Source organism: Rattus norvegicus, chromosome 1 (genome assembly GCF_021556685.1).
Source record: "Rattus norvegicus strain SHRSP/BbbUtx chromosome 1, alternate assembly SHRSP_T2T, whole genome shotgun sequence".
NCBI lineage: Eukaryota > Metazoa > Chordata > Mammalia > Rodentia > Muridae > Rattus > Rattus norvegicus.
Window position 1 is genome coordinate 247752528 of NC_141534.1, and position 123244 is coordinate 247875771.

Below are 123244 nucleotides of genomic sequence, written 5' to 3' on the forward strand. Positions count from 1 at the left end.
GGCTATATAATGAGATCCTGTTTCAAAATAAATACCTATTTTTTTTTTCTTTTTTTCGGAGCTGGGGACCGAACCCAGGGCCTTGCGCTTGCTAGGCAAGCGCTCTACCACTGAGCTAAATCCCCAACCCCATAAATACCTATTTTTGCATACACACACCCAACACAAATTTCTACCCTAAAGCTAACCCACTAGTTGTGGCATTAACATTTGATAATACACTTAATTGGAAATCAAGGTCTATAGGACAGAAACTCAACTTTTCACCCCCAAAAGAAACAGAATAAAATGGGTAACCTGAGGTTTACAGCAACAGTTTAAGTAAACACAGAGGAGAAAGAGGAAGATGAGTGGAGGCGTCAGGGGCGAAGATGAGTTAAGTGACATTTGCGCTGGTAGACAGTCTGCACAGTAGTAAACACTGTCCCGATCATCTGTGCATGTGTCTGGGGACACCAGAGACCTCAGAGGCAGTCACAGGAGCAGGGACCCAGGTGAGAAGGTCAATTCTGTCACGGTTGGATGGTGTGGTGTCTGTGTGTGTGTGTGTGTGTTCACCCTTTAGGCCACTCCTCCCCTGATCACCTCGTTGGCCTAGCATAAACCTAAAACTCTGGTTTCCCTCAGGAAAGGAATATGCAGTTTCTTTCCATCTCATAGCTTACGGGGTAATGCACCGTGTAGTCCTGGCTACTTTCGGAAGCCGTGCCCCTGCCTTGAGGAGGTGCTGTAGGCATGCGCAAGTCCAACCCTCGATAGCTTCGTCTCTCCTGGTTTGGGCTCTGTGCTCCAACACACTCCCCACATGCCCTACACAGCAGTCTTAACATGTTAATGTCAGTGATGGATTGCCTAGGAATACATTTACCTGCAACCGGAAGCCTGTTCAACCGTTACTCCTAAGTCTCAAAAACAAGTTCATGCCTCTGTAACCCCCACCGACATAGACATTGCTCAGAATGGTCACCAGGAAGGGACCCCTGAACCTTTTTGCCATCCTTAGTAGTGGCCTTTGTCCTCACACGTCATCACAGGGACAGGGATGGCTGCTGAACCGCAGTAGGATGAGGCAAGGGACAGGAGGGAGGGGCATGGGGAAAGCTCCTGAGTGGAGGATTGTGTGTGGCTTTTACAGACATCTCTGACCATCTCCACTTACCTACATGGGGACAAAGGAATACAAAGATGAAGTTACCAAAGAGCTCGGAGAGGGAGCGGGGATGGTTGTCTTAGCGAAGCATGGGGGTAAAATATCACATGCTAGGTCTACAACATGAGCAAGAGCCTAGGTTCAGGAGAAAGAGGAGGGCAGGGGATGGGAGGAGAAGCTACACATTGGTCCCAGTTTTGAAGTGAAATTTTCTGGTGTGGTTTTTGTCAGCTAAGTAAGGAAAATGATGAAAAATATCTGTAGATACAATGTCATGTAATTAGATGAATAAGATACATTTGTAGCCACAAATTAGTTTTAAAATCAGTTCCTGGCATTTTCTCCAATGATGACAAAATTCTTTGGGAGGCAAGCAATAGGACCAAGAATTCCACCTACCTTTTTTTTTTTTTTCTTTTTCTTTTTTTTTCGGAGCTGGGGACCGAACCCAGGGCCTTGTGCTCGCTAGGCAAGCGCTCTTCCACTGAGCTAAATCCCCAACCCCTCCTACCTTCTTTTTTAGACAGGGTCTAGCTGTGTAACCCCAGCTAAGTCTTGCAATCCTCCTGTCTCAACCTCCCGAATTCTGGGATTACAGGTGTGCACGCTTAGCTCTTGCCACATTTTTGCTGATTTCTGTATTACATAAATGGGAGTTGGCTTTGAAATCAGGTTTTGTGTGGACCGCTCTCACTGAGAAGTGTTTTGTCTCCGCCTGGTGGACAGAGTTGGCTTTGCACTGTCAGTACCACCTTTCCCCAGACCAAATGGCTAGAATAGGATGAGTATCATCACAACAAAATAAAGGCATGGTGGCACAGGCCTTTAATCCCAGAACTTCGGAGGCAGAGACAGGCAAATCTGTTCGAGTTTAAGGCTGGCCTAGAATAAACAGTAAGGCCCTGTCTTTAAAAAAAAAAAAAAAAAAGGTTGGCAAGATGGAAGATGGTTCAGCCACTTGGCACTAAGTCCAAAGGATCTGTGCTCATTTCAAGACCTACACGGTAGAGAGAGAGCCACCTGCTTATTATCCTGCCCTTCACATTGGTGGTATGGCATGGGCACCCCCACACACACACCTCAATATACTCACACACAATTTTAAAGCCTTTTTTCTTTTCTTTTTTTTTTTTTTTTAAGCCAAGAGTAGTATGGCTTAACTGGCCATCGAGCCCCAAGACAATAAAGGCTGCTGACACCAGAAGACCTTGACACACGTGTGCACTCCCACGAACACACACACACATTTAAAAATATTAAAGTAAAGAAAATAAAAATAACGTTCCATAATTGATCAGAGATGCTCTCATGATTGGAATAGACGCCAGCGTCTTCCTCGAGCCTCCATGAAGCGGTGTGTTACATACCCGTATGCACTCACTTGTGCCACAGAGCTTCAGGGTGCACTCCTCGAGTTTTTGTTTTCTTTTTTTTTTGGTTCTTTTTTTCGGAGCTGGGGACCGAACCCAGGGCCGTGTTTTTGTTTTCTTAAAGACAGAGTCTTCCTACATAGCCACGGTGACCCCTGGAACTCATGTCTCTGATCCCCCAGTGTCGGGATCAGAGGTGTGCACGGCCAGACCTAGTCAGGGACAAACTTTTAAGACTTGTCTTTCTCACCTCAGATGCATACCGACTTCTCAAGACATCTGTGTGAACTTTAAAAGTGTATGCCAACCATTAAGGACCTCAAATAAGTGAGCCTAAACTCTTATTTTGGAACATACTTCTTAGCCACAGGCCTATAATCTGAGCACTAGAGATGTGGAGGGAAGGGTTAGGAAGACAGCCTGGATTTCAGGTCAGACCTCATAAGCAAGCATATCTCATCTCATCCCCACCACTTTAGAGAAGGGTCTCACCGTGTAGTCCTGGCTAGTTAGGAATTCCCTACGTAGACCAGGCTGGCCTCAAACTGTCTTTACTGCTGTTGGGCCAGCACACCCAACTTCATTTGCTTTTAAACAACTTGAGTCTTGCTTTGCTTCCCTTGTTAGGAGCCATTTCCTAAGCTCCATGCTCTCCCTGCATGCACAGCCACAGGCCTTCTCTGCTCTCCCACAACCTGGTTACGAACTCACTGTGTCTGGTTGCAATTTTAGCATTTAACTTTTCCATGTCCTTACTCCTCACACTTTGACTTATTCAAGCATTAAGTTCTGTTTTACACACGCGCGCACACACACACACACACACACGCACGCGCACACACGCGCACACACACAGTATTAACGTTGACCTCTCTTTTGTCATGCTTTCCTTACACCTTGTTAATAATTCTGAAGATTCCTTATGATTTTTTTTGTGTGTGCACATGACCATGTTGCCCACAAACAACTTTTCATTTCTCCCAGTGCTGATACCCTGCTGCACTGTCTAGGACCTCAGACACAAGACTGACTAGAGAAGGCGACCTCCTGAGGAGAAGTGTCAGCACCCCATCATTAAGTAGTAGCTGTATCTACCCCCTAGTGGGGCAGAGGGGGGGGGGCCCGCATTTGAAGACTTCATCATCAAACATTCTTATTAACCTGAAATATTATACGCTGTTTTTCTCTTCACTTTGTTACTATGATAAATAATACTAATTGAGTTGAGAAGGGCTCCCCCTCTGTATCTACTGAAATACTGATGTTAAATCGGTGTTAAATTTCTTTATTGAGCATGGGAGGAGAGTTTTAGCTATGAATTCACTTGAGTCAGTGACATTGCTTAGCAAGACTCTGGTCTCCAACCCAGAGGCTCCCCTTTTACACGTCATCCAGAAGGGCATGAACAAGCTGCTTGTTAACCGCGGTTACTGGGCACCAGCGAGTGCACCCATGCGTCTGCGCACGCACACCCAAGTCCGCTGCTTCCTCTAACAGACTATCCTGCCAAGGGCGGATGCTGACAGGGAAGCTGGAGTATTTCACTGAAACTGTAAAGTAATACAACACGGGAGTGCAGAGTCCCAGGTCAGATTTATTGTAAACAGGATAACCCAAGGACCCCGCCACACTGGCAGAGTCACATGCTCTTACATTGACTGATTAAAGACTTTTAAGTCTCTGGCAACTCATGACTTTTTCACAAATCTCACTTGCGAAGCTCGAGTGCACGCAGTCTCTGGGTGGTATGTTACTGTTCGTGGACCACAACCTGGACCCACTGAGATGAACCGGTTGGATGCCAAGTGACACACAGGAGCTCTGGAACACACCGAACACCACGTGCAGGTTCATGGAAGGCAACATGGGATTGTTTCCAATCTCTTCAGGTGCCTTTTCTCATACAGAAGACAAACTTTTAACTGTACCCATTTTTTTTAAAGAGCTAGGTTACTCAACGGCATGTGGGTCATTACAGGAAAGGTAGCAGACCGTAGTTCGCTTTCACAATGATGGATTCGAACACTCAGGACTAGGTCTAGATTCATCTTGTATAGATTTTGCAGGTCAATGAAAAGCTGCATAGTTACACTGGGCGGGGTGGCGCACGCCTAATCCCGGCACTTGAGAGGTGGAGGCAGGAGGATCAAGGAGTTCAAAGTCAACCTTGGCTGCTTGGCTGAAGCTCAGAGGAGAAGGCAGTGTTGACTCATGTCTTCTGATGGACACAGACAGGCTTTTCACCGGGAGACTCTTAGAACACATGGATAAAAGACGGTCGCAGCACCACGGGGAGAGCGGCTTCCACAGTCGCCCAAGTTCACCGTATTTGGAAAATGTGAAACTTAAGCTGTGAGAAGCCGAGATTCTACAGCAGAAAATCCTGGCAAATCAAGTAATACGGGGCAGTAAAATGTCACTTGGAAACGCCATTCTGTACTTTGCCTGAGCTGGTGGACAAACAGGAGCACTTTCTGTTACTATTGCCTGTGTGTGGGAGCATAGCCACGCTTGTTCTTGAAGAAGTTTTAATAATAGCAAATACTTTAAAACAGCTGTTAAATCTACAGTAACATTTTCACCTAAAATAGTATCTTGTGAAAAAAATATTTTTTAAAAGTCCACTCCAGTCATCATCTGTATGTTTATATTCATATATTCAAAAAATAACACTTAAGGCAAGATGAGACCGGAAGCAGTGGGGAGTTTAGAGTCTTACGGAGACTGGCTGTTTAAGAACGCCACAGTTTTGTATCTCCAAGGAGGTGGCTTTGTATTTGCTGCCTTTTGAGTCCCTAAAGGGGCAAATGTTTTAGTTCACACACGGATCACAACTTCACCCTAGGAGTTACGGGGAGTCACAACAGCTGATGTCAGCACAGCATGTCTCACACGCTGTACAGCAGTATGTGTCTGCTGATGGAACCCAGCAGACCAACTACGAGAAACAGAAATGTCAACAGAATTCGATGAGAGAGAACCCACAGGAATCCTGAGAAATTCCGAACTTGATTCAAGGTTAATCTGCATTTCTAGCACTGTAAATTGGGTATTCTGGGTTTTCTAGCATTTGACTAAGAAGGTTAAAAAACATACCCAAGTTTTATAAAAACATTAAAACCATGCCTTAGTTAATCAGCAGGTTCACTAGTAAAGGAACGCGGAACCGCTTTGTGCACTATCTGCCCACCGCGATGCTCTGCTGGTTCACAGGAACCATCGACAGAAGCAGATCTGAGCTTGATCGCGTCTTAAAAAGGTAATCCTTTCTAAGTGTTCTGAAGCCTTTAAGAAAAAAAAGCTCTTATTTTTTTTTCAGACAAGTGACTATTTTACAGAATAAGGAAGAAAGATTGTACTGAGATATCTTTCTTCAGATTAAGCAGTTAATATAAGGAAATTTCTTTTAGGAATAAAAAGAAAAACATTAAAATATTTAAGAGATTTTAAAAATATTCTACATCTATAAGACTTTATAATTTTATTACTTTGGGTTTTTAACATTCTACATAATAATGCCTGATAACTCTTTTCTGTTTGTCTCTCTAATTGCAAGCCAGAAACTACTCAAAGCTGAGACTGCTTTCCTGGCCCCGGAAGGCACAGGGGCGCAGCTGCTTCTTCAGAGTTTTGCCGCCATGAAGTTAATGTGTGGCTTCACAAGGGGGAACAGCGGCAGGCCGCGCTTGAATTCAGTCATGTTATGAATCACCTCAGGCTGAAAAGAAAAAAAGGTTTTTTAGTGTGCTATGTTTAGAAATTAGACTGAGCAGGGTATTGACTCTTTGGGAAAGGCAGGATGGGGTGCAATACAGTAAGGGTCATGGACTAAGTCTGCTCTGGAGAGACCACGGCACTCTTGGCCTTCCCTGGGCGTCCATGGGCTGGCTAACACCCAGGAAAGCCTGGCGACGCTGCCCATCTCCTCACCTTTCAGAAATGCTAGTCTTTCAAGATTAGTAAATACAGAGATACTACAGAAAGGGCCACACACTGCCACTCTAGTGTCTGAGTCTGGGGAAGACATGGCTGGAGAGGACTCAGTGCACAGTTACACAGTTCACACCAGAGGCGAAGCCAGGGCTGGAGGAGCGCACCCTCATGCCTCGCACTTGTGAGGCTGAGGCAGGAGGATTAGGAGTTTAAAGCAGCTCTAGCTATACAGGGGGTTTGAGGCCAGCCTGAAGCACATGTCTGTGAAACAAAGGCAAAGGCAGCCTTGGCAGAGGCCGAGTGGCAGACACTCGAGGAGACCTCAAATAGTCCCAACACCAGTGACCTGGACCTCCAGGTTCTCGCTCACTCTGACCGCAAACTCCTTTAAGTATGAAGGCCTCAGGCATCGCCTAAGGTTTCTTACTTGTGGCAAGGGTGGCGCTTCGGAAAGGTTTATATCATTCTGAGAGGGGAACTCTCCAACCACAGGACCTGTAAGAAAACAGAGTCTCTACTCTTTATTTATTCACACTTACAACAAGAGCAATTTTCAAAGAAAAATCTAAGCAAGACTTAGTCCTTGTACAAACACCTCTGTACCAGGCCTGTCACATACTTTGCAGGTCCTGAGTGCCTGTCCCAAGCACTGCTCAAGGGAGTGGCCGTGAGGCCATACACCCTTGGCCTGAGCAGAGTTACCTCTCTGGTCTGCCTGGGCTAGATCTGAGGCTCTGCCTTTCTGAAAAGCGAGAGGACCATGTAGATGACATTCCTCCCATGCCACCCGCAGGTGGTTCCCCGCAGCTGCTTTTGGACATGGTGCCCAGATTGGCATAGCCACCACAGCTCCTCCAGTACTCCACTCCCCTGCCCCCAAACCTGTCAACAGAACAGACCCTGCCTCAGGTCCTTTTGTTTAGATCTTCACTTTCTGGTGTTCTGTAAGGTGAGTGACTATCGTAAGAGTCAGCCATCATATGGTTCAATATCAGATTAAAACACAGAGTTTTTAAAGTCACTATCCAATACTTACAAGAATCCATTTCCCTGGCAAGAACGTGGACGGATACTTTATGTCTCCTTGGTGCGTCCACAGCCAACATTTCCTAAGCACAAGAAAGCCAAGGTCAGTGTCTTGAACAGCTTAGAAACCTAAAATGAAGTTCTCTCTGGGGCACTGAAGAATCAGTTGCCATAGTTAGATGTGAATAGACGCCTTCTTTTCTCTCCTCTCACATGATTTTACTCTAAAAGATTCAAGAAGGCAAGCAAGACTTACTTTTGGTGCTTGGAATCAAACCCAGAACCTTACACATGCCAGGCAAATTTTCTACCACTGGGCTATACCCACCCCTAGCACTACCAAAGTTACTCCCATTTTATAGATGAGGAAACTTAAGTCCAAGGTAATGAAGTGATTTGCTTAAACCCATAGTGAGAACTGGCTATACAGACAGACAACATCCTCTCTGTCTTCCGTGTGGGGTCAGCTTTATGGTAGGCACCTTTACCTGTTGAGCCACCTCATGTCTAGGCCACCTAGTGATAACGTGCCATTCTTTCTTTCTACACCTCCCTCCCTCCCTCCCTCCCTCCCTCCCTCCCTCCCTCTCTGCCTTCCTCCCTCCCTTCCCTCTTTCCTTCTCAGACAGATTATTGCCATGCAGCTCAGGGAGGCCTTGAACTTGAAATCCTTCCACAGCCTACGCAGTGCTAAGATCATATGCCTGCGCCACAATACCTGGCTCCTCTAGTGGCCCTCACTCAGGACAATCACGACCCTCGCTCCCCTAAGACTTTCTCGAGTTCTGTACTAGAAGTTTGTGGGCGGATAAGCTGTGGCTTTCTCACCTAGCGCAGGGACAGTACACTGATACTTAGTGAGTCCCGCCTTGTATACAGCAGTTTCCTGCATGAGCTCACATCTTTCTCAGTGAGTTGTCCTGATGCCGGCTTTAATGATGTGGACTCCAGGAGAGAAACACTGTGCCTCAGTCAACGGCACTCAAGCGTTCTTAGCCTCTCAGGTTCTTCGGAGGGATTTCCTTGCTTACAGCGGCAAGGCCAACACTGTAAGCCTCATGCGCAGAGCAGGCCTGGTGCGCGGAGCAGGGGAGGGAAAGTTTCTCCTGACCTTCCCTAAAGCTGGACCTTTCTTGTTTTTGACAATGGGATAACCGTTGTGATGAAGCTTCCTCTGAAGCCTTAGCTGATGCAACATCTTCTCAGGGGAAAAAGATTACGGGACAAACCAAGTCCACTCAACAGCTGTGGACAGATTGTGATTATCATAAAACTGGTCCAGGTATCTAAAAGGAAACCGTGCAGTGTACGGAGTGAGTGCCCAACAGCGCCTAGGAGGGACTCCCAAGTAACTCATCTGAGAACTTCGTTCTTACTCTAGTAAGTTTGCTTCCAATGTTTGCTTTGTAAAACCTCCCAAAAGGTTGCTTGTAAAGATCTTTAAGAAACAGGGTCTCGGGGCTGGGGATTTAGCTCAGTGGTAGAGCGCTTACCTAGGAAGCGCAAGGCCCTGGGTTCTGTCCCCAGCTCCGAAAAAAAGAACCAAAAAAAAAAAAGAAACAGGGTCTCAGCCTGGAGTAGTGTCACATGTCTTTGATTCCAGCACTCAAGAGGCAGGCTGTGACTTCAAGTTCCAGGACATGTAGAGCTACATACAGAGTGAAACCCTCTCTTCATCCTACTCCCCAACCCCGCAAAAAGGACAGAGTCTCACTGTGTAGCCTTGGCTAGCCCAGAACTCACTATGTAGACTAGGTGAGCCTTGAACTCACAGAGATTCATCCACTTGCCCTTCTTACTAAAGGTGTGTGCCACAACACCCAGCATCAAAAGTCTATTCTTGACCCCTTGTCACCCCCTCTCCTCAACCTGAAGCGTTTCAGTTTTACATTTCCTTACCAGCCTTGTTTGTTTGTTTATAGAAATAAACTATTCCACCTTTTGGTAAAACAGAACTCAGAGAAACTTTTACAATTCTTTGTAAAAAAAAAAAAAAAAGGCTCCAGAATGAGAATTTAAATAAGAATGCTTTGCCAATTGAGATAAAGCAAACACAGGCTACAGAACTTAAAACGGTAATATACTCCATGACTGCACAAGCGTACACAATCATGAAGCCCTTCTTCCAGGGGTGTCTGCCAGTGCCTTGCGGAACTCCAGGGGGAGGGCAGTTAGAGCAATGACTCTTCTACACTTAGCCCTGTTGGTATAAATGTGCTTGGTTTTTTAAAACCTTTTTTTAAAATAAAGATTTATTTGCTTTATGTAAGTGTACTGTACACACTGTTGCTGTCTTCAGACACACCAGAAGAGGGTGCTAGATTCCATTACAGATGGTTTTGAGCCGCCATGTGGTTGCTGGGATTTGAACTCAGGACGTATAGAAGAGCAGTCAGTGCTCTTGGTCACTGAGCCTCTCTCCAGCCCAAATGTGCTCATTTTTAAATCCAAGAGTGAGTGATTTCCATAATCACTATTGTCACAAACTCAGTACGTAGGCATTTCTTATCCAGAGAAAAGGCATTGTTTCATTCCTTCTGGGGGCATTATTGGAGGTTACACTGGGGTGTGGTCTTTTGTGAACAGCTGTGACAAGTAATACTTGAGGATGACAATCTCAGAACCCAGACAGGACTGAATGTGATCACTCTCAGTTGTAAGCAACTGAGAACAAACACTTGTACTCACAAAGTGAAGCAGCCTGCAGGTTGTAAATAAACACAGCTAAAATGTATTTTATAACATCTGGAAGGAAAATACATTCCGACTGTCAAAAAGCCTGAGACTATCTATTTAATAAATGTCACAGAGTGGCAATCACATACTTCCTTCAATAAGCCTCTTATTTTACAGAGCAGGAAACTGAGGCTTCAAAGCTTGGGTGACTTGGGTGAAGTCACAGATCAACTAGTTTGGGGCGGGGTTGTGTGAGTTCCCGGTCTGTGTCAGACCCTGCATGCTCCTGCAGCTGCCCTGCAGATCTTCACGATGGACCCAGGCCAACCTGAGACAGCACATCAGGCAATGCCCAGGCTGATGGTGAACACATCCCACACCCAACTCCGCCCTCACCACCCTGTTGTGGCTCTTCAAGTAGACAGAGTGCACTTGGGGTGAAATATCATGTTAAAAATGTGCTTTTTATATATCCATATAAAAAAGGCTATCGTTGAAAAGGACAAGGATAGTTAAGTGCAATGAGAGAAAGAGACTTTCCTTCACCAAGGCAACAGAAGTAACGAGTCCAGCCATCCACTTCTACCCTCAAAGTGGCTCAAACATACACATGTGAACCAGGCATGCTACACACAGCTATTTCCACAACATTTAAGACACAGAGGCAAAAAAATTGCTATTAGTTCAAGGCTAGTTTGGGCTACAGAATGAGTCCCTTGCCTTAAAAAACCAATAGCGTAGTGCTTAGAAGTATTCAATGCTCTTACAGAGGGTCTGAGTTCAGCTCTCAACACCAACACCAGGCCGTTCACAACTGCCTGTGACTCTAATCCAGAGGATCCAGTGTTCTCTTAGGGCCTCCATAGGTACCTTCACTCACAAGCAAATACCTTCTCAACAGAATAAAAAGCGAATCTTTTTGTTTGCTTTGAGACACAGTCTCCTTTTGTGTGTGTGAGGCTCAGATGAGTGCCACCACAGCCAGCTAACATACAGGCCCTCATGCTTGCACAGTGGTCAGGACCGTAAGCTTCCTGTCCAGCTCTGCAGTCTGTCTCCCTGTCTATCGTTAAGGTGATGTGAACTTCACTAACTTTTCTGCAGACACAGGAAATAGCAGCTCTGTGGATGTGTAGATGAGGGGACCATGGCACAGTAACTGTGTTCTGTATAATCAATTTCCGCTACGAAACAGCCAAGTCAGGGCTGTTCTAGTTTCCTGACTCTTCTCTTGCCACAGGATCCTGGTGATGAAGCAAAAGGGTGTGGAAACCCTAGTGCCCCAGACATGTGAGTAGGGAGTCTCACCGCTCGTGTGACCATCCTAAAGAGAATGGCAAGTGCTGACTTCACTGTGGGCATCCACAACAGAGCCCCGGAAAAATGGCACTGTAGATCTGTAGATATCTGTTCCCCAAAAGACGGAAGCATGGGGAGAGAGAGAGAGAGGGAGAGAGGGAGAGAGAGAGAGCGCGCATAGTTCTCTCCCTGTATCAGATAGATCAGAATCACAAACAATCCAGGCTAAGTAGATAAAAAATAGGGAGCAGCTCTGCAGTGCTAAGGTAATCACAGACTATTATTTTTCCTTGTTTTACAATCAAGCACAAAAATATTTTATGTAAATTTTATGTAAATTAGAAGTCCCAACAAATTCAAAGAATGTGTAACACTTTAAGCACAATTCCTCTGTGGCATAAACTTTGAAATTCTTCATTTGACAGGCTATGTTAGCTGGCTAGTTTTATGTCAACTTGACACAAGCTAGAGTCATCTGAGAGGAGGAAACCTCAGCAGAGAAAATGCCTCTAAAGATCAGGCTGTGGGCAAACCAGTAAGGCACTTTCTTAATTAGTGCTTGATGGGGAAGGCCCAGGCTATTATGGGTGGGGCCATCCCTGGGGCTTGTGGTGGTCATGGGTTCTATAAGGAAGCAGGCTGAGAAAGATGTGAGGAGCAAGCCGGTAAGCAGCCCTCTCCCCCACAAACCCCCATGGCCTCTGATCAGCTCCTGCTTCAAGGCACCTGCCCTGTCTGAGTTCCTGTCCCCCTTCCTTCAGCGATGAACAGTGATTTGGAAGCGTCAGCCAAATAAACCCTTTCCTCCCGGCTTGCTCTGCTCATGATCTCACTGCAGTGATGACAACCCTGACTAGGACGTGACTAGGACGTGACTTTATTTAACCTCTCCTCGCATCATTATGGAGGGAGAGACTTGGAACAGTGTTCTCTTAGAGCTGTGCTGGAGGCCCTCGGGCAGGGCCTCTCTGCGACACTTCCCGGGAAGCACAGACACAGCAAACTCAGAAGCTGACTGTGTACTGTGTTCCCTTTGCCACCCCTGCCCCCACTAAAAAGCTCAGCAATGTTTTTACTGAGCTCGGCAGAAGCCGAATCAAGAGGAGCTTGCAAAGGGAGGTTTGGAAACCACAAGAGCTGCTGTAGTCCCTGTCACACAGAGGGGACTGAGTCTAACAGCAACAGGCCAAATCCTTAATTCTACAAAAACACCTTCAGAAATCCAGTCCGGGCAGTTCAAAGCAGCAGTGCACAGTGTAGCCAGTTCACTGTCAACCAAACTTGAGGAGCCAACACGGCTATGGTGGGAAAGGAACCTGCTGCCAAGTCTGGCGGCAAGGGACCCACACGGTGGGAGAGGAACTAGTGCAAGTTGCCTGACCTTGACATGCAGTAAATACATACATACTAGTCAGAAAATAGAACAGTCTGGATAACAGAGCCACTGACCTTGTAGAATTTGATGATATCATCCTTGCTGAGTGTCTTTAAATATGCAACCTCTATGTTATCTGAAAAGACAACCAAGCAGTAATTCATAAGTATTCTCTACCGTAAACGGTCCAAAGTACTGCACTGAAAAAAAATGCACCTCGCTCTGAGCCCTAGAGCACCTACGAGTTTAAGGACTTTCCCGTCCGTGTGCCTGTGTGAAAGCCACAGCGCAGCTTTTGGTTGGGTTTCTCTCCCCGTGTTGGTTCCAGGGATCAAACTCAGGTTTTTGGGCTGAGCAGCAGGTGGTACTTGACTGATGCTCTTCTCTCCTGCCCATGAACCCATGTTTTAAAGCCACCAACTGCTACCTAAGCAGGCAGAAGGCAGATTCCAGGTAAAGTCACAGCACATGCTACAGTAGCTAAGACAGCCTGGGAACCAGTTTGCTTCATGCACAGTGGGATGTTGGATCAGGACCAGTTAACTGACAGGGGACCCGACTGCTAACCACAGGGAAGGCAGAGCACGCTGGTGCACACCTCTAATCCCAGCACTTGGGATGCCAAGGCAGGCAGAACTCAGCGCTCTAGGAGTCTGAGGCCAGCCCAGTCCTACACAGCAAGCTCAGGATCAGCCAAAGATATGTAGTGAGACCTTGGCTTAATAAAACAAAACAAAACGGGGGTTGGGGATTTAGCTCAGTGGTAGAGCGCTTGCCTAGGAAGCGCAAGGCCCTGGGTTCGGTCCCCAGCTCTGAAAAAAAGAACCAAAAAAAACAAAACAAAACAAAACAAAAAAAAAAACAAAACCAAAAACAAACAAACAAAAAAAACCCAAAAACAAAAGCCACAGGCAGGAAAAATGAGTCCACATGGCCTCGGCTGGTCAAGATCTTCAGTGTGGTGATGCCAGAAAAGGAATAAACCAATCTCCTGATTTCTACTGTGGCTTGGCTTTGTTGCTTACTCTCTTCTGGCATGAAATGGGGAAGAATCGTAGGCAGGAGACTTCAGGACACACAGCCCCTCTACGTCTGAAGTGGAGGAGAGCTTGGAGATTCTGAATTGTTCAGGGACAGCACCTCCTTATGGAAGTTTAATCTACTTTCCTCCCAAGTCATGTATGTAAAATAGATGTTCAAGTATCAGTGCTCACGGGCTACACAGACATGACAGACACAGTGAAACACGTGGAACAGATCTAATTTGGGAGGAGACAGTTTCTAGCAGGAAATTGTTAAATAATCCATTTTAAAAAACAACATTTTTAAAGAAGTGTCCCAAAATGAATTACCACGTGTAATGCGTCTGGTGCCCTCAGACCTTACAGTGACTTTCCGCCGGAGCTGTTTACATACCTCTGTCATAATTGTACTGCTGGGAGATGATCTCCCCCCAGTACTTCGCGCACTCTGCAGAGAGTTTCTTTGGTTTGTCGAGTCGGCGAATCGCTAACGCCTGAATGTGTTTTTGGAAAGCCTCCTCTGTCATGTCCTCTATGGCCTTTTCCATGGTGATCAAGAAGGCTTCCACTCTGCTTTCCAGGTAGTGAGGTGGTTTTTCTGACTGGATGATGAATCGCAAGCCCTGGATGCCGTTGGCCCGACGAGGTCCACTGAAGACAATATAGCCTGAAGAGCACACACACAGCCCGTCAGGACCTCTGCACGGGACTCAGACCACTTAGCCTTTCAGAGCAAGTAAGACCTACTTCAGCTCACTCGCGCCTGAAGATATAACCACTTAAAGCAATGTCCTCTTCCTAAGGACTGAGCAGAAAGGCTCCCTGAAGAAAACTTGAGGGTGACTTTTTTTCTTAAAAACAAAACAACCCATAATCCCCTTCATCCTTCAAACCCCATGACTTCCCTGACTCTGATGCTTACTATGCGCAAGTTATTCCCACTCCTCCAAACTGCGGAGCTCACTCTGGTGCCCTAGCCAAGTCCTCGGCCCTGGCTTTCCCATCTAAGCCCCCATACAGCCATCTCTACGAAGCAGTGGCTGGATAATCTGGTCCGGGACCAGCTCTGGGCAACCCAGCCCTCCAGGACAAGCTAACTGAAGGTCACAGATGTACCAACATCTTCTGTGCTGAGACAGTGCCCCTCCCCCAACACATTCTCTCTCTCCAATCTCCGTATTTTGCAGACTCACGTTATTTTATTTTGTTCTTTCTAGTTCAAAGCCACTCTAGCTGCATCTTCCTGCTCAAGTTCAACCTACAACATCAAAAGCACCGTGGGCAAGTTCTAGCTGAAGACAGAGACTCCAGTGGCCAGAACGAGAGAGGCCCATGTAGATTTTTTTGCTTTGAGTTCTGAGACTATCAGAGGTGGGTGGAAGGATGCTACCTTACGGAGAGCCACACTGGGGTCCTGAAGGCCTGTGCATGGGCAGAGTGTGGGGGAGCTGCCCACATGAAGCAAACAGTGCTAGCACTCACTCTCAGAACAGGGCAGGGTGTGAGATCTGGGCACAGGCCTCCAGTTACAGTAGCTGGTGTCCAAGGCATCTCCAACTCGTGGCAGCCAACAGAGGCATATTTGCTATGGACCACAAAGACAGGACTACTGATCAGGTCATTGAGCAAGGGGAGGCTTGCAGTGTGTTGCACCAGCTGTTACCACAGGATATCAAAGTAGCATCAGGCCCTCTTGGTTCACAGTAAATTGCATGCCCCTGACGGCTTTCAGCATCTAACACTTGCCCTGGTGCATGTGCACTGAAAGTGTTTAGTCAGTCTCTTCATTAGTCAACAGGTCCATTCTCTGGTGTATGGACATGCTCCTCTAGTTGGGAACCTGCAGCAAACCCGGGTACAGCAGTTTCTGGACAAGGGCAACGTCCTTGTCCACACTGGTAGTCTTTCCTGTCTTGTGTATATCACTAGGCCTTGACGATGCCGGTAGCAGTGTCTGCAGTCATAGAAAGTCACCTTCCCCAAATGGAATTCCAATGTATAACTGGTGGCAGGCTCAGCATGTGCCACTAGGAACCCACTGTGGCCCAGGAGTAGCAGAATGTGCGGTGAGCCAGGGCCTCACAGCATGTGCAGGTCCAGGACACTCTTATCTGTCAGTCACTAGGTCAGGCTCTAGACACAGGCCTGAGAGTGTGTGGACATGTGGAGGATCCACTTTAGTTACCAACGTTTGAGGCAGAACAGGCCACAGAGAGTGAAGCAGACTGTGCACCTCAGACAGCAGCAACCACTGGGGGTCACGCCCCGCCGTGTGCTCACAGAGTGCCAGTTGCCTTTCCTTCACAGGTAACATTCCCAACCCTTCTCTCCACTGAGCTCCTGGCTTTTCCCTTCATCAGCTCTGTACGGATCTACGGAAGACACTCTGGGCCCCGGGGTCTCTGGGCAAGTTACAGTCCTCAGGAGCTGTGCTATTTGAACACTCTTACAGGAACACTGAATAATTGTTACTCTTTCACAGGTCAGCCATTGTGACTTGAGCTCTTTTGGGAGGAACTATCCATGATTTGTCCATTCTCCAAGCTCAGCGCCCAGCATAGGGAATGCTTTAAAATGACAGAGTATGTGGAGAGACACACCCGTATCCTTTCAAATCCTTTCTTCCCAGCCATTATGGGAACTTTTGTTCTTGTTGTTTGTTTTCTTTGAGATGGGCCTCATGCTGCCCAGAATGGTCTAGAACTGTCTAAGTAGCTGAGGATGGCGCTTCCGCCTTCCAAGTGTGAACTTTTTTCCTCATTGACCAAAAGTGCTAGGCTCTCCAGGACTTCCAACCAAGTGCAAACGCAAACACTTCGTGTCTCTCCTGCACTGGGATTCAGGGACACGTGAGAGGAAGCACTGCCCTCAGATGTTCAAGGCTTGTAAAGCTAAGCTCCCCCGCAGGACTACCTGCAGGCCTACCCCTAGCATTCTTTCTTCCCTACCTTTTATAGCATGAAATAGAAACTCAGTATCATCTCATTCTGAATTGCTTTAACAGTAGGGCTAAGGACATAGTTCAGTGGCAGAGGACTTGCCGAACATGTAAAAAGAGGAGATGGAGTCCAAATTCCTCACCATAAAAAGAAAGGAAAAAGGATGAGGAAAAGGAGGAAGAGAAGGAAGAAGAGGAAGGAAGAACAGCAGCTCTTGTATCTGCAGGACGTTAACAGCTCATCTTTCAGAAGCAGCTCCATATACACAAGGCTTTCACAGTTTCCCTGCAAACAAGGCTCTCACATCTAAATGTAGCGGGCTTGGTACACAGTGCCATGTGACTGTGCAAGTGGGGAATGTCCATTACAGTCTCTGGTATCCTGCAATCCCCATTTCCTTCTCACCAAGCTGCTCCTTGGTACGCAGAGTGTTGAAGCAAGGCTCAGAGATAATCTGGCAGAAGAGCTCCAGGAACATGTTCTCCGAGGTGCTCTGCATGTCTGTCTGGTAGTAAATCTCAATGCCACAGTTATTGTGGACTTCGTTCCTCCGCTGGTAAACAAACCATCCTCCTGAGAAGTTTCAGAAAGAGAGCAGGCTCAAAATTATCTGTGGTTTTAATAAAGTCAGATTACATTTACTTAACTTTATGTCTTTGTCTTAGTGGTTTTGAGACAAAGTCTTGCCATGTAGCTGAGGCTGGCCTTGAACTTGCTGTCATATAACCGTTTGTGCTGGTATTCATCAATTTGATGCACGTTCAGACATTCTGGGGAGGAGGAGTTTCAGTTCAGGAACTTCCTCCATCAGACCAATCTGAGGACATGTAAGTGGGGCATTTTCTTGGTAGGTAATTTATTTATGGGAGAAAGAGTGCAGCCCACTCCAGCCCACTGTGGGTGGTGCCACACCTGGGTAGGTAGGCCTGGGCTGTGTAAGGAAAGTAGCCAAGAAGGGGCTTGGTGCCTGCCTTTACTCCCAGCACAGCACAGCTGATCTTTATGAGTTTGAGGCCAGAGTGTGGTTTACCTAGGGAGTTCCAGGCCAGCCAAGGTTACAATGTGACAACTTGTCTTAAATAAAACCTCCCAGAAAAGTGGCTGGGTAAGCCATGAGAAGTAAGCCAGTTAGCAGTGTCCTTTCTCGGGGTTTCTGCTTCAGGCTCCTGCCTTGAGTTCCTGTCTTGGCTTCCCCTGATGGTGGACTGTACCCTGTGAGATGATAAATCCTTTCCTCCCCAGGAAGGCTTTGGTCAGTGTTTTACCATAGCAACAGAAGACAATTAACACAGCTGGGTCTGCCATGGAATCCTCTCGCCGCTGTCTCACGAGTGCTGAGACTACATGCATGCTCAACCACACTGTGTCTGCCCGCTCCACAGACAAGTTTTCTTTCCTTAAACTTTCATCTTCTAGTTTTTCACACATATCCCAAAATACTTTCTCCTTCACAGTGCATAAGACTTAGCTGTTCAGCTGTAAATGCCTTCCAGTAGAGAATCAAGCGAAGGCATCCACATCTGATCAGCTGGCTACATCAGAGTAATTTTCTAACACCTTCATTTTGAGACTGGGAATGTAAGCTGTGCTATTTCTGAGGTTGTGACAATTTGACGGAACAATCAGGAAGCAAAAGGCAGGGTCCTAAGAGAGGGAAAGAAGGAAGAGGCATGAAAACTTCACTTTGACACTCTCTTTCCAGACTGGCTCCCTTCACATGAAGGTGAATGCTGCAGGTGCTTCTTCCTTTTGGTTTGCGCACACACACACACACACACACACACACACACACACACACACACACACACACGCACACGCGCACATGCACACACACACGCACGCACGCACACACGCACGCACACACGCACGCACACGCGCACGCACACGCACACGCACGCACACGCGCACACGCACACACGCACGCACACGCACGCACACACGCACACACGCGCGCGCACACACACACGCACACACACACGCACACACACGCACACACACACGCACACACACACGCACACACGCGCGCACACACACACACACACACACACACACACACACACACACACGCACACACACACACCCATCGACTGCCTTTAAACAGGTTCCACCTCAGAGCTGCATGCTCAGCCCAAAGGGATGGTTCTCGGTCAGCAGATCCTCACTCTTCCTCTCTGCCATGCCCGCAGTGGCTGAGGAACAGGCTAGAAGCAGCACCGGATAACCTTTATCTGCTTTGTGATGACCGGCCATGCATAACAGCACAACCTGCTGTGTTCCACAGAGGTGGCGTGAAGTAATAACATAGCTGGGTTGCTTTTGTAGCCACTTAAAGCAAGCCCCTGCCTTTAAAGGAGTGCGTAATCTCATAAAACAGTGATGCCCTTTAATCCTCACGAGAGCCAAAGTGCTGAGAGCTCTGATGTTTCAGAAAAACTCACAAGTAGTTATTCCAGCTGAGGATATCAGAAAACATTCAGAGGATGTTACAGCCTGGGCCAAGTCTTGGGGATTAAATTGGGACCTTGCACATTCTGGACAAATGCTCTACCACTGAGCCACATCCCTATCCCTACAGAGCTTGGTCCCCAGCCTTGGGCACTATCAGAAGGTGGCAAAAGCTTTAGTACGTGTGGGACCCGGTGGAAGGAAGTCTTTGGGAACATCTGCTTGAGAGGGACACTGGGACCCTGGCCACGCCCCTTCTCTTTACTGCCAGGTTGTCTTGTGGTGAGGGACTCCTTCACCATATGCTCTTATATACTACTTTGTTATAAGTACAAGAGCGGTGCTGGAGAGATGCTCAGTGGTTAAGAGCACTGACTGCTCTTCCAGAGGTCCTGAGTTCAATTCCCAGCAACCAAATCCTCTTACAACCATCTGTAATGAGATCTGATGCCCTCTTCTGGTGTGTCTGAAGATAGCTACAGTGTACTCATATACGTAAAATAAATAAATCTTTAAAAAATAATAAGTACAAGAGCAAACAGCGACATACCCATGATCTGAAACTTTCAAAACTGTGACTCAAAATTAATTGCTTCCACCTCTTATACTGGGTATTTTGTCATAGCTGTCTGACAGCCCAGGGGAGAGAACAGAGCATAGACAAAGGCCCTGTGACACAGGGAAGGGGACATGGGCACTGCATGCACAGGGAACACCAACAGTGACGAATGGCCTGAAGTGTCAATGCCCTCATTCTGTCTACTATGTCCCCACTATATTTTGCACACTGAAACCATGCTCATTGAGTTTCTGCATCAAAAGAAGCTATGTCAATATAACTATGATCTAATATTATAAATCTCAACATATAAAAGTTTTTCCTTATGCTGGCCCCTTGTAAAAACATAAGGAATATGCTGTTATCTGCATTTGTGAGACAGTCACATATTCCAGGCTAGCTTCTAACTCATTATCATGGTATCTCATCCACCTCCACCTCCTAGTGCTGAGAATACAAACATGTACCACGATCACCTCTATTCTGTAGTAGGTGAGCCCTTACCAGTTAAACCACAACTCTAGCCCAGCTTTCTTTTGTTCGCTTAGACAAAATTCTCACTGTGTAGCCCTGATTAGCCTGCAAGCTACTATGTAGGCCAGCCTTCCCTTGAACTCAGAGTGATCCAATTGACTCTGCCTCTCAAGTGCTAGGATTAATAGGGTGCACGACTATGCCCTTCCGGGCATGTTGTGTATGACGTGTGTATGTATGCACGCACGCATGCACGCATGTGTATCTGTGCTCGAGAATGCAGGTAGCTATGGAGGATACAGGGCATCAGATGCCCTGTAACTGGAGTGAGTTAAAGGTTGTTTTAAGTCCCCAACATGGATGCTGGAAACAGAAGTCATGTCCTCTTCAGGAACAGTGCATGACCTCACCCACTGAGCGCCTCTCCAGGCCTCACAGTTCATCTCTCATTAGCTGCATGAGAGTTTTATTCTCTGACTCCTCTATATGCAAGGACCAGTCAATTCCAATGTCAGTCTCCTCAAAAGTACTGCCTGCCTTTAATTTCATGTACATGGCTCACCAACCAAGGAACTTTCTGGCAAAACCACCTACTTGTAATCAATCATATTTCTATAAATGAGGCTTCCTGTAGATCTCCGACATGAAACTATATGTTATTTACAAGCATATTCAATTCATTGTAATATACCACATTATTATACAGCTCATTTCAACTTACGGTCGGGGAGCTGAACTTCTCTGTACCGGACTAGCTGACTTGGAAGGAGAGGTTTGGTGTGAGCATGCTCAATAAGGGTGTCTTCTACCATCTGCATAACTCCTAAGGCAGCCTGGAGGGAAGGAAATACCATAGTGCATTATAAAAAAACACAAGTACATCCTGTCTGTGTGAAAAGCAAAACAGCATACTGGATAGCCCATTACAGTAACAAAAATATATGATCATAAAAACATTTTAAGGGGGCTGGAGAGATGGCTCAGTGGTTAAGAGCACTGACTGCTCTTCCAGAGGTCCTGAGTTCAAATCCCAGCAACCACATGGTGGCTCACAACCATCTGTAATAGGATCCGATGCCCTCTTCTGGTGTGTCTGAAGACAGCAACAGTGTACTTATATACATAAAATAAATAAAATATTTAAAAAAAAACATTTTAAATGTTAAATTCATTTAATCCTATTCAAATGGATTAAAACTGAGTTTGTAAACTAATATGGTAGTGGTGAAAAGAAACAGACATCCAAGCAACCTTCCACACAGTCCTGATACAGGGAGTAAAAGGCCTTTCTACAGACGGAAAGGTACGGGAAGGAACAGTTAGCTCACATCGGTGACCTTGACCACGGACGCAGAACAGAGAAGATGAACGTAAGTGTGGTCGTGAACTAAGCTACCATGGGCAAGCATCTGACCTTGGCCATATTGTTTGAGACCGAGTACCGAGTGACAGAGTCCGGGCCCTTGAGGCAGACTGTCATGGAAATGTTGTAGTGTTCTTTGTATGCTATAAACTAGGCTTGTGATTTGCGGAGCAGAGAAAACACATTTTCATAAGATTACATATCCAGTATGCAGTGTCGGGGCTTGAATGAGGTCCTGATTCTGCAGTCTGTGAGCCTACAGTAGGGACAATCAGTTCCATTTCTTCTCTGACGGTGTAGGTCAGGCAACAGCAGCAGAGACAGCCTTAGTTAACTATCCTAACTCTAAGATAGATTTCCACAGAGAAAGCTGAGGCAATTCTGACACAGAATAGAGGAAGTAATTTCTGTGGCAATCCAGAGAAGCCTGCTAAAACTCCATCTCGCACCTGCTTTGTTATGTTGCCATGGAGAAGGGCTTCAATATGCAGCCGGGACAGCAGCTGAGGTATGAAGGCCTTAAGACGGGGGAGGGTCACATCTGAAAAAGAGTAAGAAATAGGAGGATTGGCAAAAAAAAAAAAAAAAAAAAAAAAGGTAAAAACAAACTAAGCTTTGCATCTGAAATAATTTCAGACATAGAAGACTTGCAAAATTACTAGTGTTCCCTTATACCCTACACCCAGTTTTGTCTAATATTATCATCTTTCAATAACCTTAATATGGTTACCAAAACCTGAGCAATCAATACTGATAGGCACTGTTTCGTTCAAGGTTCTACAGATCAAACCCAAGGCCTTGTACACACTAGGCAAGCACCCTACCACTCAGCTGCATTCCCGGCTGATACACACTGTGAACCAGAATACAGGCCTTATTTGGATTTTTAAAAGATTTTTTTGGTTTTTTTTTTTTTGAAACAGGGTTTCACTGTATAGCCCTGGCTGGCCTAGAACTTGCTAAGTAGACCAGGTAGTCCACGAACTATAAGGTGTGTCCTATCAATCTTGGTCTTGGATTTCATTTTTACACTAATGTCCTTTCTCTGTCCAGGATCTAATCTATGGTCCTATATTGCAATTACCTGTCCCACACCCTTACCGCCTCTCACTGGAGACAAGCTCCTCAGAACTCCTTTATTTATCTAGGGTCTTCTCAAGGTCATATTACATGTATGTACTAGCAGGGAGATGCACTACGGAGGCATGTGCATCAAATGTGTGCACAGGATATGTTACGACAAACTGCTTGGCTAAGGTGGTGTCTGCCGGGTGTTTTCATTATAAATGTACTGCTGAACCCTGGGGAATAACAGAGTGACTTGTATGTGTTCCACAAGCAACTTGGAAGTGCCCATCAGCAAAGACTATCACAGCCAAATTTCCCATTATAATTAATAAATACCTGTTTTGGGGAAAACGTTGAGACTCTATAAATATAGATTTCCTTCCAAATATTAAATTAAAAATTTATTTCATTAACCATTCCTTCATTCATCCATCTAGTGTGTGTGGTGGTCCAGAGTGGGGAGTAGCCGCTCATGTATGTGGTGGTGTTGAATGTACCGGGTGGGTTGGAGAGGGGTGGGGGACAAAGGACAATGTACAGGAGTCAGTTCTCTCCTCCAACATGGGAATCCAACTCAAGCCATCAGGCTTGGTGGCAAGCACGTTTATCCTTCGAGTAATCTCACTGACTAGAGTTTCCTTAAATTTTTTCTAATTTTAGCATCTGTAGGTGGGCACTGCCACTGTAGGTGGCAATTGTTATTACTGTAGCCCGAAAGTAATTTTCCTACTTCTCCCATTCCTTTCCCATGTATTAGTCCTTCTTTAGGAACTAATTAAGTTTATTAATTAAACACCTATGATAAGTCAGGCAATTTACAGATATTATCTTTCAATCTAAAAGCATGTGCACCTGTCTTAATTTTAAAGGTTATACATACACACGTACCCGGAGTCTTATCTAAGTCTAAGGTCTTTTTACAGTCACTGGTGTATAAGTTACTGCGAAACTGGAACGTGGTCCACTTCACTGTGCTGCCTTGGGAATCCCTTCTCTAACGCTCACCTGCTCCATCTCCATCGAAGTGATCTTTCTACTTGTGCTTCTCTACCCTGAAAGGGCCCCTGATGCAGAAATCCTTCCCACTGACCACTGCTTACTGTACACTGACAATGGAATGACTAGAATCAGGGTGGAGAGTTAAGTAGGAGAGACTCACCATCGAGGGCTTCTTTTAACTCATCTTTGGTCCAGGCCACTTCAGTCATCAGCAGACGGAGGTAGTACATGGCGTGCTGGTGAGGCTGCTCAGCCCGGAAATTATTAAGAGATCGCATGTACTAGGGAAGGGAAACACAGGGTCATTAACCTTCAAAGTCGACTCAGAAAATCAGCCAACTCCTTTTATGTAAGCGATGGCTAACTGGAATGCAGGCTCCTTCCTCCTCTATACGGTTAAGAATAACACCTACCCTTCTCTAGGTCTTAAAGTAAATGACATGTGTTTTATTGCCCAGGCCACATCTTTACCTCTAACCTACATCTACCTTCGCTATGGGACATCCTGCACGCCTCAGAAAGTAGTCCCCAGTCTACAATCATCAAAGCCTCCATAAGCAAGTAACATGGGTAGTAGCTACTGGATGCTCAACCGAAAATTCTTCCAGTAGGCAGTCCTCTGTCTGAGATGAAGATCGGGATAAAAACTATAAAAAGTCTCTCTCTGGAGTTTCCCTCAGAGCCTGAACTGCAGCTATAGTATGTTTTGAAGCTGACAGTCAGGTATACAACTAGTGGGTTCGGCTTTCTGAGTAGAATACAGGATTTAGCAAAGACGACGTGGCATAAATGCACCAGGATCAGGAATGCTTTTTTTATCCTCTCTCCATTATTACTAATGTCTATAATATGACAATATGGGGACCAGAGAGATAGCTCAGTGGTTAAAACACTGCCTGCTTTTCCCAAGGACCAGGGTTTAATTCCCAGCACCGACAGGGACGCTCACAACTGTCTGTAACTCCAGTTCAGGGATCTAATACCCTCATATAGACATGTATGCAGGCAAAGCACAAATGCACATGAAATAAAAATAAATTACTTTTTAAAAATATGGCATTATAACTATATCAATGGAAATTATAAAAGTATCGGACTTACCGCCTCTTTGATAATTTCAAATCTTTTTTTATCAATCTCAAAAGTAGCCATTTTCTCGGTGATCTTCTTTAGCAAAATTGGCTGTTTGTCATTGTAACCTTTCACTGAGAGCTATGGAAAGAGGTCAAGGTATTACAAAAAACTCTTAAGATGGCTTCATCTTAAGTCTGATTTTTAAAAACACCTTGAAAAAATCCTAATACTAGTATATTAAGTAGAAAATAAAACAAGGAACTCAATAATTTAACACTAATCATCTCCATTTGAAATCACATCTTTTCCCAAATAAAGTCAACAGTAGGTAAACGCCCCATATGCCTAACTATAGTGGCACCTACCGTATCGGAACATTCGTGTTCGCACACTACCAAACTTAATTACAGATGCGTTTTAAGTTTTGTCTCTTTTTTGCTGTTGGAGACTGAACTACAGGGCCATGCTAAGTATGTTTCACCATGGAGCAATACTCAAAGCCTTAAATTTTGTCTTAAGAAAGACTGTTTAATAAAGAGTTTAGCTAATACTTTTATGGATATAGTAAAGAGGCAAAAATACCAAGAGACTGTTACCTAGACAGTTACTGGACACATTCCAAAACTGTTTAGAAATATTTAAATAACCAGCTCTGACTGGAAGTAACTGGGAGGCGAGGCAGCTCCATGTCTGAAGCCAGTCTGGCTTACTCAGCCAGTTGCAGGCTAGTCACACAGCGAGACCCCATCTCAACTTCCTGCCTCCCCTAAGAGAACAAACCATCATCATCTTTGGAAATATCAGGCAGCCCTAATTTTATTCCATAGCCTAATGCTGCCGTCATTCTGAGTTATCCAACAAGGAACCACAATCCTGACTACCTGCTTATTTTATGAGTTCTGCTGATGCTCTAAAATGCCAATGGCATATAAACTTGTAGAGGAAATATACTGTATATCCTATGAGGATTTTGCCTGACAACCATTTACTTTAACAGCCTCGACCTCACATCCTGAAAGCACAGAAGAGGAAAGGCTGTGATTACATCTCCATGTGCAGCACCTGGAGCAACACAGGATACGCTTCGAGGAGAGAGAACTACCCCGTGAGGAGCACTACCCTGGGAGGAGAGAGAACTACCCTGCGAGGAGCACTATCCTGCGAGGTTCCTGACAGGCAGGAACCGCAGCTGGAACCAAGGTCCCAGGCCACAGAAAGCCTGCTGTGATTTTGATCTTTGAGTCTTAGTGGAATCTGAGAATGGTTAGACCAAAGCTATTCTTACACGTAAAACAACAGCTACCTGAAAAATAATTCTGATAAAAAGATAAAGGACACAGGGGGTTGGGGATTTGGCTCAGTGGTAGAGCGCTTGCCTAGCAAGCGCAAGGCCCTGGGTTCGGTCCCCAGCTCCGGAAAAAAAAAAAAAAAAAAAAGATAAAGGACACAAGTGGAAAACAAATGCACTCTTAGAACGTTGTGTAAGCTTTGGGACATGCTCTCATGTCAGTCTTACTGAACATGTGCTCCCCAGGCCCGGAGAGATGAACAGGTGCCATTAGGTGGATGTTATTTCGGAACTGAGATATTATCAAGGGTAGGACGTACGTATAACACATGTAAAACAGTTAATGAAACATGCCACAAAGTAAACTGCCAGGTGGATCTGAACATGGGACCTTTCTGTTACTATCCACAGAAACAAAAGACGCTGAGGTATTAGCAAAATTCAAGCACCGCAATAATAACAAATAACTTTTACTTCTAAGGTGAAAAGGACTCAAATACATGGGAAGAAAAGCATGCTCTTAAGATTAGTATGGTTAACATCTCAAAGAAAGCATGCACATACATGTAGCACAGATACATGTGCGCAAGATGCACTGAGTTTTCCCAACCGTTTATTAGTAGGCTAATACTATTTTGAATCCTTCAGTCATTTAAAAGGTGCAAGGAAGAAAACCATCAGCCTTCCTGTGAGAGATGCAGACGTTAACAGTCCTCCCAAGCGCTACTGAAAGCATCACCAGTGTGCTGCCCTTTCTCCGGTCTGCGTTTACTTACAAGTATTGCATTCATCCCTGAGGCAATGGCATAGCTCAAACCTGACAGGCGTGCTGCATATGTATACTCTTTTAAATCATCCTTCAATAACCTGAGAAACAGGTAAGTCATGGTGCAATGCAGAGGATCAGCATAAATGTAGCGACTAACAGAAAGAGAAACAGAAGAGATGCTTTGATACCTCGGGCGTGGCATGACAACGGAGAGACATGACGGAAGAGTATGGATATGCAGCCTCGCGATCTGACTCTAAGAGGGTAGGCCAGCCTCAGGTGTTACAGAGAGGACTCCATTCTGTTTTTCTGAAGCTCAAGATTTCAGATACAGAATGGGTGAGAGCTAAACCTAGATCAGGCACAGTTTTGATTGAGGAGGAAAATATGACATTCCAATGAAAGATGTTTAAAAAAAAAAGAATCAAGGAAACTCTGCATACTATGAATGGTACACAGTTGAATGTTAGAAGAAAAGCTAACTTAAAAATTAAATGAAGAGAAAATATAAGCAATAAAGATTTTTTTGAAAAGAAATTAAACTCATACCCACAATTTAAAATGCTTCCATCAAATCGATATAAGCTGCTGCAGAGTGGAAGGCTCTCAGGCATGGGTACTTACATACATCCCATAGATGGTGTTTTGGAGATCATAGCTCAGGCCTGCTAGCTCTGCTGCATATGCATACTCGTTGAGTGAGTCTTTGAGGAGTTCAAGGTACAAATAGGCCATGTTACAGTGCAAGGGGTCCACATAAGCAAACGGGCTGGAAGGAAGCGTCGACATGAGAGAGCTGGTTTATTACTTCCCACTGTGCTGTGGCCTTTGAGACGGGGAAGAAACTCAGTAATAGTTTATATCATTTCCAAGGACACGGCTGAATTCTGGAATCTGGTTTTTTTCTTTTTTTCTTTTTTTGGTCACAAGGAGAAAAAGGTCTAAGAGAGAGGACATCAGAAATATCTACGTGTGTGCACTCGTGTCAGTGAAGTGGTCTCAAGTGGTGTAGGACTGACAAGTTAGAGGAGAGGCAGGAGAGAGTTTGGAACGGTAAACTGCAGGCAGGGCCGGCCTTCAGCTGCCGGGAGAGGCCTGACGACGGGCCAGGGTGACCCAGCCTCTGCACGTGCGCTCTCTTGGAGTACAGAAATATGGGACTGGGAAACCTGTGCGGGCTAACTGTGTGGCCTTAAAGAGAAAGGCTTAAGAGAACTGCAGAAGTATTAGCTTATCCCTAACCAATAAAGTCAGAACATACTGTAATATTAATAAAGTTCATCATATAACTGCAGATAGAGTTAGAAAAAACACAACAGGAGAATATTTAGATGAGAGCGTATGAAAAGAGGAGAAATAAATAACGGCGGAATGGAAGCAGGCGCCAACCGCCATCTCTCAGACGGAAGCTGCTTCCCCGTGTGCCTGAGGTGGCAGCAGCAGAGCTTGGGATTCACACAAAAGTTAAGCAACCCACTTAGTTGACTAAATAACACTGCTTACCTTTATCAGCACCAAGGAAAGAGCCATGGATTCAACAACATATGCCATGCTACAGTGCTTCTCTCTAGACCCCGAGAGCAAGTAAGGAGTGACTGAGGCCAAATCCCTGAGTACTCAGGGTTGGGAGTTAACTGGGAGAAACCAGCAATAGGCTTAAGTCTGCTATACCAGGCGGCGACAGGGTTATAATGAAAGTAGTGAATAATGATGGACAGGGAACAAAAATTACTCCATTAGATAATAGTTAATCAGGCCACGGTGATAGCAGGGCCAGCTGGGCCTGTCCCTAAAGCAAGCCGGGGACAAGCCTTCGGGAGATCTGGCAGGCAGACAGGAGGGCTTTCCTGACTACTGCTCCAGAGCCGAGGAATGTGCTTTATTCTATTTCCAGAACGTTGCTACACAGCGCTACACTACCACCACGTGGGGAGGAAAGCCAACTGCTTCATCCAATCTAATAATAAAGCAGACACCAGAAAAATGCTGAGGACTTACAAAGGTAAAACCAAAGAGAAAAATTTAATGGATGTGGCCATTAATTCTTTTATATTATATATATATATATAATATATAATATATATTATATATATGCATTACATATATATCATCTATTACATGACACACAGATAACATTCATAGGTCAGCTTGTGGTAGGTAGTTGGTTTTCTCCTCCCATGTGTGTTCCAGAGACTGAACTCAGTTTGTCACTCTTGGGCCAACTGTACCTGCTGAGCCATCTCTCTGATCTTGGTTGAATTTTCTTACAGTATTGTAGGCAATGACAAATCTCCTTCAGGCATTGGGCTGCTCTAAACTTAAGGTGTTGTTCATACACACAGACACAGACACAGAGACAGGGACAGAGACAGACAGACAGACAGACAGACACACACACACACACACACACACACACACAGAGAGAGAGAGAGAGAGAGAGAGAGAGAGAGAGAGAGAGAGCGAGCACTAGTGCCCATCAAAACAAAAGTAAGACCATGACGATGTCCTCTCTTTGGCAACTAGAGCTGTCAGGTGGAGGAGCACTGAGATCAGAGCTTCAATGTCATAAGACTCAAGCTGAGAAGAGAATTACAAGTGTCCTAGAATACCAGGTCATACAACTGTGTACTAGGGCACTGGAGTAGGCCTAAAACTTAACTTTTATGATTCCACTGGAATATGTAAATCCTGGCTCAAATACAGTGTAATCAGATACTAGACAGATACATCTGGTTCATAGGGTATAAAAAACTGTGACTTGAATATACAGAATTAACCCTATTTCTCAAAGGCAGAAGGGCACACACAACAAAGGTGTAATTTTTTCCTTTTTTTCTTTTTCTTTTCTTTTCTTTTTTTGAGTTTTTGAAGACAGGGTTTCTCCATGTAGTCCCAGATATCCTAGAACTTGATTTCTAGACCAGGTGGGCCTCGAACTCCGAGATCCACCTGCCTCAGACTCCCGAGTGCTGGCATTAAAGGCTTGCATCACCATGGGCTACTTACAATCTCTACTCAAATGTATGTATGATAAGGTCAACAGTGATTCTCTAGGATAAAATAGTTCAGGGATGGAGGTAAGTCTGTGTGAAGCAGACATTTTCAGTTTCAGAAACTGTGCTGAGCGGATCAGAGGAAAAATGATACAGAGTTTCTCAAAAGGTACTGTGAGGAAATTACGTATTTCAGTCAAGTCACAGCAACCAAAGGGAAAATGGAGACAAGCAGCTTAGAATATTAAGCTATCCCCTGATGGGTGTGGCAGCTCACCCCTGGAACCTTAGCACTCAGGAGCCTAAGGCAGGAGGGTCAGCTTGAATCTGAGACCACTATGGGGACTTCATGCTGAGTTCCGGGTCTGGCTAGGGTGAGATTTTTGTCTCAGAAAGCCAAACCCAAGGGGCAGGTGAGGCCAGGAAGGCTTGCTGCTCTCCAGAGGACCCAAGTCCAGCTCCCATAGCCATGCCAGATGCTCACAATCACATATAACTGCAGGTCCAGAGGATCCAGCACCTCTCTGGGCTCCAAGTACCTACATGTACATGTATATGTGCATATACAGACATATACACATCCACAGAAATAAATCAGGACATTTTTAAAAACACCAAACCAGGGGCTGGGGATTTAGCTCAGTGGTAGAGCGCTTGCCTAGGAAGCGCAAGGCCCTGGGTTCGGTCCCCAGCTCTGAAAAAAAGAACCAAAAAAAAAAAAAAAAAAAAAAAAAAAAAAAAAAAAAAAAAAACAAAACCACCAAACCAACCAGGCAAACAGAGAATTCACTCCCACTACCCAAGAAATTATAAATAAGACTAGAAAATATGTACATCTAATAGTATGGAGCGCTATGCATACACCTATAATCTTAGCATATTTACTTGTGAAAATGATTAACTCCATATTCGGTTATTTTCCTTTCCAATACATTTAAAGTTATCTCTTTAATTCATGTCTTGACATTTGAACAATGGAAAACTCAAAGAAGTTTTTTTACCATATTGAACATTGTTACATGATAAATCCATTTTTTAAAGAGCACTGAAATTTAGAAATATAACATTACAGCATGAGCCCAGTGTGGTACTGTCTGTCTGTAACCCCAACACTAGGGGTGAGGCAGGAGAACAGCCTGCCTGTGTGTCCGCTTATATTATTTGAAAGTATCCTAAAATCTAGCAGTTTAAAACCACTGACATTTGACCATGAAATGTACACACTCCGAAGACAGGGAATGTGAGCACTCAGGTGGGTTAAGTTAAGTGAGGTTATAGTCAGGTGGGTTAAGTTAAGTGAGGTTATAGTCAGGTGGGTAAGTTAAGTGAGGTTATAGTCAGGTGGGTTAAGTTAAGTGAGGTTATAGTCAGGTGGGTAAGTTAAGTGAGGTTATAGTCAGGTGGGTTAAGTTAAGTGAGGTTATAGTCAGGTGGGTAAGTTAAGTGAGGTTATAGTCAGGTGGGTAAGTTAAGTGAGGTTATAGTCAGGTGGGTAAGTTAAGTGAGGTTATAGTCAGGTGGGTAAGTTAAGTGAGGTTAGAGTCAAGGTGCTCTCTGGGCTTCGCTCCTCTGAAGGGTTAACTAGAGCTTGAAGATTCTTCCCCAAGTTCAATTTTGTAATTGTTAGAAGGCTCTGTACATGGACCTCTCTAAAAGGCAAATGTCATCACATGAGGAAACCCTATCTCCCTCTTTACCCTCTGTGTATAAACACACTCATGTTTTTACATACATATACACGTGTTTATTTATTACACTTGTAAACATTCCTGGGCACACACACAAACACACACATACACATATGCATACAGGCACATCTCTGGCAAGTTTCAGGAATTGAAAAAAAAAATGAACCAAGAAAACATTCCAATTGTTCTTCTCTCCTTAATGAAGCTTCTGGATAAATCTATAAGTCCTTCAGATTCCCAAGTTCTGCCGGCTAAGAAGCCTCTCCTACTAAGAGGTAGCATGAATCGCTTTAGTTAAAGGGTATTATTTATACTCATTAATGCAAGGAAGAAGGAACCTTGGTTCTCAGCAATTCTTTGCAGCCTTTTCTTGGCTAGGAGAAATTTAATTCTCATTATTTCAAGATATAGATGCTTAAGAACAGAAAACTCAACAAAAATATAACTGTTGATTTTTTTAAAAGTTGTTTGGCTAGATTCAATTACATACCTGAAAAATTCAAAGTTGAGACAAGCTTTCGGCAAGAAAAATTTATCATCTTGTTTGAACCACAGCTTACTCATGGCTGTATCCTGGGACAGAGAAAAGTTTGGTTAGGAAGGCAGAGATACATTCCATAAAAGTATCCGCCCAAAGCACTCTTCGAGTTGAGGGGCAAAGCACATCGTTCTGAAGGTTGCTGCCCCATGACCCAGCGAGCAGAGCAGGGAGAAGACTGACAGCTCTGTGACTGAGCAGTCAGCCCTCCTCCCCTTGGATAGGGAGATGAGAGCATGGTGGGGGAGACAGATGGGAGACAAGAGTACCAACTGCTCTGACATCATCTTTCTGGACACTGGGAGCCCTTTCGGATCAGTGTGTCAGCCAGACTCTAGGGCAGCAGTTCTCTATGCTCAACCTATGGGTTGTGAGCCCTTTGTGTGTGGGGTGTCAGACATCAGAAGTTTATATTATGATTCATAACAGCAGCAATATTAAAGTTATGAAGTAGAAATGAAGTAATTTACAGTTGGGGTCACCAACTATAACAAAGGGATGCAGCATCAGAAGGGTGAGAACACTGCTCTACGGTGATCCACAACCCTCGCTAGCTGGAATTCACACCCTTGTATAGTCTGGCTCTCGTCACCTAGTGTGCCTAACTAACAAAAATGACGGACGGACTCAACAGCATTCTGTCCCTGACGTTTAATTCTAAGGCTCCGGTTCCCACCTTAGTCACTCACTTTCTCCTTTCAGTCAGTCATCTGGGGACAGCCAGCTGCCATGTCAAACAGCTAGCTCTATGGAGGTGGGAGGTCTACATGTTGAAGATCAAGGCCTGCTACCCACAAACTTGTATCTGGGAAAGAATTCTCCAGCCCTAGTTCAGCCTTCCAAAGAGCAAAGCCACACACAGCACCTGACTAGAACCCCAACCCTCAGAAAGTTTATCTTTGTGGTTTTGAAGCTGGTAAGTTTTAGAATAATTTCTTATGCTGGAGTAGAAAACATACAAAGATGAACAGTTTAATAAAACCTTAACTTATTTCACTCATTCTATACCAAGAATGCTATCAAATGTTTATTTTAAACTTTGAAATTCTGCTAGGAGATGTAGTTGATGTAATGTGTACACCAAGTTACTCAGACAAAACATTTAAAAACAGCCCAGCCGGGCATGGGGCACACCTGCAGTGCCAGCATTTGGAAATGTGGGGAGGACGGATAAGGCTAGACTCAGCTACACTGAGCTAGCCTGAGCTCCATAGCAAGGCCCTGTCTAAAAATACAAGGACTAGCACATAGCTTATCGGTAGAGCTCTTGCCCAGAGAGGCAGTCAGTAAACAGTTCCCCCTTTGCTTAACACAACAAATCATCAACATCACCTTAAAAGGAAAACAGACGTCTCACTAATAACGGAGTTGCTTAAGATAAATGAAATTCTGTGTTACTAAACAATCGTATTAGGTCATCTGAAGAGAAAAACAACCAAAGGGAGGGAGCATCTATAGTCTTGAGGTTTTTTTTTTTTTTTCCGGAGCTGGGACTGAACCCAGGGCCTTGTGCTTGCTAGGCAAGCGCTCTACCACTGAGCTAAATCCCTAACCCCCTATAGTCTTGAGTTTTAGTTTGTAAGTGTAGAACCGAGACTATGTTGCAACTTTTCTACAAATTTTGTTGCAACTTTTTTGCAACTTTATCCAAGGTGTGAAATAACAACATGAAGAAAGGAACATTCTGAAAACAAAATGGGAGCCCTCTCATTCACTCTCCCCCTACTTGTAACTCCAGGAGCTCAGAGTGCCACTGTTAGCATCAGGATCTTCATATTTAGAGCAGTGCGTCCAACAGCCTCCCTCCGTCAGACCGGTTTCTTCCAGGCTTCAGACTGGCTCCCCTCACCCTGACCTTGCTCCAGGTGGCACAAATCCACTTCTTATCAGGTCTTCAATGGATATGGAGAAGAGCCTATCAACTGACTTGATTAGAGCCCTGACTTTATTTCTCTGTAGCAAAGCAATCATCTAGATGGTATGTTGTTCAGTTTTGGTTGTGGTTTTTTGTTTGTTTGTTTGTTTTTTTACTGTTGCATTTTTAACTTCATGTTATTTCTTGTATTCTTTTACTACATTTCCATCATCTCTTAGGATGTAACAAATCCTAAATTAATAAATTTCCAAATATAAGAAATTATCTTTATTTCTCCATGTAATAGGTCTGGCCTTTGTTTTTAAAACCACTGATTCTGTGGTATGGTAGTGATCGTGTTCCTACAGAACAAGAGATTCAGGAGCTGAAGCAAGAGGATCCCTTGACCCTCCAGAGTTGGGTAACACAAGAAGATACCACCACTGCCAGCCCACGTGTATAAACAAAAAACCAACCAATCACAGACCTAATACATTACCTTAATAAGAGCAGGGTATGGTGTTGCATCTTTTTCTAATGCCAAAATCTCAAAATTTGTAGGAATGAATTCATTCTTTGTTGGAAGTTTAAATTTCCCATTCAGGTCAGCATTTTGCCATTTCTAAATGAATAATAAAATACAGACACATGAAAGCAATTAGTAATATAACTGGAGTTAAGAATACCGTCTTTGGACTGAGGGTATAACTTGATTGGATCTACAGCAAAGCAATGGCAAATGTTACCTGAACACAGTGGCTCACACCTGTAATCCTAGTGATTGGGAAACTGAGGCAGGAGGATCCCCAGTTAGACATCAGCCTGGCTGACTTCTTGGCCAGACAGGGCTAGATAATGAGAACCCCTCTCAAAACTACAAATGAATGAAGTAAGAAGGAAGGAAGGAAGGAAGGAAGGAAGGAAGGAAGGAAGGAAGGAAAAACAAAACAAACAAAACTGGTGCCTTTGCTCACTATGTCAGGAACATTCTCCCATAGTATGTAAAGGTGCCACAGCCAGAATCTACTGATGGATTCTCATGCAACCTGAGTTTATCTTTCTGGCACTAACAGATTTTACACTCATCTATACATTTTTTTCTTTCTGCAACTTCTAATCAGCTGCTTAAAGAAAAATCTGAGGGGGGCAACATTTGGAATGTAAATAAATAAAATAATTTAATAAAAAAATAAAAATAGGGGGTTGGGGATTTAGCTCAGTGGTAGAGCGCTTGCCAGGTTCGGTCCTCAGCTCCAAAAATAAATAAATAAATAAATAAATAAATAAATAAATAAATAAATAAATAAATAATAAATCTGGACCGTATCCATTCTAGCTCTTTAAAAACTAATCAACTGGGAGCTGGAGAGATGGCTCGGTGGTTAAGAGCACTGCTCTTCCAGAGGTCCTGAGTTCAATTCCCAGCAACCACATGGTGGCTCACAACCATCTGTAATGGGATCTGATGCCCTCTTCTGGTGTGTCTGAAGACAGCTACAATGTACTCACATATATACAATAAATAGATCTTAGAAAAAACTAATCAAGTACACAGGTATATTTAAATGACACTTTCAGTTATGCCTCCATGTATGACCTGAAGTCCAGGCTAGCCGGACTTCTTTCACTTCTGTACTCTTAATTTTTCCACTTACTTTTTTGTATGCAGCTACACACCCATGGTGCTTGTGTGGAAGGCGGAGGACAGCCTGTGGGAATCAGTTCTCTCCTACCACCTACCATGTGGGTTCCAGGGATTGAACCTGTGCTATCAGTCTTGACAGCAGGTGCCTTAACCACCAAGAACTCTCACCAACCCACCACACTCAAGACATGCAAACTGTTAGGTGAGCCAGTAACTCAAGACGAGGGCAAAACTAGACCAGACTGACACATGAAATGGTTCCAGCCACTAAGCGGGACAGAACTCAGGCCTGTGACTGTCGAACCCTAATTTATACACTGTTTATTGGGCTGTTAAAGGCTCAGGGTCACAAATAAAAGATGTTTTATTATTAAAAACCCAAAGAGGGCAAGCTTTTTTTTTTGGTTCTTTTTTTTCCGGAGCTGGGGACCAAACCCAGGGCCTTGCGCTTCCTAGGCAAGCACTCTACCACTGAGCTAAATCCCCAACCCCGGGGGCAAGCTTTGTAGATGCTGGAATTCGATTTCCACATCAATCCTTGCAGTCTTTTGGCATGGGGAAAGTAGAGAGTTGAGCAAAGATTTTCACCTGCAGCTTAAGTCTCCAGGAAGGCAGAGCTGAGGCTAAGCCTTCTCCCTGCTGTACTTCCAGATAAACTTAAAAAGAATTCTATAGGGCAAGGCTGTTACGGTCTCGATTTGGTAAACAGGAGGCTTTATGGTCACGATTTAACAAACAGGGGCATGGGGGAGTATCTCTTTATTTCCAGATTATTTCAGACCCAGCACTGACTGGAGAAAGATGAGTTTTCCTCAGTTTAAGAATATGGACTTAGTTACACCCTGAAGGCAGCACAATGTCGGAGATCCCTGAAGTATCAGTGATATATTTTTTTCTTAGATTATTTCTCTTCTTTATGTTTTTAAGACCAGAGACTTGGCTCATCGGGCACTGGCTACACCAGCCTGGACACCTGTCATCCATCCCTAGAACCCATGTGGAGACAGAAGGAGAGAAAAGACTACACGAAGTTGTCCTAGGATCTCCACAAACATACTATGTACACAGAATTTAAAATTTATTTTATCGGGGTTGGGGATTTAGTTCAGTGGTAGAGCGCTTGCCTAGCAAGCGCAAGGCTCTGGGTTCGGTCCCCAGCCCCAAAAAGAAAAAAAAAATTTATTTTATTATGTCATCCTTGAAAAAGAAAGTTTGGGCTGGAGAGATGGCTCAGAATACTGGCTGGTCTTCTAGAGGACTCAGGTTCAATTCCCAGCAACTACATGGTGGCTCACAACTGCCTGTAACTCCAGTTACAGGGGTTCTGATGCCCTCATACAGACATACATGCAGACAAAACACCAATGCATATCAAATAAAAATTAAATTAAAAAAAGAGAAAGGTTCATTACTTGTAATGTTTTCTTTTGAGTAATCCACAGTCAACAAGGCAACCCAGAAAAAGATTTTATGAAGCTAAGCAAAGCCTCGACCACTGATGAATGTGGTAAAATGCACTCAACACAGCTGCTCGGAAATAAATCACAACTCTCTTCTGTTGACAACAAGAGCAACCAACCAGACAATGAGGGCAAAATATGCTTCCCGAAAGTAAGCCCGTGTGCATGCCAGCATGGAGTGCAGCAGCGCTGCCAGCTCCCTGGCCCTGCTTCCTCGCCTCTTGCCTTCCTGGCGCTGTGCAACTCTGTTCACAGCACTGCAGTGCTTGGATCCTAAAGTTGGGAGTCTATTTTGTAGCGCTGGTGGTTTACTAGACACACAGGAAAGTGCCAGAGCGTACCATCACTTCATGAAAAACCCTGCCTTCTGGCTCTCTAGCTCCTCCCTCACTCTTCCCAGGACGATGTGGACGTGGTGGACCAGCACTCTCTGCACCCTGGGGCTTAGCCTAGGATCAAGGGAGCCCTTGTTCTCATGGTTCCCACCTCATGCTGAATCGCAGGTGACTTAGTCCTACCTGAATGACGTCCTCTGGGATAGCTTCTTGCTTGTACTGGGTTCCATACCACTGCTCTGTGCGGTCAGTTTTCCCTTCAAATGATTTAGAAACTATTGCCACCCTAGAGACAGATGGAGAACACAAATAGAAACAAGGCTGTAAACCTATGATACCTATATCATATGTACAGACTTTGGCCAATGAAAATGTAAACAAAGTTCAAGAATGCATTGAACCAGGTCCTAACTTGCTTTCTGTTGCTGTGATAAACCAAAAGCATGCTGGGAAAGAAAGGCTGCATTCTATCTTCTGCTCAGTGCTTCACTGAGGGATGTCAGGGCAGGAACGGAATCAGAACCATGGAGAAATGCTGCTCACACACTGGCCCCTCATGGCCCCCTCTGCTTGCTTTTCAATCACAACTAACCACTGCTTACTGGTCCAACACCCTACACCCACATCAACATCAGGCAAGAAACCAGCCCTCTGACTTGAATATAACCCCATCTGATAAAGGCATTTTCTCTATTGAAGTTCCCCCTTTTCAGATGACCCTAGCTTGTGTCAAGTTGACAAAAAACCACCTGGGACCTCTTAAAAGCCAATCAACTGTCAGCACGTGCACAGGCTTCTGAGCACGGTCCCATTATCCTCTATTCACAGCCCACTGATTTTAGTGCAAAACAGGGCAGCTATAGGAGAGATTTTGTCTAGGCATGCTATTCCCTAATTTAAAAGAACAGCTAGGGAAAAAATAGAACAAGTATGGGGATATGGTGCTTGTTGTGATCCCAGCTGAGTTGGAGGCTAGCCTTATATACATAGCTAGACTCTAACAGCAACAAAATCAAAGCTATTAAGAATGATCCAGGGGTTGGGGATTTAGCTCAGCGGTAGAGTGCTTGCCTAGCGAGCGCAAGGCCCTGGGTTCGGTCCCCAGCTCCGAAAAAAAAGAAAAAAAAAAAAAAAAAAAGAAATGATCCTTACAGAAGTGTGTTCCTTCCCAGGATAGCTCAAGCTTAGCGTTTAACAGCTAAGAATGTAGGTCCATCTAATGATCACACAGACTTCAAATGTGGGCTGGAGGCACACCTCAGTGTGGAATCCACGACTAGCAGATGTGAGGCTATGGATTCAATCCTTAGCACAGAATTAAAACATCGAGGCTGTTCCTTCCCTGGCAAACCCAAAGCAACCTTTGCTAACTTGTCATGTGTCTGTTCGATGACCAACATACCCTGCCCCCCCAACTCCAAAGACAGGGCTTCTCTGTGTAGCTCTGGCTGTCCTGGAACTCACTCTGTAGACCAGGCTGGTCTTGAAATCAGAGATCCACTTGCCTCTGCCTCCTGAGTACTGGGATTAAAGGCTTGTGCCACCATCACCTGGCTCTGTTCTGTGTTCTTTTCCTACCAGAAACTAACACCAAATTTATCTACATCATGCACACTGGTCTTCCTGATGCTGAGGGAGAAGGAACAAGGAGAAACTCCTATCTTGGCCTATTAAGATCTATCTTTGATGAGACACCAGAAATTTCCTAGAAGAGACTTCAAATGGGGGTAGTCAAGAAGCATGATGTTTTGAATGAGAAAGTCCTCTCTAGTCTTGGGCATGTGCATACACAATCCCTGGTTGGCAGCCCTGTTTGGGCGAGGTGTAGGAAGTGTGGTCTTGCTGGAGGACGTATTTCACTAGGGCTGGGTTTAGAAACATTCAGGACTAATGCTGCTTCTAGTTTGCTCCCACGCCCACCCCCTACATTTGTGGTTCATGCTGTGAGCTCACCACTTCCCCCCACCACGCTTGCTGCCATGCTTGCCTGCCATGATGGTCTGCACTGGAAGAGTAAGCCAAACACACTCTCCCTTCTGTAGGTTTCCTTGGCCATGGCGTTTTAGCACAGCACGAGAAAGTGACTAATGCAAGGAGGCAGAGTGCAGGCAGAATGCCCAAAGACAGACCATGTAAGAGTCACTGGGCTGAGGAGACAGGGCAATAGCGGGGCCCTTGTCTACCATGAAAGATGCAGTGGGTCTGATGTCGGCACCATGGGGAGGAGGAGAGAGGAGCAAATCCCTGTAAGCTCGCCTTACCTGCCTCGCACCTACCTAAACTGCAACCACTACATCCCTCAGCACACTCAGCCCACTGAGTCCAACTCGACAACTAGGTCTACGTCAGCACTTACTCCAGCAGTCCTCTCAGGTATCTGGTTGGAGCCTCTGAATGCTGCCCTCACAGCTGAATGCCTAGTGCTGCCGTCAACACACCCATCTGCTCAATCCTATTCACCGTCAGAATCTCCATTTCTCTTTCCATTTTCACGTATCAAGTGTATGTGTGGGTTGTGGTGGGGGTGGGGGTGGTGATGCATGCATGTGGCAGTCTGAGGAGAGGTGGTGATTCATGAGTGTGACAGTCCAAGGTGACACTGCAAATTGTCCTCAATGCTCCTCCACTTTATTCACTAAGGCAGATCACTCAAGCAAACCCAGAGCTCGTCAATTCCGCTAGTCTCCCTAGCTAGATTGCCTAAGGATTCCCTGGCTATTCCTCCCAAGCCTGGAATTACAAGTGGGCCTCCAAGGCCACCTGTGACTTACATGATTCTAGCAAGCACTTTAACCGTTAAGCCATTTTTCTAGCTCAGAACCATGATTTCCACTCCACACTCCTTATTGGACTTTCAAAACAGCTACTTGTCTGAATTACCTTCTATTTTTAATTCATTCTGCAGAACAAATGTACTTGCCTTTATCAACCGTCTTTGAGGCAGGCACTAATCAGTTCAATTCACCTATTTGCCAATCTGGACTGGTCTACCTTCATTTGATCACGATCAATTCCAGAAAACAAGCTAAATAAGAAGGAAGGAATTCCACAAAAACATGAGAGAAGAGTTAGCGCTTAAGAGATCAAAGAGCTGTTAGGATGTCCACAAGGAAATGGTGTATGCTGACAGTTCTTGTTCCCTCAAGGCCATAAGGAAGCTCAGCAGGGAGAAGCATGTGCTGCACAAGTCAGGCAGCCTGAATTTCATCCGTGGAACCCATGTAAAAGTAAGGAGAACTGACTCCATCAAGTTGTCCTCTGACCTCCACAAGCACTCTATGGTAAGCACATGCCCACCCCCCAGTGGTGGACTGGAGAAAAGGAGGATTAGGTGGGAAGGGAGAAGGGAGATGGAATGGAGGGAGAGAAAGAAGGGGAAGACAGCTGGAATTCAAGAGCATTAAAGGGCAGTATGGAAACAGTACAGTGGAAACTTCCTATAGACAGGAAAGCAATCCCAATGAAGTCTCTAAATAATGAGGGAGACAGACACCTCCTGACTGTCTCTTGTTATTAAACGAAGCTCCCAGTGCCAGAACTGGGTTTCATTGAATTGAATTGTCCGAAAGTGTTCCATGGAAATTCCCAAACAACCCAGGCTGTGGCAACGACAATAGGTTGCTCTCCATTCCTGAAGACAACACCCACACAACTCTGGAGGTAGAGCTGGTGCCTACACAGAACCTTTGCCCCAATATTCTAGTGTCGATGACATGGAAAGGCACTCTGCTGGCTACCGAAAGAGAAAAGTAAACACCAACCCAACTACAAAACCTTTGCTCTACAATCTGTCCTACCTGTAAAATATGCTAGGGCAAAGGTGTCACAAACCTTGCGGGAGTAACCAACCCATGTCTGATTTGATTTAAGGCCCACTCCATGAGACGGAACCCATTCCTGACATTGCTTGGGTGGCCAAGAACCAAAGTCTAGATAGTCCAGAGACCTGGGGCAAAACTAAATACTACTACTGGTCTTTAAAGGAAAACGTAACAATAGAACAAGTCTAATGCATCAGTGCCTTATTCAGCCATCATCAGAGATGCGTCCTCCTGAGGCAGACGGGAACAAATGCAGAATACTTCAGCCAGACTCCTGAATGTGTGAACGAGAGTCTCTGATTCTAGTGCCTTCTCTTCGACTCTTTCGTTTCGTTTGTCTGTTATCTTGTTTTATCCAACTTTGACATGATGGTTTTTGTTTTATCTTATTGTATTTCATTTTATTATGTTGGGTTGTCATCTCCTAAATGCCTGTTCTTTTCCAATAAGAGAGAGAGAGAGAATGGATCCAGATGAGAGAGGAGGTGGGGAAGAACTGGAAGAAGAGGGAGGGAAACTGTATTAAGTTATATGGTATGAGAAAAGGATCTATGTTTAGTAAGTGTGAGGGGTGGGGGCCCTAACTACATACATTAAAGGACATTATGGTTTCTAGGGAGTGACTTCTTGTGAGACTTTTGTAATTGATGCCTGAGAGAAAAAGAAGACAACAACAGAAGACTAGAAAGCGGCCTCCCGGCCGGGCAACTGTGTCAAATCCAGTTACTCTAAAGACATGAGTCCAGCCTGGAAAGTGGAAACTTGGATGTGGCAGATACACTGCCTCTCGTTCTTTGAAGTCTTGCCAAAGTCTCGGTGAAGATCTAAATTAGCAGTTTAGCCTCTGCAGGCTTCGGTTTCATTATTTTTCCTCCAAAGGAGATTCACTTGGGTTAACTTACTTCTCCAACTAGTGGACTTCTACAATTTCATAAACAGTTAGGTTTCTGTTTCTGGGGCTGGGATTGAACCCAGGGCCTCGTACGCCTCATATACGCTAAGTACACGCACCCTGCTACACCCTCAACCTCGCAATCTAGATTTTTAAAAGATAAATGTCAAACAAATAAAAATTGTATTGACGAAATAAAATCAAAGAATCACAACAGAAGACAAGTGCTGAGGAGACCCCGGATCATGACAAGTGTTGGAATGTGTGTCTGTCTGTCTGTGTGCTGCATCTTCTTAACCACAGAACCCTGCCTCCAGTCCGCAGATGTGTTTCTTAAACTAAGAAGGAATCAAGCAAGAAAAGAAAAATAAGCTGAAAGCTAGAGGAAAAGTCAGTCAACTTTTTTTTTTTTCTTTTTTTTCGGAGCTGGGGACCAAACCCAGGGCCTTACGCTTGCTAGGCAAGCGCTCTACCACTGAGCTAAATCCCCAACCCATCAGTCAACTTTTCTTGAACGCTTACCATACCAGCTTGAATTCTGCAAAGATAAACACAGTTCCTATCTAGAGGAAATAAATGCATACTTAATAGAATGCATGGCTTAAAGCAAACTGTGCTAAGCTAATTCCGTGTTAAGAGACTATTTCTCTCTTACTAATAAACTATCTTTGGAAAACACCCTGGACCTGTACATTGCAGATGAACCAAAAACAGAAGAAAGCTTAAGCCCAAGATAGGAGGTCAGACATAATCCCAGCCCCAGGCACAGACCATGTGTTCTCTGCATACAAGGAAATAGCAAACACAACAGCCACAGCTCTCTGTCTCTTGGAAAAGCCTGGAGGATATGGAAAGAGGCAGGGCACTAGAGATGGGCAAATACTCATGTTTTTAAAGAAAAAGGAACGGGACCTGAACACTATAAACCAGTAGATTAAGCACAGACTACTCAGAATTCTACAGCCAATGCTTAAGCTATGAAATAGACAAGAAGACAGGCCCTGAGTGGATTCATCATGAATAACAAGTCCCAATTAATAGAATTATTTACAACTTAAACTAGGAGCACAGCAAAGACACTTTTTGCTGCACAGTGACAGAGTATGACACAGACACCAACTGCTCAAGCATAAGGTGAGGATGAACTAGAGACAGGCGGAACCCATTGACCAGCAAACAGTATCAACACTCAAAAGAAACTTCTCTACCTTAACATTGACAAGCTCCCTCTCATCCAAGGAATTTAGACCGGGATGGAGATTATTTAGGTAGTACAGAGTAAGAGCAGCACACTGAGGGGCCACATTAAATAACCTCTCATGTTCTTTCCACTCTGAGCATTTCCTTCCCCAGGTGCAATATTTAACTTGTCTCAGCGGGATTTTTAAAAGTGAAATGTACCTTTGAGCAACATAGTTCCTGCCTGGCAACTAGCAAGATTATCCTAGGCTGTTCTGTACTTCCTTAATGACCTGGTGCAGTTACAGTGACAGTAATCAGAGAAGTCTTAAAGTCTAATTGCACAAGATAGCAAATTTAGGAACATGCAATTTAATCACAAGTAAAGGCTCCAATACATGCACTCCCAAAAACGCTGGTACTGACTTTAAGCAGCAATATAAGCTATGAGTTTTTTCAGGTCTCTCTCTCCTGTGTCAGTGTGCAGTGTGTGTGTGTGTGTGTGTGTGTGTGTGTGTGTGTGTGTGTGTGTGTGTGTGTGTGAACATGCCATGTATGTGGTGGGTACTGCTACATTGTGCATGTATGGCCAGAAGACTTTAAGCAGCAATATAAGCTATGAGTTTTTTCAGGTCTCTCTCTCTCTCTCTCCTGTGTCAGTGTGTGTGTGTGTGTGTGTGTGTGTGTGAACATGCCATGTATGTGGTGGGTACTGCTACATTGTGCATGTATGGCCAGAAGAACTTTGGGAGCCACCTGAATGTGGGTTCCAGGGTTGAAATTGGATTGCCAGGCGTGCACGGAGAGCACGTTTACTTGCTGATACATTGTGGGGCCCTGCTCTATACCCCATGCTGACCTCAAACTCACTATATACCCCAGGCTAACCTCAAACTTGCCACCATATCCTGATGTTCTGTAGTTTCTGTGTGGAGGTCTTATTTACTTTGGGTTAAATGCCTAAGTATTTTACGGTTTTGTTGTTTTTAATAAATACTTTAACATTTTCTGTGTTACTATGCACAGAGATGCAGTGGAGTTTAGGAGTCTGACCTCACAGCCTACACCTCCTGCGACATCAGTGACAGCATCTGATTCATGAAGACTCTACCTCATCCCTGTCTAGGAACGAGCAACTTCAGTTGCATTAGTATTTAATTGTCAACTTTAGATTCGGAAAAAAAGGAAAGTTACTGACTTTTCCATTCTTCAGTATTTACATGAATTATCTGCCGCTGAAGGCATATGGGTAACTAGCTCGTATATCTTAGCTTCTTTAACAACAAGATTTTGAGTAAGATTTTTCCATATCACAATCAGATGTTGAATAGTTGAGGATTAGACAACAGCCATGGCCTTAGAACAGGAGCCAGGCAAGAGCACACACATGACCTCAGCGCCCAGATGAAGGCAGGAGGCCGGCGTAGGAGCCATGATTATCCTCATTTACACAGTGAGTTGCTGGCCAGCCTGGACCATGGGAGGGAGGCTGTCTCAAACACAGTCTGGTATGGTTGTACATGCCTGTAATTCTGGTTCTTAGGAGGGAGAGGTGAGAGGAACCATGCAGCTTTGAAGCCAGTCTGATTTACACAGCATTTATAAGCCAGTCAAGGCTATAAAATGACACACACACACACACACACACACACACACACACACACACACACCCTTCAAAATACAGAACTCAGGCTAGAGAGATGGTGCAGTGGTTAAGGAAACTTGGATTTCTTCTGGGGAACTTAAGCTCAGCTCACAGCACCCACACTGGGTGACTGAAAATGGCCTGTAACTTAAGCTACAGGAGATCCAATTCCCTCTGACTTCCAAGGCTACCCTCACACATGTGGCACACACGACACAAAGACACAAATAAATTAAATCAAAATAGATCTTAAAAACAAAGAAACTGGGCTAGAGAGATAGGTCAAATGTTAAAAGCACTGACTCCTCTTCCAGAGGTCCTGAGTTCAATTCCCAGCAACCACATGGTGGCTCACAACCATCTGTAATGGAATCCGATGCCCTCTTCTGGTGTGTCTGAAGACAGCGACAGTGTGCTCATATACATAAAATAAATAATTCTTTTAAAAAAAGAAACAACACAAGATAGACTATAATATGTTATGATTGTATACACAAAAACATTTAATCTCTGTATGATCTTATAACTTATTTTCACTGGGAAAAATTTCTAAACTTTGACCCTTAATGTATTTTTTTGAGAAAAAACCCTAAGGCATTGTATTAACACTTAACATGATCTGATAATAATCACACTAATCTGAACATTTTCTCCATTTCATCACTAGAGGACACCCCGCCTGTGTGTACATGGCTGTCTGACCCCTCGCCTGGTGGGAGGGAGACTCTTGCACTTCCCTGCTATGAGAGGCTAAGAGCATAGGGAAGCGGAGTCTGAATCGGCTTGGTTTTTCTTTTATTTATTTCTACCACTGGACTTTAAGGAGAAGGGAGGAGGGAGTATGGCTACAGCTGAGACTGACCGTGGACTGAGGGCGGATGGCTGAAGCTGGCTGTTGTCATTATACCACATTCTACCCGTGCAATCAACTTGCTTGTTTGTTTGTGGTATTTTGAGAGGTTTCATATGACCCAGGTTAGCCTCAAACTCACTATGTAATTGAGGCCGGCCTTGAATGTTTGCTTGCCAAGTGCTGGATTTATGGGTGAGCACCATCAGGACAGGCTTGCAATCATACCTGACTTAAAAAGTTCACAGGCCTGTCTTGGTGGTGCACACTTTTAGTCCCGCACTCTGAAAACAGAGACAGGTATATTTTTGTGAGATTAAGGCCAGCCTGATCTACATAGTGACTACCAGACCACCCAAGGCTACACAGTGAGATCCTGTCTCAAAAGTAAGTAAATACATAGAAATAAAAGTGTTTTATTCACAATTATAAATTTTTAGCCTCTAACCATGAGAAAAATTCAGTAACAGTAAAACCTGCAGATGACTCACCGGACATTTTCTGGTCTGAGTTTATCAAGAACCATGTCTATCAAGTCGGGTCTAAATTCTTCCAGTAAATATTCAGCTGTGAGCACTCCATTTAGGGGATAATACTTTGAAAAAGTAAAGTATAAATGATTAATATTTGAAGACTATCACAGACCTTATTAACATAAGCAGATATATAATATAATACAATATACCACATTTATTATTTTATATGCCCCTTGTTAGCAAGGTTCTGTCCCCTACCACACCTTTCTCTTTGGCATGTAGGGGACTAAACCAGGGCCCTGTGCATACTAGGCAGACCTTCCTCAAGTCTTCCAGGGCCGACCTGCCCCATCATTAAGTCTCATGCGTGATGATTCTGCTAAGTACACTGCCAATCTTCATACATACTTACGTTACTGAAACTAAGATAAGTTGTTCTGGGTGGGGTGGAGATGTAGGATCTTATTCTGTAGCCCAGGCTGGCCTGGAACTCAAAATCCTACCTCAGCCCTCTCCAAGCCTGAGCCACCACATCTGGCTCTCATACTTCCTTTGAAGAAAAACTACAGCCTATCTGGTTAAACACTGACACTTGCTATGAAGAAAATTGATAATGAAATACTGACACCTAGAGGATTTTTAATATACAGTTCACAAGCTTTTATAAACTATTCTCTCAAATTTCTAGGAATAAAAACCAGACATTTACAAAGCTGTAGAAAGAAAGGGATTGTATTCTGGCTCCTGGACAAACTATTACAGAAGCTTCTGTCGTTGCTTTAGTAATTTCTGAAATTCAGAGATGGACTGGTTCATTATGAAACCTTGGACAGCTTTTCTAGATATGCTTCATGTACTGGGGGCAAAAGGTAGAAAGACACAGCTCTCTGGGAATATGCATTGTAAGTGGCACAATAAAAAAAAATGATGTCGGGCTGGGGATTTAGCTCAGTGGTAGAGCGCTTACCTAGGAAGCGCAAGGCCCTGGGTTCGGTCCCCAGCTCCGAAAAAAAGAACCAAAAAAAAAAAAAAAATGATGTCATATTAATAATAGGTACTGTGAAGGAAATAAGAGAAGCTGAGGCAGGGGCATTGTTTCCATTTGGGAGGCCAGGGAAGATCTTCTTGAAAGCCATCTATGATAAGGAGATGCAAACGTCAGAGACGTATTTCACATACAGTCAACAGCGAGTGCAAAATGCACAGCCAATCTGATGGTACAAGCCTGTCACAACAGCCGCTCAGGACGCTGAGGCCGGAGGACTGTAGTTCAAGGCCTTCCAGAGCTACAAAGTGAGCTCAAGACCTAAGCAACTCAGTTAGAGTGTTTTAAGACAGCAGTACAGCCCACCAACCCTGTAAGAGGCCATGGCGTCAACTGCTACTGCTACAGTATAGAAGGGAGGGTGCTATGATTAATGTGTGGAAACTAGTCAGAAGACTATTACAGCTAGAGCGTGAACATGGGACTAGAAAGGGAGGCTGCAGAGTGGCTAGGAATGTGGCCAGCCCGCATAAGGCCTTGTAGTTGATAAAATAAATAATTTTAAGGTGTATGCCTTTAAAAAATATCACTTAAGTGAGAAAAATAAGGTACTGTGGAGAATAGAGGAAGGAGACTGTGACGGTACCAAGAGTAAAAAGAGCTCAAACTAAAGCTGCAAAATGGGACATGGGGAAACAGATGATATAAAATGTCTACAGAGGGAGCACTGGACAGATGCTGGAGAACTGAAAGCGCGGCCAATAAGCAAAGCACCCACTGTGGTGTTGTGAGTGAAAATGGCCACCCACACAGGCCCATAGAAAGTAGCACTATTAGGAGGTGTGGCCTGGTGAGGAAGTGAGTCAATGGGGGTGGGCTCTGAGGTTTCAAATGTTCAAATGGACTAAACCTCTGAACTGTAAGCTACCCCAATTAAACGATTTCTTTCATAAGAGTTGCCGTGGTCACAGCAATAAAGCTATAACTAAGATAGCCCCTCTGATGAAAATACTACAGAAAGTAATTTTTAGGATAAGGAGCAGTAACATTCTAAATTTATCTCATTATCAAAGGTTTCCCAGTGCTAAAATACCTGAAGTTTTGTGAGTCCCAATTTGTAACATTTGTGTAGCACTGAAAGTTACATGGAGGATCTGAAAGATTCTGCACACCAGGACAGGTGACAGGAAAATCAACTTACGTGCAATTTCCCTGCAATCTTAGATGTGTAGCCTCGTGGCCTCTCTTTATCTTTAAACCTGAAAGCGACAGCGTTCAAGTCCTAGAGCAGAAAGGTAACCATAGATGTAAGCCAATTGTTCAGAAATAGATTTTTAGTGTTTCGTTTGAACTATAGACTTTGTACTCCAATTTTACCATCACTACACTTAGGAAAACTGGCAGTAGTTGATTTAGGAATGTATAAGACATGGAAAAACATAAACTTATCAACATGGGCTTAAAATAAGTAAACAATTCTAAACAAAAATAAACAGGCAATCTGAGAGGTGCCATGCCTGGGCATGAGGGCACACGTTTGGAATTCTAGCACTTCAGGAGGTTGAAGCAGGAGGATTAGACGTTCAAGCTGGCCTGGATGGCGCAGCAAAAATTATGGTTTTTGGGTTTGTTTTTTTTTTTTTAAAGGTTCTACTACCTACCACTAGTCAAGGAGTCAGAAAACTGTGAAACCCAAAACTTCCAGTATGACGACTTAAGGGCCTGTTGCTGCCACGTTAGAAATCACTGTCATAATTTCCACAGGTATATACATTACATTTTTGCCAAGTGTAATAGGCTGTTCCTTGGGCTGGGACCTAATGTGCACTAAGTCTACCGCGGGATCTACAGCACCAGTGGAAAAGAGCTACCTGATCCAAAATACATCTCAGAATTTTGATATCTCTTTATATTTAAAGTATTTCTTTAATCCATTTTAAAAGAAGCTTTTAAAAGTTTTAAACAGAGCCAGGCTGTGGTGTCTCATGCCTTTAATCTCAACACTCTGGAGGCAGAGACATGTGGATCTCTGAGTTCAAGGCCTGCCTGGTCTACAAAGCTAGATCCAGGACAGCCAGGACTGCACAGAGAAACCCTGCCTTAAAAAAAAAAACAAAACACAAATAATAATAATAAATAAAAATAATAAAGTTGGAAAGACAAATACTTCTGGTTCATATATTTAACAAAAAAAAAAAAAAAAAAAAAAAAAAAAAAAAAAGCCAGCTATGATGATCTAAGCCTTTAATACCAGCACCAGAGAAGAAGAGGCAAGGGGGGAGCCTGTGGATTCGAGGCCAGTCAAGTTTGTATGGTGAGATGTAAACTGTCTCAGAAAAGGGGTGGGGGTGGGGCTTTCTATGCATATAATAAAATCACTTTGAAGAATATAATTATTATACATGAAACGATTTATTGTTTCTTTTACACTTTTATCACCAGATCTAAAGTGAACAGATTCTATGCAGCTTTGGGTAGAGAGTGACAAAGCCCTGAAAGGTGCTAGCTTTCGTCCTCAAGAGGAAACACGGTACCTCAGCCCTACCTCAGGCCCCAGCTAACAAATCCACAGCAACACTTAAGCCTGAATGAATACAACTGTGCACTGCAACACTCTAGGCTTTAATTAGGGAAACAGAGGTTTAACTGGGCCTTACGGTAGTTTACATAGGTTTGTGGAAAATAGATGCCTTAAGAAAAATTTTGGTGAAACAAAAGTACCTTGCACTCTTGGAAAACCCATTCTTGAGGTCCTTCAGCACGTAGCTTCTGAATGTATTGAAACATGTGCAAAATTATATCTTCAACATGTACTGGAAAAAAGGGGCACACTTAAAAACCATTCAGTCCTTGAATCCTTCAAGCACGGGCTCACTCCTAAGATAAGTCAGGTTAAATGGAGATAGTCCCTTTTAGAACACGGAGAGTCCTCATCTCCCTGAGCCTGGTTGTAATGTCCCACACACAGCCCTCTGGACTCAGGGACATTTGACAGAACAGACATTGGGGCAGTAAATGAAAAGCCACACACACATTTTACCAATATAACATAAAGCCGATTGTTAAGAGAAAAGGGTTATGACAAGCAAAGGTCAGGCTCCACATGAGAACTACAATGGATAAAGCATGTGAATTAGAGTGTTACAGTTTTTTTCTACCACATGAGAAATTAAAAATAAATCAAATTAATACTTACATAACCCTTCTTCAGTTAAGTCCACATTAATGATAAAAAACATAAAACCTCGGGCTCCTTCCTTCTGTCCCCCAACCAGGGTGTTTACCCAGCCTGCAACATTCAAAGAAAAGGACAATGTAATTAAATATGTACATGAAGTGCTCTACCGCACACACACATAAGTAAAAACTGTGTTTATTACTATGTGTGCATGGAGTATGTGTGTGGTACACACACGTCAGAACAAGGGTAGAGATCAAAGACAACTCTGCAGAGTCAGTTCTATGCTTCTAACTCTACAAACCTGGGTCATTCAGCTCTGATGGGACATTATTTAAAGGTTCACACAGGTCCTGAGAGAGCTTTGGAAATCATCTCCTGCCTAGATTCTAAACCTTTCTGATCTAATGGATTGAAGTAGATAAATCACAACATGTAAAGATATGACTAGGGGGGAAAAAATCCATCATGAGCTTTTCTTTATTGTTTTGAGGCAGTTTCAGTGTGTGGCCTAGCCTGGTCTTGACCGATGGATGTAGCCCAAGCTGGCCTTGAACCAGTGATCTTTCTGACTGAGAAAAGTGGGATTGCAGGGATATGCACTGAATGCAATGGGGTTTTTACTCTTTTTTAAAAAAGATAGATTTATTTATGTATTTATTTATGTTTGTATTTATTTATTTATTTAATGTATATGGGTACACTGTCACTCTCTTCAGACACATCAGAAGACGGCATCGAATCCCATTACAGATGGTGGAGAGCTACCATGTGGTTGCTGGGAACTGAATTTAGGACCTCTAGAAGGGCAGTCAGTGCTCTTAACCACAGCCATGTCTCCAGCTGGCTTTTAGCTTTTTGGCCTCTTCATCATTTACAGCTGAGTACATGGCTCAAGAGTAGAGCACTTGCCCAGCATGCACAAAGGTCTGGGTTCAATTCCAACATGTCTGATGGTAACTTTCAAAGTAGCTCACAATCACTGATCAATAAATACTCCAGGGTAAAACAGAGTTGTGAAAAGGAGCCGAAAACAAAAAGCAGAGCACACGCTGATGAAGACCACCTTACTCAAGACCCCAACAGTGCCTTCCAAAACCCTTCCTTCCTAGATGACCTGAGGGACCCGGGAAAACACAAGGGTTGCGGGGTTACCACACTCAGAAGGTGCCGCCCAAAGACACTTACCCTTTGACTTGAGCTCTGACAACAGGCTTCCAGGACCTTCATGCCCGATCAGATGACCGAGATAATGACCGGGATTGGATTTGTAGTACTGTTGAAGGTCTGGTATGGGAAATGTCACATAAAGATTCCTAATATCCTTAATGGGTACTATTTTATAAAGTTGCTGGGGAGAAAAAAAAGGACAAATCACAGAATACTGGTTAAAATAACTTTTACTGGGTGAAATACTAATAATGAAGAGTACTGATTCTGGTCAATCAGACTGCAAAGAAATGACCACAAACAGGGAAAGGAATCGGGTTCTCACTCAGGGCACTTTTTATTTGGGCTAAGTGATGTGGGCTTGGTGCCCTAGATCCTGAGACTGCCTTGGATACTTGCCTTCTGGCACTCGTAACACTTTTAATAGCCTGCCAAGGTCACAGCTACCAAACTATTCTTAGCATGCAGAGACCAAAACTTACTGCTGTATTTTCATTGATACACATTCCTAACACATATAAAATTGATTACATTGTTATGACGATTATGTTCACAATGAAAAATAACAGAAATGTGTGCACTTACTTTAAGATGTTCTTCTTGGAAAGGGTGCTCAGGAAATTCAGGCAAAGGGACATTTTTATTCTCTACTTCAGAAAATAACTTCACCACCAGATTAGTCAGGTCATCTAAAGATTCTACAAGAAACAAAGATAGAAAGCAGAATTTAATCAACCAGAACTTGAAGTACAGACAGAAATTAAGGCCTTAGGACCTTCTGAAATGTCTTATGGCTTTAAAAGAAAAGACTGAAAAAAAGAAAAGAAAAAATCCCTGTATCCGGTAAAGGTGAAGCAGTCAGAGCCTGCCAGTGCCTACACTGCGTCAGAGGCTCCTGCACAACCCTGAGAACTATGTCACTCACAGTCCCTTCTGCTGCAGAGACAGTCTTCATAATGTATTTCCTCACACATATATTATCCACATAGACTTCTGGCAACAAATTCAAATCAAATAGCAAAGACAGCAGAACACTAGCTGTGTTCCTGGCTGCCTTGGAACCTACTTTGTAGACCAGGCTGGCCTGGAGTCACAGAGATCCACCCACCTGTCTCCTAAATGCTGGGAAGAAAGATGAACACCACCATAACCAGCTACTTAGCTGCCTTTAGAACCGTTTGCACAGCTAGGCAAAAGGCAGACCACGATTAATTGTTATATGACAAGTGGACTCAAAAATGATAAAATGCATTTGATGCAAGAGATGTCAGATGGCCAGACATGGAGGCATATACATATAATCCCACTGGCAGCCAACTTTGGAGGTTTCTGAGTTCTAGACCAGTCTGGGTTATTTATTATAAGTATTATAAGAAAAAGTATCAGAAGACATCTTTATGCATACGGTGATGGAGCACGGTGAGTTGCCAACTGCTTTGTCAACATCAAGTATTAGGGACAGTAAAGTCCTTCTACCAAGTGTGCTGGGACCCTCCAGTATTTCTGCCATTAAAGCATAAAACCACAGTGGGGCTTCTCTTTCTCTTAACATCTACTCACAAACACTTTGTCTGCATGTATGTGTGGTACCACATGCATGCCTGGTGCCCACAAAAGTCAGTAAAGATCCCTTGGAGCTGGAGTTATGGGTACCTGTGAGCTACTGTAGGGGTGCTGGGAACCCACCTCAGGTCCCCTGCAAGAGAAATAAGTGCTCTTAAGCACTGAGCCACCTCTCCAGACGCACAATGGAACTTTTTAAAGGTAAGGCATCTGAGGATACTGCTCTGCCTCACCTCCCAGAGCCCAGGGAACTGAGTCTAGTCTCTTCTACCTCTGTGACGTTCCTACTTGGCAACATTACATCATTACTTATTTGCTGAATGTTTGGATGGTATTTGCTGCTACAAACAGAGGAACAGCTACAGCGAAGCCAGAAAACAATGTTTTTGTCCCTTTGTAACAGAGACCCTTCCATACAGCTAATCTTCCTCTTGTCCCCAAAGGAAAAATGAATCATCTGTTGATCCTAGATCAGTGGTAGTTCCTTCTCACATCTCTCCCAGATCTCTCAACTCTACTGAGCTCAGTGCAGGAGCCAGCTGGGTTGGAAGTGACGTGTCCTGATCAGGAAAATGGAACATTACTCTATCACCGCCACGAAATCGAGAACACTGAGGTGCTTATGCTTCATTTAGCTAAAGCCATTAGTGTTTATCAAAACAGATGGACAGAAATCATGCGCTTTTTCTAAGATACAGAACAGTTTTTATGATCCTGGTTTCCAGGACTGAGTTCCTGTATACCTAGCAATAGTGAATATTTAGCCTACATATCTTTAGTAAGCAGTATCATGGTTTAGGTTACATTTATTAGTTACATTTACTTACATGTGAGTGGGCCTGCACACAGAGGCCAGAAGAAAATCTCCCAAGCTCTCTTCGTCACTTTACAAATTCAAAGTCAGATGTTTAGTAAAGTAAAAAACTCACTAGTTCACAGCCCTGCCTAAGAAGGCAGTGTATTTGGCCTTCCAGGTCAGGCTGTTGGACTCTATGCACTTTTAGTATCTGTTATTCCATTTTGTCTTGTAGCCAACCCAAACTTAATTTTAGGCCAGGCTCTCATTCATAATCTCAATGGCTGGGAGGCAGGGGCAGGAGGATTACCGCAAACCTGAAGCCAGGCTGCTCAATGCAGTGTGACCCTGCCTCACACAACAATTTCTGAAGGAAATTGCCTTCAGAAGGACTAGGGCAACTGAAAGCCCCATCTACCACCAGCGACACAGAACAGCAGCAACATCCAGAGGCAGCACTGCGCCAAGCAAGGCGAAGAGAAAACCCAACAGATTGACAGGAACGTGCGCTCACCGAACTACGCCTCCGCTCGGGATCCCCGCCCCCACCCCCCGGTCTCCTGTCGTGTGTTCATTTCCTGTGCAGATTCTGGACTGCTGTAAGGTCAGTCTGGCGCTCTTCGCCAGGTGCCCTTCCCTTCTCTTATATATTTAGAAAACGCACTCGTAATCTACATATTCTTCAGGTCTCCACTTAAAGCCCTCTAAACTTCTTTTTTTTTTTTTCTTTTTTTTTCTTTTTTTTTTCTTTTTTTTTCGGAGCTGGGGACCGAACCCAGGGCCTTGCAAAGCGCTCTACCACTGAGCTAAATTCCCAACCCCTCTGAACTTCTTTTTTGAAGACAGTTCGTTTAAAGTAAAATTCCCATCTGTTGATCATTTTCAAAACTATGAGCAGATAAACACCGTACCCATATCCTTCTAATACGTTGTAAATAGTCAAAATGGACCAAAACGAAACCACCCAATGATAGTTTAGTTCTTACCTCGACCTAAAACACAAATCGCCATCAGATTGGACGAATAATACGTAGAGTGAAATTTCAAGAGTTCTTCCCTTACATCGATGCCTTCTTGGTTGGGTCGAGTCTCTAGAGTATATTTGTTTCCTAAAAATGATTGAAAAGGTATTTCTTAGAAAAGGCAAAGTCTGTGAACTTTATATAGTTTCGTTATTACTGACATTGCTATAAGATGAACTAAAGAAACTAACATAAACATTAGCCAACTATGTTTGAACATGAACTGAATAAACAGGGCGGGTAATATTTACAGTGAAAACAGATTATTAATTTTATGTGTTTGTTTGTTTGTTTGTTTGAAGTAGAATATCTATGTAGCTTTGGCTGCCCTGGAATAAAATATGTAGACCAAGCTGGCCTTGAACTCAGGTCTGCCTACCTTTGTCTCTGAGTGCTGGGGTTAAAAGCACACCACTGACTATATTCAAATAGAACTTTCCATAAAAACCTAAAAATGGTATATGAAAGCTTTGCTTCTGGGCTAGCCATGGTAGCACACGCTTACAATCCTACCAGTTAGGAGGCTGAGGCAGACGAACTGCAGAGTCAGTTTACACAGTGAGTTTCAGGTCCACCTGGGTTAAACTGTTAGACTTTGTCTCAAACAACAGCATGCAAGTAAAAAACTGAAAAAAAGTCTAGAGGATATAGGTATTATGACCATTTTTAGACAAAATGAGATCCACTGGCTTCCACTCACACTCACGCTGGTTCTCAATTCCCTGTGCATCCTATAATTAACTGAACAGATTCACTAGGGAATCTTTGGGGAATTTACCAAGTTCCGTGTGGAAAGAAAAGAACAAATTTACTATTCTGAGAAGAAATATTAAATTTGTAATGTGAATTCTCATGGGTTTCATCTAAATTGGGAAAAATAGGATGCAGTGCTATTTTTGTACCTCTGAAGTGGTGTGCGTGGGGTATGCTGGTGGAAGCTCTCTTAGGAGAGTTAAGGTAAACTACATGTCAAAACCAGTGATGGTCTGAAATGAGACCTTGGATTAGGGACTGCTGCTGCAGGGAGGTGCAGGGAGGAATCCTGGCATACGCATACATCACGCAAAGTATTCCAGACGGTAAGAAATAAATACTATAGCTAGAAAGTAGTGAAAAAACACTGAACAAATGATCCTGTCGACCTTCTCCTACTGAAACATCCACATCTAGAGAGCAATGTGAATAGAGCCAAGAGGACAATTACAAACTCCATCTCCAGACCGCACTGTCCTAAGTCAGTGCTAATTTAGATGGGTCATTTGTACCAAATTAAAATGCCACTGCTCGGATCATGAATCCCACCTGGCTCTGCCAATACTAAAGCAAGCCCTAGCTCTGGACTACGGTCATCTTGTATCCTAGGTCTTCTGGGAGAAGGCCCTGCCTTGGCTGGCCTTTGGGGCAATGAGGAATTCTTGTCCTTGGGACTGGAGAGTCCCCAGACCCACATGGTGGCTCACAACTATCTAAAGCTCCAGTCTCAGGAGATCTGATACCTTTTTCTGAACTTGTTGGGTACTAGGCACACATATAGTATACGTATTATGCAGATAAAACACTTATACACACAAAATAAAATAAATAAGTAAAAAATTTAAGTCCTTTCATCTTGGTATTCTAATAAACCTGAATGATACTACAGTTTTTTATGCATATAAATTTTCCTAGAAAACTTAAAAGGGCAATTCCATCATAAATGGCTGAGTATACACACAAGTGTAAGATCTGTATTATTAAAAGAGGGCTTCAGGAGAAATCTCCCAAGGGCCATCACCAGGCACCTGTGCACTTGACTGATTCAGTTCTTTTTTAGTAAAATTTCTAGCTTTCCATAGCTATCCATGCCCGAAAGGAAAGCAGAGGTGAAAATGCAACTCAGCGCTGGATTACTCATTCAACAGGCATGAAGTTCTCTACCCAGCTTCATAAAAACAGAAAAATACACAAGCAAACAAACAAACAAATATTTTAGCAGGGCAGTAGTGGCATACACCTTTAATCACAGCACTTAGGAGGCAGAGGCAGGAGGATTTCTGAATTTGAAGCCAGCCTCGTTTATAAAAGAGAATTCTAAAACAGCCAGGGCTACACAGAGAAACTCTATCTTGAAAAAAACAAAACAAAAGGATATATATAGTATATATTATATACATACATATTGTGTATATAATATGTATTTTATATAAAAATGTAAATATAAATGGAAAAGCTTAGGAAATAGTAAGGATTAAGTCAGTTAAAAATATATGGAGTATTTATCCACAAGTGTACTGTGGTACTCAAAAAACAAGTTAGTTACCTCTGAAGGATGGCGGAAACCAACACGCCATTCTGAAAATTGGCAAGCGAACAGCAGGAATCCAGCATCTGCCCTGCTGTCACGCAGCAGTCGAGCTGCTGGCCCACGCCCACCATATACAGGAAAGGGAGATTTTTCTACTCACTGCAGGCAAGCTCATCAGCAGGGAGTAACAGAACTAAGACAAGGAGTAGGGAGGGTGACACTGAGGGTCAATATTTACTGTTTCACAGACAGACAAAGAAACACCACACGCCCAGTGGAAGAACATCCCTACCATAAAGCTGTCATGTTGAAAGTCAAGGGCAGGAAGCCGACCAGCCCAGCAGGAGCTCTGACTGGCCCAGTTGGCAGGAGCTGTGGCTGCAGTAGGCACTGTTTGAGGCTACAGATCACGGCTGGCACACCACTGAACATTTCCACTGAACTTTGTAAAGAATTCAGCTAGAGCACTGAGTGGCCAATCATCCTACGGATAACCCGTACTCCATCCACACATCACGCCCTACCTCTGTCTGTGACAGGGTTCCATGTGGACAGGTACCTTAAACTCTCTACGTAGCTGAGGACAGCCTTGTTTGAACTCCTGATCAAACCTCCACCTCCCAAATGCAGCAATGACAGGGCAGAGCATCACATGCTACCACAGGTTTTGATGTTTCCTTGCTACATAGGACACTTGATTCTAAGTGGCTTTTGGAAAGTGGCTTTGATCCAAATATCTGTGACAGCGGGGGAAGGACAGACTTTCAGCTACAGCAGCCTGAGGGGACTTGGACATCTGCCAGTCAGGGCATACATTTGGTGTTTCTTTGTCTCACTGGCTCAATAAATGGTTTTACAATGAGTGGAACACACTAGAACTCCAGTTCATGCTATATTCAGGGTGGAAGCTTTGCAACTAGATTTATATTTTTATAAATCTAATCAGATTTGGGGCAGAAGAAATGGCTCTGGAATTAAGAACCCAAGTTCTGATCTTAGCACCCACATCAGGCGACTCATTACTGCCTCTAATTCCAGTTTCAGAGGACCTGATACCTTCTTCTGGCTTCCAAAAGCACTCACACATATGGTGTACATAGAACACACAGATAAACACATAAATGATGATCAAAATGATCAATCTACATAAACATTATGTTTAAATTAATTATTCCACCGAGCATGGTGGCACATGTCTTCAGTTCCAGCACTTAGGAGGCGGAGGCTAGTGTACCTCTGTGAGTTCAAGGCCAGACGGGTGTACACAGTGAGTTCCAGGACAGCCAGGACTGTGTAGGGAAACATTCACTATGTCAAAACAAAAAAAATTAAAAGCTTAAAAAAAATTAATGATCCCTTTTAGAGTACTGATTTCTTTGTATTCTAATCTCTGTACTCAATATCCAGTAACAGCACCACACCTGCAACTGTGTGTGAACACCAGAGAGAAGAGTTAGGGTCAAAATGGATAAAGACCTAACTAAGACTTCTAGAAGACAACACAGGGGAAATGTCTTGCTATTGGCCATGGTAATGACTTTGATACATATCACAGATTCAAGCTGCATAAACAAAATAAGTGGGACTACATGAAATTAACAAACCTTTCCATAGAAGATCAAAGGCAACCAACAAAACGAAAAGACCACCCACGGCTAGTAAAAGATGTGCACAGTGCACATATGACAGAGAGCAACCGACATTTGCACAGAACTCTCACAACTCCAAGGCAGAGCGCAAGGAGCCTGATCAAATTATGGTCAGGGGAGGACAGACACAGCGGGGTATGCCTGTGACCTCAGCCTGGACTGCACAGTGAGTCTAAGGCCAGCGTAGACTACACGAACAACACACAACTGCAGTCACAGCACTCAGGAGGCTGAAAGACTCAAAACACCAAACAAAAAAATAGGTCAATAAATACACAAAACACTCTAGGAAAACATCACTAAATGTAGCCAGTAAGGCGGGAGGAAGAAGAAAAAAGAGATGATGATCTTGGAAAATTGTGCCTGACTTGACATCTGGGAAATCCTGGGTTTGCCTAGCTTCCTCACCTAAACTTTAACCCTGCTAGTGCAGACAATACCCTTCACACACTGAGAAATAAAAAAATAACTCGCTAACTGACAGACGAAGTAACCATGGCCCCATTTATAATCTCGGAACTTGTTGCATAAGATTACATAACAATTTAGAATAAACAACAATTAAGACATCCTCACCCACAGCAGAAGCACAGCCCCACCCATGGTCCTCCCACCCAGGGTCTTCCCAACTGTTCCTGTCCACCTAAGTGTCAAACAGGTCGTCCACTCTTTGACTTCTGCTTCATCTCCTTCCCAGGAGACTACACCCAGTTGCTCTCAGTCTCTAAGGGGTTACAACTGGAGCAATTAGTCACTTGAGAATAACCACAACTACACTTTGTCCTTTCCTGCTCCCAGACTGCCTGTTAAAATACTCAACTGCTCTCACTTTACTTTTGATGGACAGGGAAAACAAGAACCCACAATCAAATACCAAGCCAAACACAGAAGAACAAAAGCTTCCAATTTAAGAAGCTATAGAACTAAAGCCAAAGGTACATATGGAAAAAAGAAGAAAACCCATATGGATACCTATCAGGGATTCAGATTTAAAAAGAAATAATATGGTGGTCAGTTCTGCAATCCTACGACTTGGGAGGTCAGGGCGTGATAAAGCCAGCTGAGATACAAAAGTCCCTTTCTAAAAGGAAAGAAGGAAGGAAGGAAGGAAAAGGAAAGGAAAGAAAAGAAAAGAAAGGCTTGAAGAAGGGAGAGACTGAGGAAGGGAGGAAGGGAGATTTCTGTAAGAATACAATTAGGAAGCCACTATGCTGACCTCTCTAACTATAACTTCTACAATTCTATAATCAAGTCAATTTCTCTGGACCTATTGTATGTCTAGGAAGCAGTGTCTAAACTCAAAGACATTAATTTAGAAAATAAACAAATGTATAAGTATACTACACAATATATTATCATTGTTCTATATTTTATATTAACTAAGTATTTTAAAAGCACAATAACCTTTCTGGGTAACTGCTCGTAATTCCAGCACTAGGGAAGCTAAAGCACAAGGATTTGAAGTTTGAGGCTAGCTTGGGTTACAGGGCAAGATCCAGTTTCAAGGACAAAGAGCCAGTGTGCAGCTTAGTCGAGAATGTCTACACAGCACATCTGAAGTCTCAGAGAGTAACCGTGCACAGCTCCTAACTGTTCCACTCCCAAAACACGCAGACTCATACTTGAATGGATAAAAGCTGGGAAACAAATTATGAAAACACCGTGCAGGGAACCCATGAGACTCAAGGAGATCAAGGAACGCCACAGCTGACTGACGCATGAAGCTGACAAACCTGTCCCGAATTTGCTGAAGGGGTGCTTGGGATTCCCTGTAGCCTTTTCCAGCTGGAAGAGTCTCCAGGCATCATTCATCACATTCTTTTCATGCTCTGAATCGACAGCGTTCACCTCTCTGTCCTTACAACTTGCATCAAACAAGGGGCACAGGAAAAACTGGGCAAACCTAAAAACATAAAACAGAATTACGAACTTGAGAACTGAGACTTTAAAACAACAGCTTTTAAATGTTTTTGAAACCTTTTAGTTGATATGAATTACATAAGATCTGAAGAAATTAGGGTTGAGGATTTAGCTCAGTGATAGATTCACTTGCTAGAATGCATAAGACCAAAGGGGAAAAAATTAGGGCAGGGTGTGGTGATACACACCTTTAATCCCAGCAATCAGGAGGCAGATACTGAGTTAGAGGCCAGCCTGGACTACACAATCAATTCTCGGAAGCCAGGGACATAATGAGACCTTGTCTCACTTTAATGGGGGTTGGGAGGAGTACCATTGTTCTGAGAAAAGAAATAAAAAAGAACTTCTATTGTTAAACAATAGAAGATAAGTACAGTATTGGGCATATGTAAATGCAGAGGCATTGATCGCTCCAGAGATACTAAAATTAGTGAAAATATCAATATATTAACATCAAAAGGTCAAAAGTGACCTTAAGAGACGGCTGTTGTCTACTTAAGATTAGCAGTTTGGGGGATTGGAAAGATGGTTCAGTGGTTAAGAGCACCAACTGCTCTTCCAGAGGTCCTGAGTTCAATTCCCAGCAACCACATAATGGCTCACAACCATCTATAATGGGATCCAATGCCCTCTTGTGGTGTGTCTAAAGACAGCTACAGCGTACTCACATGTATAAAATAAATAAATCTTTAAAAAAAAAAAGTCTATGAAACTTAGGTTTCCTCAAAAGAGGAAAAAGCAGTAGACAAATCTTTGTCAAATCTTGAGTGTGTAGTCAGTGAAATGGCTGAACAAGTAAAAGTACTTGCCATGTAAGCCTAACAATCTAAGTTTGATATCAGCAGCAACAGTAAGAAGAGAAAGCCAGACCTAAGTTGTCTTCTCGCCTCTGTACATCATCAAGACCTGTGCACTGTGGTGGTTGGCAGAGGCTTGGCCCAGGGAATGGCACTATTAGGAGGTGGAATACGTGTGTCACTGTGGGCATGGGCTTAAGACCCTCACCCTGGAAGCCAGTATTCTGCTAGCAGCCTTCAGATGAAGATGTAGAACTCAGCTCCTCCTGCACCATGCCTACCTGGATGCTGCCACACTCCTACCTTAAGGATAATGGACTGAACCTCTGCATCTGTAAGCCAGCCACAATTAAATGTTGGCCTTTATAAGACTTGCCTTGGTCATGGTGTCTGCTCACGGCAGTAAAACCCTAACTAAGACATATATACTCTACCCTCAACCTACACACTGACACACGCTCACATACACATAAGATCATATACATCATAAACATTACAGTCAGAAAGTCCTATCCACACATACATCTACATACTAACACACACCCTTATACACATAATACACATCACACATCTCTCATACAGATATTACACACACACACACACACACACACACACACACACACACACCCCACATCCCTCTCATATACAATTTTTTAAAAATAATTTTAAAAATCTTAAATGTACAGCCCGCAGTGGAACTCATTAAAACTCAGGCACCTCAGGACAAACAAATTAGGTGACTTGAATTTTAAAAGGTGTGATTTGAATTTTAGGAAAACTTTAATTAGTAGAAAGAAGCAGTGCAATGAAAAAGCCCAAGTGTGTCACAGCAGTCTGACTAAGTCATGATTACGAGCTCTTATGAAATACTAAACAGCCTATGAATTTTTAATAAGCATCAATTCAACAAATAACATGGTATGTAACTCTAGGCAACTAATATACCTTTCTGATTCCACAGGACCACTCATCCAGAGGTCCTGGTTCACATAATGACTCACAACCAACAACTGTAGTCCCATGGGATCTGATGCCCCCTTCTGGTGTACATACATACACATCAAAGGTGCCTGTCACCAAGTCTGATGGCCTGACTTCAATCTCCAGGATCCACATAGCAGAAGGAGATAAGGGACTCTCACAAGCTGTCCTCTGACTTCTATGTGCATCCTGTGGCATGAGCATGACCCCCATGTAAACACAAAGTACACCCAAGTAATTTAAAATTTTTTAAATAAAAGAAATTGTACTGTCCTGACCGAGCCTGGTCCATAAAATACTTTCAAGATACCCTTAAAGTTGAAACAGCAGGAGAGAGAGTGTATCTGAGCAGGGGAGGTAGCCCAGTGAATTAAGCGCTTTCCAGTGTAAGGTGAAGTCTTGAATTGGGATCCCCAGAACCTACATGAATCCAGAGAGTAGCACCAGGAGTCTGTAATCCCAGCACTCCTCAGGAGATGGCAGGCAGCCGGCCAGCCTTGTGTGGTCTGTGGTAGCAAATGACAAATGCATCACGTGTGTGTCTGGTACCAGAAGAGAGGAGAAGAGGGCATCAGAAGCCCTGGAACTGAAGTTATAGATTGTTATGAGCTCCCAAGTGGGTGGTGGGAACCAAATCCAGATCTTCACAAAAAGCAAGTGCTCTTGTAGCTGAGCCATCCCTCCAGGCTGCCACAGGTTCTTTACCACGTGTGAAAGATGTGCGTCCAGTTAGAATGAGAGGGCGAGTGAGGATTTTACACGTCAATATAATATTTTATAGGCCTGAAGGCCAGTTTACAGTTGTGTCATTACTTTCTTTCTACCATGAAGTAAATATGTGACATCTCTCATTACGTTTTCTGCTTTATAAAACACAGTGCGGGTGGGGAGGTGTACTGATTAAAATAACCATACGCGTGTGTGTATATTTATTTAATTTTATTGTTGTTGTTAATATATTATATTATTATTTTGGTTTTTCGAGACAGAGTTTCTGTGTAGCCCTGGCTGTCCTGGAACTCACTCTGTAGAGCGGGCTGGCCTCAAACTCAGAGATCTGCCTGCCTCTGCCTCCTGAGTGCTGGCATTAAAGGTGTGCACTACCACTGAGCACATATGAATGATTTAAAGACAGGGTCTCAGGTGTAGTCCTGGTTGACTGGGAACTCACAGGGCTCTATCTATCCACCTCTGCCTACAGAGTGTGGGGGTTAGAGGCATTCACCACCATGCCTGCCTGAAAAACATCTTTTCTTTAAAAAAAAAAAAAAAAAACCTGCTTTATTTGATTATCTTGGGCAGGGTGGAGGGGAGGGGAAAGCACATGGAGGCCAGAGGACTACTTGCAGGGGTCATTTTTCTCCTTCTTTTACGTGGATCCTACAGCAAACTCAGGTCAACAAGCTTGGTGGCAAGGGCCTGCCCCCAGCTGACCACCAGACCTACAATATCTTTGTTAAACTATAAAACAGTGGCGTCATCTTCATAAAACAATAATTACTATGTTTATTAATGTGCATAACTGTACAAAGTTCAGTAATTTGCAAGGTATTCATTATTACCTGTCCAGGGCTCCTTCCAAGTGTTCATGGGAAACATCGAAATAATAATTGGTGTGTTCTCCGCTGGTAAATGCATTTGAACTCCCAGCATGTTCACTGAGAAACTGGCTGTATTCATTTTCCTTAGGATATTTCTTTGTTCCCAAAAACAGCATATGCTCACAAAAATGGCTTAAGCCAGGAATATTTGGAGGGTCTGACAGTGACCCTGAAAGAGAAAACACACAGAGACTTAACCATTTCTCAATGTTACAGGCTAGTAAATGAAGATGAATTATAAGTGGTTTGAAACTTTTTTTTTTTAATTCTTTTTTTCCGGAGCTGGGGACCGAACCCAGGGCCTTGCGAACCCAGGGCCTTGCGCTTCCTAGGCAAGGGCTCTACCACTGAGCCAAATCCCCAACCCCTAGTTTGAAACTCTTAACATGACAATACACAGAAGGAGTTAAGTGAGGGTGCTCTGAAATACCATTATTTAGAAAGTAAACAAGAAGACCAAGACTCTAATTCCCACCTGGACATCACTTTGGGGACAACATGGGCCAATGGTGTGATGTCCCTGGGGAGCCTGGTCTGAGGAGTTACAAAGGCTTCTCATTTCTAATTTTCTATTTGCTGCTGTTTTGAGGTACAGTCCTTCCATGCACCCCATGCTGGTCTTCAACTTGCAGTAAGCCTCCTGCCTTCAGCTCCCAGTTGCTAATGTGCCATTACACCCAGCAAAGCTGTGCCATTTAAAGCAGAATATTTTACTTCTTTTGCCTTGGTTATATCTTTTATATATTCCTATCTTTGTCCTTTGAATACAAATTAGATATTTGCAGTCTGGTCTACACAGTGAGTTCTGGGACAGCCAGGGCTACACAACAGAGACCTTGTTGGAAAAACAAAACAAAGCAAAACAAAAAACAAAGAAAAAAACAAATTAAATATTTGCAAAACACTCATTAAGGTAAGCAGTAGCTGGGTTGGTGAGGTGGCTCAGTGGTTAAGAGCACTGACTGTTCTTCCAAAGGTCCTGAGTTCAAATCCCAGCAACCACATGGTGGCTCACAGCCATCTGTGATGGGTTCTGACGACCTCTTTTGGTGTGTCTGAAGATAGCCACAGTGTATTTATAATAAATAAATTTTTTTAAAAAATAAATGAAAATAAAGGTAAGCAGTAGTTATTTGCTCAATATTACCTTATTTCCTCAATACTAAGATGTCACTAAATTAAAGCTTTTATTTAAAAAAACTATTAAAAACAAGTATTTTCCATTTAGCATATATATATGTGTAGGAGATAATAGGGCTGAAGTGATATCACACACAGAAGAAATGTGTACTCAAGGATCTATAAAATAACAAGGTAAGCATACCAGAGAAATAAGACCTGGCTTAAAGGATGGAATGAAGTTCTTCGCTGCTACATCACCCAAGCTGGAAGCCTAACAGGACTCTATTAGCTGTGTTCCAGGCCAACCTGGGTGAACAGTGAGACCCTGCATTAGCACACCACAAGCAGGCATGGTGACGTAAGTCTATCATCCCAGCATTTGAGAAGCAGGAGGATCATGTCAAATTTGAGGCCAACATGGGCAACACAGTGAATTTCAGGTTGCTTGGGCTTCAGAGTAAGACCCTGTCTCAAAACCAAAACAAACAGCAAAACTAATAAAAATAGTAAGAAAAACCAAATCTGTCATAACTATTGGGTTCTTACACTCACAGCACCATCTATCAAACACTACTGCCAGGGGATGGCCCACAAGACTAAACTGTACCTATGTGCACGTCGAGTGCTGCTGATGACTTGTCCGTGGTGGGATCACTGATGAGAAGCACTTTGATACCATTGGCCAGTTCTAGTCCACGATATTCCCGTTTGTCTTCAGGAGACTTGACAATATGGTCTTCTATTCTCTGGATGGCCGGATTATTCATTGTGCTGTAAATTTGTTTTGGGAATCTGGAAAGAAAAGATATTTGTTATAAAGCAACTGCTCAAAAAAGAAAGGAAGGGAAGGGAGGAGAGGGGAGGGAGGGAGGGATAGAGGGAGGGATAGAGGGAGGGAGGGAGGGTGATAAATGGATGAATAAAGGAAGAAATAGAGTTGGTGGCACATCCCAGCCCTTGGGAGGCAGAGGCTGATCTCAGAGTTTGAGGCCAGCCTGGTCTACAGAGTGAGCTCCAGAACCGCCAGAGCTACACAGAGAAACCCTGTTTCAAAAAAACAAACCAAGAAGGGGAAGGGGGAGGGGAAGAAGGGGAAGGAAGAAAAGGAAGCAAGCAAGCATCAAGGTAATTAATATAACATCATCCAAAACAGAAAACAAAGCAAACACCTACCTGGCTGCAGAAGCTGCAGCCCCTGCTGGGGAGGGCTGACCTGGCTCACACACAGCTAAGCTTGCTTTCCCACTGAGCCCCGAAGGAAATGCTTTCTAGGCTACTTACAGGGTGCAGCCATTCCTCCCCTCCCCTCACCTCTCTCAGAGGAGCGTTAACAGTACTTTTGTATTGAGATGAGCACTTCAGTGGGGACTTGATACAGGGTGATCTGGTCAGTGTGCTCCTGCCTCGGGGTCTTTAATTACCAGTAACTGCTTTCATACAGACTCCCTGCTAGAGAGTACGGTAAGAAGTTGTGTAAGAATCTACTGAATCAGCCAAATTGCTCAATCTGATGGATCCCATGATAAGGCTGATCAGGAACACACATATGCTCAGATATGTGGAATAGCCCTCCACGAAGAACAATGCCCTGAAATATTTCAAAACAAGACAAACAAGCTGCATTATGAAAGCAACAAAAGCCAGGACATGAAATCAGTGGAAAGCCGGGAAGATGCTAAAGCGCTGCTGGAACAGGCGGGATCTAGACACCTTACCAAAGGACTTCCTCGGCCTGGTCTTCCCTTTCTTCCTCAGGGAGGCTGGAGGCAGTGACAGAAAAGAGAAGCACTGGCAAATGGGGCCCTACAGGGAGCTTCTTGGGTTTGGTACAATGAAGGGACTCCAGATTTGGGTTCTGTGTAGTTTGGTTTCTGTTTTGTTCATTTGTTTGCTTGTTTTTAAGTCAGATAGATATTACCTTTGTCAAACTAGGAACTGATTAACAGACAAAACATTAAACCTCAAATATTGGCTAGTTCCATTCGAAACAGGTAAAGCCAAAACACATCTGGAACCACGGAGAAGAAATGAACCTAACCTGGCTTCTTACCTAGAAGACAAAAGTAGACCTTTAATAAAGCTGACAGCAGGACTTCTGGCATACTTCAGAGGTAAAACACTGGCCTAGCATGCACAAGGCCCTGGGCTAGATAATCCACACTATGACAATAAAAAACAAATAACTGACCAATAGCCAGACCGAAAGATAAACCATAGGGAACATAAGTAGGCGTGCAATTATTTAGGTAAAATAGTGTGTTAAAACCTTAGGACATGGGTTTGCGAGATGACTCAGTGGCTACACCCTTGCCACGTAAGCATGAGAACTGGAGTTCAGATCCTCAGCACCCACAGAAATGCCAGGGTGATGGGGTGGCTCTCCTGTAATTCTATCCTCCAAAGGTGGAGCTGGAGAGGCCCAACTCAGGCTGGCTAGCAAGACTAGTCACATGGGAAACTGGGTTTGCCAGAGAAACCTCCTCGTTCCATCAGATAAAGTAGAAGAACAATCAAGGGTCAGTCTTGGGCTTCCATACACACATACACATGTGCAACCCCCACACATACATGTGCCCATATGTGCAAAGCATGCATACACACATGCACACTACACATACATGTGAAAATAGGAAGGGAGAGCGCCTTAGGCACTAAGAGAAAAGTCTAACCTAATTTTTTAACAGAATGCATTCCTCTCTGAAATTTTATATATATATATATATATATATATATATATATATATATATATAAAAGCTGGTAAACCAAAGAGATTTGCTATTAACACATTCTCATATATCTTCTTTTCAGAAATGATATTTAGATTTCGTTTGGCTGGGTTTTGTTTTGTTTCTATAAGATAGGTTCTCTTTACACAGACAAAGCTATTCTTTTTGGTATTCTGTCTAAGCTCCACCCCCACAGCTACCTGGGAACAGCCCGGTGCTCCGCCCCACAGTCGCCTAGCAACAGCCAGCTGTGCCTGACCCTAACAATCCTCAAATTCACTATCCTTTTGTCTTGGTTGCCTAAGAACTAAGATTATAATTATGCATCACCATGCCTGACTGATACTTGGGATTTTAAAGATCAATACTATAAGTAATATTAAATGTATTGTGCTGATTTTAAAGCTCACACAATGTAGAACCGTGGTTAAGAGCATCTAGACTCAGGTTTCATTCCCAGAACCCATCAAGTGGCTCACAAACACCTGTAACTCAAGCGCTGTGTCCTCTTCTGGCCTCCACAGCACCAGGCACACTGTGGGGCACACACACCATGCAGACAAAGCATACACATAAAACAAGAAGCTTCAGCCACATCATGATTTCTACAAGCAATGCTAAAATGGCATTGCTCTGGTTCAGAATGCAAATATTTTCTTTTAAAAAAAAAAACAAAAAACAAAAAACTAAAGGCTGGAGAGACAGCTCAGCACTTAGGAGCGCTGACTATTCTTCCAGAAGGTCAGGAGTTCAATTCCCAGCACCCACACAGTAGCTCACAACTGATGATTATAATTCTAGTACCAGGGGATCCAATGCCTTCTTCTGGCCTTTGCAGAGACCAGGCATGTATGTGCTGCACAGACATGCATATGCACAGACAAAACACCCATATGGATAGATAAAATAAATGGTTTAATGTAAAATACAAAACTTAGAGCAGGGAGATGCCTTGGTCTATAAAATGCCTACCATACAGGCATGAGGAACTGAGTTCAGATCCCTGAGATAAATGTAAAAGCTGGGTGCTGCAGCCCACTCTAACCCCAGTACTGGGGGTGCAGAGACAAGCTGGTACCTGGAGCTCAAACAGTAACCATTATTTTGGATAAAACATTGTATTAACACCTCAAGACAAGGGTCGAGGGGATTCAACACTGGCTATATAAGCTTGAGGGCCTGAGTTCAGATCTTCTGAGCCCAAGACAATGCAGGTAGGCAAGGGAACACTGCTCTACTTCCAGGCTCTAAGGTAGAGTCAGCGGATCTCCAAAGCAAGCTAGCTAGCAAGACTAATCAGACAGGAATTCTAGGTTTGACTGAGAGACCTTTCCTCCATGAATAAGTTGGGATGGAGCAGGAGCTCGATGGTTCAGGAGGGTGCTTGCCACCAAACCGATCTAAGCTCAACCCCTGGAATCCAAGGAGCATACCAACCTCTGCAAGCTGCCCTCTGATTCTACATGTCCACCATAGCTCACACTTATCCTCTCAGATATGCACAAATAAAACAAATAAAGTAAGGTAGGCATTGACTAAAGAATACACACTACGACCGCCGGAACCTGAAGGGACCGACCAGATAAACAGTTCTCTGCTCCCAAATCCCGTGGGAGGGAGAGCTAAACCTTCAGAGAGGCAGACACGCCTGGGAAACCAGAAGAGACTGCACTCTGCACACATTACTGATTCCAGAGGAAAACACCAAACGACATCTGGAACCCTGCTGCACGGAAGCTCCCGAAAAGGGCGCACATCTTCCTGGTGGCTGCCGCTGCGGAGAGCTCATAAGCAACACCCCACGAGCAAATTTGAGCCTCTGGACCACAGGTAAGACCAACTTTCTGCTGCAAGCGACCTGCCTGGTGAACTCAAGACACAGGCCCACAGGAACAGCTGAAGACCTGTAGATAGGAAAAACTACACGCCCGAAAGCAGAACACTCTGTCCCCATAACTGGCTGAAAGAAAACAGGAAAATAGGTCTACAGCACTCCTGACACACAGGCTTATAAGACAGTCTAGCCACTGTCAGAAATAGCAGAACAGGGGTTGGGGATTTGGCTCAGAGGTAGAGCGCTTGCCTAGCAACCGCAAGGCCCTGGGTTCGGTCCCCAGCTCCGGAAAAAAAAAAAAAAAAAAAAGAAATAGCAGATCAAAGTAACACTAGAGATAATCTGATGGCGAGAGGCAAGCGCAGGAACCCAAGCAACAAAACCAAGATTACATGGCATCATCGGAGCCCAATTCTCCCACCAAAGCAAACACGGAATATCCAAACACACCAGAAAAGCAAGATCTAGTTTCAAAATCATATTTGATCATGATGCTGGAGTACTTCAAGAAAGACGTGAAGAACTCCCTTAGACAACAAGTAGAAGCCTACAGAGAGGAATCGTAAAAATCCCTAAAAGAATTCCAGGAAAACATAAATAAACAAGTAGAAGCCCATAGAGAGGAGTCACAAAAATCCCTGAAAGAATTCCAGGAAAACACAATCAAACAGTTGAAGGAATTAAAAATGGAAATAGAAGCAATCAAGAAAGAACACATGGAAACAACCCTGGATATAGAAAACCAAAAGAAGAGACAAGGAGCTGTAGATACGAGCTTCACCAACAGAATACAAGACATGGAAGAGAGAATCTCAGGAGCAGAAGATTCCATAGAAATCATCGAATCAACTGTAAAAGATAATGTAAAGCGGAAAAAGCTACTGGTCCAAAACATACAGGAAATCCAGGACTCAATGAGAAGATCAAACCTAAGGATAATAGGTATAGAAGAGAGTGAGACTCCCAGCTCAAAGGACCAGTAAATATCTTCAACAAAATCATAGAAGAAAACTTCCCTTACCTAAAGAAAGAGATACCCATAAGCATACAAGAAGCCTACAGAACCCCAAATAGATTGGACCAGAAAAGAAACTCCTCCCGTCACATAATAGTCAAAACACCAAACACACAAAATAAAGAAAGAATATTAAAAGCAGTAACAGAAAAAGGTCAAGTAACATATAAAGGCAGACCTATCAGAATCACACCAGACTTTTCTCCAGAAACTATGAAGGCCAGAAGATCCTAGACAGATGTCATACAGACCCTAAGAGGACACAAATGCCAGCCCAGGTTACTGTATCCTGCAAAACTCTCAATTAACATAGATGGAGAAACCAAGATATTCCATGACAAAACCAAATTTACACAATATCTTTCTACAAATCCAGCACTACAAAGGATAATAAAGGGTAAAGCCCAACATAAGGAGGCAAGCTATACCCTAGAAGAAGCAAGAAACTAATCGTCTTGGCAACAAAACAAAGAGAAGAAAAGCACACAAACATAACCTCATATCCAAATATGAATATAACAGGAAGCAATAATCACTATTCCTTAATATCTCTCAACATCAATGGCCTCAACTCCCCAATAAAAAGACATAGATTAACAAACTGGATACGCAATGAGGACCCTGCATTCTGCTGCCTACAGGAAACACACCTCAGAGACAAAGACAGACACTACCTCAGAGTGAAAGGCTGGAAAACAACTTTCCAAGCAAATGGTGGGAAGAAGCAAGCTGGAGTAGCCATTCTAATATCAAATAAAATCAATTTTCAACTAAAAGTCATCAAAAAAGATAAGGAAAGACACTTCATATTCATCAGAGGAAAAATCCACCAAGATGAACTCTCAATCCTAAATATCTATGCCCCAAATACAAGGGCACCTACATACGTAAAAGAAACCTTACTAAATCTCAAAGCACACATTGCACCTCACACAATAATAGTAGGAGATTTCAACACCCCACTCTCATCAATGGACAGATCATGGAAACAGAAATTAAACAGAGACGTAGACAGACTAAGAGAAGTCATGAGCCAAATGGACTTAACAGATATTTATAGAACATTCTATCCTAAAGCAAAAGGATATACCTTCTTCTCAGCTCCTCATGGTACTTTCTCCAAAATTGACCATATAATTGGTCAAAAAACGGGCCTCAACAGGTACAGAAAGATAGAAATAATCCCATGCGTGCTATCAGACCACCACGGCCTAAAACTGGTCTTCAATAACAATAAGGGAAGAATGCCCACATATACGTGGAAGTTGAACAATGCTCTACTCAATGATAACCTGGTCAAGGAAGAAATAAAAAAAGAAATTAAAGACTTTTTAGAATTTAATGAAAATGAAGGTACAACATACCCAAACTTATGGGACACAATGAAAACTGTGCTAAGAGGAAAACTCATAGCGCTGAGTGCCTGCAGAAAGAAACAGGAAAGAGCATATGTCAGCAGCTTGACAGCACACCTAAAAGCTCTACAACAAAAAGAAGCAAATACACCCAGGAGGAGTAGAAGGCAGGAAATAATCAAACTCAGAGCTGAAATCAACCAAGTAGAAACAAAAAGGACCATAGAAAGAATCAACAGAACCAAAAGTTGGTTCTTTGAGAAAATCAACAAGATAGATAAACCCTTAGCCAGACTAACGAGAGGACACAGAGAGTGTGTCCAAATTAACAAAATTAGAAATGAAAAGGGAGACATAACTACAGATTCAGAGGAAATTCAAAAAATCATCAGATCTTACTATAAAAATCTATATTCAACAAAACTTGAAAATCTTCAGGAAATGGACAATTTCCTAGACAGATACCAGGTACCGAAGTTAAATCAGGAACAGATAAACCAGTTAAACAACCCCATAACTCCTAAGGAAATAGAAGCAGTCATTAAAGGTCTCCCAACCAAAAAGAGCCCAGGTCCAGACGGGTTTAGTGCAGAATTCTATCAAACATTCATAGAAGACCTCATACCAATATTATCCAAACTATTCCACAAAATTGAAACAGATGGAGCACTACCGAATTCCTTCTATGAGGCCACAATTACTCTTATACCTAAACCACACAAAGACCCAACAAAGAAAGAGAACTTCAGACCAATTTCCCTTATGAATATCGACGCAAAAATACTCAATAAAATTCTGGCAAACCGAATCCAAGAGCACATCAAAACAATCATCCACCATGATCAAGTAGGCTTCATCCCAGGCGTGCAGGGATGGTTTAATATACGGAAAACCATCAACGTGATCCATTATATAAACAAACTGAAAGAACAAAACCACATGATCATTTCATTAGATGCTGAGAAAGCATTTGACAAAATTCAACACCCCTTCATGATAAAAGTCCTGGAAAGAATAGGAATTCAAGGCCCATACCTAAACATAGTAAAAGCCATACAGCACACCAGTTGCTAACATTAAACTAAATGGAGAGAAACTTGAAGCAATCCCACTAAAATCAAGGACTAGACAAGGCTGCCCACTCTCTCCCTACTTATTCAATATAGTTCTTGAAGTTCTAGCCAGAGCAATCAGACAACAAAAGGAGGTCAAGGGGATACAGATCGGAAAAGAAGAAGTCAAAATATCACTATTTGCAGATGATATGATAGTATATTTAAGTGATCCCAAAAGTTCCACCAGAGAACTACTAAAGCTGATAAACAACTTCAGCAAAGTGCCTGGGTATAAAATTAACTCAAATAAATCAGTAGCCTTCCTCTACACAAAAGAGAAACAAGCCGAGAAAGAAATTAGGGAAACGACACCCTTCATTATAGATCCAAATAATATAAAGTACCTCGGTGTGACTTTAACCAAGCAAGTAAAAGATCTGTACAATAAGAACTTCAAGACTCTGAAGAAAGAAATTGAAGAAGTCCTCAGAAGATGGAAAGATCTCCCATGCTCATGGATTGGCAGGATTAATATAGTAAAAATGGCCATTCTACCAAAAGTGATCTACAGAATCAATGCAATCCCCATCAAAATACCAATCCAATTCTTCAAAGAGTTAGACAGAACAATTTGCAAATTCATCTGGAATAACAAAAAACCCAGGATAGCTAAAACTATCCTCAACAATAAAAGGACTTCAGGGGGAATCACTATCCCTGAACTCAAGCAGTATTACAGAGCAATAGTGATAAAAAGTGCATGGTATTGGTACAGAGACAGACAGATAGACCAATGGAACAGAATTGAAGACCCAGAAGTGAACCCACACACCTATGGGCACTTGATTTTTGACAAAGGAGCCAAAACCATCAAATGGAAAAAAGATAGCATTTTCAGCAAATGGTGCTGGTTCAACTGGAGGTCAGCATGTAGAAGAATGCAGATCGATCCATGCTTATCACCCTGTACAAAGCTTAAGTCCAAGTGGATAAAGGACCTCCACATAAAACCACATACACTCAAACTAATAGAAGAAAAACTAGGGAAGCATCTGGAACACATGGGCACTGGAAAAAATTTCCTGAACAAAACACCAATGGCTTATGCCCTAAGATCAAGAATCGACAAATGGGATCTCATAAAACTGCAAAGGCAAAGGACACTGTGGTTAGGACAAAACGGCAACCAACAGATTGGGAAAAGATCTTTACCAATCCTACAACAGATAGAGGCCTTATATCCAAAATATACAAAGAACTCAAGAAGTTAGACCGCAGGGAGACAAATAACCCTATTAAAAAATGGGGTTCAGGGGTTGGGGATTTAGCTCAGTGGTAGAGTGCTTGCCTAGGAAGCACAAGGCCCTCGGTTCGGTCCCCAGCTCCGAAAAAAAGAACCAAAAAAAATGGGGTTCAGGGGGTTGGGGATTTAGCTCAGTGGTAGAGCACTTGCCTAGCAAGCGCAAGGCCCTGGGTTCGGTCCCCAGCTCCGGAAAAAAAATGGGGTTCAGAGCTAAACAAAGAATTCACAGCTGAGGAATGCCGAATGGCTGAGAAACACCTAAAGACATGTTCAACATCTTTAGTCATAAGGGAAATGCAAATCAAAACAACCCTGAGATTTCACCTCACACCAGTGAGAATGGCTAAGATCAAAAACTCAGGTGACAGCAGATGCTGGTGAGGATGCGGAGAAAGAGGAACACTCCTCCATTGTTGGTGGGATTGCAGACTGGTACAACCATTCTGGAAATCAGTCTGGAGGTTCCTCAGAAAATTGGACCCTGAACTGCCTGAGGATCCAGCTATACCTCTCTTGGGCATATACCCAAAAGATGCCCCAACATATAAAAAAGACACGTGCTCCACTATGTTCATCGAAGCCTTATTTATAATAGCCAGAAGCTGGAAAGAACCCAGATGCCCTTCAACAGAGGAATGGATACAGAAAATGTGGTACATCTACACAATGGAATATTACTCAGCTATCAAAAACAATGACTTTATGAAATTCGTAGGCAAATGGTTGGAACTGGAAAATATCATTCTGAGTGAGGTAACCCAATCACAGAAAAACACACATGGTATGCACTCATTGATAAGTGGCTATTAGCCCAAATGCTTGAATTACCCTAGATGCCTAGAACAAATGAAACTCAAGAGGGATGATCAAAATGTGAATGCTTCACTCCTTCTTTAAAAGGGGAACAAGAATACCCTTGGCAGGGAATAGAGAGGCAAAGATTAAAACAGACACAGAAGGAACACCCATTCAGAGCCTGCCCCACATGTGGCCCATGCATATACAGCCATCCAATTAGACAAGATGGATGAAGCAAAGAAGTGCAGGCAGACAGGAGCCGGATGTAGATGTCTCTCGAGAGACACAGCCAGAATACAGCAAATACAGAGGCGAATGCCAGCAGCAAACCACTGAACTGAGAACGGGACCCCGCTGAAGGAATCAGAGAAAGAACTCAAAGAGCTTGAAGGAGCTCGAGACCCCTTATGAACAACAATGCCAAGCAACCAGAGCTTCCAGGGACTAAGCCACTACCTAAAGACTATACATGGACTGACCCTGGACTCTGACCCCATAGGTAGCAATGAATATTCTAGTAAGAGCACCAGTGGAAGGGGAAGCCCTGGGTCCTGCTAAGACTGAACCCCAAGTGAACGTGATTGGGGGGAGGGCGGCAATGGGGGGAGGATGGGGAAGGGAACACCCATAAAGAAGGGGAGGGGGAGGGATTAGGGGGATGTTTGCCCGGAGACCGGGAAAGGGAATAACACTCGAAATGTAAATAAGAAGCACTCAAGTTAATAAAAAAAAATACACCCCCCCCAAAAAAAAAGAATACACACTACATCAACCTCTAGTTCCAACACACGCGCACACATACACACGCACGCACACACACATGCACACACACACGGAGGGTGGGGGGGGAGATAATTTGGAAGTGAGACACCTGTTTGGGGAATGGCGTTGTACTGTGTGCTTTAACATGGTTTCCTATAACCCAGGTTGGCCTCTTACTAGAATATGTAGCTAATGATGACACTAAATTCCTGATCCTTGGTGCTCCCAAGTGCTGGGATTCCAAGCAGCACCAATACGTTCCACTATGCCCCAACGAAATACCATTACTAACGACTATTTCCTATGTCAGTAGCCATAATGCAAGAATTCATAAGAAAGATAAAATATCTGAACACAAAACACAGCTCAGAATAACAAAGATGGCGAGTTTAAGACCCAAATGAGGGCACATGGATGTTTCAGGTAACAAGTCCAGATAACTTAATTCTCAAAAGACAATTTTGCTTAAAAGTAGCAAATGCCTTTAGTACATTGTTTCAAAAACTTTGAGTTCAATAAAGAATCACGGTTTAGAAATGTTACTTTCCAGGCAGGAGTAGTAGTATACACCTACAATTTCAAAACTGAGGCCAAGGTTCAAAAGATCTGCAGTGGTTAGATACCAAGACCTTCCCCACCCCTCACTGCACATACACTATGCCCTAAGAACCCCTCCTCTATGCCTCTCAGACCCCTCCCCACTCCCCACTCATCTCAAAAAGCCTAAAGATTTCAACTGTTACCAGCACAGCTAAGCATAGGTTAGGTGTCCTCCACCCTAAGTGCCAGGATTCGGTACCCAGCACGGGGTCGGGGTGGAGGGAACTGAGTTCCAATCTAGTGGCAGAAAGACTGTATATCAAAAAAAGGAGAAAAGATATATAATAGGGGAGAGACTACTCTAACTAGATATCATATGCTAGCTACCAAATAACTGTCCCCCAAAGAAAAAGGGGGTGGGTGGGTGGAAGAAATAGAGATGGAAGAATGGAAGGGAAACAGGCATGGCCGTGCATTCCTTTAATCCTAGCACTTGGGAAACAGGCATGCAGATCTCTGTGACTTTGAGACTAGTCTGGTCTACATACAGAGTTCTGGGCTAGCCTGGGCTACATAGTAAGACACTGTTGCAAAACAAAACAAATAAGCAGTGCACCACACAGTGTGCCTCACCCTCCCAGCAAGGTTTCACCACAGCAGAGGGCAGGCTGCTAATGATGCCTCTATTTAGGTGGAAGCTAAACCTGAAGGGTTTGTTACTGCCACTACCATCATTTACATGCAGCTTCTGCTCTTAACTTGCCCACGGTGTTCTCTTTAGGAGATGTAAGGATTACCAGTGATCTGAAATATGGTGTCCAGACTTCCCTCTAAGGTCCAGTAGAAAGACTAGATCTAGCTCTCTTTAATACTACACACTGCTTCGTTCTCTGGGGGCTTAAAAAAAACACTAGAAGAGGTGAGGGAAGCATTTAAGCCTGTAAGCCCAGCTTTCAGGCTGTGGACACAGACCATTCTCAATACATAAGGAGCTCTGTTTGGAATCCAAGGCCAACCTGCATGGCGTCCTGCCTCAAAAAATTAAATCAGACACCACCTCATTATAGAAAGACTCAATCCAACCATGAGCAACATATATGGCACTCCTTGCAGGTTTTCAGTTTCCCTGTCCACATTTAAATTTTGTAGAAAAATAAATGTTTAGATTGTGCCAGGCACTTGTAATCCTAATAACCAGGAGGCCAAAGCAGGATGAACGAGTCAGAGGGCAGCCTGGGTAACGTAGCAAGATCCTAGTTCAACCTCCACACGGTAAAACAGAAAGCAGGAAGCAGGGACACAGAATTCCAGGAGACTGACAGTTTCAGGCCCAGCAAACAGGACTTTTAAGAGACTGGACTCCATCACAGACATGTAAGCCCTTGGACACTGAAGTTGTACCTGAGTTGTAGCCCTTGTGCAGCTGAGAAAAAAAAGGGACAAACTTACTCTCCAGTTACACATTAAAACCAATGCAACTTCTTTTAGACATTTGCACACAGAATCAAGAGTAGCTAAAAATGCCCCAACTAGCAATGCTGCATATCAAATACAGTGGCTTTCTGATGAAATAAAAAAGAAAAAGAGAGAGAGAGAGAGAGAGAGAGAGAGAGAGAGAGAGAGAAAGGAAGAAACCAAATCAGCATGCTCAAAAAGACTCATTCCACAGCTTACTATCAACCCTCTCCACAGAGGTCTCTTACCTGCTAGAGAACTGGGGAGACAACTGAGAATGCCTCCTGATGGACTCATCAACAGACTGCCTGTCTGTGTACTTATATTTATACTTGGGAGGTCACATGTCTCTCTGTCTCAGCTTCCTCATTAACATAAGCCCAGTCTTCAACAAGGGCGCATCCCAGTGTTTACATGAGGAGCAAGTGCTAACTCACATGCTTCCCCAGACATTGATTTGGTATTTTTAACTTGTCAAAGTCAAAATTGTAGGAGCAATAAAATTTCTGTCAACTTCAGGAATATTAATATGTTGGAAACTTCCTGTCATCACCCAAAAAAACTGAGGCATGTTTAGAAATTACATAGTTTTGTGCTTTTCTTCAGAATTTAAAACAACTATATCACAAAAGAGCCAACCACATTACACAGTCCTTTTGAGAGCAGGCTGTGCTGGCTTCTGCTGGGAGACTGTCTAGATGTAAATATCAGGATTCACCACAGACCTACTCACCACATTCTACACTGTAACAAGATCTCCAAGTAAGCTGGTCTTCTACCTTACCCTAGAAGCTGAAAGCTCAGGGTTGGCAAATCGGTACCCAACATCATTTCATAAAAACTTGCCACTTACAACCCTGCTGAGTTGGGCCTCAGCCCACCCACCCCCATATCCAACCAACATTTCACGAAGGCCCAGACCCCGTCTGGCACCAAATGGCTGTACATCCACCCACTACAAAGATATGGACACCAGAGCCTTTGCTCTGCAGGACACAGACCAGGCAGACAGGAAAATCAGACATCACTTTTAAGTTGATGACAAAGTCGTCCTTACAATGAAGTAAGGAAAGAGCAGTACCTAGCCCAGTTTAGGAGAAGAGAGAGAAGCAGACACTCAGAATGGAAAGAAAAAGGAAGAAGGAAGCCAGATCTCTTACTAGAAAAAAGCAGGTGACCACAGCCAGAACCCCCAGAATCTCGGTGTTCATCACACTGCAGTGCACCTGGAACCCCCACCTGAGAGTCACCGGCTGGAGACGGAGCTCCGTATTCATGTGCCAGGCTCGGTTCCATTCCCAGCACACCCAAAACACAACGCAATTATGAAGTAAAACATGTGAAGGCCTGGATTTCATGTTTTCCAAAACACTTCTCTCTCTCTCTCTCTCTCTCTCTCTCTCTCTCTCTCTCTCTCTCTCTCTCTCTCTGTGTGTGTGTGTGTGTGTGTGTGTGTGTGTAAGTGAGAAGACAGACAACTTGAGAGAGTCAGTTCAGGCCTTTGGGATTGGTGGTAAGTCCCTTTACCTGCCGAGTCATTTTGCTGGCCCAAGAATATGTGGTTTGGGGAGTGGATGGGTGTGTTCCACAGAAGGACACTTGAGATTTATAATGCTGGAAACAGACAGATTTATGGCATATTAAGTTTCTCCTATCTCTTAAACTGAATGTGATTTTCCTGCTTCTAAAATGTTACTATGTAAATAATCTTTTATTCGGATGACCTTTATAGTCTTTCTTGTGCATCATTAAGTGTCCCAGTCTGTTTAATAATAGATTGTGAAAGTTTGCTTTACTTCTTGCTCTCTTCCCATCCCAGTTGCACTCCACAAGATTTGAGTTAAAACCAGTTTAGAAATAATGACCTGTAAACTTGAACAGGTAAGTGGTCATGCTAATAGTTACCTCTATAAACCAAAACCTCCCTCTGTGGAATGCACCCATCCACTGGAAAAATCATAAATGAAAACCGTATCTTACAACACTCCTGCATGTGGGGGAGGGTACAGGGCTAAGCACTCAGAATCAGAAACACAGCACACAACACCCTGCTCCCCACAGGAAGCATGGGGAGGCCTAAGACGCCTCAACATACTAACTGCATTAAGACCACCTCAGTTCCTGGACCTCAAAAAAAAAAAAAATAGCCACATGTGTGAGGGGACCATCTGCCACGACTCTTCAGTCTAAGGGGCAGGTTCTCCTCTGTAAGACGCCAGCCCATAAAAGCAGGGCTAGACCAAGATCCCGTGGGCTAAGTCACTCTTACCACAATCGGAAACTTTGCCGTGTTCCAGGTGGAAGCTTAGCTGTTCTCGCTCTATGCTCTGGCCCTCTGGGGAGAGTTAATGATCAACACCTGAAACTTCAATGAATTAAGAGTGGCTGTGATTTAGATGAACCCTCTAGCAAAAGTACTTTGAAGATCAGTTCTTCATTGTAAATAGCTGTTAGTTCCCAGTGTGAGACATTTAATTCACGTTTCAGGAACTTTATAAAGCTTAAGCAAGGAGGGGGCTGAAGAGGTGGCTCAGCGGTTAAGAGCACTTGACTATTCTGAGGTCCTGAGTTCAATTCTCAGAAATTACATGGTGGCTCAGAACCATATGTAGTGGGATCTGATTCCCTCTTCTGGTGTGCATGAAGACAAAACCTCACATACATAAAATACATGGATGAGTTATGTCTTTAAAGAAAAAAGGTTTAGGCAAATGAACTAAACTTCTCCTCATGCCTCTTGCAGTTACTCTAACCCTGGAGTTTTCAACAGATGTAGTTACAGGCTGGGCAAGTGTCTTCATAAGGACCTTCTGCACAGCTTCAGGTTACTACAAAATATGAGGTGGACAGCACTGTACAAACCTGATCCCGACCATCACTCCCATCTTATTAATGTCCTTATTATGTACAGAGCTCGCTTAATCTTTCCATCTCCTCATGCAGTGGTTCATGGCTACTGGGAAGGTCACCTTCCTCAACTCCAAGAAATAAAACCTGGTGATTAAGTGAGTTGCCCAACTGCAGTCAGTCAGGGAGCTGACTTGTGGCAAAGCAGGAATTACAGAGAAAGAGGAAGCGTGGGAAGGGGAGAGGCTGAAGGTGTACCTAAGCAAACAGACATGGCTTTCCTCAGCTCTCAGTTTCCACCCTCAGTCCCCTTTTCAGGTACAAATAATAAAATCTGGTGAATGCAAACAGCTGCTCTACGGGAGGTTTGCAGTATTCCCTCCTTCTCCAGGTAAAACAAAGGCAAGCAATGCAAGGGTGTGCCAAGTTGGCCACAAAAGTCCCTGAAATGTTCTCACAACCCTGCCCCATCAGAAAGGAGAATGTGGGCTGGGGATGTGGCCCAGTTGGTAGAATGCCTGCCTGGATAAAGCCCTAGGTTCAAACCCAGCACCAAATAACCTGGCCTGCAACTAAAAACACCCAGGAGGTGGCCATGGGAGGACCAGATCATCTTCTGCTATACAGTGAGTCCCAGGCAAACCTGGGATACATGAGACCCTATCTCATAAAAGAAAAATGCAACAGACACACGGGCTGCACCAATATATAAATCTTTCTCTCTCCTAGTTTCAACTCTGACATAGTTTTCTTTTATTTCCATGGTGGATCTATGAATTCAGCTTCTGTGTACTAAAGCAGGAAGAACCATTTTTTACATTCCAAAAGAATCCAACCTGAGTTATTTCTCTGAGGCAGTGGCTGTGAAAGTTGACCATTAATGCAGTAGGAACTTAGTGTGACTAGTCACTGAGTACACTGATGACAGTGTCCCACTTAGGAAAAAGAATTATTATTTTTAAATTCGCTTTTGGGAGTTCTTTTTTTAAACCTGAAAACTTTCCTTTTTCTTCTGTTTAAAGCTATTTAAAACCATTCTATTATAGTTGTTTAATATGTAAGTTGTATTGCTATACATAAAGAATAATTTCTTAAAAATAGGAAATGTGTAGCAGAGAGACTGCAAAGAACCATTAGCTCTTGTATGAAAATAATTACTGTAGTAGACATAATAGGTTTATATGTGACTTGTTTTTTAAAAGCATGCATGAAACCATGCAAACAGGAAAAAAAATAATCATAACCTTTGGCAAATAAATAAGTATTTAACTATATGAAACCAATTGTGGTTTTTAACAGCAGGTCAGCAGGGGCTGGACAGCTGGCTCAGCGGTTAAGAGGGCACACACTGCCCTTGCAGAGGACCTGTCTTCAGGTCCCAACACTAATGCTGGATGGCTCCTGACCACCTGGAACTCCAGTTCCAAGGGATCCCATGCCTCCTTCTGGCCTCCAAGTGCACTGTACACCCGAGCACAAACCCAGACACACACACACTCACACACACACACACACACACACACACACACACACACAAAATGAAAGTTTTAAAAAGCATTTCTTTCATCTGAAAAAGAACATTTACAAAAACAAGAGCAACGATCTCATGTGAAACAGAAATATTGCAGTGTCCTCAGCCCCACAGCACGATACCAGTTCTATTCAACCCTGTTCTGGTAATTCTAAACAGTCAAAGTAAAGCAAGAAACAAAACAAACAAACAAACAAACAAAAAAGTATAGTAAAGAAGAAAAAAATTAGCAAATAACAGGACTGTGCTAATAGGAAAATACCAAGAATCTAATGATAACTTCCATCCGCAGAGAATATAGTGGATCATGACAAACTGACATAGCTTCAACTAGAAAAGGTCACGATAAATCACAAAATCGCACTTCTACATATGTTGAAGAGCTGTGGAAGCACTAAAGACCAAAATTGGAATTCCAGAGACACAGCCTCTGGACTGAGTCCATCTCCACACTTCTCCAGAAGTGTCTGCCAATTCTAGTGCAGATTCTGCTTGTCCCACACAGGGGAGCTCTACTACTAAAGGGGTAATATACGGTGACGAAATGAGGTGGATGTGGCAGGTTAATGCTGCAAGGAGCTCCAAGCTAGTTCTTCCCACAGACTCTCTAAAGTTCCACTGCATAACTAGCTACCAGGATGGATCGAAGAAAATGACAGCAAATATCAGAGAAGACACATAGGGCACCAGAACTCATACACTGCTACAGGAGCACAAACCCATACAGTCATCTCAAAATACGGTTGCAAAAAGCATGGAGGTTCACTCCTATAATTCAGCCCTCCAGAGTACGGGGACAGGAGGATTGCCACCAAGTTCAAGACAGGCGTGGCCTAGAGTGAGACACTGGCTGAAGAAGAAGGGAAGAGAGGAGAGGGGAGGGGAGGAGAGGGGAAGGAAAAACAACCAAACACTGTCACTAAATAATAATGTTGACACTGTGACCTAACAATTCACTGTTAAGATGGACATAGAATCTTATTAGAGTATATTATTATAGGAACACTATATATAATGCCTAGTGACTAAAAAGAGAAATACTGAGGTTCAATCACACAAATGAATAACACATACCAAGGACAAACCAAAACACAGCAGTGAGGTTGGCCTCATGATGTGAAGTCGAGGGAAGAGGCTGGATTCAGGAATGAGTGCTGTACAACTGCATGTGTATCGGGGACAAAAACACACCAAGCTATTTGCTCAGCGGGAAGGCCACTGCCTTGGGAAGGCACAGCAATTAAAAGGAACACAAGGAAGTCTTCCTGCTCACGTGCTGGTTACACAGGTATGTTCAGTTTACAGAACAACATCATGCTACACACATATTACATTTCAATCAAAAGTCCTTTTGAAAACATCATAAACACAGTAAAATTTAAAAATCAATTATTAGTATAAATACCAGTCATCAAAGGTTATTCTGAAAACCTTACCAATATTCTAATCCAAGAAGGCTAAGACATAATAGCCTAATGACTGTGACAATGACTCTAACCCTTTCTGTGGGTCCTGTGACAACTACTTCTGTTGATGCTATGGAACACAAAAGAAAGGAAACACAACTGAGCTTGGTCTGGTGGCACAGGCCTGGAACCTCAGCAGTAAAGGCTGACACAGGAGGATCTTGATGAGCGCGAGGAGCTAGGCATAGTGGTGCATAACTTTTTACTCGCTCCGGAGGCAGAGGCAGGTGGATTTCCTTGAGCCTGAAGCCAGCCTGATCTACACAGAACAGCCACAGTTCCAGGACAGCCGGTCTAAATAATGAGACCCTAGTCAAACAGCAAGTAACAATTTTTAAAAGGCAAAAAGGCCTGTATAAGACACAGCACAGACACCGAAGGAAAAGAAGCAAAACTAAATATCTGAACTCACTGTCATTCACATTTCAAAAGCTAGCTTTTAGTAATTACTTAAACTCTAAGTAAAGATTTAAAAATAAGGTGGGTAGGATATAGCTCAGTTGTATTTGTTTGGTATGTGCAAAGCCCTAGGTTTAATTACTAGTACCACAAAAAGCAAACAAACAAAAGGCCTTGATATTCTCTAAAAAACAATTAAGTGGCAAGCACTAAATGCAGCAAAAGTAAAAGCCAAACCACCATCATCATCACTGAATGAGACGGTCCTTTGAACCTGGTGATCATCAATCCGGCTGGATGGCTGACCGGTGAGCTCCAGGGATCACTACCTCCACAGTCTTGTCAGTGCTGGCCTAAGAGACAGGGGCTACCCAGTTACTCGGGTGCAAGGTCCCCACACCTGCCACAGAGCAATCCCTTTACTGACGAAGCCATATTTCCAGCCTCTCAAATGATAACATTTTTAATAAATTTTCTCAAATCTTTCAACCAGTAGAGGCTAGAGGGATGGCTCAGCTGTTAAAGAGTGCTTGCTGCTGTTCCAGGGGACCAAGGTTCAGTTCTCAGAACCCACACGGTAACTTATAACTGTCTATAATTCCAGTTCCACGGTACCTGACACCCTCTCCTGCTTCTGTAGGCACAGACACTCTTGCAGTGCACATACACACACACAGCAGGCAAAATACTCATACACATAAAGTTAATATTTTCCAACCTTTGTATCAGACAATCAGGATTTGAATTATGAATATTCAGGGAGGCAGTGGTGGCACATGCCTTTAAAGCCTAGTACTCGGGAGGCAGAGGCAGGTAGATGTCTGAGTTCAAGGCCACCCTGATCTACATAAGTGAGTTCCAAGACAGCCAGGGCTGCACAGAGAAACCCTGTTCAAAAACAAAGAAAAAAATTACACAAATACTTTACTTTCAAAAGAATATCATATAAAGTTCTATTTCTTCAAGTTCACACTTAATGTGTATACATGGATTATCTTTCTTACAGATCTTCTGTGAACCCAAAACAGCAAAGGCAGGTAAAAGACTGATTCATCACGGTTTCTAAAGATAAATCCAGACCAGTTATTGACCTGTAACTAATTCTCTCAGGACAGGCCTCCAAGGAAAGCAAATCATAAATACCCATATTTCTGTACAGAGGATATATCTTGAAGGCTCTTTTGTATAACACATACACCCTTGTTGTAAAACAATGGTTTAAAAAACAATCTTAAAAAAAAAGAAAAGAAAAATCCACTGATCACCTTTAGCCTGTTTTAGTAGTTATATTTCATCATTAACAAATGATCGCTTAGTTCCTCAGATCTGGGTGGGATACTACAGACTCTTGGAATTGGACTTTTCTCACCTCATCAAGAATCAAGTAAAATGCTCACTTGGGTTATTAAATCAGCAGGGACACCCTGCATCAGACGTGGGCAGTTTTATAGGTCTTCTCCAGTAAAATACATTTAAGTAAACGCCATTAGGCCTGGCACACAGAAGGCATGTACAAGTGGCAGCCTTACTATTAGAACCATCTTTGTTGCCGTGGTCCCTTAAGGGTGAGATGACAACAGACTGCCTCAGTAACCACTGTGTTATCACTGGCATTCTGCCTGCAGGCTCGTGCAAATTCCAACTGCATACTGTCATCTCCAGAGGTCGAAAACATCAGGCAGACTATCAGGAAAGCAGGTAACTAGCCATTCCTGTGTAACTGCTGTGGGTGGGGCAATACTTTATAATCAGTAGTCCTCGTCAGTTGACAACTTCACCTCCTCCCAGGGGACATCTGCCAATGTTTGGAGATATTTTTGACTGTCACAAATGACGAGTGCTGAGGCCAGGGGGGCTGCTAGGCACCCTGTGGTGCACATGACAGCTCCCACAGTAAGGGATTAACCTGGCTCAAAATGTCAACCAGACCGAGGGTGAAAGAGTATCCTTCCCAGCTCTGCTTTTTTGTCCTCAAAAATAAGGAATGAGAACCATCACAACCAATTCCATAAGTTTAAGACCAGGAGACAGTCTCATCAAAATGAAGAAACTATCATAAACTCCAATCTACCTACCTACCTACATCTAAACAGAAAAGGCTTAAATGAGAAGGAAGAAAGCTGACCATGAAGGAAAGGGAAGATCTATAGAAACTTGTCTTGGAATGCACAGTCTAGGACATGAGTAAGGGTGGACCTTAAAAAGGAGCACAGACCCCGTGGGAGCATGTACCGACTGACCCTACGGGATGCCACTCAGTTAGGGCCTTGCAGTGAACCAACAGACAGATCCTGGGAAATGAGTCCTCGGAGAAGTTATTCGGCTACAGTCACACAGGCATTAAATGGGGGATTAGGAACCAAATCCAAATCTTTACACACAGAGCCATGCTCTTAACCGCTTCACTATTTTAACATACCTACAGACTACACAGTTCTAGAAGGATGGTTACTTATAGGTAACAGGAGAGCAAGCCACCTCTGCTTCTTTGCGTATATTCTTTGCCAAGTCAAGCTTACTGGACTGGAAGGCACTATTCTCTGTTCACTGAATTTATAGGCTCCAAACCAAACTTGTTCTTGCCCCTCCCCGCCTTTGACTGTCCATCTCACAGCAAAGCTAATTAACAGAGAAAAGAAGCAAGATACAAATGTTTTCAGCTTCCCATCCCTTTCTTCTTCACTCTGCTCCCTGGATTACATAGATAACACGCAGAGTTAGGACTGTCCTGAGCTCTATTTTCAACTGTAAGGGTGTTTAAAATAAGGAACTTGAGCCTTATAATATCTGTACCCCTGGGGGGGGCAAGGACAGCACCCTCAATAGGAGAGACCAAGGCCACTCCTGCCACATCCTGTGGAGCTGCTCCTCAGGCTCTTGTCACTCCACACCACTGGTGAGTGATTGGCCCGTTTACTCATAACCTTTGAACTTGGCACACATCTGCAGTGTTCTTGCAGGCCCTCCCTGGTTACACCTCTGCACTTGACTCAGGACTTGTCTCTCCTACTGGGCTGCCAAGGAAGATGGTGTTGTCCTTGTCCTACCACGGGACACAGATATTATAGCTCAAGTTCCTTATTTTTTTTTTTTTTATTTGTAGACACTGATCTGTGTTCTGCCCACCACAAGGGCCCGAGGCTCTGATTCTTTCCTCCCTGAACAGCAAAGTGTGTCTGTAGCACCAAGAATTTCTTTCTAATTTTGGTTTCTCCACTAAAAACAGCCATGGCTCCTTGAAGAAATGGTTGACACCAATGACTAGAATAAGTACTAATAAACCTGGAACTCCTTAGGGACCAAAAGACGATAAAGTGCTAACAGAATGATTAGACATTCAAAGGACAGAAGCTAGCATTCAGACTGCCAATGCCCATATTTGGAACAATTTGAGTGTTGGACTAATAAGGTCATTCAGTACACAGCCAGTCTGGCTCTAGCCAGGGCTACATAAGCCCGTCTCAGAAAACAAAACTGCCCAGGCAGAAACCTCTATGGGGATCTGGAGACATCTCAGTTGATAAAATGTTTGTCATGCAAGCACGAGAGCCTAGGCTCAGATCCCAAGCGTCCACCTGACAAAAACTGGACATGGTAGTACCTACACTGGAGAGGCAGAGGAGAATTCCTGGAGCTGCCCAGCTAATCTTGGGGGTAGTGTGTGCTCTTCAAGTCAGTGAGAGACCCCATTTCAAACAGTAAGATAAAGAGCCATAGAGGAAGACATGTTGACCTCCAGCCTGCACACTATAAACACACACACACATGAACATGTGCACACACACATGATCATAAATCAAGAGCAGGGGCTTGATTCATGAAGGTGTAGTAGATAAAGTGCCTACTGTGTAAGCACAAGGGCATGAGTCCAAACAGCACCCACATCAAAGCCAGGGATGGTAGTGCTCATCTACTGCTGGGGTATAGGGTAAGGGGTGATTACAGGCGGATCCCTGAAGCTCGCTGGCCAGCCAGCTCCACATTAAAAGTAAGTTGGTGAGCAATTAAACAACATCACCTTTGGCATCCACACAGGAGGTCAGGCAGGACACATCACTCACACACACACACACACACACACACCCCTCACACAGGGCCAGTCCCAGCTACATATTGAGACTGTGTCTCAAAGATAAAACAATAAATAAAACAAATTAATAGTTTATTAAAAAAAACAATGTATTAAGTAGTTTTAAAGTAGTTTCCCAAAAGATAACAAAAGGAAAAAATAATTATATAAGAAAGAAGGCAAGGATGAACTGTGAAATTGATCAAAGTCAGTAAGGAGACCAGTAAACGCCAGATACCTTTGCTAGCACACAGTGAGAACACTGGCATCAGGCCTGGGGCAGACTCTCAGAAGCTGGAAAAACTACATGAAATCACCAGGAGAAATATGTAAACCCAAACTGGGAACATTCTACGAGGTGTGTGAGCTCGAGTCAAGGTTTTAAAAGGTAAACTAAGACTGTGGGGACTTTATTGTCTAAGACTAAAAGGATCCATAACAAAAGACAACACAAACTCTGAGCTGAACATCTTCATTTAAGGTTTCTAAGAAAAGATCCAACGGTGGCAACTGGAAAATCAGAGGAAGACCTGAGGTTTGAGTGGCAGCAGCACACCAGTGTTAACTTTCTTTTTCTTCCTTCCCTCTCTTTTGCTTTTTGATATATATATATCTCAAATATATATAGCTACAATGTGATATTTTCACATATGCATACACTATGGAATGATTCAATGAATTAACATATCATTACCTCATATTTTTATCATTTTGTGGCAAAAGCATTTGAATTTTACTTTCTTAGCAATTTTGAAACATATGTCACCATTGGGAAAACTTATTTCTTGGCTGGGCCACAGCTCAGTGGCATAGCACTTGACCCTGGGCTCACCCCTGCCACAGTGAAAACAGTAGTCCTTAAAAGCCTTGGTCTTTCTCACAGTCCATCTCTGATTCTTCCTTTCTTCTACTCAACAGCATGAATTTACAGGTCCAGCTTTCCCCCCAAAGCCTTGTGTGGCCCGGAGCATCATATCCTAGAACCCGGCTGTTGACCAAGCCCAAAGTTTACAGTCCTATACAAATTACACAGCCTTGTAAATGTCACCTGTTGCCTTTCATCCTCCTTCCTCTGTGGAATACACTTACTCAGAACACCATGGGAGTCTTCCACTGATCCCTAAGAAAAGCCACCTGCCTCTGCATAGGAGAACTTGAAGAAGTCAATGATCAGATCAAGAGCCAAGGTCAAAACCTCAATCCCTCTGACCCAACTGTGTGCTCAGTTACTTCAGAGACAAAAATATCTTGGCATCCCACTAAGCAACTTTCCAACATCCTGAAGTTTTGCCACAAACAAGTCAGGCCGTGGTTCTGGAACCAGATAAACCCTAGAGGTAGCAGAAAAGCAGCTGATCGATGAGACAACTATGTGACTGAGGGGCCAGCACGATAGCTCCGTCTCAACTCTTCCAATGACCAAGAGCCTGGTGAGTGAGCACTCCTGGAAGGATACATCCCAGCATTGGGGTGGCTGAGTCAGGAAGACTTCAGGCTTGAAAGTTGGCCGAGGCTACACAGTAAGTATAAGCAGAACTACACAGGAAGACTCTGACTCATTAAAAATAAACAAAATAAAAATCTTGTGATTCAAAGCACCTGGAATTGAAACAACCCAGGACCATAGACAGACAGATTTAGATACTAAATGGATGCCCACACATGCCAAGCCCTGGGCTAGGTACTGGGGATAGCCCAAACGTGACCCTTGCTCCTTCTGAGCTCCTGCCCCAAAAAGAAATGTCCTAAAACCAGGTATCCTATAAGCTGAGCAGATCAGGCCCAGTGCTCACTACTGGACCCTGGTAGTACTCCTTAAAAATACCTAACACCTTGGAAGCTGGAATATACAACAGCATAGAGAAAAATGGCAGAATGCAGAAATTGCTAGAAAGGCCTCACTCACTACCTCTCCCTCTAGTTTGTTTCGGGACATAGTCTCATGTAGGCCAGGCCAGCCTACCCTCAAACTCCTGACCCTCCTTCTCTGCCTCCCGGTGAGTGTCACCAAGCCCATCACCCTTTCTCAATTATGTCAGTGTGAAATACTGAGGTCCTTACTTCTTCCCTCGCATCTACTCCCCCAAGGTTTCCCATTCTTTTTCTCAGGCTTTTCTTCTCCACTAACTTCTTCCTTTAACACCTACAGACTCCCTTACCCTTCTTGTTTTTGCTCAAGCCTGCTCATTCCCAATATCTGATTTTTCCACACAGTATCTCATTTTTTGTTCTTCAGAATGACTGTGTCAGATCCCAGGAAACCTGCCTTCTATCCTTTACTGTTTGCTGATGACCAACAAAATGGTCTTTTATCTTTCCTCAATATCCCGTTTCTCATCAAGCCCGTGTGACCGAGCACATCTACCATCCAACCTCTATCATCTTCCGCCTGAAATGGACATTTTTGGTTTCTTTGCAAACTCAGTTGTGTCGTGTGATACTTTTCTGGATGTGGTCTGATGAGAGAATGTTTTGCTGACACAGACACTTGAGAGGACGTGAGTGAGGTTTTGAAAGAGTATAAGTGAACGCCACTCTTGCATCACTTGGCTGACCCCACTTCTCCTGGTAATCCTGCTGCTTCTTGTCGCTTCCACACACTAGTGCTGATATGATGGAGCCTCACAGCTTCTTCTGTATCGAACTGCTGCTACTGATCCGTGTTTGGTGTTTTGGGCTGGACTGCTGATATCCTGACAACGAAGACTGGTCTTGTCCCTAAAGAACTACTTCTAGCAGGTCCTCATCGACCTTGTCCTGTTACCCATCTTTCTCTCCTACCTTTGGTTGGAGGGCTAGAAAGAAGGGTGAAGGGTTTAAGAGCGAAGTAGGTTTTAAAACACCTAAGCGTACATCTGTCCTCTGAACTCCCAAGCTCTCCACATCCATTTCCTCTTTATTCCTAAACAGCAGCACTCCTCAAGGATGTACCCTCTACATCTCTCCATAAATATTTTCTGTACAACCACACTGGACATCCATACTCTCACCTCTACACCCACTGTGAGAAACCACCTTCGACATTCTTGCCAAAGGCCAGTCATATTTCAATGGTTCTAGCCAGTCTCCCCACCTATCGACTGCTTCCGACTCAGACCACTATGTATGTCCTTTCCAAAACAACCTCACCATCTGACTTCCCATCTCCACCAAAGATGCCAAGCTACCTTCAGGGAAGTGACGTAATGACAGCTAAGCCCTGAGGCACCTACATGAGCCCAGCTGAATTCTTAACTGGCCGAGCCACCTACTATGTATCAATCTAATCCAATCCTTTGAGCACCAACCTCTTTACAGAGAAAAGGAGGACTAACAGCACTACTCTCCTGCAGAACTCTAGGGGCCACTAAACAACATGTGCAAGTGTATAATGTACAAACGGCACTCAATAAATATTAACCACTAAACCTTCAAGATTAACAGTACCAAGAACAGCTAGGATCTTACAGTTGGGCCTACTTCACCCACGTCAGAGGTCGTTCTTAGTTTAGGGTCTTCTACACCCATGTCTGACCTTCAAGCAGTGGGAATTAAAGAAACTTCAGCAGTTCTTAGTACTCACTAACCTAACTTTGACCTTTTAGTCGACTCCTTCCCCTACTACCTATGTATGAACTGGACCTCCATTTTATTTCCCTTCCTAGGTGATTAAGGACTGTCTAGTCCTGTCCAGTATCCTGAGAAGCCCCGTGCCATCCATCTTTCTGAAGGCAAAAGCCAGTTGCCTACAAGGCTGTGCCACTGTGCCCCACTGCAGTACCTGACCAACCTGTTCTCTTGTTGGCATGCCTTAAGAAAAACAGCTACTTGCCAGACAGGACCAACATCTCACCTAGATGGCCTTCTTCCCAGCCTGCAGCTCAATCTCTGTGTCTTCTCTACTCTGAGCCCCTCCTAGTCTAGCCTCACACCGCACTTATCTTAAAGTCATTAATTCTAAGACCTTGGGCTCCACCCTTCCATGCCTAACCAGTCATTATAGGCCGCAGGATCTTCTCTCACACATCATCTAATGGGTCTCTTTATCCTTGTCTTTTAGACTTACGTGTGTTTGTGTCTCAATGTCTATGCAGCCTACGACTCCTGGACTCATGCCCCATCTATCAAAGCAGCTGGGACTACAGGTGTGCACCCCTGCGTCCAGCTAGCTCCATCCGTGTTTATCTATCCCTGAGCCTGTCCTGCCCAGTAGCAGGACTCAAATCATGACCTCATACGTGACAGGCCAGTCCACCACTAAGATATGTCCCTAGCCTCTATTTGCATTACTTTGATGTCTACTTAAATTTCAAATTGAGTTTCTAAAAACCAGTGAGATTAATCATCTAAAACATAACATTCGTATGTCATGTCATCACTGAAAAGTATATGGAGCTTTCTACTTCCTAGGGGATAAAAATCTTACTGCCTATTAATGATATTACGAGTTTTCCTGCTTCTTTTAGTCTTTGCTAATCCCACGTTGTCTACCTCTAAGTCTACCAACTATACCCCATTCACCAAACTTTATGGTTCAAATCCTATGTTCTCAGTAAAACCATCCCTTGTCTCACAGGTAGAAGAGTGCTATCAGCAGAGCACCACAATGTGAATAAGCAAAAGAGTCAGGCAAGTGACTATGACCAGGAAAGATGATTTTGTAAACAGATCAGAGAGGATGGGGGCAGGACAGACTCCATAGGGTCTTCTTGGGCATTGTAGAGACTATGTCTCAACTGAAGAATTTTTGTAATTAAGAGATGAAGTAACTTAGATTTCAAAAGATGATGCTATAGTGGGTGACAAGACTTGTGTAGAGAGACAGGTTCAGACACAATGAGACCAGTGAAGAGGCTATTCTATTAGTCTGAGTGACGCAAAATAAAGTAGGCGAGGGCAGCAGAAGGAAGTGATCAGAATTAGGATGAGCACGCTGAGTGGATGAAGGATTTAAGAAAGAAGTCAAGGATGAGTGAGTTATTAGCTTAAACAAATGGAGAAGAAAAGGGATGGCACAACAATAGAGAACATACCTGGCTTTAAAGGTCCTGGAATCAACCTCCAGTAGTATAAGAAAACAACCAAAAAAAATTATTAAAAAAAAATACAAGATCAGGGCTGGGGCAACAGCTGTGTGGATAAAGTGCTTGCCATGCAAACATGAGGACCTCCTGAGTTCAAATTCTACCAGGAAGATGGAAGACAGAATCAGGAGAATCCCAGGAAGAGCATGAGCTAGCCTGGAGTACACAGTGGCAGACAACAAACAAGACCCTGCCTCAAACACAGTAAAAGGCAAAGACAGGCCTCAAGCTGTTCTCTGACCTCCACATATTCACTGTGGCATATGCGCATGTTAGAGCAAAGCAGTGAAAGAACAGACTTTGTGGGAAGAGGTTAGGATTGGGAGACAGAACTGGGATATAGGGCTGGAGAGATGGCTCAGCGGCTAAGAGCACTGACTGCCCTTCCAGAGTTCCTGAGTTCAATTCCCAGCAACCACATGGTGGCTCACAACCATCGGTAATATACATTAAATAAATATTTAAAAAAAAGAGGGGTTGGGGATTTAGCTCAGTGGTAGAGTGGTTCGGTCCCCAGTTCCGGAAAAAAAAAAAAGAAAAGAAAAGAAATGGGGTGTAGGGGAGAAGACAGAGATGGGGTATACGGGAGAAGACAGATGGGGTGAAGGAGAGAAAACAGATGAGATGCAGGGGGAGAGGATAGGGCTGGTGGTATAGGGCAGTTGCCTAGCATATACAAAGCACTTGTTCAATTGTTACAGTGACAAAAGTTATCAAGATAGGGGTTGGGGATTTAGCTCAGTGGTAGAGCGCTTGCCTAGGAAGCGCAAGGCCCTGGGTTCGGTCCCCAGCTCCGGGGAAAAAAAAAAAAAAGGTAGTTTTTGGACACATTAAGTTTAAAATACATATGGGGGGCTAGAGAGATGGCTCAGCAGTTAAAGAGTACTAGCTACTCTTCCAGAAGACCTGGATTCAATTCCCAGTACCCACATGGCAGCTAACAATTATTTGTAATTCCAGTCCCGAGATTTGTAACCCTTTTCTGGACATGTGGGTCCCAGTCATGCACACATGTACATAGTGGGCAGACATACATGCAGGTAAAACACCTATACATATAAAAATAAAATTACACACACACACACACACACACACACACACACACACACACAGAAAATGTTGAGTGGGAAGTTTATTACCTAAATCTGAAATTCAGAAGACTGATCTTAGTAGCAACAGGCTTAGCTCATAGAATGTCTGAATTAAGGACAGATGAGCATCAGTAATGTCCTACACAGAATCCATGTAGCCAGATGTCATGATATGCTGCCCAGGTGACTGGGGAACTGAACTGTTCATTTAGTTAACTTAAAAAGATGCATGTCGCTCCACAAAGCTGTCCTCTGACACCCTGACATACATGTATTATGTACTTCCTCCCACACACATCACATACATCATATATTAAATGACGAACAGGTTATATACAATAAACAACTGGTTTAGGTATAACTAGAGAATGGAGATGTAGCTCAATTGGTAACACGCTGGCCTATGTGTAAAGTCCTGGAATCAATCCCCAACACTACATAAACCAAGCATGATGGCTCCTGCTTGTGGAATAAACCTGTAATCTTAGTAGATGGAAGATCAGAAGTTCGAAATCAGCCTCAACTACACAGAGAGTTTCAGGACAGCTTGGAATACATGAGACCCTGTCTCAAACAAACAACAAAAAACCCACAGCAGTGTCTGAACTTGCAATAGACATGTGTTTGAAACCTATAATCCTGGGAGAAAGGAGGACACCTGCCAATCTGAAGTCAACCTGTGCTACCTGGCAAAACACTAACTCCAAAAAGAGGAGGAGGAGGAGGAGGATGAGGAGGAGGAGGAGGAGGAGGAAGAGGAAGAGGAGGAAGAGGAAGAGGAGGAGGAGGAGGGGGAGGAAAAAGAGGGGGAGGAAGAGGATGAGGAAGAAGAAGAGGAAGAAGAGGAGGAAGAGGAGGAAGAGGAGGAGGGGGGAGGAGGAGGAAAAGAAGGAAGGGGAAAAGAGAAGAGGAAGAAAAAGAAAAAAAAGTAGTTTGGACCAGAGTTGGCCATAATAATAAATTCTAGCACTGTAATTCTAGCACTCTGGTGTCTGAGGCAGGAGGATCTCAACTTCAATGCCAGCCCTTGTGCCACATAGCCGGGGGGATTTTATTCTGAGTTAGTGCAGAACTGCTGATGGTATCTAAAGAACACAGTGGCTCAGGGAAAGTGGCACAGGAAGGGATTAATCTGACAACAAGGATCAGTTTATAGGGAGTCAGAGTGTGACCTAAAAAACAAGTCTACACTGAAGACTGCACACTGACTTATTGGAACGAGCAGTCTGGGGACTTGGAATGTTGAAGACAGAAAGCCAAACTACCTTGTAGTCCCCTTAGCAGCCATCCATCACCACACGTATGTCTGTCTGATTAACACGTGATGACTATCAGTAAACCTTTGGCATATATCAGTACCACTCGCTTCCATTAACCCAAAAGCTCAGATAGCGTCACAGCCTCTATCTATGAAGATGTCTCCAATTTGCTGTAACCCTGCCTGATAGCTCGATGTACTTGTTAATTGCACTGATGTGTGCCTTTCTTTTGTTCTGTGAGTGTAAAAGTTCATGTAGACCAGGGCCAATGGTTTATACCTACAACCTAGCACTTGGGAGGCTGAGGAAGGCCACCGTGAATCTGAGATTGGCCTGAGCTGCTCAGTGAGCTGGTCAGAATGAGGTATTGAATTAGATAATCACTCAACAAATAAAAAAAAGTTAACCCACTCTTTGTATCATACAAAAAAAATTTAAAAAAAATAGAAACACTTTTAAAAGGCAAAGAAGGCGAGAAGCAGTTCTTTGGAGACGAGTTAAAGCTTCTATTTTAGTTTATTTATTTAGACACAGGTCTCACTTATATCTCAGACAGCCCTCTAACTCCTGATCTTCTTGCCTCTGCCTCTCAAGTACAGACATATGCTACCACACCACACAGCTCTGTAACTCCAGCTCCAAGGAAACCCGACATCCTTTTCTAGCCTCTAAAGACACTACACTCACATGTGTACACACACACACACACACACACACACACACACACACACACACACACACACACAATTAAAAATAAAAATACTAGGCATGGTGTCAGCATTTGGGAGCCAGGAGCAGGAGGATGTCTATAAATTCAAGGCCAGCCTGGTCTAAGTAGTGAGTTCCAGAACAGCTAAAGCTGCATAGTGAGACCCTGTCTCAGAAATAGACAAGCAAACTAACTAGCAAATACTGAGATTAAGGTAAAAATCATCTTTAAAAAAAAATGAAGAGTTTAGCCAGGCATTGGTAATGCATGCCTTTTATCCCAGAGACAGAGGTAGAGCAAGAAGATGTCTGAGTTCAAGGCCAGTCTGGTCTACAGTGTCAATTCTAGAACAGCCAATGCTACATAGAAAAACCCTGCCTTGAAACCAAACAAAAACAAAAGAAGGGGGTAGCTTTGTGGGATTGGCTGGCTAGCTCAGATGGGGAAGGTGCTTGATACAATAGCCTGAGGACCTGAGTTTGATTTCTGGACCTACATAAGGGTGAAAGGAGAAAATTAACTCTACACAGTTGCCCTCTGACTTCTAAACAGAAATACAACCACACATATGTAAACATTTAAAAAGGATTTTATCAGGTTGGAGAGATGGCTCAGCAGTTAAAAGCACCAACTGCTCTTCCAGAGGTCCTGGGTCCAATTCCCAGCAACCACATGGTGGCTCATACCCATCTGTAATGGGATCTGGTGCCCTCTGCTGGTGTGTCTGAAGACAGTGACAGAGTACTCACATACGACAAATAAAAAAAATCTTAAAAAAAGAAAAAAAAAGAATTTTATGAGTTCCACTTTGAAAGAAAGGTAAACAGATATGATTTTAAGGGGAACAAAACCAAATACTTTTCTAAATAAATTAAAAGGAACAAAGGACAAAAGTAGAGATGTTTAATAAAATATCAGAGGCAAAGGAATACAACTCTCCATTATTTATGACTGAAAGCTCCTGAGGGACATGATTTAAGACCGATGATCTCTGCCATCCTTACACTGCTAGGCATACCGGGCAATCAAAACAATATAGATGCTCGATTAAGGAACTCGAATAGTGGTCAAACAAACAAAAAGCAGTAAGGCCAGACAGAAGGCAAGCCAAGTAAAGGCCATAGTCAAGGTTCCAGGGCCCAATACTCCTAGGAAACCTACCACTACGGAGATAAAGCGTTCTAGCCTTGGCGGCAGAGCTGGACGACAGGAGACAGGTGGATTCTCCGGGTACGTATCTAGGACTCTAAACTACAAACCGTGAGACATAGAGGAAAGCCGCACTGATAAAACTCATACGGACGACTCCCACTCGTGCCCTACAGTGGTAGACTGGTGTACACCCTAATTTCTGAGGCAGATGAGCCGGACATAGCTTTCTCTTTTACAGGCTGATGCTGAGGATACCCAAGGATACCCTGTCCTTTTTAAGATCAAAACCTCTGGAAGAGCACTCAGGGCTCTTCACACCCCCACCCCCCCAGTCATCTCCTCAGCCGGTTACCTTGTCCATTTACATTACTAAAAGGCATTTGTTCAGTTAAAACTGGTTTAACACCCCCCCCCAATCATTTCCTAAGACTTTGTGCGTTAGAGGCAAGCACTTTACCACTGACTGAGCTACACCCCAGCCCTAAAAGGCCTGACCAGCTAATAGTCTCAGTCACTGCAGAGGGGTACACTACTGTCGCCTAAGCATGATGTGGAGTAGAGAAACAGAAGAGCCAACAGCAAAGCTGACTAAGGCTCTGCTGTCTGCCCCAAGAGCTTGCCAAGGACAGGGGATTACTAGGTTCCCCAATACTTAAGATAATTCTATCCCCAATGTCCACTGTAGCTGTACAGAGAACTACTTTTTATTTACTCATTTTTATTTGTTTAAAATGTTCAAGTTTACATTAACTATCTATTTTCTGTGTGGATATGTACGCGCATGTGTGTACCACGACGCTTGTGCAGAGGTCAGAGGACAACTCACAGAAGTTGGTTTTCTCCCACCATGTGGGTTCCAGAGATCAAACTCATATTGTCAGGCTTGGCAACTGGCGCCTTTACCCACTGAGCCATCTGACTGGACTACTCTTAAATGAATTATCTTACACATCTCCCTGTTAAGAGGTTATCCCAGGAAACGAATGCTCAAACACTGGCCTAGGCATTGTACCACAGTGGGTTGTAACAAGCACTCACCTGTTCTCCCAGGTGACTAACTCTGTTAAAGCATTACTTTTACTATATACAGTAAGACTAACTTCCTTAAGGTCTGAATGTGAGGCTAAAAAGATGGCTCAGTAGTTAAGAGCACTGGCTGCTCTTGCAGAGGACCCAGGTTCAATTCCCAGCACATGATCTTTTGAAACTCCAGCTCCAGGGGATCTGACACCCTCTTCTGACCATCAGTACTAGACTGCACATACATACATGCAGGCAAAATACTCACCCACATACAATATAACATTTTTTAAATGGAATAAAACAAAGATGGGGATATACGGTAGCGTCAAACATTAACTGTTCCTTTCCTAAAACTATGCTCTGACCCCTTTGATTAGCCCTGACTTTGCCATAGCTTTCGTCAGTCACTCTTATATATAGCTTTTCTGGACGGTTGACTTCATTCATTAAGTTCTGAGCCTTCTGAACTTCCTTCTCTGAGAGCCTTATCTTGAAGCCTGATTCAATAGCAGTAGGAGAAAACCTGTCAGTAAAATGCTCAGAGGGTGTGTGTGCCCATCATTAATCTCCCGTTTGAGAGGCAGAGGCAGGAAAAACATAGCCTGGGCTCCAAGAGGCCTTGTCTCAAGAATAAATAAATTGAGGGCTGGCAAGAGTTAAGAGTACTTGCTGCTTTTCCAAAGGACCTGAGCTCAGTTCCCAGGACCAGTGCCTAGCAGCTCACAAACCACCTGCTATAGCTCCAGAGGATTTGACCCCTCTTCTGACCTCCACCAGCACAGCAGTTGTGTGCACAAGCCCACATACACTTACACACACACACACACACAGACAGACTGAGAGAGAGACAGACTGAGAGAGAGACAGACAGACAGAGAGACTGAGAGAGAGCCTGGAAAAATGGCCCAGCCGTTAAGAGTGCTTCCTGCTCTTACAGAGGACCTAAGTCTGATTCCCAACACCACATGGTCAACTTACAACCGTCCCTAACTCCAGTTCCATGGGATCTGGCCTTTGTGGGTATACATGCAGGCAAAATACTCATGCACGTAAAATAAAAATAAACCTTAAATTTTAAGAAATAAAAATAAACGTTCAAAAATAGTTAGGACCTAATCAAGTAGAGACTAAAATAAGCAAAGTGTGCATAAAATCATTGAATAATGTGAACCATCTGTGTGTCTGACTTTCTTGGAGGCCACAGGAGGGCATCTCCTGGATCCCCTGGAACTGGAGTTATGGATGGTTGTGAAGCACTCTTTGAGTGCTGGGAATAGAACTTAGATCCTCTGAAAGAGCAACGAGTGCTCTTAACCTCTGAGCCGTCTCTCCAGCCTCAGGCCAGTCTGGTCTTCATAGCGTGGTCTTGTCTCAAAGAACAAAATAAGAATTAACTAGTTTCCAGGGACTAAGCCACTACCTAAAGACTATACATGGACTGACCCTGGACTCTGACCTCATAGGTAGCAATGAATAGCCTAGTAAGGGCACCAGTGGGAGGGGAAGCCCTTGGTCCTGCCAAGACTGAACCCCCAGTGAACGTGATTGTTGGGGGGAGGGCGGCAAGGGGGGAGGGTGGAGAGGGGAACACCCATAAAGAAGGGGAGGGGGAGGGATTAGGGGGATGTTTGCCCGGAAATCAGGAAAGGGAATAACATTCGAAATGTAAATAAGAAATACTCAAGTTAATTAAAAAAAAAAAAAAGAATTAACTAGTTAATGGGAGGAGGAGGAGGTAGGACATACAAACCACCTGGCTCTATTAAACTTAAAACAGATGCCCCTCGGCATGAGAGCATGTCTGTAACCCCAAAAGAACCAAGATCACCACAAATTTGAGGCAAGCCTGGTTTATGTGAAAGTTCCAAGTTCCATGACAGTGAGGGTCATGTGGGTCTCACAACCACAAACAAGGCCGGGAAGGAGCTCATCTGTTAAAGCAAACCCGACTCCGGTTCCTTCGTTCTCTAGCACAGCATAAACCACGTATGGTATAGTACATGCCTGTAATTCCAGAACCTGGGGATGGAAGTAGGAGGATCAGGAATTCTGTTACCCTCTGAAGGGTAGGGATTCAAGGCTACCTTGGACTACATGAGGTCCTGTCTTAAAAAAATAATCTGGGGGGCTGGGGATTTAGCTCAGCGGTAGAGGGCTTGCCTAGCAAGCACAAGGCCCTGGGTTCGGTCCCCAGCTCCGAAAAAAGAACCAAAAAAAAAAAAAAAAAAAAAAAAGGGAGGGAAAACAAGTTCCATAAACTCCTTATTGCTGCTGATCCCTCTGAATAACTCTGCTACCTTCACAGTCCAAGCAGTAAAGACTAAGCCCAGCAGGCAAGTTTCTCTGCTTCCGGTCTCTCCTCCCTTCCTTCCTATACAGATCTTTACATCCAATCTCCAAACCTCCCAGTTTCTTTTGATCACAACCCCCTCCTCAAGTCACAGTTTTTTTTTTTTATAAGTACACTGTAGTGTACTTTAGACAGGTACCTTTAGAAGAAGGTATCATACCTCATTACAGATGACTGTAAGCCACCATGTGGTTGCTGGGATTTGAACTCAGGACCTCTGGAAGAACAGTCAATGCTCTTAACCACTGAGCCATCTCTCCAGCCCAAGTCACAGGTTTTTGTTTGTTTGTTTTTTGAGGAGGGCAAGGAGCATTGTGGATTGAACCTAGGGCTTCACACACAGTAAGAGAAGCAAGACCTCTACTACTAGGCTATAGAACCAGCCCTGTTTTATTTATTTATTTTTTTAATTTCAAGGTCCTTTTAAAAGATGTATTTATTTTTATGTATGGGTACTGTACCTATGCAAACTGCCACTCTCTTCGGAGACACCAGAAGAGGGCATCAGATCTCATTGCAAATGGTTGTGAGCCACCATGTGGTTGCTAGGAATTGAATCCGGGACCTCTGGAAGAGCGGTCAGTGTTCTTAACCGCTGAGCCATCTCTCCAGCCCTTAGTTTTGATTTTTAAAGAGAATCTCCCTAGGCTGTGCAGGCTGACCTAGAACTCCCTCTGCAGGCCTTGAATTGCAATCCTCTTGCCTCAGCCTCCCAAGTAACTTGAGATTACTTGCCTGTGCAACACCAGGCCTGCTTCCGATTGAAAGGTATTCATGAGACCCTCCGGAATATGTATTATTATTCAAAGATTCTGGGGACAGGAGATCTTAACTACAATTCAAGGCCCACCATTATACAGCATTTGTGCCTTCTTAATTCCCCCAGGGAAATTCCCTAAAGCTTCAAGTAATCTGTTCACTGTCTCCCAACAAACTATCAGCACACCTGGCCTGCATTACGTCCACACAGGCCTAGATTCCAGGACCTCGGCCATTCCGCCAAAGATCAGTCCAGATCTCCTGACCCACCTCTGCCCCTCACTGCCCATCCTGCCCACTGTCAAGCTCCTCTCTTGTCAAATGGTTCCAGCCAAATCAACATTGCTTAGAAGGCATATCACATAGGGACAAAAGCCCAAACACAGTGTGCTTCATACAGCGGGTCCTAAATACTAGTAAAATCAAGGGGGGCTTTCAAATAATGATCTAAGTAGACCAAGATAATGCTGCCTAGCTCTCTTGACTCACGGACCGAAAATGTGTTGTATACAGAGCAGAGCAGAGCAAAGGGAGCAAAGCTACTAACTGCGAGAGCATGCATTCTAAACTTGGTTTTGCCATAATCTCTGCAACTGTAGGAGAAATCACTAAAATCTCTCTAAGCCTGTGTTGTTTTAGGTGTGAAACACGGCAGATGCCGTGCGGGATTCCAAGGTATCTTTCGGCTCCCCAGTCCCCGTCTTCTCACTCCCGACGAGGCAGGCAAACTTTTACAGTTCCCAACGCTCACCGCCCTAGTCCAGCAAACTTGGTCCCCGCGGAGACAGAGCTGCGGGGTGAGAAGCGGTCTCTCACGACTCACTGGATCCCCTCACCTCATGGCACCGGGGCCCGCCTCAGGTGGCGGGCTGCTCACGGCAAACAGCCGGAGTGCGCAGCTCCCTGAGCGGCCGGGCTGCCTCTGGCGGCCCCGCGCTCCGCTGCACTTGTGGCGTTCTCCTAGCTATCCGTGGACACCGTCTCCGTCCGCCCTCCCCGCCAGGCCCAACCCTCCCCGGTCCCCCGGGGCGGCCTCGGCGCGAACGTCCACGCACCCGGCGGGCCGGACTGGCAGCGTGAGGGGCGGCGGCGGCGCTAAGTGCTGAATCACCACTTTGCAGCAGCACAGCACAACCACGGTGACCCGCGGGCCGCGTGGGCCTGGACGCTCGGGACGCTTACCCACACAGTCGCTTCACGGGAGGCGGGCGAGCGCCGAGGATGGAGTGCAAGGTGCTGGGCAGCGCGGGGTGCAGCAGCCACACGAGCCCGTTCCGCATACCCCGGCGCAGCCGCTGCGATCTCGGCGAACGCTTCCTTTTGGCGCTGGGAGCCGGCCCTGCGCATTGCGCATGCCCAGTCCGCCGTACCGCGCCGCCTCTAGGGAGAGGGGGAACGATCTCCGCTCCGGGTTTTACGTGGAGCCGGGCGGGAGGGGACGGCCGCAGCCTTGGCTCGGGCTAGCTGGCAGGTGGGTCGTCGTTTAAGCACCGGAGCCTCGGAGGCCCGGCAGCCAGTCCTTCCTAGGCCAGCAGTGTCCTAGCCGGGGTCCAACCCGGCGCGCCGCTGAGGCCGAGGGTTTCCTGGCCTCGGCGTGGTGTGGGGCACAAAGCGGTAGGTCCCCAGGCAGGATCGCGGCCCAGCAGGTGTTGGAGCCAAGTCCTCCCTGGGGGCTGCCCTACGGAAACGTATCCGCTGCGGGCGCTAGGCCCGCGGGCTACCCCTAGAGCGCGGAAGGAACGTGGACTGCGGAAGCAAGAGACGCGTGGGGACCCGTCGGGTTGGGGGAGTAAGGACATTTCAGATCTCGGGCGAATGCTCGAGCCAGGGCAGGCCTCAGCTAAGCAAGGCGTCTGTAGACTTTCAAATCCAGAGCTGGGAACTTGTTTTTGAGACGGGGTCCCATGTTGCTAAACAGGCCTCTACTATGTGACTGAAGATGACCTTGACTTCCCAAGTGCTTGGGATTATGGCTGTGCTTCCCGCACTAGAGCGGGAAACCACTGCTACCTAGTACTGCTACTTATACTGCCAGTGGACCTAGGTTGTCACTTGTGGACCGGCTCTCACTGTGCAGCCCTGGTTGGCCTGGAACTCGCTATGTAAACTAGGCTGGCCTCTAAAGGTCATTACTTTTTAAAGACATGACTTTCCTCCCTGGTGACTTCTCAGTACTTTGCATCCACAGTTAGCCTAAAAGTGGTTATGAATCAGAATTTCCGTTACATTTTACACGGGTCAGGATGGGGTGTCTTTGAGAAGTAGTTTAGGGTGATTTTCAAACTTAACTACTTTTAGGTGTCTGATGTATCAAATCAAAGCCAAGCACGGGACTCTGACTCCTATTATTGCTACAAATGAAAATTCAGTAGAAGTTGGTGCTCTTTGAGAAAGCCTGTGCTATGAAAGACTGTGTGTGGAGGACTGGAGATACAGATGGGCAAAAAATTTTACCAAGACCAGAGTGGACAACCAGAACATTTATTGAAATACATTGCAGAGGCAGGGACTATAACTAGCATGCACAGAGCCCTAGGCTGGATCCCTAACACTGAGGTAAGCCTTGTGGGTTAGTACCTGCCTATAATCCAGACACTTGGAAGGCAGAGATGAGAAGATAAAAGTTCAAGGAAATCCTTGGCACTTTACTGAGTTTGAGCCAAATATACGAGACCCTGTCAGCAAAAGAAGAGGAGGAAAGAGGATGTTCTTCGTGGGCCAGCAAGATGGTTCTGTGGGTAAAGGAGCTGGCTGTGCCAGCCTGCTGACCCGAGTTGAATCCTAGGGCCGGTATAAAGGTGAAAGGAGATAACTGATTCCACGAAGTTGCCCTTTGACCTCCATACACGTTCTGTGGCACAGCGGACACACACACACATGCACACAATGTGTTTCGGAAGGGAAGAAAATCCACTGCAAAGACCCAGAGCTCCCAGAGTCACTACGAATCTCTGGTAGTCAAGCTTAATGATACTCTGAGTCTGCTCCTTGATGTATAGAACTGATACAGAGGTGTCATGACATCTTGAGACAAATTGCAGCTAGGGGTTATTGTGGTTATCTCTTCTGAGGTAACAGTCCTGCTATGGAGCCAGCAGCCTTGCTGTGAACCTGTTCTGCCCTGAGGCAATAGGAGCCTTGTTCTGAGGCTAATAGCTCAGGGCAATCCTCGGTCCCAGATTAGTGTCCACATTCCCTCCCAGCTCTACAGAGTTAAATAGACCGCAGACAAGGCGTGATGAAGATTCATCTTCCGAAGTTTCTGCTTCAGAACTGAATGGAGCACTGCAGACCCTGTCATGAAAGGATCATGAGAATGCAGGGCATCTCAAGAAGCATTTGGAGAGGGCTGGAGAAATGGCTCAGCGGTTAAGAGCTCCGACCGCTCTTCCAGAGGTTCTGAGTTCAATTCCCAGCAACCACATGGTGGTTCACAACCATTTGTAATGAGATCTGGTATGTCTGAAGACAGCTACAGTGTACTCGTATACAATAAATAAATAAATAAATAAATAAATAAATAAATAAATAAATAAATAAAAGCATTTGGAGAAAGGAGGAAGTACCTAAGAGACTGGAGTTTGGATGACATCAGATCAAAAGATCCTCAGTGGTGGCAGGCTAGCATTAATGTCCTTAGTAATAGTTGATGTCCCACAAAATCAAGAGAAAAGCACACTTGGTTGTAGATGGAACTAGTTAGATTTATTTATACATTTATCTCCTCTCTCTCTCTCTCTCTCTCTCTCTCTCTCTCTCTCTCTCTCTCTCTCTCTCTCTCTCTCTCTCTCTCTGTGTGTGTGTGTGTGTGTAGAACAGGTGGAGGTCAGAAGATAACTCGAGAGAGTCATTCTCCCTCCACCCTGCAGGTCCTGGCAATAGAATTCAGGTCATCAATTTTGCCAGCAAACAACCTCACCTGAAGACGCACCTCACAGGCCTATAGTTACTTAAGTTTATCAGACTGCCAGTGGTCTCTTTCATTGTTCAGTATTTAACTTTAGTATTAGTTAAAGGCCAAAAAGAATCATTAAGAGGTTTAGTGATGTTTTAACTTTGTTGTCTCAGCCTAAGTTTACAGAAGCAACATAAAAAGTAGCAACATACTTACTGTTCAGCCTATGGCTTCCGTCCAGAAGTACCAGTGTTGGAATCCCATAAAAAGAAACTCTGAAGCTGGTGTGGTAGCAGGCTTTAACCTTTAACCCCAGAACTCCTGAGGGAGGCAGAGACAGGGAGATCTCTGAGTTCAAGGCCAGCCTGGGTCCACTGCGTTCAGGATGGGCAAAGCTACACAGAGAACCCTGCTGCCCGCACCCCCAGAAAAGCAAGAAAATTTGACTGTATAAAGTGCTCTGTAGGACTGCCAATAACAGTCCATTCCATCCTTTCTGAACAAAGGACTGAGCCCTACACCTGCTTTTTGTCAGACTTGGTAGCTGCCCTATGGGCTGTTCACCTGTGTTTGACTGTAGAGTAGGTAGCACGGGGAAATCCTGAATATTGGCCAGAGTTATCACCTAGGTCTTTTGTGACTAGGGCTAGCCACCTCTCCAGTATCAAGTCACTTTGCTGATCAGATAGGACAGCTAGTCAGTCCTGTTTATGGCTGGGGAGGAGGGTGGAAGGGACAACACAGCAGGGAAGTCAGGACTATTCGAATACTTAAAATCTTAGCCAGGAAAGCTGTGAACACTAGAAGAAAAAGTATCCTAAGTCAGGCTCCATGGATTGCAGCAAAGTCACTCTCCCTTAGGAGATTTTAAGGTTTTGCCCAACAAGGGCAAAGGAGAAACTTTTCTGAGGGAGAGAGGTTCCTTTGAGGAAGGAGCACAAAAGAACAAGAGTAGTCCTCCAGTGTAACACCTTCACCATGTTAGCTCTCCTGTAGGGTGGACTGAGGAATGTTAAGGCCGAGAAATAAGGACAGCGGGTATCACAGAATGGTTTTAGGGAGATAGCTAAGTAGTGTAACCGTGGCTGTTAGGATGAGAAGAAACCCCAGAGCCAGTGTAGGGCAGCAGTACTGTTGGGGTAAAGGAATAAAGATGAGATTCATATTTCAGGGTAACCCAAGTCTAGGAATAGTTCTCCAAAGCCCAGGCATGGCGGTGCACATCTTTAATCCCAGCACTCAGAGATAGAGGCAGGTGAGCCCTGAGTTCAAGGCCAGCCTGGTCTACACAGAGTTACAAGTCAGCCAAGGCTCTCTTGGGAGAACCTGTCACGAAATTGATTAGTTAGCCTGAGGAGATGGCTAAAGTGCTTGTTGAAAAAACGTTAGGAACTGAATTTAGATCCCCAGCATGCAAGTAAAAAGCCAGCCAGGCGGGGTGGCCCATGCCTGGAGGCCCTAGGACTTGCAGGGGTGGGAGTGGGAGAGGGGGAGGGTACATACCTGGGCTCACTGGCCAGCCAAGTTAAAGGCAGTGAGGCTAAAGGATAGGTCTCTGGAACTGGCTGTCCAGCTAGCTAGCCTAGGCAGAACAACACTCTCCATGCTCAGTCAGTAATCTTGTCTTAAAACAGAACCGGGGTTGGGGATTTAGCTCAGTGGTAGAGCGCTTGCCTAGTAAGCGCAAGGCCCTGGGTTCGGTCCTCAGCTGGGGGGGGGGGGGGGGGGGACACAGAACCATAACTGGGGAAGACACACACTGGTCATAACCTCTGCTCTTCCTATGTGTACATTTCCCTGGACGGACAGACACAGGCTGAGTTCTCTTAAGTGAATCGAGTCCTGTACCATCCTGAGAGAAGAGGAAGAGAAATCTTGTAAAATTGCATCATAGAACTCAGACTCCAGACCAGGTAGGTCCGGAGCTTTATGAAGGTGCATGTTTTGACTTAGGACTTGTCCCAAGAAGAGACAGAGATCTTAAAGTGACTCACCATAACAGTCTGCTTGGACTTCTGTGGGTAGGACAGTTTTGTTTTGTTTTTTTGGTTCTTTTTTTTTTTCGGAGCTGGGGACCGAACCCAGGGCCTTGTGCTTCCTAGGTAAGCGCTCTACCACTGAGCTAAATCCCCAGCCCCTGGGTAGGACAGTTTTAACCCTGGGCAGAGGAACCCACCGTGACAGGGCCTGTGACTGGATCACAGCTGGAGATAGGGAGGCCTGTGTAGACGAAGGGCCTACTGTAGACCTTCAAAGGGGCTAAGATTGAGCTGGGCAGGGTAACACAGGATCAAGAGGGTGATGTAGCAAATTCAAGGTCAACCTGGGCTACACAGACCCCATCTCAAAAAAGTAAAAAAAAAAAAAGGGGGTGGGGGGCGGGTGATTGGAGAGATGGTTCAGTGGTTAACAAATGGGGAGGGGGTTGATTCAGTCTCTATTCCAGGCCATTGACTCTCTTGCTTCTCTACTTGGACTGTCTGATTGGGCCTCTGTGGGAGGGGATGTGTAGACCTGCTGGGACTAGATGCCCCAGGGTGGGGTGGTTCCCAAGGGGAGGGGACAATGGTGGGGGGGATTTGTAAGGGCGGGGCTAGGATGTGAAGTGAATAAGAAACTAAATAATAATAAGAAAGAATGTTTAGTTCTCTGGCCGAGGACCTCGGTTGCTTCCACTCCAGCGTAAGATTCCCTTCCACCCTTAAAGATTTTGTTCTGCATATTTGATCTGAGTCTAACCTCTGGGATCTCCATGGTCTCTCCAATCAAACAGAAGGGTGGCTTCTAAAGTTGAGAGCCCTTTAGAGAGGCCTTGTCCCCTGGATCCTGGCTGGCTAGAAGATTAAGGACCAAAATATTGATTGTCTGTTTAGCTCCGTTATCCTCCTCTGATTAAGTATGCAAAGTTTCCTTCCTGTGCGCCCAATAGTTAGACAGGGTTACCAGTCCTAAAAAGGGTGGGACGGACTTTAGTTTTAGCTTTTTTGAAACAGCTTGACAAAAACCTGCATTTTTAGATAAATCCTGATTTTGTTAACATTTTTCCAAGTAGCTAAAAGCCTGACAAACTTAGCAGACAGCTAAGACAGAAGGTTGTTGTCCTTAAAGCAGTGTTTTCAAATGTTACCAACTGAGAGCCTTGACATTTTAAACAGGACTCGGTAAATAATAAATGCCCTGACCTCAACCTTAGGCATTTTAATTACCACTAATCAACATACTTATATCATTTTAAAGCTTATCTTTTTTGTATCTTACTCAGATCTTTTGTGATGCACTTATGGTTTCTGGTTTTGTCATTTCACATTAGAATGTTTTTTTCTTCTTATTTACTTATATATTTGTGTATGTGTGTGTGTGTGTGTGTGTGTGTGAGAGAGAGAGTGTGTCTGTCCCGTGTGTGTGTGTGTGTGTGTGTGAGGGTGTGTCTGTCCCACGTGTGTGTGTGTGTGTATGTGTGTCTGTGTGTGTATGTGTATGTGTGTGTTTGTGTGTGTATGTATGTATGTGTGTATGTATATGTGTGTGGAAGTGTGTGTACATGTAGGCACATATTTGCCATAGCACTCATCTTGAAGACAGTACAACTTGAAGGAATCAGTCACTCCTCCTCCTAGGTGGGCTGTAAGAATCCTACTCCACTCTTGTCCTTAGGCTTAGTAATAAACACTTTACCCTATGGCCCACCCCAACAACATTTATCTGTCTGTCTGTCTGTTTATCTATTATCTATCTATCTATCTATCTATCTATCTATCTATCTATCTATCTATGAGAACAAGTCTCATATAGGCCAGACTAACCTTGAATCCTTGTAGCCACGAACGACCTTGAACTCTTGGTCTTCTTCCTATTTCCCAAATGCTAGGAGCACAGGAGTGCTGGTGCGCACCCAACCTAAACAAAATCTTACTTTGCCATACACCAAGCATTTGTTCTCCGAAAGTATTTTCAATATTCCTTGCAAAGGATATATTCTCGTACTTATATAATTTTCTATTTTTTCCTATTTACTGGTTTCTTTTTACTTTTCCTTCCTAAATGTCATGAGACAAAGTAACACCAAAAACGTTTACTAGTTCGTCAAAAGACAGTTGGGCCTGTTTCATTTGTGACATAATGTAGCAGCCTACTGTTACATTAAACCACGGTGCTTGTTTGCTACAGGTCATAAGCAGACGACTACCATTGCTACTTGCATGCTTTCTTCCTTCTTCCTGTGTTCGGTTGTGTTTAAGGTGCTCTGTTTGTGAGTATGTCTGTGGTGTCTGCAGAGGGCGTTGGATCCCCAGGAGCTGCCATGTGGGTGCTGGGAATCAAACTCTGGGTTCTCTGGAAGAGCTCATCACTGCTGAGGCTGCTCTCTGCCTCCACCACTCAGACTTTTTTTTTCTTTCTTTTTTTCAGAGCTGGGGACTGAACCCAGGGCCTTATGCTTGCTAGGCAAGCGCTCTACCACTGAGCTAAATCCCCAACCCCCAGACTTTTTTTTTTAAGTCTCTTGGTTTTGGGTTTGTTTGTTTGTTTGTTACCTTTTCTTTTCTCACCAGAGTTTGAAGAGTATAGTGTGCCAACATTTTGGTAAGAACTAGCCGAGTTAGCAAATGACCTTGCACAGTGAGTTGTCTCAGTATAGCAAAGGCAGAGGGAAATAAAACAGAGAGTAAAGAAGCTTTCTACATCAGCCCTATAATTGTAGTTTAGGATATAAAAGAAGCTGATTCTCTTCCCCACCCTCAAGAACTGGGAAATAGTAAATAGTTTTTTCTAGAATCCAGTGATGACAGGCTGAACCCAGAGCATTTGTATTTGGAACAGGTAAGATGTGGGGAAAGAATGTCTACCAGGATGGTGTTAAGGTTTCCCACTAGTCACCTCACAAAGGGGATATCTATTCTTTGAGGAAATAGTTACCTGAGTTCCTTATATGAAGTTCCTGGGTTAGTATTTGAGGGAGAAAATCCGATGAACAAGCCAGAGATCTCTTCAAGTAAAGAGGAAGAGATAGAGAAGTTAGACAAAAGATATAATTTTTGTTGGGTAGTGGACCTTTAATCCCAGTCCTTGGGAGGTAGAGTTTGAGGACAGGCTGGTTTACACGGCGAGTTCTAGGACAGCTAGGGCTACACAGAGAAATCTTGTCTCGAAAAAAACCCAAACATGTGTGCGTCTGGAAGAGTAGTCAATGCTCTTAACCGCTGAGCCATCTCTCCAGAGATTGGAGGATTTTAAAGTCACACTTAGTACAGTTTTTGAGACTACTTCCCAGAAATGAGTCAGAAGTAATAGAGAGCTTAAGATTTTTTGTGGTCTGTACCAGAGATACAGTATTGGCTCAAAAGACATCCCCAGTGAGTAGCAGACCCTCCTCCCAGTGGAGAGTGAGACCTGTTCTCACTGTACTGATTCAGCTGAGGCATGCTCTAAATCAGGCATCCCCCAAGGACAGAGGAACTTACAGAAGTAAAGCCTTGTTCCAGACCCAAACCAGTCTAGCTGGTAAAGCCACAGTGATCTTGAAGGGAGACTCACACCAAATCTGACCACTGACTAGTTACGACGGCAGTGAGAAACTGACCTTCCCAGAGAAAGCAAAACATATGGCGACCTGTCGTTTCTCAGATCAGGAACGTGTGAGAAGAGGAGCACAGAGGGTAGCTAACACCGTCAGCCATAGGCTATGCTCCCTCCTGCTCCAGAGAGTGGCGACAGAACATGTTGGAATTCAAACCAGAGAGAGAGAGAGAGGACAAGGAAGAGAGAGTTCTGCCAATATATCTGGATTTGCCCTGGGCAAGTTGTAGTGACAATCGTGCCACAAGACAAAAGTGAAAAGGTCCCAGGAGAAAGGCAAGATGGCCGTGCTGCACCCTTATGAACTAACCGTAGTGAGCTGTCTTCTTTCCCATTCCCTTAAGGTTCAACAAAAGGGACCTTGACCAGGAACTTCTCAGTCCATAACCCACAGAGCAATGGTAGACTGTGGTCTTTGGGACACTCTGTCAATGTAGTCCTAGGCAGAGGCCATCAGTCATCTCCAAACTGCTCAGCCACAGTATTAAGTTGGCACAGGAGTAAGAAGTGACCAAGAGAGGCTTCCCTGGATGGGCCACCAGAATGCTAAGACATTAGATTAAATCAAAGACAAAAATTTATCAGGAACAAACTAATCAAAGAGAAGATCTACTGCAATATAGGACACAGACAGAGCTTCCCTAATCCTGGGGGAGGGATTTTAGTTAAAAGGAAAGTTGCTAGGTTTGGTCACAGGAAACATCTGTATGGAACTTGTCTGGATGGCAGATATCTTCTGCTGAGTAATAACTTTGTAGTGTAATTTACTTCTGTGGACAACAGTGTAGCTTCACAAGGGATCAGATTCCAACTGGTCTGGGCCTACTTATCAACTTGTGGAATTTTCTACACTAGGATGAGGACACCCTAAGACAGATGGTTTCTGGGACTTATATGCTCAACTTTTCCAGATAAGATAAGGGCTCTGCCCTGAGGTAACAAGTCCCTGTTCTGATCTCAGCCTTCCCCGTGGCAGTGAGGCGCCTCCTTGTCAAGCTAGACTAGCTCAGCACAGCCTCCTGTCCCAGAACAGCATTCACACTCACGGATCTTTCTCACGACTAAAGGCTAGCGGGTAAAAATATCTGCAAACCTCTTGGTAGTAACTATATGTGTGTGGTTTTAAAACCCTTTAAAATTTTTAAATTCTTATTGTGTGCGTGCCAGGGTGCATGTGTGGACAGCACAATGCTCAACTCCATGTCTATGTGAGTTTGGTTGTTGTGTACAGATCATCAAGTGCTTTTACCCATCTTACCCAAAGTCACCAGCGCTAACGCCCTCCCTGCATGGGGGCTTGTACAAACAAGGGGCCCTGAAGTCTAAACCTGACTGGCATCGTGATAAACTCCATTATCTGGTGGAGATGGATGCTCTGTATATGAAAGTTCAATATTAACAGGGTTAATAAAGGTTATCCACAGAAAGAAACCAACACCTTTTAAAGCTCTACTGTGGCTCTGCCGTGTGCGTATGCCTTTCATTATCCTTACTTTGCTCTCTGTCCAAAGGGGCATTCCACACCAGAGCTGAAGAGCTGTGTCAAGGGAGATTCAATAACTTGCCAACAGTTGGCTGTAGTTTTAGCCCAGGGTGGGACTGATGCCCAAAGTTATCCTTAGCTATCCTTAGTGAGTTTGAGGCTAGCCTGAACTACATGAGACCTTGCTGTCCAGGAACTTGAGTATGTTGGGACCTTTCTTAGCTCAGTTGCAAATTCATTCAGGGTCCTAAGGTGTTGAACAGTTAACAGTTATAAAAAGGGCAACCTGAGACAGTGGCTCCAAGATCTTTATCTTATACCAATGACGACTAAAGACACAGACCCTTAAGGAAGTACAAAAATAAGTGAGTTTTCTAAAGATTTACAGAAAAGTGAGAAATTGAAATTTCCAAGTATGTGAGAGAGGCCCCAGAGAAGAAAAAGCCACGACCTTTCTCTGTCTAGGGCCCCCATGGGCTATGGCAGAACCTGGGTAAAGGCTGAAGGGACTGCTACAAGGTTAGCGAGTCCTCCGGGCAATCATGGGCCACACTGATGGAGAACCCACACATTCTATGCAAGTCCCCTGACCCAACCAGGGAGAAGTTCATGTCCTGTTCATGCACTGCCCTCCAGTAAGCCGTGACTGAGCCGACTTCAGCTCCGTCAGTCACTAACGCTGTGTGGTCACTTAGCCAGTGTTACTACCGTTCACCCAACAGGTATCTGGCTTACTCTGAGTTATATTAGGCTCCCTTCATTTCTCATGGCTACAGAAAATGGCTGTTGTTAGCAAACTCCTTATTCCCAGGATGCTCTGGGGTCCCTTTCCTGAAATAGGCTATCTTAGAAGCTCTCCTTACTTTTTTTTTTTTTTTTTTTTTTTTTTTTTTGTTCTTTTCGGAGCTGGGGACCGAACCCAGGGCCTTGCGCTTCCTAGGCAAGCGCTCTACCACTGAGCCAAATCCCCAACCCAGAAGTTCTCCTTACTTAATCGTTACAATTGGCTGCATTAGAAGGAGAAAATACATGAAAAGTTTCGTGTTTCCCATGTGTTCTTTAAAGGTGTGGAGCCTGCCAACACTGGCCCTGTCCCGCCACTTCTCTGTTTAGCTTAGTGACCTCATACTAACTAGGAGCCCTCTTATAGATCCTCTTCAGTATTCCAGACTTTGCCAGTTTAACCTTTATGCCTCCTTTTAACTCCAGCATCTGTTCTCACTGTTACACACGGGAGGAACGCGCAGCTTTCACCGTGGGCCTTTTCCCTACTACCTACAGACAGCTGGCTTCTACATCCCTCCAACAAGCAACAAAAAATTTTAGTTTGAACATAGACTTTCCTACCTCCAAACCCCACGATTCCTGCATCTGCTCATGGATTGATTGGAAAGGCATTGATTATTTGTGTTCTTAGTGCCAAATAGGAGGATGATACAGCAGTGAATCAAACAAAGACAGGTTTCTGTTTTTTCTTCTCATTGACCTCCTAGCTATACCGGGAAACAGACAATAGTCCAATAAATGAATACATTATATGAAGAATAAAGAAAGCAAGGGAAAGGGCTGGAGAGATGGCTCAGCGGTTAAGAGCGTCCGACCGCTCTTCCAGAGGTCATGAGTTCAATTCCCAGCAACCACATGGTGGCTCACAACCATCTGTAAAGAGATCTGATGCCCTCTTCTGGTGTATCTGAAGACAGCTACAGTGTACTTATATATAATAAATAAATAAATCTTTAAAAAAAAAAATTTAAAAAAAAAAAAAGAAAGCAAGGGAAAACAGTTGGAGGCTAATTTAAAATGGGATGATCTGGAAAGATCTTTCTGAAAAGGGGAAATATGAGCAGAACCCAGAATAGGAATATTTTAAAAAGGAAATGGAGGGGCTGGGGATTTAGCTCAGTGGTAGAGTGCTTACCTAGGAAGCGCAAGGCCCTGGGTTCGGTCCCCAGCTCCGAAAAAAAGAACCAAAAAAAAAAAAAAAAAAAAAAGGAAATGGAAGGAAGGACTTGGTTCTGTACACCTGTTAACCCTACACACAGGAGGCTTCAAGGTCAGCTAGGAAACTAGGCGATGTCCTGAGGCAGTGAATAGTTATTCTGCACGTGCCACACCCTCCCAAGAGCTCTGGTTACACGCATGAAAGACACACATGCACATGCACACGTGTGCCAGCTAATTTTGATATGCCTTGACTAGCTCAATGGCTGGGCACTTCAGAGAATCTGGAGTTTGAAGTCATCTTCAGCCAAAAAGATGGAGGCCAGCTTGTGCTACATAAGACCCTGACTGAGAACAAACAAGCCAAAACCCAGAACAAAACCAGAAAACAACCAACAATAACATCAACAATAAGAAAGTGGACAAAGAGAAGATGGTTCCCACTTGTACAAGCACCTACACATCTACCTCAAGAGAAAAGGACATTAATGCCCTGAAAGTGTTCCTTGCCCCAAATGGAAACAGTACATGTTTCTTACAAGTGCCCTCTTGTATTTATGTAAATTATTTACCATCTCAATTATTCTCAATTATTTCCAGGTTGTCTGTGCTAAAAGCCCTGTCTACCAGCCCATTTAGAATAGAGTTCCCCTCTGGAGCCAGGAGTTCCTAATGAACTGGTTAGACCAGAGAAGAAAGAAGCAGGCCGGTCCCCAGCTCCGAAAAAAAGAACCAAAAAAAAAAAGAAAGAAAGAAGCAGGCAAGCTGGCAAAGACTAACGGGGGGATTGTAGATCAGCACTTACTTCCTAATTGGTAAACTTCAGAAAACGAATGTCTTTAGAGTTTGGGGGATGTAGTTCAGTTGTTGCACACCAATCCAGTACCCCCAAGACCCCGGGCACAATCTACATCACCGTCTAAAAAAGTTTTAGCTAATCTAATGTATAGAGAGAGACTGCATTTACACAGGCAAACATGAACGCTCACACACTGGGGTTATAGCTCAGGGGCAGAGTGCTTTACTAGCTTGTGAAAGACCTTGGGTCCAATCCCCAATACTAAAAAAACAAACAAACAAACAAACAAACAAACAAACGAACCAAAGGAAAATCAAATCTCCTGTATTTTAAATATACTGAGTCCAAATGCTAATTAACTAAAGACAAATAAATAATGAACCAACCCCCATACTTTCTTTTAGATAAGTTCTTGCTAAGTAGCCCAGGCTCACTCATGTGCTCCAAACTCATAATCCTCCTTTGGCTTTCTGAGTGCTGAATTACAGGGCCTAGAACACCCGGCCAGAGTTAGTTTTAATTATCCAACAATTTTTTTTTTTTTTTTTTTTTTTTTTTACTGAATAAAAGTCAATAGACAGGAAAGTCACAAAGACCAGACTGAAAGGGCTTGAATGGAAAGACATAATCCCCAAGAGAGGGAATACCCAATGTCCTGGTATTTTTTGAGACAGGGTCTCATGAAGGCCGGGATGGCCTCAAACTCACTATGTACTGAGCATGCACTTGGTTTCTTTCCTGCTGCCTCCACCTTTGAGTGCTGGGATCACACATGTGTGTGGCCATGCCTGGTTTCTGCAGTGCTGGGGATCAAAACCAGAGTCTGCACATGGAGGCAAGCTCTGCCTATAGAACTATATCTCCAGCCCTATAGAGTCTTCTATATATGTCATATATATGCATATATTTACTATCTATATATATATACATATATAGGCTCTTTTATTGTGTATATTCAGCAAACATATTTAACATATGAATATACTAAAAATATAAACAAATATATTTAATATATATTCATGTGCTTGATTGTTATGTGGTATAATATATATGTATATTAAAAGATACAATTTCATCATAAAGCGTTTTAGCCCCAACTTCCTAGGTTAGTTGCCTATGGCTGCCACAACAAATAAACACCACAAAATTGGTGGCTTTAAGTGACAGAAATTTATTCTTTCTTAGAGATCAGACGTTCAAAACTGCTGGATGGTGGTGGCACATGCCTTTAATTCAGCCAAAGATAGCCAGTTGGTCCACGTAGTGAGTTCCGAGACAGCCAGAGCCACACAGAGAAAACAAAAAGAAGCAGCAAAAATGAAGGTGTCGGGCTGGAGAGATGGCTCAGCGGTTAAGAGCACCCGACTGCTCTTCCAGAGGTCATGAGTTCAATTCCCAGCAACCACATGGTGGCTCACAACCATCTGTAAAGAGATCTGATGCCCTCTTCTGGTGTATCTGAAGACAGCTACAGTGTACTTAAATATAATAAATGAATAAATAAAAAAAAAAATGAAGGTGTCTGCAGATGCAGGGCCGCACTTCCTGCAGTGTCTGGGGAGAACCTTGTCTTGTCTTTTGCAGTCCCTGCAGTAGCCAGTACGCTCGATGATACCAGTCCAGGCCCATCTGACTGCACATCGCTGTCTCCTCTGTGTCTTCTCCCCTTCAATCTCTTACAAGAGCATTTATCATTGGACTTAGAGTACAACTGATTATTCCAAAGTCATATCCGACACGGGCCACCAAGCCTGGCTGAGACCTGACCTCTTTGACAAATCCCCATTCGAAGAAGAGACGGAGGAGCCGTGGGTTAAAAGAGGGCTCGGAGGGCTGGAGAGATGGCTCAGCGGTTAGAGCACTGACTTCTCTTCCAGAGGTCCTGAGTTCAAATCCCAGCAACCACATGGTGGCTCACAACCATCTGTAATGGGATCTGATGCCTCCTTCTGGTGTGTCTGAAGACAGCTACAGTGTACTTACATATAATAAGTAAATAAATAAATCTTAAAAAAAAAAAAAAAGAGGGCTCGGAACCAGTAAGTCACAAGTGTCTTATAAACAGTTACGTGAAAACGTAAGGCAATAAAAACACCCATGCTGGGGCTGGAGAGACGGCTCGGCGGTTAAGAGCACCCACTGCTCTTCCAGAGGTCCTGAGTTCAAATCCCAGCAACCACATGGTGGCTCACAACCATCTGTAATGGGATCCGATGCCCTCTTCTGGTGTGTCTGAAGACAGCTACAGTGTACTTATATATAATAATAAATGAATAAATCTAAAAAAAAAAGAAAACAAAAAACAAAAACAAACACCCATGTTAACGTTTTCTGTTTTGTTTCCTTGGAGACAGTGGCTGACCTAGAACTTGCTATGTAGACCGGGCTGGCCTTGAATTCACAGAGATATGCTTGCCTTTGCCTTCCTATTTAAAAGAAAGTGATTGCACTACGTGGTCTTAGGTTTGTGATTTTCTTGTCTTAGCCTCTTGAGTGCTAGGATTGCACTATGCGCCCCCACCCCAAGTGTGTGTATATATATATATATTTTTTTTTTTTTTTGAGCTATGACCTCATGTACCCTAGGCTGGTTTTGAATTCACTGTGTACTTTAGAACGATGTGTCCAGCTTTTGAAGCCACTCTTGTAAAGGAACCTGGGTTCTGCTCCTTTGCTTGATTTTCGAGATTGTATTTCAGTTACTTTTCACTCTTCCCCTTCCTCCCACATTCTCCTCCCACCTCTCCTTCCAATTCATGGCCTCCTTTTCATCAACCGTTATTGAGTACATGTATGTATTTGCACATACATATGTTCCTAAATATAACCTGTTGAGTCCATACAGTGATACTTGAATGTATGCTTCCAGGGCTGACCATTTAGCACTGGACAACCAATTGGGATTCTCTTCCCTGGGGGGACCATCTCTCCTGCTCCCAGTTTTATTCGGTTGTCTGTAATTCTCTTTGTAGGGTTGAGACCTCGTAGGCTTTTCTCCATGCAGTTTGACATGTTTGTTGGTGTCTTCCTTGTTTAGCTTACATTTGGGCTGTTGTGTTGGTAAGACTTTACAGGTATAGCTTCTGATGTCCCCAGGAGATAAAAATCTCACAGTAAAGCCTCTGGCCTTTTGGCTCTTACAATCTTGCCACCCTGTCTTCCACAGTCTCACCTGAGCTTTTGATGCAGGAGTTGTATTTGAAGGGTGAGGACCACACTTATCAGGCAGAACCTAGAGGAGGGCATTCAAAGTCAGGGTATGGAGTGGGATGGTGGAGGTGACACAAAAGGTCCTTTCTCTCTCTCTCTCTCTCTCTCTCTCTCTCTGTGTGTGTGTGTGTGTGTGTGTGTGTGTGTGTGTGTGTGTGTGTGTGTCTGCACACGTTATTCTGGATGACTGGAAGATACTATGAAGCCCAGGTTGACCTCAAACTCAATGAATAATTCTCCTGCTTTCAGCTTCCCAAGTGCTAGGAGTACCGATATGAGCCATTGTGCAGAGCTTCTTGAAAATGAAACATTTATACCAAGCATTACTAACAGTAAGCATTGTCACGCTATAATAGTTAAGACAATATGAGGTCAGTGTGAAGACAAACAGCCATGAAATGTTGAGCAGTACCCACTAAAACTGTGCTTTAATCTAGTTATCTATAAGCTAGCCCATAATTTCAATTTTAGGTATAAATAGCCCAACAGAAAAGAGAGCAAACGAGCATAAAAATACATGTATTGTAATGTTCATAATAATAGTGAGATTAGTTATGGTCCCTAACTGGAAACCATCTAAATGCTCAGTTAACAGTAAAATACATAAAACCTAAACTCTGCCATAGGCATGGAATCCTGCACAGTAACAAAACTATACAAATATGAAGGGAGGAAGCAGGAGGCTTAGTCACTCAAGGCAATCCTTGGCTAGGTAGCAAGTTCTAGACCAGCCTGGACTACATGGCCCTAAAAACAAACAAAAAGAGTAAAGATTAAAAATTCAACTTATGGCCTGGAGAGGTGGCTCAGCGGTTAAGAGCACTGACTGCTCTTCTAGAAGGTCCAGGAGTTCAAGTCCCAGTAACTACATGGGGGCTCACACGATCTGATGCCCTCTTCTTGTGTATCCGAAGACATGGACAGTGTGTCCATATGCATAAAAGAAGTACATTTTAAGGGGCTGGGGATTTAGCTCAGTGGTAGAGCGCTTACCTAGGAAGCGCAAGGCCCTGGGTTCGGTCCCCAGCTCCGAAAAAAAAAAAAAAAAAAAAAGTACATTTTAAAGGATTTATTTATTATGTATATGAATACAGAGCTGTCTTCAGTCACACCTGAAGAGGGCATCAATTTCCATTACAGATGGCTGTGAGCCACCATGTGGCTACTGGGAATTGAACTCAGGACCTCTGGAAGAGCAATCAGTGCTCTTAACCACTGAGCCATCTCTCCAGCCCCTTTAATCTTTTTTTTTTTTCTTTCTTTTTTTTTTTTTTCCGGAGCTGGGGACCGAACCCAGGGCCTTGCGCTTGCTAGGCAAGCGCTCTACCACTGAACTAAATCCCCAACCCTTAATTCTTTTTTTTTTTTTTAAGATTTATTCATTTTTATATATAAGTACACTGTAGCTGTCTTCAGATACACCAGAAGAGGGCATCAGATCTCTTTACAGATGGTTGTGAGCCACCATGTGGTTGCTGGGAATTGAACTCATGACCTCTGGAAGAGCAGTCGGGTGCTCTTAACCGCTGAGCCATCTCTCCAGCCCTTAATTCTTTTTAAAGACAGGATCTCATGTACTTTGGAACCTTGAACTCACTCTGTTGTCAAGAATAACTTGAACTTCTAATCATCCTGCCTCTACCTCCCTAGTGGGATTATGGGTATACACCACCATGCCTGATTTTATGTGGTGATGTTACCCAGAGCTCTGTGTAAACTAGATAAGCACTTGATCAACTGAGCTGCATCCCTGCACTATGTAAGCATTTTAAAACTATGTTTTAAAACAAGGTTGTGATAAACTGCTTTCCTCGTAGTTTACAAGGGCAGACGTACACATTGTATGTTCTCTTCTGCACTCATCTCCACAGACGTAAGAGAACCTAACATGGTCCTAGCAGCTACAAAACACACACTTAAAATTAAGGATGGCACCCTCAGCTGTTCACTGAAGGAGAGTGTAGGCATTGCACAAGAGCCTGAGAAGATCTTAGAGCTGAGGCTTAGGGGCAGGAATGCTTAATTTATGTTAATCCAAGATGCAAAACCACTCCATTGTAATGTTACTGACTTTAAATGTACATACAGACAACTTGAAAAATTATATCAAGATATAATAGTGGTGTGTGCTGGGAAGTGGAAATCCAATGAGTAAGAGACACAGAAGCAAGAACTCAGCAAATGCGTAGAGTATTTAATGAATTATTCAAAAGCATTTCTGAGAACTGAAGGAAGTGAGTTGCCAGGCTGAAAGGATTCTGGGTGTTTGGTCCAATAGATGAAGGTAGATTTGCATATAAACTCATGACTGTAAAATCTCGAATTCAGCCACTAAATGAAGCTTAGCTTTGAATAGGCAAAATAGCGACTTAAAAAAAGTACTAATATTGAGTATGATGGACAGAGAGTGTAAAGGAAGGTAACCATTATCACGTCTATAAGTCGATAAATAACATTTAAAACTGATGAACAAAATGTAATAGTGTGCAGGAATTCCTTAAAAAGCTGGTAATAGACCAATATTAAAATTTTTTTCAGCCAGGCATTGGTGGTACATACCTTTAGTGGTTGGGAGGCAGAGGCAGGTGGATCTCTAATTTTGGTCTACAGAGTGAGTTCAAGGGCAGCCAGGGCTACACAGAGAAACCCTGTCTCACAAAAGATAAAAACAAACAAACAATTTTTTTTTCAAATACTTGAAAGCGATTGCTTCTGAGAGGTGTTTGGAGGCATAGAGGCAGGGAAAATTGCTATTATAAACATTCTAGAACTATTCAAGTTGTTTTGACTTGACTACATTTTATAAGAAAAACAAAAATTTGAGGCTGGAGAAATGGCTTACTGGGTAAAGTGCTTGCTGCTTAAGAACAAGGACCTGAGTTAACACCAGCACCCAGTAAAAGTCACCTGTGTTGTGACACCCCAGGAAAGCACTGGGGCTACAGAAACTAGAGACTCCCTGGAGTATAATGGCCAGCCAGTCTAGCTGAAATGGCATGTCCCATGTCCACCAAGACTTTGTCTGATAAGGTGGATGACATTTCATTTCTTTGTAAAGAAAATGAATTTATGAAATTGCAGAAAAATAGGATAGGAAAAGTGGGTCATTCAAAGAAGTGACCCAAACACAGAAACCTCCTATTTCCTGCCTCAGCTCACTGGCCATAAGTTTTTTTTATTGACTGTGCTGTTTATAAGGGATTCTCTCTATAATCTCCATTAGCATTTATGTTTCAGTCCAGACAATAATACAGCCTGTTTGCATGGATTGGTCTACGGTAAGAAGTAAACAGAGATATTTTGAAAGTCAATAAATACGCACTGAGCAAACATATAAATTAGATGGGACAAACAGTAGTTAACAGCCTGGAATTCGAGGTCAGAAGTAACTGAGCATTTCCCCTGATGGTTAATAACTGTAGGCTACAGACACTGTGCTTACTTGGCTTGTGAGTTAACAACTGTGAAACAGTAGCTCCTATTCCAGACAGTTATCCTGAAGAGTTAGGTGACATGCACAAAGTCTGTAGTGTAGCGAGCCCTCACAACTGGTAACCATATCCATTATTGGGGGCTCTTGGTGGGCATGATGTGCTCATCTGTGATCTCAGCCCTAAGCACGGTGGGGTGAAGCATGAACATCTCCGTGGGTTTGACTGGTTGGTGCTCCATAGCAAGACATTTAAACTTCTTGTACTTTTATTGTTTTTCTGCTTGTTTTATAACAGGGTTTTGTTCCAGGCTAGTCCAAAACCAGCAATTCTACTGCCTTCCCCTCGAAAGTACTAGAATCATAGGTGGGTACCAATATACTCAGCCTTTAGAACTTTTTTTCTTTTTTTAGTGCCAGGGATCAAAAGCAGGGTCTCAAGCATACCGACCCAATGCTGTGCTACTGAGCCTGTATTTTACATTTTTAGTTATTTTCTTGAATTCCTTTCAACAATCGAAAAGATTTTACAGAGATACTGTTTTGATATTTGTGGTGACTTTTTTTTCCTTTTCTTTCTTTTTTTAAACATTATCTGCTAGGCACTTAATCCTCTAATAATCCTAACAATAAAACAGGAAACCTGAAAAAAATTTAAATTTCACATACACACACACACACACACACACACACACACACACACACACACACACGTTTAAAACCTGGGACTTCCTATTAATGGTACAGTACCTGCCTGGCATACATAAAGCCTTAGGTTGGCTCCTCAGTGCTTCCTAATGCTTTCCCAGGAGATTGATGCTGGTACAGGGACAGGCTGAAGTTCTGCTGTCCAGAGCTGTCCCCCAGGAAAAGGTATCATCCCGCAGTTTTGATAATTTATCTTACAGCTCGACCTATATAAAAATGCTTCTGGGCTTCACTTTCCAATCAGAGAGGCGAGAACTTTTCCTCTTTTCAGTTCTGGCTCAGGCTGTAAATAAATGAATTTCTTTGCATCAACTCCTGTTTGCAGGACTGTGTGTGTGTGTGTGTGTATCTAGCAAGCAGCAGACC

The 123244-nt window shown here is 43.8% G+C and overlaps 1 protein-coding gene and 1 long non-coding RNA gene across 11 annotated transcripts; one reads left to right on the plus strand and one right to left on the minus strand.

Annotated features, from left to right (window-relative positions):
* Positions 1 to 4094: 4094 nt before the first annotated feature.
* Positions 4095 to 103189, minus strand: Ide (insulin degrading enzyme). 8 transcript variants are annotated; one of them, XM_087638313.1, is made up of 25 exons: positions 103018 to 103189; positions 65882 to 66066; positions 64114 to 64321; positions 60587 to 60756; positions 54885 to 55007; positions 52125 to 52237; positions 51558 to 51720; positions 50388 to 50480; positions 49913 to 50004; positions 48393 to 48473; positions 46222 to 46325; positions 37527 to 37629; positions 34403 to 34525; positions 32001 to 32083; positions 26837 to 26981; positions 24800 to 24910; positions 23859 to 23979; positions 22081 to 22172; positions 20990 to 21101; positions 17196 to 17363; positions 14246 to 14518; positions 12904 to 12965; positions 7490 to 7562; positions 6881 to 6948; positions 4095 to 6238 (listed from the first exon to the last, which is right to left on the minus strand). In XM_087638313.1, the coding sequence occupies exons 1-25, from the start codon at positions 103113 to 103115 to the stop codon at positions 6143 to 6145; spliced, it is 3060 nt and encodes a 1019-aa protein (XP_087494439.1). In that variant the 5' UTR covers positions 103116 to 103189; the 3' UTR covers positions 4095 to 6142. The 8 variants fall into 8 exon arrangements, with proteins under 8 accessions (XP_087494439.1, XP_087494398.1, XP_087494573.1 ...); XM_087638272.1 differs by lacking the exon at positions 26837 to 26981 and adding an exon at positions 27454 to 27598 and having other exon boundaries at positions 102891 to 103189; XM_087638447.1 differs by lacking the exon at positions 103018 to 103189 and adding an exon at positions 102672 to 102817.
* Positions 83507 to 92849, plus strand: LOC147997105 (uncharacterized). 3 transcript variants are annotated; one of them, XR_015653261.1, is made up of 3 exons: positions 83507 to 83783; positions 85986 to 86058; positions 89348 to 90024. It is a non-coding gene; the product is annotated as an uncharacterized LOC147997105 (long non-coding RNA). The 3 variants fall into 3 exon arrangements; XR_015653262.1 differs by lacking the exon at positions 83507 to 83783 and adding an exon at positions 92469 to 92849 and having other exon boundaries at positions 85939 to 86058; positions 89348 to 89949; XR_015653260.1 differs by lacking the exon at positions 83507 to 83783 and having other exon boundaries at positions 85940 to 86058.
* Positions 103190 to 123244: the final 20055 nt, after the last annotated feature.

Bases quoted from the DNA above. Each gene is read 5' to 3' on its own strand.
- Ide (XM_087638313.1), bottom strand. From the start codon at position 103,115: ATGCGGAACGGGCTCGTGTGGCTGCTGCACCCCGCGCTGCCCAGCACC. The intron at 37,630-46,221 runs GTGAGTCATCTG...ATCTGTCTCTAG, and splicing joins CTCAGACCAGAAAATGTCCG to GGTGGCAATAGTTTCTAAAT. The intron at 24,911-26,836 runs GTAAGTAAACGC...CTCTTTCCATAG, and splicing joins CAGGGATGAATGCAATACTT to CTCTCAGTGAAAGGTTACAA.